The sequence below is a fragment of the Saimiri boliviensis genome, chromosome 9, assembly GCF_048565385.1.
Source record: "Saimiri boliviensis isolate mSaiBol1 chromosome 9, mSaiBol1.pri, whole genome shotgun sequence".
In the NCBI taxonomy this organism is placed as follows: Eukaryota; Metazoa; Chordata; class Mammalia; order Primates; family Cebidae; genus Saimiri; species Saimiri boliviensis.
The window spans coordinates 21,559,088-21,682,137 of record NC_133457.1 but is presented as its reverse complement, the minus strand read 5'-3'; the positions used below and the strand labels follow the sequence as shown (position 1 = coordinate 21,682,137).

The following is a 123,050-nucleotide window of genomic DNA, read 5'->3' as shown; positions in this document are numbered from 1 at the left end:
AGTTCAAGACCAGCCTGGGCAGCATGGTGAAATCCAGTCTTAATTTTTAAAAATACATATAAAAAATAAAGAGTTGTAGTGTTTGGAAGCATTGCAGACAATCATTTAAAGGACACATGAGCTCTCCCATCTATGTGATAATGAAGAGATACTTTTTATAAATTATCAGAATCCACAATGATTAAATTGTGCCAAAACCAAGTGATACATTTCTATAACTCAAGTTCCCCGAATGATCTTCAAAAAAAGTCCTAAGAGCATTATAATAGTACACTCAATGTCCTGTGATACTTAATAAATCTTTTAGTGTCATGTTAAGGACTAGAAAAGGGCATTTACTTGGTGTTTCAGCTTTCTAGAGTTGCAGCTTTCTCAAAGTCCTCAACCCCATAAAGGCGTTTTTCTTTTCTCCTTTTTTTTCTTTGTTTGACCTTCTTTGGGTGGCTGTCTTCACATTGGAAGCAAATGATTATCTATCCCAGGATGTCCCACACCAGCTGGTTATTTGTCTCCCTATGTTGTCCTGGCTAGTCTCAAACTTCTAGGCTCAAGGGATCCTCCCACCTTGGCCTCCCAAAGTGTTGGAATTACAGATGTGAGCCACTAAAACGCATTTTTTATTAGTGAGATTAGGCTCACAAATGTGACCGTAATCCCACCAGGTAATGATTCTAAGGTAACCCTTTAGCAGATTTATTACAGTGTAATAGAGTATGAAGGGAAATTCTATACATACAAATAATATACAAACACAATTACCTAATTTACAAATTTACAAAACCCCCAAAAGTTAAACCAACTAAAAATTTATCAGTATCACAATTAGAACATCTTATCTTTTTTTTTTGACACAGAGTCTCACTCTGTTGCCCAAGCTAGAGAAATGGAGTGCAGTGGCAGTGCCATCTCAGCTCAGTGCAGCTTCTGCCTCCCAGGTTCAAGCAATTCTGCCTCAGCCTCCCACGTAGCTGGGACTACAGATGCGTGCCACCGCACTCAGATAATTTTTGTATTTCTGGTAGAGACAGGGTTTCACTGTGTGGGCCAGGGTGGTCTCAACTCCTGACCTCAGGTGATCCGCCCATCTCAGACTCCCAAAGTACTGGGATTACAGGTGTGAGCCACCACGCCCAGCCTCAGAACATCTTCTCTAGTTCAAACTCTAAAATTGTTAACTTAATATTACTAACAGCATTTCCACTAGCTGACAACAAAAAAAATCACTTGGCATAAAATGAAAAACTAAATTCCCTAAGTCCTCTTTTCATTAAGAGTCTAAGTTATTCTGCATCACTGTTAGCTAATGACAACCACAAATAGCATCACATTCATTTTCTTAATCTCTAGAACTTCCAGAATTTTAAAACATGTAAAATAATACCAGGGATTTGTCTACATTACATTTTATTTTATTCATAGTTTCAGTTTCTTCCTACCTGAATTATGAATTTTTAGAAGTTAAATAAGTTCTTTTGAAAGTCAATTGGAAGCTTATATATTTGTACTTGAATTTTAAGTAATTCATGACATATTAGTTTATTATATCAATTTCTCTCAAATTAGAAAATTCTGACCTGTTTTGTGATTTTTCCTCATTTTCAAAGTACTATAGTCACCTAACGTGCTGCCTAGGACTTACTGGAATTGATAAATGAATGAATGCTCACAATAAATTTTCCTTGACTACAATTAACTTATTTCAATGATGCACTACAATGCTATTTGAAGATTCTTTCAGTGGCAAATAGAGCTCCACTTCCACAATTTACAGTTTTAGCACTGCAAATAGCTATCTTGTACAAAGGGACACATTCCAACATGTCACAGTTTACTCCTATTGAGTTGGCTGTCAATTTTGAGACTTACCCAGATTTCAAAAATATTAAGATATCAAAAATCCTAAACTTTAGAGCTGACTAAATGTTAGTGATTTTACAACTACACAATCTAAGAGTGAGTAGAGGAAATAACAAAAAACAGAAACACTGACTTTTTTGTTTTTTAAGGTAAAATTATTAAGTCAGGTATGGTAATGTGTGCCTACTGTCCCAGCTACTCTAGAGGCTGAGGCCAGAGGATTGCTTGAGCCCATGAGTTTGTGAGCAGCCTGGACAACATAGCGAGACTCCATCTCTTTGAGTTCAGGGATACATGTGCAGGCTTGTTGCACAGGTAAAAATGCCCCACAACAATATGTTGTGGGAGTTTGCTGAACAGATTATTTCATCAATGAGGTAAAAGCCTAGTACCCATTAGTTATTTTTCCTGATCCTATCCCTCTGCCCACCCTACACTCTCCAATAGGCCCCAGCCCCAGTGTGTGTTGTTCCCTCTATGTGTCCATGTGTTCACATCATTTGGCTCCCACTTGGGAGAACAGGCAGTATTTGGCTTTCTTTTTCTATGTTAATTTGATGAGGATAATGGCTACTAGTTCCATCTATGTCCCTGCAAAGAATTGATCTCATTCTTTTTTATGGCTGCATAGTATTCCAAAAAGTGTATGTATCACATTTCTTTATCCAGTCTATCACTGATGGGCATTTAGGTTGATTCAATTTCTCTGCTATTGTGAATAATTCTGCAATGAATGTGTGCATGCATCTTTATAATAGAATGATTTACACTCCTTTGAGTATATACCCAGTAACGGTATTGCTAAGTCACATGTTTTTTGTCTTAGAAGACCCTATCTCTTAAAAAAAAAAAAAAAGTTATCAAACAAAAAATACAAATTCTAATATTACACAAAAGAATACATTATGACACTTCTGAATTTCACAAATTTTTCATTTCATGTCTTGGGCTTAAGTGCAGTGCAGGCAATATTTCAATAGTCTGTAACTTTGTCTGCATATTAGAATCACCCAAAAAACTTTTATCTTGATCCAGCCAAATAATCTAAATTCCTGAGTGTGAGCCTAGGTATTTCTTTTTAAGTCTCCCCCAGTGATTTTTAAAGTGCAGTGAGGGTCGGGAATCAGTACAATACCACCTAGTGCTGCTACTATTCTCCAATACAAGTATGTAATATTCAAATTAGCCAACAATTATCCTTCTTGATAGTACTATAAACAACGCTCACTTATGAATATTCTCATTAATTTTTTTCCATGCTACAGACTTTAGTTAGTATGTAATCTTTACCAACTATAACTAATCAGTTAGAAAGAGACGTGGGTTCTGATCCTGATCTGTCCTTATGTGATCCCATTCTAGTTACTCTCAGCTGTGCCTGAGTCATTGCGTATGACATGCTGGTATTGGATTCAATAAACTAATGAGTCAGAAAGAGATGTGGGTTCTGGTCCTGATCTGTCCATTTGTGATCCTATTCTAATTATTCCCACCAGCTAGGCCTACCTATGAAATGCTGGTGTTGGATTAAATATCTAAGACCTTTCTTTCTTTCTTTTTTGAGATGGAGTCGCACTCTGTAGCCCAGGCTGGAGTGCACTGACGTAATCTCAGCTCACTGCAACCTCTGCCTCCTGGGTTCAAGTGATTCTCCTGCCTCAGCCTCTCAAGTAAATAGGACTACAGGCATGTGCCACCATGCCCTGCTAATTTTTTGTATTTTTAATGGAGACGGGGTTTCACTGTATTAGCCAGGATGGTCTCAATCTCCTGACCTCATGATCCGCCCACTTTGGCCTTCCAAAGTGCTGGGATTACAGGTGTGAGCCACTGAGCTCGGCCATCTAGGACCTTTTCTGACATTGTAACATTATAACCAGGATGTTTTACAAAGTAAAAATAAGTAAAACTTTTACTTACTTATCCAAGTTTATCCAGTTTAGTTCCAGTAGCTGTGACTATTCTCAATAGCCAGAGGAATCATGCTAAATTCCATGAAGGTACAGAGAATGTATATCCTCATTAGGAATAATATTCAGAGTTACTGTGAATGGCACAAGATGCCGATGAAATGCCAAAGCAACCACATTTTTTCAGACCTGATGCTATCGTAGCAACAGACATTCATGGGAGACATGCACTTGGTGAATTATCATAATTAAAGTATCAATTAAAAAACTTAGGTTTTGTGGTCTCATTAAAATTATTTACCTTATCTGTGCCTCCTCTATAAAAAAAAAAAAATGGACATAGTAACAGTACTTATTCTCAGGGTTGTGAGAATGAAATTATATAATGCATTTAATGTATTTAGCGGCCCCACATGGTAGTTCACACCCATAATCCCAGCACTTTGAGAGGCCATGACAGGCAGAGAGCTTGAGCCTGAGTGTTTGAGACCAGCCTGGGCAACATGGCAAAATGTCATCTCTTCAAAAAATGCAAAAAATTAGCATGGAGTGGTGGCACACACTTGTAGTCCCAGCTACTCAGGCAGCTGAGATGCGAGAATTGCTTGAGCCCAGGAAGCAGAGGTTGCAGTGAACAGAGATGGTGCCTCTGCACTCCAGCTTGGGCAACAGAGCGAGACTCCACCACAAAAAAATAAAAATAAAAATAAAAGTATTTAGCAAATGCCTTGAAAATATGTGCTCAATACTGTTTAAAAATATTTTTTCCCCTAGAAACCTTAAAGCATAAACCCACGTCTGTAAGTAAAGAAAAGGAAAGGAATTTAAAATCAATTATTTTATTTCTATCATCAGGTAATAGAAAGGACTAGGATCCATCTATGCCATCAGATGATTTTTGGATGAATCAATTCTGAACCCTGTAATAGAACTGCTTGGGAAAGCCCAACTTATTCTGGAAACAAAAGATTAACATTTGTTCTTCTACAACCTCAATGAATATAATATACGAAAAATTCAAGTGAATTCAAATTCAGCTAGCATTCATTAGGTTGATGAAACTAACTTTATAAATTACATTTGATTTAGGTGTACAGAAACATTAAGATGAACAAAAACGAGAATAGCATATGCAAGGGTCTACTTCTTACTTCACAATAGACCACAAGGAAGTAATACTTATACTCCTAAAACAGAGGCAGTTACAAATTTGCAGAAACTACAAATTAAAATGATCAGTCATATATAAAACAGAGAAATTTGGCTAATATTTTAATAGCCCAATGAAGAATCTGAAAAGCACTCTCTATGAAAATCATACAGAATCCACTCTTCAACAGAAAAGCCTGCCCATTAATGCCACTCCAAGAAGTGTCATGATATATGTGATTCACTTTCAAGTCTTCAGCAAACTAATAGTTTAAAAATACAGAGGTATGAGACTTAAAGAGACAACACACAGTGAAAGCAAATATGACAAAACAAATTACTATATGATAAACAACCTGTTAACAAAGGAAGGTAGATGGAAAGCATGTGGTTGTTCTTTGCACTTTTTCAGTTTTTCTCTATGTTGAAAATTCTTATAATACAAAACTTGAAAGGGAAATGTACATACATTCTAAGGTTAAAAGTATAACTCTTCTCCCCTTAAATATTAAACATGTTTCAGTGATTATTATATTTTATTTGAGGATTTTCAATAAACTATAAAACCAATCAATAGAGTTGAGATAGACATAGAATTAATTACCTTTGAATAGAACAGAAGCTCCTGGATATGAATAAGAAGGGCTTCTTTTGAAGAAAGAAGAGCCTGCTTCTCAGGCTCAAAATTTCTTGTTTCAGCAACCTGAATTTATTCCACTGGAATCCATCAAAGTATTGAAACCACGCAGATTCAATTAAAGTTAGTCAACTCAAAGTAGGAAAAGTTAGTTCTTGGCTTTTCCTTTTTTAGCAGGAAGTTGGCCGGTAGCCTCCAAATACTTATTAATGAGTTCTTCTTGTGTGGCTGGTAAACATGGCTGATATCTGCAGTACTCCATTGTGTATTCTCCCTTTCCCTAGGGGTTTTAAAAAAGATAGTTTGTTGTTGTTGTTGTTGTTTTGTTTTTAACTATAAAGCAAAGTCATGCAAGGTCAAGATTTTATAAATTTGATCATTTTGTATGGTGGTCTTTTGAAGGGCACTACAGTAAAGTTTAAACTTGCCTACCTCTGTGCATGACCTAAGTTCAGTGGAATAACCAAACATATCATTTAGAGGGACCTGAAAACAAACACAGTAGATATTTTAGCACTGCTTATTGAAAAATATATGAGAAAAACACAGATGCACTTTAGCCATTTAATTCCTTTAGATTAAGATTTCTACTTATTACTCTTAGTTTAAAATAACTAAAAGCCAAAGAGAAACATTTTTGTTTTATTCCAAGTGGAAACCCTATTTGAAAATTATTTCATTTGCCAGTCGAACCACAAACCAAATCTTTCCATTTCATGGAGTGAACACCATTGACAGCTCTTCCCTCCTATCCCCATTCCACTCTGTAGCCACAGCTCAAGGACTCACAAGTGTTTCTTCTGCGAAAATGGGAATACAACTTTCCTTTGGACACCTGAATGATATGCTGAGACTAGTGTTTTCCAGGAGGGCTTAAGAAATGTAAAAAACACTTTTTCCCTGGAGATTTAAGTCAAGAAAGGTATAGGCAAGGGAATTAAAATATTCCAATAAATTAAAGATAGCAATAAAATAGCTATGCAAATAAAGCTAAAATGAGAGAGATAATACACATCTTATTTTTCCTTTTCTGTCAGTCTGTGCTTATCCAAGAAAGAGAGATAATATACATATAAGAAAATGAGGCTGGGCGTGGTAGCTCACGCCTGTAATCCCAGCACTTTGGGAGGCCGAGGTGGGTGGATCATGAGGTCAAGAGATCGAGACCATCCTGGTCAACATGGTGAAACCCCATCAATACTAAAAATACAAAAAATCAGCTGGGTATTGTGGCGCGTGCCTGTAATCCCAGCTACTCAGGAGGCTGAGACAGGAGAATTGCCTGAATCCAGGAGGTGGAGGTTGCAGTGAGCCCAGGTCGCGCCATTGCACTCCAGCCTGGGTAACAAGAGCGAAACTCCGTCACAAAAAAAAAAAAAAAAGACATATTCACAAAAGGTCAAGATAAAATAAATCTTATTTTTAACTTCTGTACTTAAGAGTTGCTCTAATAGCAAATTACAGAAAATGCCACAAGTATAAAGCCACAAATTCAGCAAGCAAATGTGTCCATTTAAAAAAACAAAAGCTAATTTGGATATCCTGTGGTTAACAGAAGCAAGACTGTCAATGACCAAGTGTACTTACATCTGCATACAGTGTAAAATAGTCCTCAACTCCATCTTGCCCAGTGATTACCCCATGGCGACGGTTAATTCCTGCAATTACTTGTCCCTGAAATTCATTTGGAGCTACAACTTCCACAGACATAATAGGCTCAAGAATACATAATGTTGCATTTGCCAAGGCTGGATTTAAAAAAAAAAAAAAAAAAAAAGTTCATTACTCTTCATACAAATGACAACTCTTCTGTCCAGATATACAAAAGGGAGACAGATGATGCTTTCCCAAAGGTACAAACACAAATGTCAAGGTTAAAATATTTGACCTAGACTCATTTTTCCTGTAGTAGTAACAGTCACTCTTCTAAATGGAAATTCCAACATTTAATATTTCCATTATCATATTTTTATCCTTAGAACTCATTAAATAGCAGAGAATAATACAAAAGGGTCTTAAAACAACATCTGATCAAGTCCTTTACCATCTAAATTATCCAGTTGAGTTATTTATTCTCTCTGAAAATCTTCAGGGGTAAAAATAATAACTGTTACGTCTTTGACCAAGGTATACCCATTCTTTCTTTTTTTTTTTTTTTGAGTCTTGCTTTGTCGCCCAACCTAGAGTGCAGTGGAGGAGTTTCAGCTCACTGCAACTTCCATCCACCAGGTTCAAGCGATTCTTCCACGTCAGCCTTCCGAGCAGCTGGGATTACAGGGGTCTGCCACCAGAGCCAGCTAATTTTTGTATTTTTAGTAGAGGTGGGGTTTTGCCATTTTGGCCAGGCTGGATAAACCCATTCTTTCTTGTGGTCCCTGGCAGACAGTTATTTTTAATTATAAGAAAATAACTTCTGTCACAGGGCAGTAGGGGATGTGGAGGGTACCCTTCCTATACTCAAGCCACGCCTACAATGTTTCTTTCCTTTTCTAGACTAAACAATTTCAACACCTGATAGAGAATGAGAAGACCAAGTTTCTAGTTTTTGCCCTACGTCAAAGAAGTTATATGCCTTTTGGAAAAACACAATTTGTCCAAGTCTCAAATTTTTTCATCTACAAAATAAGGATTCTGGACTAGATTGGGCAATTGTAACATTAAAAGTCAGTGTGTTTGTATTTATTTGTATCCCACTTAATACATAACCAACAAAACTTTTTTTTCTGTTAAAGCACTGTTTAAATGTAACAATATGGAGGAAATATAATAAAACCTCAAACATTTATACTTAATTTAGAAGATGTAATAGTGACAAATACTTCAGCCTCAGGTTTGTTAAATTATTTCCAAATAAAGGCTTTCAGCAAAGCACGGAAATGATGACAAGGGTAACATTTTGTTTAAATATAATCATAGTTTTTCCAGAAGCATCAATTTGTTTACAATAAACTAAAACTAACAAGTGTTCCTATATATTTACTCAGCACTTCTTACTAGAAACAGTAGAGCATAAGTGCAATCATTATTACAACAGGAATGTAATTAGAAATATTTTAAAATTTAAATCACATCTTAGCTTACACCTACTCAACTAATTAGTTCTAATGAGTGAATTTTGTTCTGAAAGACAAATAATTGAACTCATAGAGATACTGCAGACTCCTATGCTTGATTGGCTAAACCCTGCAGAAACCTACATGGCCATCTAAATCAAATTAACAATTTTAGAGTATAGAGACAGTTCTATTGCTTGCATAACTTCTTTACAACAGCAGAGCTTCCTTGGCTCTAAATAAATGTAATTAAGATGAAGACAAGCACCCAGAAGGAGAGACGTGAGCAGACATATCTAGATTTAGTTATACATTATCTAATGTTCTCAATAGGACAGTAATGTAAAACATCTTGATTGTGAAAGGGTTCTATTTTAAAGGGAAGGACAAAGGCAAATACACAATGTCCATCACTCAATTATTGAGGGCAGCCTTTTTGGTTCCGTTTCACATCCCCTCACCCTTCTGGGGTGCTCGCTTCCTTTTAACTCTCTAAATCTCTCCCTGATTTAGTTCCAAATGAATCTTACCCTTACACATGCCTTCCTCTAACCCTATACAATGAGATAAGACTCCAAAGCTAACGCCCCTGCCATTTTTCTACAGCCCCATTATATCCAAGTCCTAAAGAAATTTTTCCTCAAGCAGATCTGTGGTCAAGTCAATTGCACCTTTCAGTTTTAGGTTACATCACTGACCAATCTCATGAACAACATTTAAAATTAGGCTCAAATGAATTCCAGTGTTCATTTTTTAAATGAAGAATAGAGGAGAATTTGAACTTTTGTTCTTCCAATTTTAATAAGATATAACATATAATATTACGATACAATATTATAATAACTATAATACCTTATAGTTATAAGCTATTATTCTAAGCTCATTTACCAACATTTTCACTGTGAAACTCTAATATGGCATTCAACAGAGATGTATATAAAAAGTTGATTTGCTTGCTGAGTATGGTAAGAACTTCTTTTTACCTTATTTTTACATTTTGGTCTTTTTTTATTAGGCTAGAAAAAGCTATTTTTTAGTTTTACTTCAAATATAATGTTTTTAAAAAAAGTTTTAATTTTTAATTGACAAATAATAATTGTATAGGCAGGGGGCGCTGGCTCAAGCCTATAATCCCAACATTTTGGGAGGCCAAGGCAGGTGGGTCATTTGAGGTCAGGAGTTTGAGACCAGTTTGGCCAACATAATGAGACCCAGTCTCTATTAAAAATACAAAAATTAGCTGACTGTGGTGGCACTCGCCTGTAATCCCAGCTACTTGCGAGGCTGAAGCAGAATAGCTTGAACCGAGGAGGTGGAGGTTGCAGTGAGCCGAGATCGCACCACTGCACTCCAGCCTGGGTGACAGAGACTCCGTCTCTAATAATAGTAATAAGAATAACAGTATATATTTGGGGAGTACAGTGTGATGTTTTGAAGATTTTTGCCTTTCAATCATGGAGAAATAATCAGATGAAGAAACAGCAAGGTAACTTATTTCTCATGCTAGTATCCTGCTTGTTTGCATAGAATATCTTGTAAAAAATAAAATTACTCAGCCAGGCACAGTGGCTCATACCTATAATCCCAACACTTTGGGAAGGTGAGGCAGAAGGATCACCTGAGCCTAGGAGTTTGAGACCAGCCTGGGCAACCAAGCAATACCCCATGTCTACAAAAAAATAATAATAATAAAAAAATTAGCCAGGCATGGTTGCATGCCCCTGTACTCCCAGCTACTCAGGGAGCTGAGATGGAGGATCACTTGAGCCCAGGAGTTTGAGGTTGCAGTAAGTCAAGACTGTACCACTGTACTCCAGCCTGGGTGACAGAGAAAGACTCTGTCTCAAAAATAAAAAAGTAATCCCAGCACTTTGGAAGGCCGAGATGGGCAAATTACTTGAGGGGGCGAAACCCTGTTTCTATTAAAAATACAAAAATTAGCTGGGTGTGGTGGTGCATGCCTATAATCCCAACTCCTTAGGAGGCTGAGGCATGAGAATTGCTTGAACCTGGGAGGCAGGGGCTGTAGTCAGCCAAGATCATACCTCTGCACTCCAGCCTGGGCAACAGAGCAAGACTTTGTCTCAAAAAAATAAAAATAAAAATAAAAATTTAAAAACCAAAAACCCTTCTCAATTCAATTATAATCTAGTGTTTTTCCCCTGTACATCTAATAGGCAATTAATCATACTTAATATTTATACTATAAATAAAAAAACTAAATGGTATATATTCAACTGTTTAGTTAATATTCATATATATTTTTTCACAGGATATATATGTTTATATTAGCTCCAAGTGAATCTTACCCTTACACATGCCTTCCTCTAACCCTAGACCATGAGGTTAGAGCTAACTCACCAAAGCTAACTCCAAGGCTAACTCACCTTGCTATTTTTGGATGACACATTTCATCCAAGTCCTAAAAGAAATTTTTTTCCTCAAGCAGATTTGTGTAAATGTATATTAAATATATATCTATTTATATTAAATATGCATCTATATTTACTTATATTAAAATGTAGGAGCAGTTAAAAAGGATGAGGCTCCTTGTTAATTGATAACCATATCAATTATCTGGCTTTATGTAACCTCTATTTCCAGGAAAGCTACCAATTTCAGGAAAGAACCAGGACAGAACAATCGGTACTTTCTAATTTGTTTTAACTGTACTTCTAAAAAGTATATAAAGTGATTATAACTAATTTGTCAGTTCAAGACATACTAGAGTGGTAAACACACAGAGGTAAGACAAGTATTTTAATGTGAGTCATGCCTAATAAAGTCTCATCTTCTTTGTCATTTTATTTACCTGTTTCCTATCAACACAATGTTCAGATTGTGACAAGATTTCTACATCACAAATTTCAACTGCACTTTTAATAGAGTTGATATAAAGGAAATCTCCCTTTCATAATTAAGAAACTGAAACATACATTATGAAAAACTCCAATTAGTTGAAGTAAAATAAGGAATCAGCAAGCTTCCCCAACCACTGCCCCACACCTGGTCACAGATGCAAAGTGTGACCAAAAATACCACAAAGTTCAAAATTCATACAGAATCAGAAAAATCATGATCTACAGAACGCTTAGGAAATATGATGAAGAAAGTTTCTACTGTCCACTTTAATCCTCTTTGATGAAGATATTTCTGAAATGTTTTGTGAATCATCATTCTACTGTGTAAAGACATTGGTGGACATCACTAACGTATTTTCACATAAAAGACATGAAAAGATGACAAAGAGAATGGAATTTTCTTGCTTCAGGACACGACTTTGAAGTTCCTTTCTTGAATAACCCTGATGTGAAACTGCTATGTTGTCACTAACTTCTTTTCTCTCAAAAGCAAAGAATCAGGTATGTTTGCAACTGCATAATAAGGTTCTAGTTTATCAACATTTAAATATAAGTATTATTCTGTGAGAAATGTTGACAATTTTAGCAGTTTTGCAAGAAATTTGCATTGTGAATAAGGTTTACCAAATTCTTTCAAAATACTTGGCCATACTCAAAATGCCTAAAAATATACAATGTCATACTGAAGATATTACTTACAAATTTACAGATTTCTTGATATTTGAATAAGTCACTAGAAGTAACAAGACTACAGGTAAGATATCTTTAAAATATTTCTTTTTTTTTTTTTGAGATGGAGTTTCGCTCTCGTTATCCAGGCTGGAGTGCAATGGCGCGATCTCGGCTCACCGCAACCTCCGCCTCCCGGGCTCAGGCAATTCTCCTGTCTCAGCCTCCTAAGTAGCTGGGATTACAGGCACGCGCCACCAAGCCCAGCTAGTTTTTTGTATTTTTAGTGGAGACGGGGTTTCACCATGTTGACCAGGATGGTCTCGATCTCTCGACCTCGTGATCCATCCGCCTCGGCCTCCCAAAGTGCTGGGATTACAGGCTTGAGCCACCGCGCCCAGCTAAAATATTTCTTAGAATTCTGAACATTTCCATCTTCTCTATTAAAAACAGTACTTACAAATTATCTATGAATTCAAACATGAAAAAAAAACCCAGAGAATACAGGAGAACATGATAGCCTTTTAGTTTTGCAAGAAAGAGAACAAAATAATTTACCTTGATCTCAATTCCATAAAGGTTAGCCCACTACCTACAATATTCCCTGGTATGGTGTCCTGTTCTCTGGGTGAAGAAGACTAAAAATAGTGTTGCCATCTGAGGTTATGATGATCTATCAGGAAAACAGAAATGCTAAGGTACCTGGACACAGCATACCTTGTTTAAGAGCACCTTCTCCTGCTCGGATGAAGGAGATTTCATTAGAGTCAACCATGTGGTGCGCTCCATCTTGCAGGACAAACCGGAGCCCAGAGAGCTTGTGACCAGAAAGAGGGCCCTTCTCGCAGGCATCCAAAAACCCCTGTTAATGAATGAATACAACTTCTGGAGTGGATTTTACTTGCAGATACATTAACAAAAACCCCAAAATACTTGTGTTCAGAAGTGTACATATTTATGTGTGCTACATTTCACCCCTCAAAAAGAATTTTTAAAAAATGTTTAACAATTTTACTATCTTATTTTTAACTTTTAAGTTCTAGGTACATGTGTAGGTTTGTTACACAGATAAACCTGTGTCATGGGGGTTTGTTATATAGATTATTTCATCTCTCAGGTATTAAGCCTAGTACCTATCAGTTATTTTTCCTGATCCTCTCTCTCCTCTCCCTCTTCACCCTCTAATAGGCCCCAGTGTGTGTTGTTTCCCTCTATGTGCCCATGTGTTCTTTTCATTTAAGCAAGAACATGCGGTATTTGGTTTTCTACTCCTCTGTTAGTTTGCTAAAGATAATGGCCTCTAGCTCCATCCATGTCCCTCCCTGCAAAGGACATGATCTTTTTTATGGATGCATAGTATTCTATGGTATATATGCACCACGTTTTCTTTATCTATCACTGATGAGCATTTAGGCTGATTCCATTTACATTTGCTATTGTGAATGGTACAACTTTACTATTTAACTTTTATTATTATGGCATTTAGATGAGCAATTCCTTGGAAAAGCATATTACTTAAGGGAGTAAGCTGGTTTGAAAGCAATGCTTAGAGTGCTAATGATCACTTTCTCATAACCTCATCTTCAGGAATTACTCAGCTCAATTACTCATAACCCATCATAGAGACAGCATGATTTTAATTTTACCATGAGGAAACAGTGGAAAGGCAAAACTAAGAAACTCCCTAAAAGAAAATCCCCACCAAAACTGGTGTTTATTCGCTAGCTGTGTCTTGAGCCCTGCTACATACCTCTAACTGCTTTGGCTCATTGGTAGATCACTACATTACAGCTCTGGTGTTACACACAGTCAGTAAGAACTAGAATTAAAAAGTAATCATTTTTTTCAAATCCAATTCTTTTTTTAAAAAATAGTTTTGTTGAGGTGTAACTGATATACAATAAACTGTACATATTTAGAGTACAATTTGATGAGCTTGCAATTTTTACTAATTCAGTCACTTAAATACTTGTAGAGCTCCTATCACTTAAGTTAGTTTTTCTTGGCAACACTGTATCATGGCTGCACAGATAGCACAAAATCCTTCTTGACATTTCGAAATTATAAGTTATATACCTGAAACTAAGTTCTCCATCTACATTAATTTTGGGGGACATAAGACATTGAAAAATGTGTAAATGACAAAATATTGTCTTGAAATAGAATACATTAATCACAAAAAAAATGTTCCACCACTGAAACCAAAATGATAACCTGTTAATAAGATCTTCTAAGTTATACGGTTAAAAAAAAAACCCCACAGTCAAGCATCCTCTCACCTCAGCCTCCAGAGCAGCTGGACTATAGGTGTGTGCCACTACACCAGGCTAATTTTATTTTTATTTTTATTTTTCTGTAGTGACAGGGTTTCAGCATGTTGCCCAGGCTGGTCTCAAACTCCTGGGCTCAAGCAATCTTCCCACCTCGGCCTCCCAAAATATTAGGATTACAGGCATAAGCCATCATGCCCAGCCTACAACATTGTAAAGCAAATAACCTGGGAAGTGAACAAAACACTAACGCTTCATACGTACAAAGCACTTCTCCAAGGAAATGTCACATAGTCTTATCTGATCCTAAATTTTGTTAGAGGTACAGGTTTAAGTATTTTCTCTCAGTTTGCAAATGAAGAAACTGTTCTGAACACTGATTTACCAAAGCACATTTATCGGTAGCAGAGATGAGACAGTAGCACCCAGGTGTTGGGAATCTAAAGAATGATCATTCTGCTATAATAGTACACAGAAAAGTCTTATAAATCCCTAAGGACTACTACAAATTTTAATTGCTGATTACAATCAGTGCAGTAATTTCAATTTATTAAGAAAAATATAACGATGATTCAAAAACATAATAATTTCCCATCATTGTCACAGCATGGATTTATAGATCAGATGGAAAACTTAACAATCAGAGAAACAGGACTGTAACTAAAATGAACCGTGATAGACAACATGATGGAAGATCAAGTATGACTGAATACCAGATAAACTGTTTTTAGAAGTAAAAATGCAAAAAGGTTTTTAAAAAAATTTACCTTTTCGACAGCAGGCACAAACTGCTTTGGAACATTTGCTCCAAATGTTTCATCTGAAAACTCCAATTTAGTGTAGTCCTCTGGGTCCAGAGGCTCCAGGACACCTATCACTTTTCCATACTGGCCTGCACCACCTGATTGTCTTTTATGTGTAAAGTCAAACCTGAAAGTTATTTAGGGGAAAAAAAAAGTGGCATTATGTAACTACAAAATAAAATAACTCCTATTAATTTAAAGTAACACATTTGATTATTTTTACTTTTCCATTTGAATGTGATGATCTTGCTGTAAAAGTTTATTGTAGAATTTATTTTAAAAAGAGCCCTCTCTTTTCTGTTCTTACTTGAGGTAAGGGTGGGATACGCTACCCAAGGTAATACACAGATGAATTTCACACACAAAAAAGTAAAAGTCAAGTAATTAAACGGATCCGTCTACAGTTCTTGTTCTAATAACCTACATTCCAAAGACCTTGCCCATTTCCCTGAAACGGAATATTCTTTCCTTAAATCTCTGTAACCAAATACAGCTACTTGAAAATAGGACCTTTCATGGCTAACGTTAATTTATTCAGATAGTTCCTAATTAATTTTATCCCTTGGGCATTATAGACTCAGGCAATAAAAGAAAAGGAATTTCCAAGTGAAATAATTAACAATTGAAAATGATCACTGGCAAAATGGTAAAGACCAATATAAGTAAGCCATTCACAAAGACATATATATGCAGGTCAGTGTTTATTTCAAATCACTAATGGCAACATTAATATACTAAGAGTATGTATGTAAAGTGCTTATTCTATCATATTAATGTTGAAACATTATATGTAAACACAGGCTACTGTTTCACTGGAAAATCATTTTATGAGTATCTAATATTTGCAAGGCATTTCTTCCTTTAAATTGAAATCTTCCTCAAAACCACAAGATGCAAGAGGCCAGCTGTTTTCAGAATTATTAACAGATAAGAAAATGGACATTAATGAGTGTGTATTCCGGCATACAAAACTCAGAGTGGTTTGGAAGAAGCAAAATATCAGTATTTGCCTATTCTAAGCTCGTAGGAGATGCCAGCTTAGAACAAGCAAATTTCCAAAACTGTGGTGTGCTGACATATTCTAAGGTATACACAAAGTTCTCTGTGAGATATTCTAAATCATATCTTTGATTTGTCAATTATATAACATCTATACAAACGTACTCTGTGATGTCTATATGGTAATAACTAACCACGGCTATTTACATTTAAATTAAAACATTTCCATCACTGCATCAAGTTCTATTGGGCAGCACTGTTCTAAAGGACCAAACCACAATCAAGTGATTCCATATACTTTCAGGGACCACATCTGACTTTATAATCGAGAGTAGGCTAAACAACAGAATACTTATGTGCTAGGCTTATGTTAAGCACCTTAAATGGATTGTCTTGTTCTTTACCACAAACTCATGAAGTAGGCATTATTTTTATCACCATTTTACAGAGGAGAAACCTGAGGGACAGAGAGACTAAGTAACTGACCCAATGCAATAGAGCATTAAGTGGTAGAGTCAGGTTTGCTCTAAAATCAAGGGCCTTAAACATTCTTCTAGAAGGCTGATATGAAAAAGATAACTAACCCACAAATGCTGGGGTTAGTTTGTTCACTTCAGAAGCTTTCAGAAGGTGCTACAAGAGGACATATTTTGCAGTAGTTTAGAAAAAGAAGAGGTAGAAGAACTAAGACTGACAGCTAAATAGAAATGCTGAAGGTGAAAGAAATGTCACTCTATGAAAGACAATTTCAGGTCGGGCGCAGTGGCTCACGCCTGTAATCCCAGCACTTTGGGAGGCCGAGCCGGGTGGATCACAAGGTCAAGAGATCGAGACCATCCTGGTCAACATGGTGAAACGCTGTCTCTACTAAAAACATAAAAAATTAGCTGGGCATGGTGGCGCATGCCTGTAATCCCAGCTACTCAGGAGGCTGAGGCAGGAGAATTGCCTGAACCCAAGAGGCAGAGGTTGCGGTGAGCCAAGATCGTGCCATTGCACTCCAGCCTGGATAACAAGAGTGAAACTCTGTCTTAAAAAAAAAAAAAAAAAAAAAAAAAAAAGAAAGACAACAATTTCACTTTGGCAAAACATCGTCTGTCACATTAAAATTAATGTTGATTAAAATTGTGGGGTGGGGAGGGGGTGAGGGATGAGAAATTACCTATTGGGTACAATGGATACTATTTGGCAGTTGGTTACACTAAAAGCCCAGACTTCACCACTACCCAATATATCTATGTAACAAAACTACACTTGCACCCACTATATCTATTTTTTTAATCGAAAAAACAATTATGTCAGGGTCATACTGTCTTCAACAACTATATATATGTATGAATTGTGCTGGTTTTGTTGTTCACCTCAAATCTGTAGATTTGTTTTGACTTTAGAGTCATACCAAAGTTGCAAGCAATAGGTATTTCTACTTAAGTTTTATGTTCACACAGTTGCATAAAATAGTAATTTACTTGATCCTAGAGATCCATAATAATTGTCACTTTGAAGGTAATCCACACATTATTCAAATTTGAGGATAATGGACTGATGATTAATCATTCATGAAGCCTTAGTAAGTAACAAAGACTTAAAGGACCCAAATGTAGGAATGAGATTCTCTTAAGGTGGTTTATTTAACATCTAAATAGGCAGTTACGTTTTTTAAAAATGTAATGATTACACTTTGTTTTCCTCAGCAAATCATATCTCTAATTCTGTTTTAAAGAGAGCCTAAATTGGTATATGTACTTTTAAATTTCTATTATGTCACAACCTATGTGACTAGCTTTGATATACAGAGATAGTGACTGCATTCATAAAACTTCAAAATGGTGACTTTAGGAAGGTCACTTATTTCTCACTACTGGTAGTAACACAGGAGATGTTAACTAGCAATTTGTGAAACTTAAAATTTCATCATCAGCAAGAAGTTCTGAGTTATCAGAATGTACTCAGCCACTTTCCTGGACACTATCAAAGGAGGACCTACCCAAAAAAACTCACATACACAATGACAACTTAAGAGGCTGGCTCACAGATAAATGACGCATCAAAAAGAAAAAAAAAAAATAAGAGAAAAAATTTCCTCCAACTTCTTAGAAAAAGCCTTAAGAGAACCAACCATTTCATCCTTTAGTTACTTTATAGTTAGCTGGCTAATGTAACTAGAAAAGATGAGAAATGCTGTATTGCTTACTATTAATTTTTTTAAAAGCTACTTAGTCTAAAGAAACACTGTATTTATAAATAAATTAAAGCAGTTTATGAGGAAGATAGTACACTACAAATAATTTTTTGTTCATTTTCTTTTTTTTTTTTTTTGAGACAGAGTCTCGCTCCATCGCCAGTCACTAGGGTGGAGTGCAGTGGTGCGATCTCAGCTCACTGCAACCTCTGCCTCCCAGTTTCATGCTGGGACTATCGGCATGTGTCACCACACCCAGCTAATTTTTGTATTTTTAGTAGAGACGGGGTTTCACCATGTTGGCCAGGATTGTCTCGATCTCTTGACCTCGTGATCCGCCTGCCTCAGCCTCCCAAAGTGCTGGGATTACAGGCCTGAGCCACCACGCTGGCTTCATTTTCTTTTTCAAATCATCACAACATACGGGCATATCTCGGAGGCATGGTGGGTTCAATAACAGACCACTGCAATGAGGCTAATTACTGCAATAAAGCAAGTCACACAAATTGTTTTCCTAGTGCTTATAAAAACTATAGGTTTACACAATACTACAGTATATTAAATATGCAATAGCATTATGTCTGTAAAAACACCCACCATTTACACCTTAGTTAAAAAATACTTTATTGCTAAAAAATGCTAACAATCATCTGAGCTAGTATCAGAATCAGAAGTGGAGACTGGAAGTCTAGGAGTCTAGAGGCTCTTACCTTGATGCTGATGGCTACTGATTGAGCAGGGTGGGGGCTGCTGAAGGTTGAAGCGGCTGTGGCAATTTCTTTTAAAACGTTTTTTAGAGATGGGTCTCACTTATGTTGCCCAGGGCTGGTCTCAAACTCCTGGCCTCAAGTGATCTTCCTGCCTCCTCCTCCCAGGTAGCTGGAATTAAAGGTGTGAACCACTTCACCCAGTCACATGACAATTTCTGACAATTTCTTAAGATAACAATGAATTCTGCCACATTGATTGAATTTCCCTTTGATAAGACTTCTCTGTAGCATGTGATGCTGTTTGATATCATTACACCCATAGCAGAACTTCTTTCACAACTGGAGTCAATCCTCTCAAACCCTGCCACTGCTTTATCAACCAGGTTTACCTTTTGCTGTCATTTTAACAATGTTCACAGTGTCTCAACAGTAGATCCCATTTCCAGAAACTACTTTCTTTGTTCATCCATAGAAGAAAGCAACTCTTCATCTGTTCAAGTTTGAACATGAAATTGTAGGACTTCAGTCACATCTTCAGGCCTACTTCTAATTCTAGTTCTCCAGCTGTTTCTAATACATTCACTGTTACTTCGTCTACTGAAGTCTTAAACCACCCAAAGTCATCCATGAGGGTTGAAATCAACTTCTTCCAAACTCCTGGTAATGTTGTTATTTGGACTTCCTCCCACGAATCGTAAATGTTCTTAATGGCATCTAGAATGGTGAACTCATTCCAGAAGGTTTTCAATTTACTTTGCCTAGATTCATCAGAGGAATCAACCTGTGGCAGCCACAGCCTTTAAAAATGTATTTCTTAAACAATAAGACTTGAAAGTCAAAATTATTCTTTGATCCAGGTGCTGCAGGATGAATGTTGTATTAGCAGGCACGGAAACAACATTAATCTCTTTGTACATCTCCATCAGCGCTCTTGCGTGACAGGTGAATTGTCAATGAGCAGTAATCTTTTGAAAGAATCTTTTTTTTTTCTGAGCAATGGGTCTCAACACTGGAATTTAAGTATTTCATAAGCCATGCTGTATGTAAACAGATGCGCTGTCATCCAGGCTTTCTTATTCCATTTACAGAACACAGAGTAGATTCAGCATAATTATTACGGGCCCTAGGATTTTGACAATGGGAAAGGAGCATTGTCTTCAAACTTAGTCACTAGTTGCATTAGCTCCTAACAGGAGAGTCACAGCCCGTCCTTTGAAGATTTGAAGCCAGGCACTGATTTATCTCCAGCTATCAAAGTCATAGATGGCATCTTCTTCCAACAGAAGGATGTCTCATCTACACTGAAAATCTCATTTGGCCAGGTGCAGTGGCTCACACCTGTAATCTCAGCACTTTGGGAGGCCAACACAGGTAGATCACGAGGTCAGGAGTTCGAGATCAGCCTGACCAACATAGTAAAACCCCCTCTCTTCTGAAAATACAAAGATTAGCCAGGCATGGTGGTGGGCGCCTGCAATCCCAGCTACTCAGGAGGCTGAGGCAGGAAAATTGCTTGAACCCAGGAGGTGGAGGATGCAGTGAGCTGAGATCATGCCACTGCACTCCAGCCTTAGTGACTAAGTGAGACTCTATCTCAAAAAAATAAAAAATTTAAAAAAAAAAAGGAATCTGTTGCTTTGTGTAGCCAACATCAGCAATGATCTTAAGAAATATTGAATCACCTGCTGCAGCTTCCACATCAGCACTTGCTGCTTCACCTTTCACTTTTATGTTACGGAGATGGCTTCTTTCCTTAAACCTCATGAACCAACACCTGCTAGCTTCAAACTTTTCTTCTGTAACTTTCTCACCTCTCTCAGCTTTCATAAAATTGAACCGAGTTAGACACTTGCTCTGGATTAAGCTTTGATAGAGAGAGAGAGAGAATGTGCAAGCACAACCAGTAGGTAGTGCTGTCAAAACACATACAATTTTATGGATGAAGCTTGCTATTTTATATAGGCAGATTTCGAGGCACCTCAAAATAAATTACAATAACATCAGACATCACTGATTACAGATCACCACAACAAATATAATAATAATGAAAAAAGTGTGAAATATTCCAAGAATCACCAAAATGTGACATAGAGTTGTGAAATGAGAATATGCTATTAGAAAAATGGAACTGAGGCTGGGAGTGGTGGCTCATGCCTATAATCCCAGCACTTTAGAAGGCCAAGGCAGGCAGATCACCTGAGGTCAGGAGTTCAAGACCAGTCTGGGCAACATGGTGAAACCTTGTCTCTACTAAAAATACAAATATTAGCTGGGCATGGTGGTGGGTGTCTGTTAACCCCAGCTACTCAGGAGCCTGAGGCAGGAGAATTGCTTGAACCTGGAAGGTGGAGGTTGCAGTGAGCTGAGATTGTGCCACTGCACTCCAGCCTGGGTGACAAGAGTGAGACTCCATCTCAAAAAAAAGAAAACAAATAAAAAAGAAAAGAAAAATGAAGCTGATAGACTTGTTCCACATGGGGTTATCACAAATCCTCAATTTGTAAAAAAAAAAAAAAACAAACTATCTATGAAACACAATAAAGTGGAACAAAATGAAGTATACCTGTTTAAAAATACGTAATACATAATTATGCAAAATGAAAATATAATTAAAGTTTTTATTTAAAATTTTATATTTATATGTGTGTATATATATTTTTCATGTTTTTCTGTAGTTATTATATCAAGTATATTCTTATTAATCACCACTTTTAACCAAAGTAATCAACTTTTGCTTTCCCAAAGGGAAAACCAGAAGACAGAAAACCAAGAAATGTCCAACTAAAGTTTCTTTGAGACAGGGTCTGGCTCTTTCACCCAGGCTGGAGTGCAGTGGTACAATCTCAGCTCACTGCAACCTCTTCCTCCTGGGCTCAAGTGATCCTCCCACATCAGCCTCCTGAGTATCTGGAACTACAGGCACATACCAGCACATCTAGCTAATTTTTGTAGTTTTTGTAGAGACAGGGCTTCGCCATGTTGCTCAGGCTAGTCTCAACCTCCTGGGCTCAAGCAGTCTTTCCGCCTCAGCCTTGCAAAGTGCTAGGATTACAGGTGTGAGCCACTGCACCTGGTTAGCTAAATTTTTATAAATACAAATTTTAGATTACTTCTATAATTTTAAGGTGGCAAAACAACATATATGTAACAACCAAAGTATATGCACATACTGTTAATTCATAGTCATTTTATGATGTATAAGAAAAAAGGTAAATTGAAACTATCTTTAGCAACCAAAGCTCTGTATCAGGTATTAGTTAGAAATTGTCCAATTATCCCAGGACTAATTTAACATTATGTAAGGGCTTGAAAGTTACTAAAGATCTAAAAAATTATAATTTCAATTAACACATTTGGTCTTTATAATTAATAGTAGCATAATAGTTTTATAAGATCCAAACCCCTTTATATTTTGTAATCTTAAACAACTGAACAAATCAGTAACTTATTTGGCCCATTAGATCAATATATAAAATTTAGAAAGTTTAGATCATGAAAAGATCCAATTTAGTTTTATATAAACTTGAATATTTTATCAGCATTAATTTTATATAATAAAACTTGAAAGAAAATATATAATCAACTTTAAATACATATTAATTTGTTTTGACTCACCCAAATTCATCTATTAATCAGAAATACTTTACACATTTTAAAAAATATAATTTATGAACTTTATATTCAAAATCATTAAATCATATTTAGGAGCTCCTCTTTTATCTTGAAAACTTGCTTCTTATAAGCATAATAACAAAGGCTATTTAAGTTCATTTGGCCACATTTTTTTAAAGTCCAATAGTGATTTTTTTTCTTAGACATTTTTGGCTGTTTATTTGGACTAGATATTCCTGGATTGCACATATAATGACAGAATGACTTAGTCTGACGAATTATCTTTCAAATTTTTAACGAAAGAAAAAGAGAAACAGGAAAAAGGTGAGCTAAAGCCAGTTTTAGACAAATATATTATCACTGTAAAATGCTAATTATCTTTCCTCTTCAAGGAGAGAGGAAAAAGCTTAAATATAAGCCATGTGATTAATAAAAAACCTGGAAGTATGGAAATAAAATAGGGGCAGTCATCTACTTAAAATGATCTTAGACAAATAAGACAAATACTATTCTCCAAAAGTCTTGTTTTTTGATTTCTGGTGTTGTTCTTCTAAAGCACATTTGAAATGAACAGTCTTCTTTATGTCAAAGTTCCCCACATTTCACCAATTCTTTGGTAAATTTATCTCAGGAGACAGTAAAGGTTCATATCTGACAACCCCATGAAAAACTGGCTGCTATTTTGTTTTTGCAAAAATATTGTTATGGGTGGGTCAGGGTTTGCTGACCTAAGAAATGTGGAGAGACAGGGCCATGTGTAAGAGATAGATTGTATCTCCCAAAGCAAATTTCTCACACACACACAGGACTGAGAAAAGTTTCACTGAAAAATGATACAAGATGGTAGGCCAACAGACAGAAGATGGTATTTAAAAGCAAAGTCAATCAGAACCCCCAAATCCCACGAGACTATAAGCATGAAACTGGGGCCAAAGTCCAAAATCCAGATTTACTGCAAAATCTACATAATCAGAAAGATAGAAATCTCAAGAGTCTCAGGTGTGTGCATTAATACCAAGTTAATGGTCCCAATCCAGGCAGTGAAGACCTTGGTAGAATCTCCAAGGTACCCGAGCCCAATTAACCTAAGACCACCGAGGATAAACCTGTACTTTTACAAAGTCAGGTTTACAGGCCCATTTCAAGGAGGGAGACCACAGACCAGAGACAGTGTTTTGTTAAGTTCAGTTTTTAAGTATATCTTAGCCTTTTACGTAAAATATTCAAAATGACTCAAGCTGGAAGCATAGTATTACACCAAAACTTCACCCTTTTAAGATCAGTAAAGAAGAGGGGTACAGGTGCATTTTTTCATTTCTCCTGATCCAAATTAGAGAATCCCTCAATTTAATATTATAGTTTGCAGATTCTTATACTTTGATTTGGGCAGAACTGGTCCAAACCCACAAAAAACTGAGAATAAGCAAGCCTCTTCCTGAACTCTCATAAGGGAAAGAGAAAGGAAGGAATCGAATCACTACCTGGAGTACCTGTGCACCTTGCCCTGTCAGGGACACTGCGTGCAGTGTATAAGGAAGTCGTGCTCCAGTATGCAAGGGAAGCAACCAGGCTTTCTCTCCATGGACAGGAAATTGGAGGGCTCAGAGATGTCCTATATGAGCGAAGGCCAGAAAGCCCCACCCTACACTTCTATAAAGGTCACTGAAACAAAAGATGCAATCCCAGAGAACCTAGCCCACTGACTCCCTCCCCACACCTCCACCCGCAGGTGCCAGAGGGCAGGCTGTCCTCTACTCCAGTAGGAAGCAGCTGGCCGAGTAAGGAAGGCAGCGGCCGCCAGTGGTGGGGCGGGGCCACAGTGGCAGCCAGCCCAGGGCGCTGGGACGCAGGGAGCTTGAGCCCAAACAGCAGCTTCCGGAGTCGGAGATCGGTAAGGAGGAAAACAGAGACGGAAGAAGCTCGCGACTTTTCTGCCTGGGCAAGTGTACCCAAGCAGCAAGCAGGACGGGCGGTGCTCTGGTACCATTAACCCTGAACAGCCCAAGCCCCGTAGTCACTGCTCATCAAGAATGGAAATCCCGCCGACCAACTACCCAGCTTCCAGGGCGGCCTCGGTGGTGCAGAACTACATCAACTACCAGCAGGGGACCCCCCACAGGGTGTTTCAGGTGCAGAAGGTCAAACAAGCCAGCATGGAGGTAAGTTTATCAGGGAGGGGCGGGCAGCGGGGACCCCAGGATTGCGCTCCCTCCACTCACCCAAGGTCTCAGCCTCTGTGTGCAGACACTCCCGGCCACCCGCTACCCATCTTCCGTTTTAGGACACACTGCTGGTATCTGGTCTTGAGATATTAATGTTTCTAGGGGACTGTCTATACTCCAGTCTCTGGAGACAGCCCGGTACTGTTTCCATCTTGAGGCAGAGAAAAAGTTTTTACACACTCAATTACAAAATGGGAAAAAGCTCTAAGTAAGGCTCGGCACTTTCCTTAAGTGTAGGAACCACTCAAAAGAATCCTAAGGCTGCCCCGTTTCTCATCTGCTACTCTGATCTGGACCAACAAAAGCTCCCATCTTCCAAACGACTATTGCCTAAGTTTTAAGACAAATCCCTATTAGACCCTCTGACCAAAATGAAGGGGGAAACAAACAGCAAGAGAAAGTGACAATGAAAGTCAAATAATAAAAGCACTGTGCGCTGATGCTGGCCTTTAGCCACACAAAGGCCACCACCACATGACTGCCTTAAATGATGTGCACCCTCTGCTAAAGGCTTGAATTAAATGCTTAAGTCCTCAGCAATCACTAAAGAAGTTTGTTTTCATTTTAATAAAATCTGCTGGATTTGAGATTATCCCTTATTTATCTAACAGAATTTTAACTGCTAACAGTCTTTAAGAGGTGACGGAGGGTAGATCTTATTTTAAAACTGTACCAGATAATATAATTAGGTATAAATTTTCAATCTGTATCTGGATTTAAAAGTGAAATACTCGTTTCTTAGTCTTATAAAATTTGTTAACCATTTTGCAGTTCTGCTAATATACAAGTAAAAACAATACTTAAGTATATTAAGTCTCCAATTGCTTTGCAGTAATCTACCTCAAAATGAAATTCATTCACTGAACACTATTTGGAGGGTACACTGAGCTTTATGAAAAATCTTCTCAAAGGTGATATTATTTGTCATCTTTAGAATTAAAAGCTGTTAGGCCGGGCGCGGTGGCTCAAGCCTGTAATCCCAGCACTTTGGGAGGCCGAGGCGGGTGGATCATAGGTCAAGAGATCGAGACCATCCAGGTCAACATGGTGAAACCCCGTCTCTACTAAAAATACAAAACATTAGCTGGGGATGGTGGCGCGTGCCTGTAATCCCAGCTACTCAGGAGGTTGAGGCAGGAGAATTGCCTGAACCCAGGAGGCGGATGTTGTGGTGAGCCGAGATCGCACCATTGCACTCCAGCCTGGGTAACAAGAGTGAAAAAAAAAAAAAAAAAGAATCAAAAGCTGTTTCAAAATTTCTTATGTAGAGACTTTAGAATCACAGATCCAGATGTTAAAGTCTTTTGATGATTCAAAGTAAGTTGTGCCCAATTTATACATATGCTTTTATCCTACCCTTTGTTTTCATCCAAAATAAACTTGATAGGGGACTTGCTAAATTAGATGTTACATTCATGGTGACATGCCTTTTACAAGACCTAAGGCTTTCAACATTACCCATCAGCTAGCCCCTCCAACCAAATGAGATGGATGCTTCTAACCAAGCAAGTATATGACTTGTTGTTACAATATTTTCTTGTCTCCATTACATTTTCTTAATTTTAGGATATTCCAGGAAGAGGACATAAGTATCACCTTAAATTTGCTATTGAAGAAATTATACAAAAAGTAAGTAAAATGTTTTTTGTTTTTGTTTTTTCTTTGAGACAGGGTCTCACTCAGTCATTGAGGCTGGACTACAGTGGCGGGAATATGGCTCACTGCAGCCTCAACTTCCCAGGTTCAGGCCATCTTCCCACCTCAGCCTCCCCAAGTGGCTGGGACCACAGGTGCATGCCACCACACCTGGCTTATTTTTGTGATCCTCCTGCCTCTGCCTCTCAAAGTGCTAGGATTACAGGCATGAGCTACCATGCCCAGCCAAATGTTCTTATTAAATCAAATTTGATTCTAAATATTCCAAATCATCTTTGCTGATCACACCCGTAAGACTGATTAGTTTTACCCCTTTTTAAAAAGTTACTGTGAAATCCCTGCCTCTAAAAAATATTGAGCATATGGGCAAAGTTTACAAGGATCAGTTCTTTACTATCTTTGGGTATTCCTGAATATATGAATTATTTCTATCAAACTATATGGAAAAAGACTATATACTTAGGTTCAAATGAATTTCCTTAGGAAGTTACATACTCATAGGGCAATCTGAACTTATGCCTAATATAAATAAGTAGTTTATTCCCCAATCAATCACTTTCTTATGTCTGCTTTTCTCATTCTATTTTTCATTGGGTTTTTAGAGAAAGAAAGTGCTCTTAGATATTCACAAGCAACAGAATGCCAGCTGATAACAGCATTCAGATAAAGATCTTTCAGTAATGGGGAAGGGAAATTTTTAAAGATTATACAACTGTCAAATTATTAATGAGACAAACTTAAAAGAAAGGAACTGCAATCTGTACCACAGCCATCCTGAAATTTTAAAAAGCCTGCCTTTCTGTTGAGCATAATTCATAAGGAGATTCACTAAAAGACATCTAAGCTGCTAGACAGCCATCTTTACAAAGCTTAACCCAATGCTATAATCTTCTAATTTTATATCTAGATACAGACTGCTGCATCTGCATTTGAAAAAATTTGTTATTTCAGGAGCAAGGAGTAAGACTAATGAAAAAACTTTAAAAGTAACCAGAGTCTTGAATTGGTATTATAAAGTCAGACTAAAATCTGGCCTTGCAAATGGATACTCCATTAATACTGAAATATATTAACAGTTTGAAGATTAGAATTTATAAGATTATGACACCTTATCTTTTATAAGGTAAGTTATCTATTTTAGGATATTCATATAACTCTAGAGTATTAATAGGCCAGGCCCAATTAGGTATCTCTGAAAACAAGCACTCTGAAGTCTAGTCTAAACAACACCATTAGGGCCCTATATTTTAAATCATATCTCAAAGATGATAATAATGAATAGCCTTCTATATATAAGGATCTTTCACTAAATTTCAACAGCAAGTTATGGCGAACTGCACAGCTGAAGTACTTTACCCTTCAAAGGGACAAGAAACTGTACCAGAAGTTAACTTCACATTTGAAGGAGAAACTGGAAAGAACCCAGATGAAGAAGACAACGCATTTTATCAAAGACTCAAGTCCATGAAGGAACCGCTAGAAGCACAAAATATTCCAGGTATATAAATATGATGAAAACCATTTGTTCCAACGTTAAAATCAATCTCAATTATCTAAAATAGTTAGTTGCTATGTTAGAAACACACAGGCTTTTGCAAAAATATTCATTTCTAATCTAATCCAACAAAAAAGAGGCCTCAGAAATTTCACAGATCCATAGCTTAATTATTTTCTGAACACAACTGAAGGAAACTAAGACATGATTTATAATTTAGTTTGTTTTAAGAGGTTAATACTATATATATAATTACCATATAAACGTTTTCCCCACCAGACAATTTTGGAAATGTACCTCCAGAAATGATGCTTGTTCTACATTTAGCCTGGGTTGCCTGTGGTTATGTAATATGGCAAAATTCTACTGAAGACACATGGTATAAAATGGTAAAAATTCAAACTGTCAAGGAAGTGGTAAGTAGCCTCTATAAAATATACTATTAATGGAGTTAACATTTATCAAAAGTATAATATTTCATAATTGGATAAACAGTGTCCCTATAGACATTTTGTAATTAATAGCAAACCTGGAATTTCAATGGAGAGGTCAGTTGCAATCAAGATCAGAGAAGGTGAAGAATTGTAGGAAGAGTTCAAAGCAACAGTAACTGGTGTAAAAAGTTGTTTGATTTGGCTAAGAGATACAAACCACAGACCTCCTTTGCCTCAAACTTGCCTAATAACAGTGCTTGGATAATTGCATTCTCTGGGAACATACTGACAAGGAAGCATAACAATAGCAAGGCAAAGCAAAGGATTTCAATGAAACACTTACTATTAATATATAGTATCTAGACTGCACTTTCAAAAAGCATCATGGTAATCGTAGCTGTTAATCTTTCATGTTAGTCAACATAGATTTAACTATGATACTTTACTGAAACCCTCTTCTAGAACAAAAAGGTTTAGAGAGTTTTGTTAGTAGCAGCAAGATAAAATCCCAAGTGTTCAATATATAGTCAGGCCTCTCTATCCATGGGTTCTGTATCCATGGATATAAACAACTGAGAATCAAAAATATTTGGGGGAGGAGAAATGGATGGTAGCATCTGTACTGAACATGCACAGATTTTTTCCATGATTCCCTAAGTAATATAACTATTTACATAACATTTAGATTAGATTAGGTATTATAAGTAATCTAGAGATGATTTAAAGCATATGAGAGGGTATGCATAGGTTATATGCAAATACTACACTGTTTAATGTCAGGGACTTGAGCATCCATAGATTTTGGTATCTGAGGAGAATCCTGGAATCAATCCCCCATGGATACTAAGGGCCAATTGTAATGACTCTCCTCACCTTTAATCTGCTCTATAGATATCCTCAGGGCCATTTTTCATGGCAGTCACAAGCAAAGCTGTGCTTTCAGAAGAGTAAAATCTTTAGCTATAATCTGACATTTAGCTTTTGTGCTCAGCTTAATACAGATTATTTCCTTTAGCAATCTTAGTTTTGTGTTCAAATTACTATAGTCATGCCATACTGAAACTGTTTTTTCTCTACTGTGCAGTTCAGAAAAGAGCTTTAATTACACAATCACTAACCACACTGAGTACATTTTACTATTTTCAAGTGTTTTGGTTTTTTGTGCGTTGGTTGGTTTGTTTTTGAGACAGGGTCTCACTCTGTTGCCCAGGCTGGAGTGCAGTAGTGTAATCATGGCTCACTGCAGCCTCAACCTCCCAAGCTCAGATGGTCCTCCCACCTCAGCCTCCCAACGTGGCTGGGACTACAGGCACACATAGCCATGCTGGTTTTTCTGTTTTTTTCTTATAGAGACATGGCTTCATCATGTTGCTCAGGCTGGTCTTAGACTCCTAGGCTCAGCCAATTTGCCGAACTCAGTCCCACAAAGTGCTGAGATTACAGGTGTGAGCCACTGTGCCTGGCCTTATTTCAGTTTTCAAAAAAATAATTTCTATTATAAAATTGGATTCTTTCAATGTAAACTATAGTTTATCCCTTAAATTATGCTTTTCTGTACAATGGAAACACAAAGTGTTCTTAAACAATAAGCTGCACATGGTAATTCTCTTAAGTAGCTACCACAACTTGGAACTAAAAACAGGTAAACATTTCTGGGGGGAACAAACATAAAAATCATGATTTTAAAATGCATCTGAAAGACCACTTTAGTGTAAGAATATAGATTTTCTGTCACATTAAATTGAATAAATTATGATGTTCAATTTTTATTTTTACCTAAATGGAAATAAAATAGTCATCTACTAATCAAAGATGATTTTCAAAATTAAATGTAGTTTTTGCCAATGATATTAAGTTTTAAACAAGGCGTTTTTATTTTTTGTCACAGCAAAGAAATGATGACTTTATTGAATTAGATTACACCATTCTACTTCATGATATAGCATCTCAGGTAAAGTATAATTTACCTTTATTTGATGCCATTCTGAAAACTGAGACTTCCTCATATAGTCACAGTATGCTTTATTAATTTTAACTCTAAATCACAATCCACATAAATCCAGATAGGCACCATATTTAAATATATTACAGTTGCAGCAATTTAACAAAAGTACTACTCTTTGTGAAGACTGTTCTGTCTCTAACAAAATATAAACCCAAATACGTTTTTCCTCAATGTTTTCTGAACTTTATCATAGCATTAATTTTCTTCACTTGCAGGAGATTATTCCCTGGCAAATGCAAGTTCTCTGGCATCCACAATATGGCACTAAAGTAAAACATAATAGCCGTCTGCCAAAGGAAGTACAACTGGAATAAACAAAATCTCTAACAGGGGGAGGAAGTGTAAGCATGCCTATTAATGATGTGTATGCCAATTTTATTGGCATGTAACTTATAAAGCCAAATAATCCCAAAGTGTCACTTTATATAAATGTCTTGATTATAGTCTAGAACTGTATAGATTCCGTAATACAAAGTATCACTATATAAAAATGTCTTTATAACAGTAATAGTGGTATGTATATCCAATAATAAAAAGACTTCAATTTCAGCCTCATAATGTTTAATTACAATGCATACTTACGGGACAGGGGCAGTAATGGTCTCTCGAAAGGCAACTTTTGGCTTTCCTGTGATACAAGGACAGCCATATTCTCTTTCCATTCTCTAAAAAGAGTGGGGAAATTATTATTTAAATTTAAAAAAATAAACTGAAAGAAAACCCCCCAAGCATCTTGTATATCTTAGTAGCATTCATTTGAATACACTAGATAAATAAATTTCAAATCATTTTAGTACCTTACAAGGATTAGGTATGTGATGCTTAATATGAATTGCTTTTACAGATTTTATATAAATGAATTCTAAGTTACAATGGTAAATTTGTATTTACCTCCAATTAATCCACCCACTAACACTTCACCATTGTTCCATATTATTACAAATTCACTGGAATAATAAATAAATCTGTTGTCAGGATTTTCTATCTCAACTTCAAAGATATGAGCTCACCAAAATTTCTAATCACGTATCTTTGGTTTTTACTTATATATCAATACATACAAGACCTTTCCTGGGAAGGTATAGGCCCCACCTTCCCTTTCTTTTATCCATATTATAATAATCTTCGAGTACTGACTTGAGAAGAAATGGCCTGAAGAGTTGGTACAACCGCAGGCTGTCGCCCTAAGGCTTGGACCAGGATTTACTAGACCCAGTTAAGCATGACCTGGAAATGGACTGATATTCTTGTTGCAAATTTCGAGCCTTGATTCTAGCAGTCCAGAACGTTTTCCAAATAAAAAGATTTAGAGATCAAAAATCATTATTTTATAACGCATAGTAAAGGAAGCAGTTGACCACATCTGGATACAAACCAGAGTTGAAGCATGAAGAACCACAGTTACAGACATTAGATTGTGAATTACTGACTTTTAACAAAACACAGACAGTAATAAACTGATTTCAATCTAACTTCCTTATTATTCATTACCTGAGCATAGATTTCCAGGTGTAATTCCCCCATTCCAGATACAATTGTCTCTTTGTTCTCAGTGTCAAAGTGTACTTTAAATGTGGGATCTTCTCTTGTAAACCTGCCAATACCTTTTGAAAATTTTTCCAGATCGTTCTTTAAAAGAAGAAGAAAGTCACTATTTGTTTTGCTAAGTATGATAAACAATGGGATTTTAGAAAGAACTTTACTGAATGAAATAAAATACATTAGCAGTTAAGAAATAAAAATGATACACATCTAGTTCTACTGCACAGAATTTTCTTTCCATACCAAGATAGAAAACAAGATTCCAAGACTTAAGTCTATGGCCTTTCCTATTACATTGACAAACTGTCCTTCTGTGAAAAATGCCCATAAAGCAGAAACTGGAATCTGTGTTACATTTTAGAAATCCTATACATAATCAAAGGAATCAGCATGTTTACCAAGACACTACTATAGATCCAAGCAAGACAGTTAAGACCAACAAATAGGAAAATAACACAATGAGACCTATCCCTTTCAAAACAATCTGCTTGGATGTGGTATGATGCACCTTTATTCTCCTTAGTTCCCACGTGATCCCACGTGGTGAGCAGAGTAATGGCCCTCCAAAGATAGCCCAGTCTTCCCAAATCTGTCAGTATGCTGCCTTTCATAGTGAAGGGGACTTTGCAAATATAATTAAGGTTACAGACCTTGAGATGGAGAGATTGTTACCAAATATCTAGGTGGGTACAACATAATCAAGTATGCCTTTAAAAAATGGAGGGAGAAGCCAGAGGGTGGGTCAGAGGAATTCCACAAAGGAAGAAGTGGCAGGAGATATCTGAAACATGAAAGAGACTTAACCAGCTGTTGCCAGCACTGAGGATGGAGGAAGGGGGCCACAAGCCAAGCCATTTGTTTTCTCAAATCCCAACCACAATGCTGAAAGGCAGAATTATCCACATTTTACAGGTGAGGAAATAAGGTGCAGAGAGGTTAAGTGACTTGTTCAAAGCCACATAGCTATGCATGGCAAAATCGGGACTGAATCACAGGTTAGCCTTTCTAGGTGTTTTGCCTTTTTCCTGCACAAGCCAAATATTCTCAACTTAGCAGAAACACCATCCCTGCCCCCACTATTGAGAATCATGGAGACTTCATTATTTGATTTAAATTAACTTACTTCAGCAAGCAGCCATCTGTAAACTTTTTAATGCATACCCAACCCCCAAAACACCAAAAAAACCTTCTTGCTATTGAAGCATTGATTTCGCTCCATTATTGTAAATTATTAACAGTTAAATGTCTTAAATAAACTCTGAATTTAGAAATGAGGAAGCATAATACATAAGCATAAGTTTTAACCTTGCATACTTCCAAAGAGAAAAGCAAGCAATTTTAACAATGTACTTATAAGAAACTATGGCATCCTACTGAGGTTAAGATGCAAGGTTCACCTTTCCTCAAGTTTCTGAGAAAACAGAGTAATTTAATATTTCTCCATCTTCTCTTTTCCATATTAAGAAAAGGTCTGGAAAATCTCAAGTTTCCTCGAAATATATGTAATAGTAGCTGTTAGTGATATAACACATGACAATTTATCAGAGTATGTTTTGTAATGACAAATTCTGAATGACAAATCATAAAATATTCACTCAATGTACAAATAAGTGAATTTCAATATACCACATTAATATGATTGTTATGAATGTGAAAGCAACTTAGGAACTAAAATATTATGGTTTGAGATCAGACTAAATCTCATGGCAAAGAATGAAAATGCAAAACCTAATCATACAATTTTGGCTTTATTAAGAGCTAAATTACATCAAAGCCAAATATAAAACTATAAAGTATAAAATTATCTTTTAAAAAAATTACATTTCAAAGTGAAAAAAGTCTTGTTTACAAGCTTTCCATGAAATACTCAGACATTTATCTCATAACTAGCACAAAATCTAGAGCTATATTATAACCCATGAGTCAATAATCAATTCAACGTTCTAAAGTACTTTATAGTGGGGTTTTACTACAACTTAGGAGAAATGTCCCTGATTCTCCTTTTCCAGTTGTTTATGATCTGAATCCAGGAAGTTACATTTACCACTCTGAAGCCAATAATATAGTAAAGAGTTATAAAGTACAGTCAGGTGAATATTTTAGTATCCTCAATTTATTCAAATATACTGAGGAGTTATCATTAGGAACAGACTGGTAAATTTAAAAAGAAGTTCTCAGTATCAACAGAGGAAATAAGAGACCATAAGACTGCTGGTTGTTACAAGATATCAAGTGCACTGTAGAGACAGATGAAAAAGCTCAAGTTTTAATTTTGATATACTGAGCTTTAAATCAAACTCCTACCTTGTTGGAAGGCCTCATTGCTATTGAAATGACAGGATCAGGAACATGAATTGACTCCTAAAATATTTTTTAAAAGAAAACAAAAGAATTCAAAAAAAGACCCTTATGGGTCAGGGACAGATTAATTTTAATGTGTCACTTCACAACAGAAGTAAGAACAAAGGATAAATACTAGCCAATGTCTTTAGGCTAGACAATATATATCTTGGTCTGTTTTGCATTAAATAAATAAGTATATGTTAATACAACATACTATTATAAATAAAGCTATCTACTTATATAAGTTCCTCCTTCCCAAAATAAAATAATTGAATGTGTTTATTTACCTGTTTAACATAATCACTACAATTAATCCAAATGCTAAGAGGTGAAATTCTTATTGCTTGGTGGCTGTTAGAATCTTCTAGGTTATTTTATTTAATCAAAATATACTACAATTACTGATAAGGGAAACACTAAAAAGGTACCAAATTCTTGATACCCATGATACCTCATTTAATAAATCACAACTCTGAAAAGCAGGTATTACCCCATTTTATGAATTAAGTCACTAAAGTCTTAGAAATAAGATAAATTGTCTAAGGGCCATTAGGCAGCACAGGGCAACGTGAGACTCTGCCAAGGCCTATTTGTTTCAAAGCCTTGGTAAGCACTGTCCACAACCACCAATCACTTCATGTTGCTAATGACAAGTACTTAGAGAAGGCCTTAACAATAATACTTAGAAAACATTTCTTTTATCTAGATCTCAAACAAAAATTATATAGATTCATGTTTTTTTTGTGATGTCTTATATCAACATGTAATACCATACACATTAGAGGATGTTATAGACAAAAGAACTAAACTATAAAATTATGAATTCATCATTAGATAGCAGGAAGTATTACAGTGCTCATCTGCTAGAGTTGGGTTTGTATTTATGTAAATGACCCACTACAAATTATCTGTCACCCTATGTTCTCATCATACTCTTTCTGTACTGAATTCATGAAAGCTATCACTCTCTACCCAGGGCCTCAGTGAAAATTAAAAAAAAAAAAAGATATTCTCATGAACAAATGGTCATAATGTAGGAGAGTATGCTCTCCTATAGAGGCAAAAAAGGTGAGTGAGTGAAGAGAATTCAAAGATAGGAACTACTTGTGCATGCTCTTCTCTCAGAATCCCTCAATGATAAAAAGGGACTTCTGAGTTCCAAAGGGCAGGTTGTCATATAAGTCAGACTGTATAGCTGCATATTGCCTTCTGAGCCTGGTTATGTTCTGTTATCCCAGTCTAGTCTAAATGATACAGTCTGGTCTCACAAGGGACTGAGGGAACAGTATAGTTGCTGGCTACTGAGTTAATAAGGAAGCAGCACTCCACTGAAACTAGCTTGATGCTAGTGGTTACAATTAGAAATGTACCCTGATTGTGGAAGCAGGTCTCAGGGTGGAGGACTCAGAGCCACACTGTCCAGTTACGATCTGGTGGAGATTTTTCCTTCTTGCTAAACTTGGGAGGATTGTGGATCCTCTGAGTTTTCCTTTTTACTATGGTAAAAACTGTTCCTAGTTTTTACTATGAAAAACCAGGTAAGTTAGCTTATAGAGCACTCGTCTAATTGACGTTCAAAGAGCTATAACCAACATTCAAAGAGCCACAACTAACTTGATACCTGTGGTACTCGATGAAAACGTTTGTGGTTGTTTCTCTGAAGTATTAAATGCACTACATAAAAACACAGACTTTTAAAATTCTAGTGGTAAGTAGCTTTGAAATTAAATGGCTTACCATAGAAAGGCCACTGTTGTCTTTGTTTGTGAATGTGTCTCCACTAGCACAGTCAATGCCAAACAATGCACAGATGTCCCCAGCATATACTTCCTCAACATCCTAAAACAAGAAATAACACAAAATGATATTTGCAAGTAATACAAATAAAGATATGGTAACTAAAAAGTAACTGTACAGTATACACACTGTATACAAATAAGCATGGCAGAATCTCTCAGCTTGAATTCTGTAGAGAATCAATTAGCTAGAATCAATACAATAATCAACAATGCTAAGACATATTTTTAAAAGGCCTTTATTTAAACCACATATCAATAGACAAGATTTCACTTTAATTAAACAGAAAACTCATTACTTGAAGGATCTGCAGTACTAACAACACAGTCCCTCAAAGTTCTAAAGTTATTTTTATGGAAGTAAAAGGCATGTACTATACACGTTGCCACAGTTAGACAATGAGATTGTGTATGACAGAGACATACCAGGAAAACTGTAAAGGAAGTTTTGAAAACAAAGGTGGAAGAATGGAGCCCAATGTACTACTAATAATTTTAATTTCTCACAGATGCAAGCAGTCAAGAAAACACAGGAAATCTAAAAACAAAGCATTGGTGCCTCCAACCTTCCTAATTTTTGTCCTTTTACATTGACAGTTCATTCACAACAGCTGTGGCCGTGAGTAGACATGTCTTTCTTTAATGGCTACACAACTGTACAAATCTTCCAGCTCTTGGTCCATGAAACAGCTATGACAATCACTTAGCCTGCCCCTGCTAACTATCTCACAAAATAGCAATGCTGCTGGATTCTGAGACTGACAATTCTTCTAGAAGAAACAAAAGTTATAGCTACCTAATTCGTAATATTTTTCTTAGACTGATAAATTCTCTAGGAATCTATAGCTGGATTGGCAAATGGTGGGGATAGTGAACAAACTCATGTACTCAGTGTTCCTTTCAAAGCCTAACCATAGGACTACAGAAGGCTATAGCAGATTCCTAGCCAGTTCAAGAATTCAAGGCATAGTCAAAGTTTATCTCCCAGATCAGCCCTTGAAGTTTTTAAATCTTCAGGTGGATTCTGGCACCAATATGGTCCTGCAGTGGGTTCTACAATAGGAATAAAACCTCTAGGGTAAAACAAGGCTTTTGTGCCTGCTGTTTTTCGGAAAGTAAATAAATCAAAACAATGTGGAAAACTGTGTAAATTTATTACTATCACCTTTAAGAATCACAGTTCCACAGTCTTAAATGCCTATTACATTATTTCTAATGCTGAGTCTTGTATTCTGGGTGTTAGGGAACTGCCTATTTTCCTTAAACTTGACCCTTGATAAAATATAGCTAATTCACAACCAGTGGTATTAAAAAAATGAGTTGTTAACATCTTCTAATTTAACCTATAGCAAAGTGCTACATCAGAGCTGTAAGACACTTAAGCAAAAAGGAAGAAACTAGAAACATACATTTAACCAGAATTAATTTTCTAGTGGCGCTCAGGATACCAAGAAGGGTCTACTTCACTCATGTTAGAGGAATTTCTAATCTCACAATGGCCCTGTACTTGCCTCCATCATGTCGGCATGCATGCGAGCCAGCCGTTGCAACCGTACTCTCTTTCTTGTCCTTGTGTTGTAGATGGTGTCACCCTTCTTTAGCTCTCCCTGGTAAATTCGAATGTAAGTTAATTGTCCAAATCGACCTGCCTAGAAGTCAAGATTGGGTAGGGACAGGAAGAACAGAAAGAACCATAAGAATCAAAGTTATTGAGGAAAGCTTTGTGATTCCCTCCAAGTATTCCCTCCCAATTTTAGTGATCTATCTTACATATTTCAGCCTATTGTCATAAAATAATACTAGCTTTGAATGCAGATAAATTAAATGGTTATTATTCATCAATATTTTTGGTATCATAATCTAAGACAGTTCTGTTTCCTTTGAAATAAGCTATTAATATTAGAACAAAATTTTTAAATTGTTTACATAAGTATCTTTTGCCTTCTAACATTATTTCATAAGTTTAATGTAATAAAATATAAAACAAAAACAAGGTATAATTGGAAAAACAACAATGGTACCGCTAGAAATAGTAGTGTGCTATACATCTAAAACACAATCTCTGATAATCACCTGGAAAACTATGCAAGTTAAGAGTTTTGTGGCTGGGCTGGTGGCTCACGCCTGTAATCCCAGCACTCTGGGAGGCCAAAGAGGGTGGATCACCTGAGCTCAGTAGCTCAAGACCAGCCTGGCCAACAAGGCAAAACCCCATCTCTACTAAAAATACAAAAATTAGTCAGGCATGGTGGTGTGCCTGTAATCCCAGCTACTTGGGAGGCTGAGGCAGAAGAATTGCTTAAACCCGGGAGGCAGAAGTTGCAGTGAGCCGAGATGGCACCACTGCACTCCAACCTGGGCAACAGAGTAGGTGAAAGAGTCTCTGTCTCCAAAAAAAAAAAAAGAGTTCTGTGAAGTGATTGAATAAACTAGTCGTGACCAATTAACATATATTTAAAAGTTGCCAGTTCTTATCATGGCTAATTATAGGCTTAATAAACAAGCAATCAAATCCCAATAGGAAATTTTAAACATGTGATTAGTGATTTTAAAATTCATCTGGAGGAATAAATAGGTAAAAACAGAAATTTTTCAAAAACTATGGCAATAAGATAAAACTAACCTTGACTGATGTAAAAACATATTAAAATGCTTGAAACTCAGAAAATATAGAACTAATCCATATTAGGCTGTACAGCCCATATAGTATAAAAATCTAAAGTGTAAAATATATTTGTCAATAGATGATAAAGAAACATGACAAATCAATGGAAAAGGCAGAAAGCATTGTTTATACACAACTGGACAACTGATATTCTATTTGGAGGCAGAAGAGATACATTTAGATCCTAGCCACCAAAATAAATTCCAGTTGAATTAATGATGAGGAAAAAAACCCATACAAAAGTAGAAAAAACAAAAGCAAATATTAACTAAATATATACAAATAGAAGGTTTCTAAGGTTAAAAATTAAAGAATGACTAAACAAAAAGACTGACATATTTGACTACATAAACTTTAAAGCACTGATTGTTTTTAAAAATCAAAACTTATTTCATCAAGATGAAAAAGTCTGAATAATGTTACACTGTAAGAATGTATCTCCGTTTATTTATCAAAATGTAATTCCTGGGAATTTTCAATTGTTTGTGAGAGTTTGGTTTTATAAGGTAAGCTGAAGTAACATCAGTTTGCTACCCCTCAATAGTTCCTTAGGACACATTTCTAGAAATGGACCCAATGTTATTTATAACAGTAGAAACCTGGAAACAATATAAACATCTTAACAATTAAGAAATTTTAAGCAAATTTTGGTGTATTTGCTTGATGGACTATTATGCTACTACTTAAAATGTTTAAACTACTTACAGAAACAGGGACCATTATCTAATGTGACATTAAATAAAGAGAGCAAGACAAAATCAAAATAGTATGATTTAGGTAAAAATTTACACTCTTTAGGCAAAGAGAAGAGACTAGAAAGAAATGCATCTAATAACGAAGAACCATCATCATCTGAGTGTCAGAGCTGTGGAAATTCTCTACCTCTTCTTTCTATTTTTCCTATTTTTCAAATCTTTCATAAAGGTCAGAGTCATTTTGTAATGGGTATAAAGCCTAGAGGGAAAAAAATTCTACAGACAGCAGTTAAATACATTAGAAAGCAACTTACCTCCAGTTTAAAAGCCAGGCCTACAAATGGGTGGGAATTGTCTCTTTTGGAGCTCATTAAGATTTTGGTCTTCTCTTTTGAGTCACTTAAAATAAAAGAAATACCAATCTATGAGATATAATTATTTAATATTTCTATCAATTTATTTCATCAAGAAGCATTATCTGAGAAAAAGCACATGTGTGGGATATTACTAGTGTCACACATAAGTAAAATTTCACTGAAAGAGAAAAATAAAAATAAGTTCTCAATTGGGCATAGTGGCTCATGCCTGTAATCCCCACACTTTGGGAGGCTGAAGTGAGAGGATCACTTGAGCTCAGGAGTTCAAGGCAGTGGTGAGCTATTAATGTGCCACTGTACTCCAGCCTAGGCAACTGAGCAAGCCTTTGTCTCAAAAAAAAAAGAAAAAAAAAACTAGAGTTTAGTTACTACATAGTGATAGGACAAGAGTAAACTAAAAAAACACAGAAATGGACAAGAGTAAAAAACACAGATATGGTCTCACAGGGAAAGAAAGAAAAATAAAAAGTTTTTTTTTTTTGGACGTTTGTTTTTTAAAGCCTTTTTTTTTTTTAACAGCATGTCTGAAAACAGCTAGTCCCAAATGAGAAAAAATTTTCTAATGATATAAACCTTGAGAGATAGCAAAACGAATCATTACTTTTAACTTACAAACAGAATATGCTATAGGAACTAATAATAAACATTTTTCTATATGTCAAAATTGATACCCAAATAAAAACCATGATTTATTTTTGTAAATTATGAAAAAAAAAGTCACAGACATAACTAGAAGGGCCATCGTTAAATTCCTTCACAGTGTATAAATATAAAAGTATTTCCGCATAAACTAAGACTCAATTTTCAAGACTTACTCCTCCTGATTGAGAAGAGCATAGTTCTGGACTTCAGATGGATTTGGGAGGTATTCTAAAACAGCATCTAAAAGAGGCTGAACTCCTTTGTTCTTCAAGGCGCTTCCCAAAAATACAGGAGTAAATGATCTATTCAGAGTAGCTCTTCGAATTGCTAGCTACAAAAGAAAACAATTTAATGATAGTTAATGTTAAAATTACATGTTATGCTTCAAGTCAATTACAAACAAATAAAATGAACTGATACTTCACTGGAGTGTTGACTCTTAAAGAGACTAAAATCAGGTTCCCAATGAACTTAGAAGTCAAAATACAAAGAAAAGAATCACTTCCTTCTTCTAGGGCTGGGAAGTGATTTAATACACAACTGCTTTCAACACTCTTGGAATCACTAATTCTCACTCATTTTCAATTTGCTAAATACACACACACACACACAAACACACACACACAGAAAATAGACACAGTAATAGAAAACTGCAAACACTATGCTATCCGATTGTATAAAATAGAGGAAAAAGTAATATATGTGCAAAAGCCTCTGGAAAGGTACACCAGAAGCTAATAACTGGTAACCTGTTTCAGGGAGGGGGCAGAGAACTGGGCAGATAGAAGAAAAAATAAGAGGCTGTTTACTATTTACCTTTGTATACCTTTTAAATATTTAAGCTATATGAACATAATCTCATTAAGAAACATTTAACTATCTTTCCTTTTTGTAAAGAACACATACATAGAAAGCCAAACAGTACAAATCTCTCATAAACTGTAAGTCATGACAGTAGCAGGCTCCAGGTCCTGCCCCAAACACCATCAATGTGTCCTGCTGGCTGAAAAGACCTTAGAGAATACATAGTGGAGCTTTAGCTCTAGCAGCTAGAAGAGGCCAACAATAATGCCAGAACCAGCAATTAAATAAAATGAGCAGATACTCTTTGGAGGGCTAGCTCTAATAGAGACTAAAATCAGGTCCCCAATAATTTCAGGGGACCCAACAACTTTTCTCATTTGAAGTTATTATATAACTCATCTAAAAAAAGGAATGTACCATGTCAAGTACTTTTTAGGAAGCCAATTATTTTAAATAAATGTACTGAGATTTCATTAATAAAGCCCATACATAAAGGCATCATGTCCCCTCCCTACAAAAAACAAACAACTTCTTTTTGTTGTTAATATGACTTATTTTGAGAGCACTTGCCTTTAAATCAGAAATTGAGGCGATTTTTTCTTCCAGAAACATCTCACCAAGCTGTTCATCTGAATTGGCAACACATTCAATTAGCTCCTGTCGGTGGTCAGCGGCCGCTGCCCTTAACTCAGCGGGAATCTCATCATATCGAACAATCTCACTAAGAAAACAAATATTTTGGTGGTTTAAGGATATTCAACTTGATATATGAAGGACTAACGAAAAAGATATGCTTAAGGGTTAAACATTTTTTTAGGTAAGAGCTCTGATACATTTGCATTCAAATGGCAAATAAGACTAACACATACCTTTAAAATGTAGATAGAATAGTAGACAAAAATACTGAAACAGGCAAGTTTAAGGTCAAGGCTGTACTACTAGTAAATGGAAAAGCTAAAACAGTCCACTGTAATGAGAAAAACATCCCTAGTTTTATAACAGACATCACATTCTACTTTCCTTCATATCAAGTTTTACAGAAGATAATGATAAAAGATGTATACAAAATTTTTCCCAGTTTAATGCAAATTTGTTTATCCTTATTCAATACACAGTAAAATACAAGTTCAAAACAATGACTTGACAAAGTATCAACTGAATCAAAGTTTAAACTCTTCAGTGTAGTTTTTACTGTATTCTATTTTAAAACTAGCAAGCATGCAAAGTAATAAGAGCATCCATTTATTGAATGTTTATAATGTAGTAAGCACTGAACTAAATATCTGACAAGTAATTTATTTAATCTTCATATGCGAAATAGTTTATATTATCTGCATTTTCAGATCAGGAAACTAACTTACATAGCCAAAGTAATTTGCCCAAGGCTGTCCTACTAGTAAACAGAAGAGGTAAGATTCAAAGCCAACCTGTCTGGGGCCCATCTGAGCTCTTGAAAATTCTATTCATCATATTCTTATTAATGACAACCTAACAATCTCTAGAAGCAGCACTAGAGGGACCTTACTCTATTCCTTTCTATTAATAACAGACCTGATCATATAGTTTTTAACAAAGAATATCCCAGTTTGCAGTTAAAAAAAAGGGTGACTAAGTATGACAGACTCTTCAACCTGTGACATCAGTTCTCCATTCCTCCAGAGGCTGAACAGGTAAAATCACAAATAAAATGTTCAAGGCTAAAATAAATATACTTGATATTTAAAAGCAGTCCAGAAATTTTTCAAGGTATTTCTTTAAAAATGGAAATTGTCAAAAAAATAAGCTTTTCAGAAAACACATTCCTAACTTTAATAAATACAAAAGAAGCCATTTCAAAGAAACAAAAAGTAACGCAATATTCTAAAGAAGGCTCCTCACAGCCTTCAAATCTTCATTTCATCCTTCCTGGTGAGCTCCCTGCTTCTTAGCCTTTCACATGTCAGAATCATTTGTGGATTCCTTTCCAAATATACATACAGTAAACTAGGGCTGGGGAAGGGTACATGTACATGAAGAAGCTGCATCCGTGGTTCTGATGGACAACAATGTTTAAGAGCCTCTACTTCTGACAACAGAAATATGTGCCTTGGCCAGGTGCATTGGCTTACGCCTGTAATCCCAGCACTTTGGGAGGCTGAGGCAGGCGGATCATGAGGTCAGGAGGTCAAGACCATCCAGACTAACATGGTGAAACCTCATCTCTACTAAAAATACAAAAAATTAGCCGGGCATGGTGGTGCATGCTTGTAGTCCCAGCTACTCAGGAGGCTGAGGCAAGACAATCGCTTGAACCCAGGAGGCAGAGGTTGCAGTGAGCCGAGATCGGGCCACTGCACTCCAGCCTGGCAATAGAATGAGACTCCATCTCAAAAAGAAGAAAAGAAAGATATGCCTTGGTAATTCTGGGAAAGTAGATTTATTTATTCATTTACAAATATTTTTGAGTCCCTATTATGTACTAGGCAGTTGTAGGGGCTGGGACATGGTAGTGAATAAAGTAGGGGGAAAAAAAAATGAAACACCTTGCCATATTGGGCCCTATACTAAGGAGTGGTTAAGTAAACTCTGTTGTCTTTAATCATTTGTCACATAAAAAGTGAAAGAAACACCCTATCCACTGGAAAGATTCCATCCTTTTCCTGCCTACAAGATGGCTGATGAACATAAATTCTATAGTTCACTGATCACAATGCCATTCGCCCACCTGCCAGACTTACAATCCCAATTCCATAGCAGAGGAAGGAAATCCCTCAGGAAGTGCCTTTGGAGAAACTACCAAGCTACAGAGGTCACTCCTCAAAACAAAGGATCATTTATGACTCCCTATATTGTCTAGATCAGTGTAACTCAAAGTGTGGCAGACCTGTAAGAGCAGCATCAACTGGGAACCTTCCAGAAATGCAAATGATGGGCCCCTCTCTAGATCTAGATCTACTAATCAGAATCTCTGGAGGTAGAGCCAGGACTATGTCTTTCAACAAAGTCTCCAGGTGATTGTTATGAATGCTAAGGTTTGATAACCACCAGACAATTACAGTACTTTGTATGTAAAAGTCACTCGAAAGCTGATGGACCAAATACCACGTCAAAAAGTTACCAATTTATTTCTTGTATTTCCCAAACCACATTTGTACAATTTTAACTGTTTTAACTTAATCAGTTTTGCCCATGTAATTATAAAGCAATGTAATTATAAAGCAGGTAGAACAAGTATTTATGATCTCTATTTTCTTCCTAATTTTTATCACAATACCCCAGACCTGGCAGCTGCTCTATAAAAGTCCACAGAATAAATGAATAAATGAACAAGTGGAAAAAGATATAATATACTTACTAACCCCAAAATTTCCTAACCCAAACTGAAGGCCTCCTTCTACCACCCATGCATGCCATAACGTGATATGAGTGTAATACCAAAAAGTAACACAGTCTCTCTCAGAATAAATATTAAATAAAATGGGGAGCAACTAGGATTTAAGGTATTGAAACAAAACCATCTCAGAGTATTCTTCCAGCCACATTTCAAAAAAGATACCTACTCTGGGTTTGATGAATTTATTCTTTCCTTATTTTTAATGCTTTTTAAGATATAAAATTTTAATAATGTATTTTTAGCACTTACCCAAAGTCTCCATCAAAATAGATGGCTCGTTCCTCAATAAGATCTATAATACCTTTAAAATTACCCTCCAAACCAATGGGTATCTGCATAAATGCTGCATTATGATTTAGTTTAGACCTGAAAAATAAAAATACACTGGTTTACCTTTCTTCTTCTCCCCAAATCCCTTTGAAATGACAAAATGAATATTTTAAAACATCAGTGGCAGACACTGGAGAACTGAGAAGGGTGTTAACATCAGGTCAGAATAGCAAATATAGAGCAGTTGGGAACAGAATGACAACATAACTCAAGGAGCTCAGGAAGCCACAATCCCATTTAGGCAGCAAAAAGAACTCCAAAATACCTGTTTTACCATCAGATCCCCAGATACACTGGATCAAAAGCAGAAGTGGGAAAACAGATAATGGGGGCTGGCCAGGAAATTAAATAGGATAGCTGAGCCCACCTCTCATTCTTAATCAACTGACTCTGGCAAAACTGAGTACAGCTATCTCAAGAGTGTTTGACTTCAACACCCAGTCTGAGTTTTCCTATTCTTATATTTAATATTTTTCCTCTTCTTATAGGAAAACTCAGAGTGGGTGTTGAAGTCAAACACTCTTCATCAGCCTGTACCCCCAGCCAGGCTCAAAACTCAACAGAAACTGCATTCACTGGCAGGAATTCTCACTGGAGAAGAATATGCTCTAGCTACCACTGTTTAGTCTAGACTCCCATCTATATGCTTAAAGGTCTAAGAATCACCAAACATCTGAAGGAAACCAAAAGCTTGAAAGAGAAATGTAAAGTTAATGGTACTATTCTCCAAGAAAAGAGTTACTAGAGGAAAAAAAATAAAATGTAAAGATTTGAGAAACAATTACCTCTACTGATAAAGATGTTGCAATAAATGATAAAGTTTATGAAAATTAAGTACATAATTGCTGAAAAAAGAAGTTTTAAGGCAGGCTAAGTAACTGAAGAGACACAAATGAGTATCAAATTAGTAAGGTGGAAGATTAACCTTAAGAATTCTCTCAAGCTTAATGCAAAATGAGAAGGAGAGAGAAAATATAAGTATGACAGAAAAGATAAGACATGAAGGTCAGACCCAGAAGTTCCAGATTTTTATCTGTTTCATAGAACTTACAAAATGAGAAAACAAATAAATGGGAGTGGAAAAAAGAATGAACCAAAGTAATCAAATAAACGCCAAAAAAGAGAGTTTTCTTAGAATTCAGAAGATTTGGTGAAAAAAGTCCATCTATTGCCAAGCACGAGTAAAATAAGGACAAAAAGTAAAAACATTTTATCAAAAAAAAGTTATCAACACCCAAATAAGAAAATGTTCACTTTCATAACAAACATGTATCACTTTTATCAGATTTTTTTGTGATCAGACACGCCATTCTCACCTTGTCCATTACCATAAACTTTACACCTATATATCCATCAACTACACCATGTGAAACATAAACATGAACTCTATAGCTACATTTGCACATCTACAAAAGGTGAAAAGTCAAATTCTGACTCTTTTTAAAGGCTCTGTGAAATATACAGTATTGTGTAAAATTTTAAATGCTATAAATACCACTGGTTTTATCTGGTACAGAAAGGAAGTGTTACTGCTGTTCTAGAAAATATGTTTCCCTCTGGAAACAAGAAAATCTCATCTCTATGGCAAACTACTTAAAGGTATTAATTAAAATGATTCAAGGAAAAATTAAAAGCAAAGATGACCTTTTACCTAAATAAAACACAAGGTATTTTTTGAATCTAGATTATAACTTCTCTAAAAATAGCAAAACAATATAAACAGTCAGATTGTTTTCTGAATTCATCTTCAACCCCCCTTAGAATTTAAGTAATATTGTCCCCATTTTACAGAGAAGGTAGTTGATGAGATCATACCACGAGCTAATTTACTAAAATTAGTGTTCCACTTACTAAGGAACTCACATAAATACATTTTTAAATTAAAACTAAATTTAAGAATAAAGTTTAATGACAGTGAATTAATCATCCTTCTGGATATAAAGTTTGCTGTCTAGACCATAGCATCCTCTTTGTTCATTCTAAGGCTCATTACCTCATTTGCTGCAGGGCCCTGGTTGGGCTGGAGCCCATTCGGTCCAATTTGTTAATAAAAGTTAGAAATGGAACGTTGTAGCGCTTCATCTGACGACTGACAGTCATGGTCTGGCACTGTACCCCTCCAACAGCACAGAGAACAAGGACTGCACCATCCAACACTCTCAGGGACCTTTCAACTTCTATTGTGAAGTCCACATGCCCTGAATAAGATGAAGTAGGGAGGGTCTTAAAGAGCAACCTGAATGTTTAATATATGCACTATTAAAAGTTTTTGTATCTCTGCTCATCACATAAGTCTTCTAACTAGCATGTAGATTCCTAAGCTCACCCATACTATTCACCAACCTTTAGGTGCAGGGCCCAGCAAGGTCACTTTAAGAAGATACTAGAGGCAAAGGCACCTTTAGAATCAGCTAAAGTATATAAAAGGCAAGACTCTGCCTACTCACAATATATTTGCACAAATTTTAAAGAAGACATAAGGATGAAGTGCTCTAGGTCCCAAGTCAGTCTTCTTTAATAGGAATTCAGCATTATACTTTAGAGTATTTGATACTCAAAAATTAACTGGGTCATAGTAAGAGAAAGAACCAAATGTGCTTTTGCCATAAGAAGCTGCAATAAAATCAAGAATCCAACTCACCAGGAGTATCTATAATGTTAATATTGACATCTTTCCACATGGTATAAGTGGCTGCTGACTGAATAGTAATTCCTCTTTGTCTCTCTAGTTCCATGGAATCCATGACAGCACCAACTCCATCTTTACCTTTCACCTAAACACAAGCACAGCAATTCAGATTTTCTCTGCCTCTGCATTCCAAGAAGGAAAGAAATCTTAACTGAAATGGAAACAGGTGCCAGGTGCAGTGGCTCATGCCTATAATCCCAGCACTGTGGGAGACCGAGGCAGGAGGATAATCTGACCCCAGGATTATTATTTGAGACAAGCCTGGGCAACAAAGTGAGACCCCATCTATAAAAAATAAAAAGAGAAAACTAGAAAACAGATATTTAAGCAACTTTGACAGATAAGCCCAACTGTCAAAGGTCCACCGTTAAAAGTGTGTACCATTGTTTTAATCTTTCAGTTTTGTAAGCTTTATTAAATAATAGCAACAAAACAATTAAAATCAGGCTCTAATCTGGAATCAACCATGAATATATACCTCATGCATTTTTGCAATTCTGCCAGTGTAGTAAAGGACTCGTTCTGTTAATGTAGTTTTCCCAGAATCAATGTGAGCTGAGATTCCAATATTTCGTATTTTTTCATTAGGAATCACCCCTGATGAAGACCATCGGCAGGCTTTCCAATTAACCTGAAAAAATAAGAAAGCACAGCAGACAATCAAAAGGAGTATGGTGGACATTATTCCTCCAAGATATCTCGGTAGATATGAGATAGCCTGAGAAAGGCGGCAGGGGAAACGGTTAAGCCTGGAACTCTTGTAATCAGAGGAGAGACTACAAGAGAACACAGAAAAGATGTATTCTTTTAAATTAATGAATGAATAAATTAAATTTAACTAAAATAAAATGGGAGATACTTTTTGCTACAGATTTGAAAATACACACTGGAGCAGATAAAATCACAAAGACAACTCCAAAAACTAATAGAAAATATGCAAGTGTCAGCTTAAATTTAACTTATTTTTTCCCCCTTTCTCCTTTACAGACGACAAATACGTTCGAGAACTTTCATGCTCTATGCAGCGGTACTAATGGCTCCAAGACAGCCCCCAGAGATTTGCAATTCCCTCGAAACAAAAACAATTCATGAAGTTTGTTTTAACTTTCCTCTAGTGGAAGGGGGTGGGGATCCCTATTTTATGGAATTCAGATACAATTTAAGTATCTCCCTACAGGACTGCACATCCAAAATGAACCACAACTATTTCTAGGGAAAGTGGGCGGGGGGGGGGGGGGACTTAGAAAAGATAGATAAAATATCAAAGTATCTGAGCGACAGGCACTTTTAGTTGATTAAACCTCAGGGTACCAGAGAACAAAACAAACGAGTTAATGAACTAATGTGCAGGCACGGAGGGGCTTTTCAGCACCGACGCGCGACCGTCAGTATTCGGAGCTGTCAGGAGGGGACCTAGGGGTGTCACTGCCTTCTATGGCCCTGATGGGACCACAAGGTCCCGGGAATGGTCCCGATTCAGCTTCTCTGTGCTCCAGTACCTGCTTCCTTTGCCAGCCCAGGAAGGCGGGGGCCCTTCCACGCCCCAGGGCCGAGACGGCGGCGGCTCCTAGCAGCCTCATGGCAAGCGCAGAACACACGTCAAAGTCCCGAAGCTCCGGGTCGTTTAAGCTGCCGGCAGAGCACCGAGAAGCGCTCAAAGTCACGCCGGCAGCCAGGGCAGTAAGAGCACTTCCGGGGCAAAGGACGCGAGGAATTAACAGTGAGGGAAAGAAAGAGGAGCAACTGGATTGGAGCGCGGAGCAGTGCCTGCGCTGCCCGCGCGCCCTCTTCCGACTTGGAAGAGAAAGTGCAGTCGCTTTGCGGAGCTAATCAAGTGTTTGCTCCCAGTAAGACCGCACAGGTGTATGGATGGGGGAAGGGGAGTCCTTCTTTGGTTTTCGTCTTCTTTTTTAAATATTACCTCTATATGAAGATACAGCCTTTAAACACGGTTGTTAGGCCTATAAAGCAATGTGGAGAAATGTTTATAACAGAATTTAAGTAGAAAAAAGCAAAATTGTCTATAACAAATATATTTTTTAAATTTTCTATAGGACATGGCCTGAAAGAGAAAGTGGAAATACTATAGTGAATGAACTACCAATTACAATTACAAATATTTTTCCTCATTTCAAAATGTTCTTTGTTATTGTTCAAGGTCAGACATGACATGTCCAGTCCATGTGGAAGACTACATCCTTGACCATTCTGCTTGGATGTTAGAGGCATGTTGAACTTAACAGGACCAAAATAGAGCTTCGGATCTTCTTCCACAAACCTTTTTCTACAGTCTTCTCCATCTCATAAATGTAAACTTTAGTTACTCTAGCCAAAAATGTTAGTCACTTTGACATCACGCTCTGACATCTCTGGTCTAATCAGTCAGCATATCCTGTAAGCTCTACTTTCAAAAAAATATCCAGAACTTGCTTCTCCCCACCTCTCGGTACTGCCATTTCTGGAGGGAAGTATTGTAATAGCCTCCTAACCGATCTCACTACTTCTATCCTTGCTGTTGTCAGTGGGCTGGTTCAGGTGCTTGACTTTGCCACACCAAAGAATTTGAAAGCAAGTATAGAGTAAGATTAGGCAGAAAAGTTAATTGTAAAGTAAAAGCACGGCTGGGCACAGCGGCTCACGCCTGTAATCCCAGCACTTTGGGAGGCTGAGATGGGTGGATCATGAGATCAGGAGTTTGAAACCAGGCTGACCAACATGATGAAACCCCCTCTCTAGTAAAAATACAAAAATTAGCTGGGCATGGTGGCACGTGCCCGTAATCCCAGCTACTCAGGAAGCTGAGGCAGGAGAATCGCTTGAACCTGGGAGGCAGAGGTTGCAGTCAGCTGAGATTGTGCTATTGCACTCCAGCCTGGGCAATAGAGGGAGACTCCACCTCTAAAACAAAACAAAACAAAAAAAACCAAAAGTACACTCTGAGAGGCAGAGTGGGCTTCTCAGAGACAGAGAGACAGCCTTTAGTATCTCTAGGGAATTCACTTTATGGGTGAGGCAGGAGAATAGGGTCTGGAGGCAGGGAACTTAAGGCTGATTGGTACTGACTTCCTAGAAATGACTCACAAGGAAAACCCCACCTCTCCACTCCCAAGTAACAAAAGGATCAGAGGCTACTGGCAATGCACTGGATTGCAGATGAAAAAATGGAAAGTACCTCTGACTGGTCCCCTCCAGCAACCAATCAGACTGGTAGCAGGCCAAGTCCTCATGTGTAACTTTGTAATTTCACTTCAGCCTCTGATTGGTCATCTCTTGTGACCAATCAGACTGGTTGTGGGCCACTCCTTCATTTACATAAGGTGTAACCAAGTAACCAATGGGAAACCTCTAGTTGGTATTTAAAATTCTGTATCAGGTGCTCTTTAGCTGCTTGCTAGACTCTGCTTCCATTCTGTGGAGTGTACTTTCATTTCAATAGATCTGTGCCTTCATTTGCTCCATTCTTTCATTGCTTTACTTGTGTGTGGGGGGGTTTTCTTTTGTCCAATTCTGTGTTCAAAATGCCAAGAACCTGTATGACTTGTAGTCAAGACCCTTCACTGGTAACATAGCAACTGTACGTACATATTCATAAAATACTGGTAAGGTCAAGTATACAAAGGTGGACCTGTGGTTGGTGCATGTACTCAGCATCTACATGCTCTAACACAGGAGTCCCCAATCTCTGGGCCAGGGACCAGTACCAGTCTACGGCCGGTTAGGAACCAGGCCACACAGTAGGAGGTAAGCAGTGGATGAGCCACTGAAGCTTCATCTGTATTTACAGCCTTCCTTATTAATTGTATTACCACCTGAGCTCTGCCTCCTGTCAGATCAGCAGTGGCGTTAGATTCTCATGGGAGCATGAACCTTATTGTGAACTATGCATGAGAGGGATCTAGGTTACACACCCCTTATGAGAATCTAACGAATACCTAATGATCTGAGGTGGAGCTAAGGCAGGGCTGCTAGTGCTGGGGAGCAGCTGCAAATACAGATTAACATTAGCAGAGAGGTTTGACTGCACAGAGAACATTATAAATCAGCTGCTTGGAGATTCATATTAAAATCCTGTTAATGACAAGTGACAAAAGCTGCACCTGGTGGCAAGCTTTACAGAGGCAAGTGAGTTGATGTACTTCAATTGTACAGCTGCATTTAATGGCAGGCTTTGAAGTCAAAATCCAACACTTATTTTAGTCCATGCGTGGCCCACCCATTATTTTATTTACCACTTCCATCCGCATTTCCTTCCCACACTGAGCACTTGTCTCAGACACAGTTTTGGTAAGCCCACAAGCTAACCCTAACCAAAATGAGTAAAAAACAAATGTCACTGGAGAGCTTCTTTGAAAATGGGGAAAGACGCAATGATGAGACAATAGAAGACTCTAAGACTACCAATAAAAAGAAAGTTGCATTTAAAAGAAAATACCTGCTTAAATTCCAGGTTCATTGCAACAGGTGATTCACATTCTCCAAGCCTGCTTTAATTTGTGGCAAGCAGCTATCCAACAAAGCCATGAAAACCTTCAAAACTGCTTTGCCACATGGAGATCAAGCACCCTGCATTAAAAGAGAAGCCTCTGGAGTTTTTCAAAAGAAAAATCATGAACACTAAGAACAGAAGCAATTGTGGAAGGTCACCACTTCATCAAATGTGTCTGCACTGAGAGCATCATATATACTGGCTAACAGCATTGCTAAAGTTAAAAAGCCCTTTACTATTAGTGAAGAGTTGAAACTGCCTGCTGCTAAGGACATTTGTCATGAACTTCTAGGAGATGCTGCAGTTCAAAAGGTGGCATGCATGCCTCTTTTGACCAGCACCATAGAGGAACTGATGAAATAGCACAGGATATTGAGGCACAATTGTTAAAAAGGATTAATGAGTCACTGTGGTAAACAATCCAGGTTGATGAGTTTACAAGGTTGTCAGCAAGGCAGTAATGCTTGTTTTTGTGTGATTTTTCAGGATTAAGCATGAGGATATATTATGTGCACTATTTTTTTTTGAGATGGAGTCTCACTCTGTAGCCCAGGCTGGAGTGCAGTGGCACAATCTCAGCTCACTAAAACCTCCACCTCCTGGGTTCAAGCAATTCTCCTGCCTCAGCCTCCCAAGTAGCTAGGACTACAGGTGTGTACCACCATACCCAGCTAATTTTTGCATTTTCAGTAGAGACAGGGTTTCACCAGGATTGCCAGGCTGGTCTCCAACTCCTGACCTCATGATCTGCCTGCATCAGCCTCCCAAAGTGCTGGTATCACAGGCGTGAGCCACTGCACCTGGCTATTATGTGCACTTTTGTTGCAACCAACACCATGGCTGCAGAATTAGTCAAGTCTTTGAAGGATTACATAGCAAAACTGAATTGGTTATTATGTGTCGGTAAATGCACAGACAGAGCAGCTCCCACGATTGGATGGCTTTCTGGTTTCACCTCTGGTGTCAAAGAGGTTGCTTCTGAATGTGAGTCTACACACTGACTCTTCCACAGAGAAATGCTAGCTAGACAAAAAGTGTCACCTGAACTTAATATTTTTGCAGGATGTGATTAAAATTATCAACCACATTAAAGTACATGCCCTTAACTCATGTCTGTTCACGCAGCTCTGTGAGGAGACAGATGCAGAGCACACATACCTTCTCTCATACACAGAAGTGAGATGGCTTTCTAAAGGTGGATCACTGGCCAGAGTTTTTGAGTTATGATGAGAGCGGAGACCCCCTCCCCATCTCCCTTCTCACAGGCCTCCACCTCCTCCCTTGGATGAGAAGGAGGGTAAAGAGAGAGAAAATACCAAAGAACTGGAATCCGTGGTCAAGTGGCTTGCTGACACCACTGACCAGGCCATAATAAGGCCCAAGGACTGGGAAAATAACTCCCTTTTCAGTTCCCAGCATTCAAGATAGCTATAGGCCTTGAAATTGTTGCAAAGATGTTATCACAATGGCCGGAGCCTGGAACTGGGTCATGTCCTCCATGTTTGCACAATCCAGACCCCTCCTTAAAGTTGCATCTGCTACCAAGTAATTTACTGCCTTTGTTCAGCTCCTGCAACCCTTCCCCTTCCTTCCTTCCCGAGTGTGCCAAATATAAATTAGCAAATCAGTGAAAGCAAAAGACTGTGAGGTCAGCTGCTCAGCCAATGGGCAATAACAGTTTCACCTCTGCTCCTTCTTTAAAAATTTTTGCAATCTACCCATCTGACAAAGGGCTAATATCCAGAATCTGCAAAGAACTTAAGCAAATTTACAAGAAAAAAACAACCCCATCAAAAAGTAGGTGAAGAATATGAACAGACATGTTTCAAAAGAAGACATTTATGCAGCCAACAAACATATGAAAAAAAGCTCATCACTGGTCATTAGAGAAATACAAATCAAAATCACATTGAGATACCATCTCACGCCAGTTAGAATGGCAATCATGAAAAAATCAGAAGACAACAGATGCTGAAGAGGATATGGAGAAATAGGAACACTTTTACACTGTTGGTAGGAGTGTAAATTAGTTCTACCATTGTGGAAGACAGTGTGGTGATTCCTCAAGGATCTAGAAATGGAAATACCATTTGACCCAGCAATCCCATTACTGAGTATATACCCAAAGGATTATAAATCAATTATATTATAAAGACACATGCACATGTATGTTTATTATGGCACTGTTCACAATAGCAAAGACCTGGAACCAACCCAAATGCCCATCAATGATAGACTGAATAAAGAAAATGTGGCACATATACATCATGGAATACTGTGCAGCCATAAATGAGTTCATGTCCTTTGCAGGGACATGGATGAAGATGGAAACCATCATTCTCAGCAAACTGACACAAGAACAGAAAACCAAACACCATACGTTCTTACTCCTAAGTGGGTGTTGAACAATGAGAACACATGGACACAGAGAGGGGAACATCATACATGGGGGCCTGTCAGGGGGTGGTGGGCTAGGGAGGAATAGGAGGGGATGGAGGGATTGAGGAGGGATAGCATTAGGAGAAATACCTAATGTAGATGACCGGGTGATGGATGCAGCAAACTGCTGTGGCACAGGTATACCTATGCAAACCTGCACGTTCTGCCCATGTATCCCAGATGTCAGCATCTCACGACTCTCAACAGACCTATTCCTGCACGACTTGGTCATTGACTTGGAGCAGCCCATGGGAAGCCCGTTATCACATAAAACACAGAAATGGATCAGACCACAGCCAGCCAACCTCTCTATCAATTAAATCCCCTGTAGTTGGCCAGCCAGGTGTAGTCTCCTGGTTACCACCCAAGCAAATATCTGGGCTTTGAAGGAGCGCTCTATACACATGTAAAAGAAGAAATTTCACCCTGGTGGTAATGTCATCAGTTCATTGACAGGACCATCATAAGTTCTTAGATCTTCTATGACAGGAGTGATTCATGTGCCATATTCCAATGACTAAACCATGCTGTCCCCAAACTAAAGAGGTTCCCTGCAACTGCCAAGAAGCTAGGACTCTGATGTCACTCAAAGGGGACAATGGACACAAATGCAGGGTTATTTTAGCTCCTGAGCAGAAATATTCTTGTTCCATACTGAAGGGTAGATACTATATGACTACAATTCCAGAGGTGGAATTCTAGAGGTGATAAGGAAGCTGGAATTTACAATAAGAGCATAGCCGTGGGTACAGATAGTGATTGCTATAAGCAGCATGAATATGCAGTTAATAAGAGTTTTGAAGACCTTGATAGAAAATGGAGGTAGCTAGGTAAGATCTTAAGTTTACTCTTCACTATCATATCATATATAGGGTTCATGGAATAGTCAAAACCACTTTATTTAATGTGAAGAATAAGAGCTAATTTTGTTAGATTACAGAAACATTAAAATAACATGGCTGCCGAAGAGAAAAGACCATAATTTCAGTCATATTGGGATACTTAACTTGAAATAATGTGATAAATACATGCAGTTTCATGCCTTGCTCATTTAGGAAGAACTAATGATATGAGAAGAAATTGCATACATTGGAAACTCCTTCCACAAGACCTGCGCTGCTTAAAATATACAGAAAAGCAAAGCAAATCAGCCATAAACATACGGAAAAGGATCATACTTCATTAATTATCAGAGAAAAAGTGCAAAATTAAGGAGATAATATTTTATGTCTATCAAAATTTGTAATAATAACAGTTTGAGAGGTAACATCCACTACTCTTTTTGGGCAAAGGATATTTTAAAAATGAACATTTATGGGACATTCATTGGTATGACTATAAATATTATCTTTCTGTAAACCAATTTAGTAAAATATATAAAAAATTTGAAAATAGCTATACTCTGAATTGGTAACTCCATTCCCATAATTTATCTTAAACAAATGATCAGCAATACAGTTATGAATAAAAATGATATTCATAAACATTTACAATAGCAAAAATTTAAAACAATTTGAATAGCAAATATTTGGAGGTAAAGTATGGTATAGCTAATAATTAGACTTTGATGTAAACAATGAAACTGAAGATCATACTTTCAAAGAATACTTATTGTCCTGAAAACAGTTACTCAAAAATGTGAAAAATCAGAATATACATTTTACAATATTAATTTTGTTTGTAAGATTCTATATATCCACATAAAAGGACTAGAAATGAATACACAAATCTTTTGTTGTTTGGGGGCATCGGATAATGGGCACTTTCTATTTTAGCATTCTTCTGCATCTTTACATTTTCCATAATTGATATAACCAAAGAGTAAAGTCAATCATTTTAAAAAATGAAAACAAACGGAGAAAGTTCCAGTTCTTGGAAACACACTGATTCTGGTGAGGCCAATTTTAGGCTGTGGTATTATGAAAAGTCATTTTTTTAAAAAAGTAAACTCTATGCACCACAGAAAGGAGGATTATTAATGTCTACATCCCACAATCATATTTGTATCAGTTTATGATAGTCTATAAACTATTTTAAGATTATATATACTATGTAATATGTTGTATATTTTTCAGATTAATATTTTATTTGCAATCCTTTCATGCCATATCATTCTTCAAGTACCAAAGTCCATAGCTAGTCTTTTTCTCTCTGCTCTAATGTTTAAGAATTAATTCCAGAGTTTATAGTTGTTAGTGGGGATAAGAAAAAATATGTATGCTCTATCTAGAATGAGAAGTCTCATCTCTTAAATACCGCTTTATGTATTTTAATGCTATGTTATTAGGTATACATAGACTTAGAACTGATGTATATTCCTGATCAATCTAATCTTTTATTTAGCAGAGTCCCCCTTTATAATCTAGTAGTCACTTTTGCTGTACATGTTTTATTATAATATAGATATAACAACTTTCTTACAGCTAATATTTGCCATTATATCTTCTGTCAACCTTTTAATGTCTTTTGAATATGACTTTTGGAAATAGTATAGAGCTAGATTTTTAAAAATTTGAACTGACAATTTTTGCTTTTTAATCTTTTTCTCATTACTTATATACATATTTGCATTTATAGCTCATCTTTTAAAAATGTTTTGTATTTACCTTTTCCTCCTTTCTTGCTTTGAGATTGAATTCATTTTCTTTTTATCTGCTTCAGAGGTATACACTCTATTGTCGGTTTTGTGGTTACCCTATTTTGACATGCATTCTTAACAGAGTCATAAGTTAATAATTTATTTTTACCTTGAACTTTAAGAATACAAGGACCTTAGAAAATTTTAATTATCTTCTTCTAATTTATATCTATTGTTCCTTATTTTAATTCTAGCTGATTTCCCAAAAGATTAGCCACTAATGTTTTTATAAGTCTGAATTCTTTTACAATTAGCAAATTATGTGGAAAGTAATTTCACAGATTTAAACACATTGACTTCTCAGACTTTTTTTGAGATGGAGTTTCACTCTTGTCACTCAGGCTAGTGTGGAATGGCGTGATCTCAGCTCACTGCAACCTCTGCCTCTCAAGTTCAAGTGATTTTCATGCCTCAGTCTCCCTAGTAGCTGGAGTTACAGGTGCCCACCACTATGCCCAGCTAATTTGTGTATTTTTAATAGAGACAGGGTTTTACCATATTAGCCTGGCTGGTCTCGAGCTCCTGACCTCAGGCAATCCGCCTGCCTTAGCCTCCCAAAGTGCTGAGATTACAGGTGTGAGCCATTGCACCTGGCCTTCAGACTCTATTAAGTAGGCACAAGGTACATCACTTCAAAAGACCCTGCAATAGACCACAGTGAAAAGAAAAATTATAGTTCTCCCTGTAGTAGATTTCCAAGAACAAAAACAAAAAGCATTCTCATGAAAGTGACAATAATGTACATACACATGAAAAACAAGCTTCTATATTTCATTTAAAAAACCTCATGAACCCATATAAAATAATTCATTGGCTCATAAAAGGAGTGAATATAAAATATTAATCATAAAATAAACCATCGTACCTAGTATGTGTATGTAGGTTTTTGGAGTCTTGCTTTGTTGCCTAGGTTGGAGTGCAGGGGCACGATCTTGGCTCACTGCAACCTCTGCCTCCCGGGTCCCAGTGATTCTCCTGCCTCAGCCTCCTGAGTAGCTGGGACTACAGGTGCCCACCATGATGCCCAGCTAATTTTTGTGTATTTAGTAGACAGAGTTTCACCATGTTGGTCAAGGCTGGTCTTGAACTCCTGACCTCAAGCAATCCACCAGCCTCGGCCTCCCAAAGTGCTGAGATTACAGATGTGAGCCACCGCACCCAGCCTGTATATACTTTTAAATAGTTTAAATTTACAGACTAACAGTATTAAACACCCATCATAAGAAGTTGTTTCAAACAAACATTCTGGGTATAGATATTGATAGTTATTTTTTTTATGGTACAAAGATAGAGTTCACTTTTAAGAAAGAAACAGAAGTTTCCTCAATACTACCGCCTCAAATCTTGCCTCACCACAATCACTAATAGCGATCTGATGTAGAGGAATTATAGAGTTAAACACAATTATTTATTAAAGTGTGTTTTTAGATTTTACTACAATGATTCAAGTTCTCATCAGTGTAATGATTTAGGCAAAAGGAAAATAAAGTACGTACTTTATTAAGACTTTGCTCTATCAAGTTAATACATACAAAGGTGTTATTTAAAATCTGTGCCTTATGACAATTTCCCAATGTATTATGGTATGTTAGCAGTATACTAAAGTATGCCTAAGAGGAAATTTTTAACTAAAACATGCTCAATTTCAACAATGAATTTACACATTTCTATTTTATTTTAATGACTAAAGGCATAAAACACTAGTAAAATTAACAAAAATATGATATAAAAAGTTAGAGAAGTATAAGAAGTCATGTAATTTTACTTATAAAATTGAAAAGAAAAATACTTAGGATTATAGAATGATCGTGGATTTGGGGGGATTTTTTCCTTGATAGAAATATTAAAAGAACAGATAAGAGTTAAGATTTTTATATTCTTTTAAACTGCAAACCTAACTTTGAAAAAAACAGATTAATGGTTAAATTGCGGAATAAAAAAGCTAAAGTTGATTTTAATGGTATCATTAAAAACAGTAACAACTGAATTATTAAGACCTTGTTCAAAAACACACATCAGCTGTCTAATAAATTCTGAGACAATCTATCATTCTGGTTTGGAGAATACCACATGTATTTTTCTAAATGTCACAGAAAAAGCTAAGCAGAGTTTCTCCAAGGACTCTTACTTGGAGAGAGTGAATGTTTTAGAATGTTAATCTTGGAGACAGATGAAGCTGTTTGTGGGAAAGGAGAGCAGAAATATGCCACATTAAAAAGTTAAAGAGAATGGTCAGTATGATGTCTGATGAATGTTAAGAATGTAAATATAGAAAAGATACACTCTATAAAGAAATTATAACCAAAATAATTACGTACATTAGCAATTTAAAATATTTCTCTTTGAAAATAAACTATTTGATTATCTTGCCCTTTATCAAAATAATAACTAATTTCTCATAATAGAGTACTAGTGTAGTTTTGCTTTATTATTTTTAAAGCTTTAAGCTAGCTGGCTATACAACACTTTATAAATTCAGACATAAATTATTTAAACCTTTATCAATATCACCCTAGTACAGTGTTAGTAAAACTTAGACTTTTTAAATATTCTAACTTCTTATAGTAATTGTAAGTGACAGAACTGCTGTGCAATCAATCTTGATAAATATAAAAGAATAACTAGCCAACACAAAAACTGGGGAAGCAAAATCAGCATTTAAGCTTTAAAAATTTAATGTATTGAAGAGTTTTATATTAATAGGCTATTTCACAATTTACTCACATTGTTGAAAATCAAAATTTTATTCCTAAAAGGGGGACGATATAAAGCTAGGACTTTCATGAATATTCAGATTATCAGAAGAAAGTTGCCAAGGACAGAACTAATTTAACAAGAGATTGGTCTTATGCTTATTATCCAGCACCATTACTAACTGTTAACCAAAACTAAACAATTCAAATGCATGGCTTTTTATTTTTTGTTGCTTTTCACAGATGAGCCTTTGATGTGGAGTTTGTCCCCCAAAACATTTGATCTTCTTCCATATTCAATGGCTGGACTTTGGTGAGGTTTCTCCCTGAGAAAGATACATGTGAATATTAGTGTCATTTAAAAAATGGTCAGTGGTTTATAAATCAATAAAAGCACGTTAAAAACTACTGTAATATAAGAAAAGTTTTACCTTAAAAGTTCCTTTATAACTTTGAAAAACAAGGCAGACTATTTCAGTGAATTTAAGACAGCAACAGCTGTTTACTGGAGATAGATTTAACTGTTTACAGTTTAAACACTGTTTAATGTTACCAGTATGGCAGCCACTAGCCACACTGATATTTGAATTGATTAAAATCAAATAAAATAATTCAGTTCCTTAGTTGTACCAGCAATGTTTTGAGAGTTAATCAATAGCCATATGTGGAATATACAGAATAGATATATAGCATTTTTGTCATTACAGAAGTCATTTCAGAAAATGCCATTGGACAGTGTTGGTTAAGAGAAAATGTCACTGTTAGGGCCAGAAATTTATAGGTCATCCATAGAGAGCATGCCTTCTCTAAGTGGGATTTGGATTTCCTATTCAAACTTGGCACTGCTAGGTTTTTAATCAATATATTTTTCAAATGAGACACATATCTATAATGAATATGGGAGCAAATTTTCAATCAATTCAATAGAAAATATTAGGGCTCTAAATTCCTAAAGAAGTATTTTAAAAGAAAAGATCCTAGCACATGAAATTCTGCATAAGGCTTCTGATTTACTTGACACCCACTTGTCCACTGCTGGTTCTGTGAAAGCTTCCACCTTCTACAGCAATTCTCTACTCCCTTACAGCTTAGAACAGATTTCTGTTTAAGGTCTGGTGAGGCCTTTCTCTTGAGTGTAATTTGATAGAAATTAGATAGTTTCCCATTTTCCCCCCAGAGAACCGCATTAAACTGTAGCTCTAAAGTAGGTACAAAATGTATAAAAATCTCTGTAATCTTTATTTATTCATTTTTGAGATGGAGTCTGCCTCTGTCACCCAGGCTGTAGTGCAGTGGCACAATTTTGGCTCACCACAACCTCTGCCTCCCAAGTTCAAGGGATTCTCCTGCCTTAGCCTCCCAAATATCTGGGATTACAGGTGTGTGTTACTACACCTGGCTAATTTTTGTAGTAGAGATAGGGTTTCACCATGTTGGCCAGGCTGGTTTTGAACTCCTGACCTCAAGTGATCCACCTGCCTCAGCCTTTCAAAGTGCTGGGATTATAAGCATAAGTCACCACGCCCAGCCAGAAATCTCTATAATCTTTAATATGTGGTTTTAGCAAATTTATTTTTCATAGTTATTCTAAAAGGAAATTCTAAAAGAAGCTAATGTTTTTTCCAAAATTCTTCAAAAATATCGAATACACATCAAATATGACATTGCATGTACTGTTACATATTATACAAGTGTCTGAAATTTCATTTACTATTAAATGCTAAATTTTGATTTGTTAAGAAAGTTATTAAGTCTTCCAAATACAGCCCCTCTTCCCTTATCATAGCTCTAGGTATCTTTACCAGTGTGAAATGTATGACTCTACCTATATCCAGATGAGAATCTGTTTTACAAGAACAACTACACTATAAGTAAATTAGTTTTCCTTAAAAGGACTCTGGTCTCTATCTTCTGAGGCACAGTTTACTAGTGAATTACTAGCCATACAATCATAAACTACTATTAATTTTTGGATATAAATTAAAATTTGTGTGGAATACTCACAATTTAATGTGAAATTGTTACATCTTTCACAAAGGATACTGTGGATACAACTTGGATGGTCATCAAAACTTTCTGATAACAGAAGAAATTACATAACTTTACTTCTTAAAAAAACAAATGATTTTATAAACAACGTTTACCTTCTTTTAAGTTCTCGGGATCCAGGATTCTCATGGCCAACACTTCTCATTCTAGTGTCTTCTAGATTGCGTCCCGGTTTGTACTTCAAAACCTCACTTTGCCACTCATCATCAAAAGCACGAGCGTCACCTACGTTAAATACCAAGATAATGGGAATAAGTATTAAGGTATCAACTGTTAGTTACTGCCTTGCTTCCACATATTTTAGTCTAGCCTGGTGTTTTCATTTGTGTAACCTCAATATAAAGGCAGGGAGCTGCTTCAAATATAAGGGTCTTTGACTAGAGTAATATTTGACTTAAGTAATACTGTCTGTTCCTCTCCTATTCCTACTAATGATCTACTTTTTTCACCTGCTTGGGTATCATATTATTTTACCCAAAGGACCAGCTGACCCAATTATGACTCATAGTTTTTCTTCCTGGGTCATCTCAAAGTGAATATGCTGTTCCTGTATACATGTATACTTCTGTGGCTAGCACTATCTTTCTATGTAACTTGACCTCACAAGTTTCTGTTGTCAATTTCCTAAGACAGGTTACTCAGCTAGAATGTCAATTCATGTTGTTATGAAGTACGTAATCTAACTTCCACAATATCAACAATAGATAGACGATAGTACTTCTTTCAGACTGCTTTAAAATACTGTGTGCCTTCACTATATATTTCATCAAAATGTTGATTACTATGAAATACTCAGTATATATTTAAATGTGATGAAATTACAGAGGTTACAAAAGACAATAAATAAATAAATAAATAAATAAAATTTAAAAAAAGAAATTACAGAGGTTACAATTAAACACAGGTCACATTATCATGGCTTCTATCTTATTGCATAAGAATAATTTATCAAACTCCAACATTAATATAATTTCTTTTCTTCCTCCCTTCCCCCCAAGATGGAGTCTTACTCTGTCGCCCAGGCTAGGGGTGCAATGCGGCAACTGGGCTCACTGCAACCTCCACCTCCTGGATTCAAGAGATTCTCTTGCCTCAGCCTCCCAAGTAGCTGGGACTACAGGTGCATGCCACCATGCTGGGCTAAGTTTTGTATTTTTAGTGGAGACAGGGTTTCACCATGTTGGTCAGGCTGGTCTCAAACTCCTGACCTTGTGATTCACCTGCCTCAGCCTCCCAGAGTGCTCAGATAACAGGCGTGAGCCACTGCACCCAGCCAGAATTTCTTTTTTAGTACAACACTTTAAACACTTTATTATGGAAAAACGTTATTCAAAATACTTTCTGAAAATAAGAGATGAATCCAACTATATTTTAATATAATTTCATTATTAAATTAATACAATAAAATATGAAAGCTTAATATTGATTTAAAAATTAATAAAAATAATTTAAATTTATTCATTAAATTTGTTAATACATTGTAATATAATTAAAAACTATGGCCAGGCGCGGTGTCTGACCTCTGTAATCCCAGCACTTTGGAAGGCCAAGGCAGGTAGATCACCTGAGGTCGGGAGTTCGAGACTAACCTGTCCAATATGGAGAAACCCCCGTCTCTAGTAAAATATACAAAATTAGCCAGGCATGGTGGTGGATGCCTGTAACCCGAGCTACTCAGGAGGCTGAAACAGAATTGCTTGAACCCAGGAGGTGGAGTTTGCAGTGAGCCGAGATTGTGCCATTGCACTCCAGCCTGGGCAACAAGAGCGAAACTCCGTCTCAAAAACAAAACAAAACAAAACAAAAAAACTACAGGGAGAAGGGTTAGGACACTAGAGGGACTTAAATGCATTGAAGAATAAATATAAAATCTAGAAAAAGAAAAGATTTACTTGAGAGAGACAGAGACATATATGCAATCTAACATACACCAGGAATTAAAATCTTATCTATACAAAAGCCTAAGTGCTCAACAGTACAGAATGATTTAGGTAAAAATTATGGCTTATTTATAATAAAACTTTTAGGTAACCACTTAAAATATTTTTGAAAAATGGCATCATAGGTGATTTTACAATTATAATGGTAAACTGAAATAAGTACAATATAAACTATATAACAGTAAAATACTAATTGAGAAAAAAGTGTGTTTATATATATATATATAATGATTAGCAAGAAATACATTAAAACATTAACAGTATTTTCAGTTTGGACTATGGATGACTTTTTTCTTTATACTTTTTTTTTTAATTAAAAAAACTTCCTGGCAACTTTCATTTAATGTCTTTATACTTTTCACTTTCATTTAATGTCTTTATACTGTTCAAATGTCCTTTCTTAATAATCAGAAAAAAATATTTAAAGACTCATTTTGCCTACTGATAGTATTACTAAATAACAATTCAAAAGATTCCACTTTTCAAGTTTAAAATAAAAATAAGTACTATACCACATTGCCCAAAATCACTATAAAAAAGAGATCTCCTATAAAAGGATGGAACCACAATCCTATTACTTCCACAAGGTATTCACTATACATTATTCAAAAAGTACACCTTATGACGTTTCTACAAAAAAATATTGGTCAAGTACAGTTGTTATTTTAATCTTATGAGAAATAATTTTTTTGTGTGTGTGATAACTTACTTTCATTCATATTGATGAACTCCTGGTTGACCTCTTCATCTCCAGTCTTCTTGTTCTTTGACTTTTTAATTACATGAGCTCGGTCACGGATATGATGACCAATAGCCATTTTTTCTAGTCCACTGTCAGAATCTCTCATTGCTTTCCTGGTTTCCTTTATCTATAAAAATAAAGAAACAAAAGATACTTCATTACTATGTAAACATATATATACTGTATATAATTCTAAAATTCTCAGGGCTAGCTTACCTACTGAGGTATGGCCAGAGATCTACTTCTCTAAAAGTAATGTGTACTCTGTTCCACTACTAACTTGTGGTAAAATTGGGGTAGTTAGTCTCTGATATTTCCTGAACTCCTTGAAATAAAAATGTCTACAACAAACAGAACCCATACAATTCAACCTTTTTCCAAATTAAAATCAAATATTAAAACAAAAGTAACAATTATAATTTAATGCCTTCCAGACTATCTTGGACAATGTAATAGAGAGAAGTTTATGACGGCATTCCCACAAATAAGGGCAACTAATTATTCATCAGTCATGTTGATTGGCTTGAATCTCATGATTCCCACCTATCAACTCTGTGGAAGTGTTATCAGAATATTTATGATAGCTACTAACATGATTTACTGTGGGACATATACAGTTATATTCTGTTTATCTTCAAGACTACCACACTTTTAAAATTAAAATGTTTGAGATCAATTAGCAGAATTATAGCAAGAGCATCATTAAAAGGTTCATCTTTATATGGAAGAACTAAAAAATAAACTACTTCACACTCATTAGACTGGTAAACCTAAATTTCTACTATAAATACTAACAAGGAAGTAGAGAAATGGAAACTCACAAACCACAGTTTGCAGAAGCCAACAACTTCAATCACTGTGAGACAGTAGTTTGGAAATGCTAGGTAAAGATGAAGGTACACATACCCTACAACTCAGCAATACCATATTCCTAGATTCTTTGTATAAGGAGCCATGTATAAAGGCGAATTAGTGAAAGATTAGACTCACCTACATACCTATCAACAGAAAATGATTTAAAAATCATGGTACATTCATATTTTGGATACTACATAGAAATTAAACGACAGCCACATGTATCAACTTGAATAAATCTCAGAAGCATATTACTCAGCAAAGATAAGTTGCAGAGGACACATGCAATATGATACCCTTTATGTAATGTTGGGAAATCTCGAAAATAATCCATTATATTTTTTATGATATAAACATAAATAATAAAGTTGTAAAAACATGCATGAAAATTATAAACTCCAAATATAGGAAAATGGTAATCTCTGAGGGGGGGAGAAAGGGAAAGCAGACCACAGAGGAATGTATTAGAAGCTTTAACTGCCTCTCTACATTTTTGCTTAAAAAGAAAACAAAGCAAGAGACAACTTGAAGCAAAGATAAAAATGTTATGATATGACTAAACTGGGTGGCAGGAATATGGGCACTTATTATGTTATTCTCTATATCCCTTTTGTACACTTAAAACATTTTGAGTTAAAAAGTTAATTCACTTCAAATGTAAACTTAAGGTAGATGTTATTTCATGAAACAAAGGCTTTAGTGTTTTACCTTGTCAACATGTAAAGGTAATAAACATCAATAGATATTTACATGAAAAAAGGCACTGTCAAGGGGGTGAAAATTGCCACAAACTAAGTAAATACAGTTGAGCTTTAATAGTTTCCATAGTAAGGACAACCTTAACCCCAACCCCTACACCTTTCTCCTGTCCCCCAGCCACCTTGTACCAGATCAAATTTTAATAGTTAACTACACCTATGTCCCCAAACCTGTGATACTTCTATAGACAGTCTATCATTCCACAACTTTATAAAGCTCTAGGAATGCTTATAGAAAACTTACTCCTCCTGGAGCTTGACGAGTTTGAGTTGAGGCCTGAAAAACCTTTGGCGGTTCATCTCCTACTTTGGAGTAAGTCATAACTGAGGAAGAACAAAATGAATGTCCATTTGGATCCACTGAAAGTTGACCCTACAGGTAAACAAATTGTAAATTCAGAGTCGGATCAAATATAAATAATTATAGCCAGAGTTCAAATAAGTAACAACAGTAGCTGTGTAAGTTCTACCTAAGGATACTAAACTACCAATATGGTGTAGCCGAAGGGCACATCCAGGTTCTCAAGTGCGAAGTAACTTGAAAAATTACCAAAAAAAAAAAAAGGCATCCCTAGAGTCCTAATGATCATCCCACTAACCTTACAAAGACTGGTAAGTGACTCACTCTGAGATCCTTAAGTCTTTGGGTGCTTGTGGCTCAGATTTCAATAAAGATGCTATGCCCCCAAACTTGTTATACTTCTACAGTCAGTGGTTGACCCTTGGGTGTAATCTTGCCAATCAAGCCAATTAGTTATACATCAAATTTCATAACTCTTCCTGTAGGTACCAGATTGCTACATTACTAAAACCAATAATGCCTAGATTATTTGGGCATTCTGAAATGATCTATAGAATTCAAGGTGGATGACTAGAATGATTTGGGTCTTCTTCAGATCACATCAAGTGACTGGTTTTAATGTTAAGTAGAAAAGAAAGAGTATTATTATAGGACTAGTTTATAAGTATTTGAACTATCAGGGTTTTATATCTAAACAACATTCCTAAAATTTCTGTTTTCAGAGTTGTTTATAAAGCCCTAAAACGTAACTCTTCAGATGCTACAAATCCTTTTAAGTAAACAGGTTATTAACAATAAAATTAGGCAAATTCATATAAAATGTTCATTTACAATAGTGACTTTCAGTAGAATCAATGTTTTTGAGGTTAACTTTTTTCCAATTTTTAAAAAAATTTTGAAAGTCAACACTATTTTTCAAACTTGGAGGTTATGAACTCAATTTAGTAGGTTGTAACCAGGATTTTTAAAACATGAAGTAGACTAGAAAATAACTAGAAAATATATACTGTAAAGAGTATAGTCATTTTTTTTTCATGAAACTTTTGCTTCGAATACATCTATAAAGTATACAAATATTGATTATTGGGTTAATCACGTAAAATATCTTTTTAACCACTATGGTTAAAACATGTTTGAAAGCCACTATGATATATAATATACCAAAGTATACACAATGCTCTCAATGCTTTATTTTTAGTACTTACAAAGTTTCTTTCTAATTGCTGCATACGGTTTCTCATATTTGACAACATTTGGTCCACTGCCTGAAAAGGGCTGACATCTGTATGCTACAGAATATCAGGAAATTTGTTATTAACTATAAGTACAACATAAAAGATGCAAATACATCTTCCAAAACAGCTAAAATATTTTTTTGATTCATTAAGTAGAATCTCATGCAGTAATCAACCAGACAAAGGTAACTTAAAGAGCATACAATAACAGTGATTAGTTAAGGAGAAAACTGAAGCAGATACAAAATCCCAAAGAGCCAACATACAAATAATTAGGGAATTGTAACATTATAAATACATATATGTACATGTGTATATATACACATATACATGTGCATGTATATATAAATACACATATACACCTAATCACTCATTACTCACTTTTTCAAAACAGAATTTGGTATATGTTAAACACTAAGTGATATATTTTCTAGCATAGGATAGTTTTCATAATTTTCCTTATCTCTCAATACTCCACCATGCAAATAAATAAAACTTGGATATAAGATGCCAATGTCACCCCCAGCAGTACTTCTTGGCTGAAAGAAGCTGCCCCTCCAGTAAGTAGGCAGCCTTCCTCGCTTCATAGTAGGATCCAGGTGACAGAAGTCAATTCACTTTACTAATAGGCCTTCAATTTTCTGCCTACTAAAGGGTCAGTAGGCTATACCCTTGAAGCATGAGGTATGCTTCTTCAGAAAAACAGTTAAGAATTCCTCTAAACAGTAGTTTCTCAACCAAGATTGATTTTGACTCTCAGGAGACATTTGGCAATAACTATACTCCTTTTTGGCTGTCACAGATGAGGACAGCATGTAACTAGCATTTAGTGGATGGAGATCAGAGATACTGCTTAACATCCTACAACGGATAGGACAGTCCCAAAACAAAGAATTATCCAGCCCAAAAGGACAGTAGTGCTGAGGTTAAGACACTTCGTTCTAGAAAAATCTACCACTGATTTTAGGTTTTATCACTGGAAGACTCACCAGCAAATAAAAGTCAAGCACACATTCCAATGTGTTACCCAGTAAATCATCTGTTATAAAATAGAAGGAGTTGCTTTGTTTAAGGAACTTCTCTGTTCAAGCAAGCGGAGCACTGAATCTCTAAGTCCTGTTTGTGTCTCTCCCTTCTATTGCTATTAGATTTTTACATATATTAACAATGGAAAATAGGTGGGAAAACCAAATTCCTCCTTGGAAACTGCACTTAATGTAGTTTGGAGCAACAAAGGCACATTTAGGAAGTATTAATATATATTTGAGTACAAAAAGGACTGAAGTAGAATTTAACGCTAGGCTGAGAATCCATGTTATTATTTCATGAGATATGGAAGGGTTAATCCAAAGGAGAAAAAGACAGAAAGGAAAAGATTAGACATTTGGGTATGTCTGCCCTCTTCTCAATTCATGTTCAAATCAACCACCAAAAGATGTGTCTGCACTTGCTCTGGGGTGACCCAACACACTAGAGTGACAAAAAGTTGGGGTATAAAATGGAGTTGAGACTTCAGTGGGCCCTTAAGGCCTTCAAAAATTTTGTACACAGGGCCATTTTGTTGATTTTGTTTACAATATTCCCAATACATATATAACAATTTCTGGCATTTAAGAGGGTTTAATAAATATTTGTAGAATGAATGAAAAAATTATCTCTAGCTCAGCTCAAATCCACATATCCAATAGTTTACCAGATAAATCTACCTGGAAAACCCCAGATGCCTTAAATGCAAAACACCCAAAACTAAAATGATGGTTTTGACTACCCCACTCTTATATCTATACTGAATCAATGCCTTATCTCAGTGGCATTCCTATCTACCCCATTCTTCGCGCCAGAAAAATGGGTGTGATACTCCCCTTCTCCCTCTCTACTGCTCTTTCAACCTTATCAATCACTAAGTTCTAGCCATTCATCCTTTTAACCCTCTCTCGAATGAAATAATTCATTTTTATCATCACTAATACTTTATCCAGAATGCTTCAACAGCCTTCTGACTTCACTGCCTTCACTGTAGTCTCTTCTAATCTTTCCAAAATATGACTCTATTACCACTTTGACATTAGTCATCACTGCTTCCTCTGCTCTTAAGATAATGTTTACCTTCCTTACTATGGCCTAAAGAAGTCTCTGGTTACCTCTTCATTGTCATAAGTGTCTACTGTTCAACTTATACTCTGGGGCTAATTGATTCTAAACATCTTTAGCTACCTAGCCTCCAGGTCTTTGCACAGGTTGTTTTCTCTGTGTTGAACAGTATTGCTTTCCCCTGTCTCCTTTTCTGGCTAACTGCTACTAATCCTTAAGGTTCAGGAAGTCTACTTGGATTGACCCACCCCACCTCAAAAGGTGCTTTTTACCATCTGTGCTCCCTCCCATAGCATGCTGAACTTCCTGATCATTTTACTCATAACTGTGTTATAACTGCTTTTGTCATTTGTCTTACTAAATTCTCTGGTCAGGAGGAACAAATGTTACACCTGCATGTCAAACTTCAAGGAAACAAATAATTCAACGGTAGCACAAAAAATTTTAAAAAACCCTTTTCATGAGACTGTAGATAGAAATGTTCCAAATTCATGTTATATTCTGCTACTCCCTAGAATGCGTTTAGTGTGCTGGAAGCTAGCATCACAGACACAGCACAAAAACCCTAAGAAACAGGTGGTAGAAATGCTGGTTGCAGAGTAGCCATTCTTAAGTATAGCCAAGAAAAAGCTGCATGGCAAGTTGGCAACAAAATCCTAGACAAAGCAGTCAATCTGTGCTTTTCCAAATGTTGTGCTTATCTATCTACAGTTTAGTACTTTTTTTTAACCTTTTGGAAAGTCATCATAAGCATGTGGAAGTCCTCAGCTTTCAAACACAACTACAAGAATCCCTTTTGTAAATCAAGCAAATATTCATCTATTAAAATCTGCTTTTTTTGAAGATGAATTTTATATATATTGAAATGACTTACTTCAGGAAACATGTGCCTAAACTTTCCAAGGTAAGTTTGATACATGAAACAGAGGTTTTCAATACAAATATTAAAAAGCCATTATGAAAGTGAGACTGCATGCCAATTTAGTCAGTCTGAGTTAATGAAAAATAAGTATTTGTCAGAAAATATTGCTAAAATGATTTGTGTCTGATACGAACCATACCACCAAAACTGCCAAAAAGCACAAGAGAACAATTTGTTGCCTGGAAAAATATCCAATTAATTTTGATTATGACATTTATTATATAGAAGTTTCTCAATTTACCAATTAAATGTTTACTGAGTTTCAAATATCTACATTTCAATTGAGGAAATTCATCTTTATAGAAACCCCTGAGGACTTGTTATCTTAGAACTATCATTCCTGAGGCTGAAAAAAGCAACAGAAATAAAAGAGGCAAAAAAGAATGGTTACAATATATAAATATCTTGTTTTTTTTTTTTATTTTTAGCTGAGTATGTTTGTAGCCTCTAGCTTTGCTCTAAGGCAAGACATATGAAAATATATTGCAGTTGCAAGGCTTTTGAGATACAATTAAAGGTTAATCTAAGCTTTGAAAGTCCATAGGTAACCATATGGAAGATTAGTGTTTCCTGGTCCAATAAAGATAATCCTTTGCAGCTTTTGATATTGTTTTCAAGTATTAAAACAATTCATATGGGAGAGAAAGGAAAAGCCAACCCTGCTCACTCCATGTGAAAGACATTAATAATCATCATTTGTGAATGTGGAAACTTGTGTTTCAGCCTTTCCTTCTATCCATCTTCAGATTTGCATTGAGAACAGGAAAATGGGACTGACAACTTTTCCTTTCAATTTCTCCCTTTTGCTAGACAGTAATGTGCTCAAGGCTTCCAGTCTTCAAGACAAGTATGTATGCCTGTGAGGGCACTAAAGCAAGGCCCCCAAATGGAACATAGAGGATGAGAGATTCTTTCAGTTACTATACATATAAAATTTAGGTAGGTGCTTGTCTGTTCTAGTTTCAGATATGGGAGGACATTATAAGGTGAGAAATGTATACATAAATATAAAAAATAATGGTTTCACTTTGCCTTGTAATATGTAACCCTATGGTCCTCAAAGTTTTGGTAGCATAGTGGAATTCTATATTGCTGACAAGTCACTATTCAAAGATTCAGCTTTCCAAAGGTCCTCCCTTTTATATAATAGTTATTTCTATAACAAGAATATTAGTTATATCATATCATTATAGATATATACTTCTATAGTACTTTTCTTCAAATTCCTACAGGTCTTTCTCACTGTCTTTGAAAAAAAAAAACTTACAGTCAAGGTATCTTCATCATCATTACGTCCTCTACGATTATGAGCTCTCCCTCTACCATCAGAGATACTGAGCAAATCTCTTCCAAAGGGTTCAGAAAAACTTCTCATCATCTGTCGCATATTTTCTCGGTGTGCAAGAATGGATTCCCTGTTGAAAATATACATAATCAAGAAAGATTCAGTGTTGGAATTTAAATAAGCAGGCAGCTAAATGCCACAAAGAATTATTTCGGAATATGTTTGTTAAAGAGATAAAAGAAGAGTAGAATAGAATTCTATTTTATTCAGAAATAGGATAGAATTATCTTACAAAGATCCATTTATTAGATGGTTCCCTACTTACAATGGTTCAAGTTAAAGTTTTTTTACTTTACTGTTGTATGAAAGCACTATGCATTCAATAGAAACAGTACCCCAAGGACCCATACAGCCATGCTGGTTTTCACTTTCAGTACAGTTGTCAATAAATTACATGAGATATACAACACTTTATAATAAAGTAGGCTTTATGTTACATGATGTTGACCAACTGTAGGCTAATGTATATGTTTTGATGATATTCAGTGGGTTAAGTGTATTAAATGCATTTTGATGTGTAATATTTTCAACTTGCTATAGTTTCATTGGAATGCAATCTCATCATAAGTTGAGAGGCATCTATATTGATAAATAAAATTAATGAAAACCTGTTATTTTTATCTACTATAATTCACTTAATGCATAATAAAAAAATACACATTTATCCCATATTGCATAAAAATGGTAAACACAAAGTAACACGTCTCAGATTGCTTAAGCTAAAAGAAATGGCAAATAAAGAAATCTGAAAAATACTGTTTTCAGGTAGAGGCCATTTTGGGCAGTCAATAACATAAATTCTAGAGAGGATTAATAAATACTGACTGGTTTATTTTTAACTCTTCTGTAGGAAATATAAGCATTGAGAACTATAGCTATGTTATGACCACTGTAAAGCTACATTTTTAAATAGACAAAGTCAAAGCTACAGATGTTTATGAAGCTAACTTTCTAAAAACTCTAAATACTAGGAATCACCACATAAGCAAAATATCTGTACCAACCAACAGTGAGATGGTTAGCAATTCAGATTCCTATCTAGTACTGCCACCCTCCCTATCCCAATCAAATTCACTTGCTCTGAATATGATTTGTAGACATGTATCCCTGATAATTTTTTTTTTTTTTTACATAGGGGATCATTCTGTCACCTAGGCTGGCGTGCGGTGGTATGATCTTGGCTCCCTGCAGCCCCAACCTCCTAGGCTCAAGCCATCCTCCTGCCTTAGCCCCCCAAGTAGCTGGTACTACAGATATATGCCACTGTGCCTGGCTAATTTTTATATTTTTTGCAGAGATGGTCTTCTCATGTTGCCGAGGCTGTTCTCAAACTCCTGAGCTAAAGTAATCTGCCTGCCTCGGCCTCCCAAAGTGCTGGGATTACAGGCAGGTGCCACAGCACCCAGCCTCCCTGATGATGTTAATTCAAGTAGTCCCTCAACAACCTTTGAGAAACAGTATCCTTTCTGTGTTTCTGGCTCCTGAATTAATTAGAACCTGAGCCTCTCCTCCTGAGCCTAAATTTCCTGTTGTAGAATAAGGGTAATATTGTATTTCCTTGTTCTTGAAATTAAATAGTGGAATCTGAAAGCACAAAACAAAATATCTGAGTGAAAGTATGTTGAATAAATGTCCATTTCTCTTATCTCCTCTTCCTAACTCTTGTTTGGATATCACTCTATTATCCTATCATTTAATACTCTCATGAAAAAAAAGAGTGATTTATTTTAAAAACACAGCAGGAATTAAAGGCGTGAGCCACCTCACCCAGCCCAATGCTGAGGCAGGCAGATCACGAGATCAGGAGTTAAAGACCAGCCTGGCCAATATGGTGAAACTCTGTCTCTACTAAAAATACAAAAATTAGCCAGGCATGATGGCACCTGCCTATACTCCCAGCTACTCAGGAGCCTGAGGCAGGAGAATTGTTTGAACCTGGGAGGCTGAGATTGCAGCCAAGACTGCACCATTGCACTCCAGCCTGAGCAACAGTGAGACTCTGTCAAAAAACAAAACAAAACAAAACAAAAACAAAAACAAAAACAAAAACAAAAACAAAACAAAAAAACCCACAGCAATGATCACATTTCAGGCTCTATTCTGTGTGCTTTATAAATATCAACACTATAATCTGATGTTAACCCTTTCATCACAAGTCTTATTGAAGAATCTATTTTTTTTTTTACCTTATCACAATGGTTTCCCAACTATGTTCCAGTTGGACAGTTACTGATCCACTAGTCAATTCCTTATTCCTCATTCTAGAACTTAAGGTACACCATGATTTCTTGCAGTCCAATGGAACCCCCGCTCCTCCCAATAGTCGCCTCCTTTCACACTTCTCCACTTCAGTTATATTCTTCTTAGGTCACCCTTTCCCCTTCTAATTCCAATCCTCTGATGTCATCATGAAGAAGCTAAAATTTTCCTTGCAGCTCCAAAGGAGGAAGCTAAAAAATTCTGTCTTCTGCCTGTAATTCCAGTTAGAACATTTCCTCTGAATTTCACAATATTTGCATACATACACCTATTCCAAAAGAGCTCAGATTTATTCATATGTTACCTTGGAGGTTAAATAAAGCATAACTGTTCCAAGTGTGAGCTGAAGATTAGCAAACTGCTTAACTGGATTTGCGCTTGTGTGTATAGACAGGTGTTTTCATTCAGCCTTGTTTAGGCATAATTTACATACAATGAAATTTACCAATTTTAGTTGTACAGTTTGGATTTTAACAAGTGTACAGTCATAACCTCCACCATAATGAAGATATAGAAAATTTCGATCACCCCAAAAAGTTTCTTCGTCTTTTTGCAGATAATTACCTGCTCCTAACCCTAATTATCATGAATAGGCTTTGTGTCTCTATCTCCTTCATTTCTGCTCTGATCTTAGTTATTTCTTGTCTTCTGCTAGGTTTTGAGGTTGTTTGGTCTTGTTCCTCTAGCTCTTTCAATTTTGATGATAGGTGTAGGTTTTAGATGTTTCCTTGCTTCTCATGTAGGCCTCCCCCAACCATTTCTTGGCAAAATTACTAACTGTTCTTAATTAAAGGCTCTGCTCACCTTGGTGCTTGCTACACAGAGAAAAATCTCTATTGCAACCAATACCTGCAGTTCTTCTGAAGTTCTTCCTTAGTGACTTTTGATTTTAGGTGATAGGAAACTCCTATACTATACTCGGTTTTCTCTGGCCCAAGTATTTTAATACATGGGACTTACATGTCCTGATAATAGTTCCAAGGGCTTCTTGTGCTTCAGTTTCAGTGGCTCCAGAGTAAGACCACCTGTGTGTCTGAGAAACTACACTCTGAGGTTTGTTTATGCCATAGAAGCTTACATCTTAATTCGGGCCATCCTGAACATGGTCTCAAAATTTTGTATCTATAAATATCTGTTTCTTGAGACAGAAACAGATGTATAAACTTTTTGTAGATTTGTAGTTCATTTTCTTGTCTTTAGATGAAACCAACAAAACTGATGACTTAGACTGAGGGCAGTTTTAAATGTGCTATGCTTGTGATTTAACATGTATTAGTTATCTATTGCTTTTTTAACTTAGAAGCTTAAAATGACATTTGTTATGTCACAATTTCTGTTGATTGGGAATCCAGAGCAGTTTAGGTGGGTAGTATTGACTCAGGGCATCTGTAGGCTGCAATGAAGTTGTCAGTTGAGGCTTTAGTCATCTCAAGTCTTGACTCATGGAGAACCCACTTCCAATTTCCTTCACATGGCTATTGGCTAGTCTCAAAAAAGTCTGCTTCTAAGCTCATTCAGGTGGACCGCTCCACAGTGCTGTTTCACATCATGGTAGCTCTTTCCCCAGCATAAGCCATCGTGTAAGAGAACACCTAAGACAGAAGCCATGGTCTTTTAACAATGTAATTTTGGGAGTGACATCTTATCAGTTCTTTTGTATTCTGTTTATTAGAAACAAATTAGTAAGTCCCAGCCCATGTTCAAGGGGAGATTACATAAAGGCATGAATACTGGGAAGTGGAGATCACTGGAAGCCATTTTAATAACTGTCTATCACACATAAATTAGTGGGTTCATTAGCTTACCAAAAACATATATCATCAAATTTATAATATTCTTAAGTTCAACAGTATCAGTACATTTTGCATCATGCCACAAATAAATACTGATATTAGATGATATTAAGATAACAAACTTTCTGACAGGAAATTCAGAAGGTACATTAGAATAATCAACACAATTTACACTTTTTTTAAATTTGTGAATAAATAAGTGAATGAGATACAAGGAAGTAAAGGACACATATAGATGACTATTTCAAGATTTTTCCATGCTAAAGGAAAAAAGATAATAGCTTGCGTATCAGGAAAACTTTGGGAAGAGAGAGGGAAAGTATATTAGAAGCCTTTCTTTGCTAGATTAAAACAGTTCTCATTGGCATAGATAACATAAATTCTGATTATTTAATTTTGTAATCTTTCAATAGTCTCAGAAAAAAACTCAAAAATTCCCTTGAATTATAAGAGGAAATAATAGTTACAAATCAGGCCATTAGTACAGAGAATGCTGCCATTGGGTTGGACACTTCTTCAAGAGCTGATACTTTCAAGATCTCTTTTTGACTTGTCCTAATTCAAACTTGTATTCTTCAAGCTATTACTCTTAATCATTATTCATAGGAATACCATTCAACATAATAGTATCAGGTTAATTAAAAGCTACATTTTACAGCACTTCAAACTTCTCTAACTATGTTATTAGACTAGGCAGTAAGAGCTGGATGTTTTTTCTTGAAATTGCTTTATATAATGTTATTTTAAAGGAATCTATCTGTGGTAGGCAGAATGGTTCCCCTAAAGATAGCTATGTCATAATCCCCAGAATCTTTGAATATGTTACATTACATGGTAAGTGGGAATTATGATTACAGATGTAATTAAGGTTGTTGTTCAGGTAACTTTAAAATATGACTAGCCTGGATTACCCAGGAGGACTTCTTTAATTAAAGATCCTTTAAATCTGGAAGAAGACATAAAAGTCAGAAAGATGTGATGATGCTTTTTTCCTTCCCTTCACCTGTTCATTAAAAACTGTAAGGATTCTCTTTACCTTCCAACTACTGAAACCCAAAGGCCACTCCTTTTATTCCTTGAATTTCAGCAGCAGGTATCTCTAACTTTGATGGGAATACACTGTTTTGAACTCGGACTGATAAACTTCTCCTTAATTGTTCCTTTTCCTTCTTGCCCTTTATACAATTTCTGAGTGAAACAGATAGATTTCTGGTGTCTCAAAATGCTGATACTCTCAGTCTTGAGGCAGTCAGTGAAGCTTAAACCCTGGAGCTGGTTATCTAGGCTCCTGTCTTTCTCTGTCTCCTCATACCCCAAGCACATGGACAAACATCTTTTAAACATGAATGACATTAAAATGCTGAAAAGCACTGCCCCCTAAAGACATGCTTTCTCCAGTTTTAATCCATTATCTGTTCTTTTCCCTGTCCCCTAAGGACTACTTCAACTTGAACATGCTTTAAAAAGTCATTAGAGGTACTTATTAAAATTACAGATTCCTGAAACATACACCTAGCATTTTGTATATCCCAAGCATGGCCCATTAATCTGCATTTAGCAAGCATTCAACCTATTCAACAATATTATCAGGGATCCCCAATTCAATTTCTTCTTGTTTTAATGCAATAGTCTCATTCACTTAACAAATATTTAATGAATACATATGTAAAGGGCATGGTTCCAGGTAGTGGGGACAGAGCCCTGAAATTTGGAGGTCTAAAGCTAATTTTCAATGACCTATTGGCCAAGAAGTTGGCATACTTTCCAAAGTACTCAGAATATAAAGTACAAATAATGATATAACTATGATGAAATATTTGCCTTTTTATATTCTAGTAACTCTAAACCTTATTATATTTTCAACATTTTTTCCTTAGTCAGCTTTTCCTCTTCATGTCTTGATTTCTATTAAAGGCACAACCATTATACTCCAAGTCATCCAGGTTCAAGACTTCAGGTATGAGCTAGTAAGGAATTTTATTTCTTTTTTTATTATTATGCTTTAAGTTTTGGGGTATATGTGCAAATTTTGCAGGTTTGTTACATAGGTATACACATGCCATGGTGGTGGTTTGCTGCATCAATCATCCTGTCATCTACATTAGGTATTTCTCCTAATGCTTTCCCTCCCCAATCCCCGCTATACCTCTCCCAGCCCCCCACTGCCCAAACCCCTGTGTGTGATGTTACCCTCCCTGTGTCCATGTGTTCTCATTGTTCAAGACTCTGTTTTTGCATCAGTTTTCTGGGAATAATGGTTTCCAGTTTCATCCATGTCCCTGCAAAGGGCATGAACTCAACCTTTTTAATGGCTGCATAGTATTCCATGGTATATATGTGCCACATTTTCCCTTTCCAGCCTATCATTGATGGACATTTGGGCTGGTTCCAAGTCTTTGCTATCATGAACAGTGCTGCAATAAACATGTGTGTGCATGTGTCTTTATAACAGAATGATTTATAATCCTTTGGGTATATACTCAGTAATGGGATTGCTGGGTCAAATGGTATTTCTAGTTCTAGATCCTTGAGGAATCACCACATTGTCTTTCACAATGGTTGAACTAATTTACACTCCCACCAACAGTGTAAAAGTGTTCCTTTTTCTCTACATCCTTTCCAGCATCTGTTGTCTCCTGATTTTTTAGTGATTGCCATTTTAACTGGCATGAGATGGTATCTCAATGTGGTTTGACTTGCGTTTCTCTAATGATCAGTGATGAGGAGCTTTTTTTCCATGTTTGTTGTCTGCACAAATGTCTTCTTTTGCCAAGTGTCTGTTCATAACCTTTGCCTACATTTTGATGAGTTTGTTTTTTTCTTGTAAATTTGTTTAAGTTCTTTGTAGATTCTGGATATCAGCCCTTTGTCAGATGGGTAGACTGCAAATTTTTTTCCCATTCTATTGGTTGCCAGTTCACTCTATTGATGGTTTCTTTTGCTGTGCAGAAGCTCTTAAGTTTGATTAGGTCCCATTTGTCTATTTTGGCTTTTGCTGCCATTGCTTTTGGTGTTTTAGTCATGACGTCCTTGCTTATGCCTATATCCTCAATGGTACTGCCTAGGTTTTCTTCTAGAGTTTTTATGGTATTAGGTCTAATGTTTAAATCTTTAATCTATCTAGAGTTAATTTTTGTATAAGGTGTAAGGAAGGGATCCAGTTTCAGCTTTCTGCATATGGCTAGCCCATTTTCCCAACATCATTTATTAAATAGGAAATACTCTCCCCATTGCTTTTGTCAGGTTTGTCAAAGATATGGTAGTTTTAGATGTGTGGTGTTCTGAGGCCTCTGTTCTGCTCCATTGGTTTATATTCTCTGTTTTGGTACCAGCACCATGCTGTTTTGATTAGAGTGGTCTTGTAATATAATTAGAGTGGTCTTGTAATATAGATAGAAGTCAGGTAGTGTGATGCCTCTAGCTTTGCTTTTTTTTGTTTGTTTTTTGTTTTTTTGGCTTAGGATGGTCTTGGCTATGTGGGCTCTTTTTTGGTTCCATATGAAGTTTAAGGTGTTTTTTTTCCAATTCTGTGAAGAAAGTCATTGGTAGCTTGATGGTGATAGCACTGAATCTATATATTACTTTGGGCAGTATGGCCATTTTCATGATACTGATATTTCCTAACCATGAGCATGGAATGTTTTTCCATTTTTCATGATACCGATTCTTCCTAACCATGAGCATGGAATGTTTTTGCATGTTTGTGTCCTCTCTTATTTCCTTGGGCAGTGGTTTGTAGTTCTCCTTGAAGAGGTCCTTCACATCCCTTGTTAGCTGTATACCTAGATTTTTATTCATCTTTGTAGCAATTGTGAATGGGAGTTCAGTCATGATTTGGCTTTCTGTTTGTCTATTATTGGTGTATAGGCTGTGACTTCTGCATATTGATTTTGTATCCTGAGACTTTGCTGAAGTTGCTTATCAGCTTAAGGAGATTTTGGGCTGAGATGATGGGGTTTTCTAAACATACAATCATGTTATCTGCAAATAGGGACAATCTGACATCCTCTCTTCCTATTCAAATACCCTTTATTTCTTTCTCTTGCCTTATGGCCTTAGCCAGAACTTCCAATTGTTGAATAGGAGTGGGCATCCTTGTCTTGTGTCAGTTTTCAAAGGGAATGCTTTCAGTTTTTGTCCATTCAGTATGATATTGGCTGTGGGTTTGTTATAAATCTTACTATTTTGAGATATGACCCATTGATACCTAGTTTATTGAGAGTTTTTAGCATAAAGAGGTGATGGATTTTGTCGAAGGCCTTCTCTGCATCTACTGAGATAATAATGTGGTTTTCCTCTTTGGTTCTGTTTATGTGATAGATTACGTTTATAGATTTGCAGGCTTGCATCCCTGGGATGAAGCCGACTTGATTGTGATGGCTTTTTGATGTGCTATTGGATTCAGTTTGCCAGTATTTTACTGAAGATTTTTGCATCAATGTTCATCATGGATATTGGTCTGAAATTTTCTTTTTTATTTACATTTCTGCCAGGTTTCAGTATCAGGATGGTGTCGGTCTCAAAAAATGAGTTAGGAAGTATTCCCTTTTTGTATTGTTTGGAATAGTTTCAGAAGGAATGGTATCAGCTTCTCTTTGTAATTCTAGTCTAGTTGTGGATTTTAGGTCTGTGCTGTGCTAGCTCCAAGGAATGGAAAAATGGTGAGAAACAATTCCACTGAAAGAATGGGGAAGAGATAAGCCTCTAGTTCAGTTTCTCTCCATCAAGAAAAGTTGAGGATGGTTTACTTCTGAATTACCACTGCTTCTTGTATTATTTCCTTCCTGGATTCTAACTTCTAGAACACAGTAAACTCTTAGTATATTACGTCTAAATTTATTTCACACTCAAACTTAAACAATGGCTTCCTTGGGCATATAAAGCTACATTATTTCCTCTATTCTGAAAATACTGTGCCATCATTTCCCTATATCTAGTGTTGCTGAACAGAAGTCTGATGACAATCTGGTTCTCATTCTTTCTAAGAAATCTCCTCTCTGGATACTTTATGATTATTGTCTTTATATATTTTTTTAATGTATCAAAATTACATTTTCATAGGTCCAAGTGTAGATTTAAAAAAGTTATCCTGAAAACCACCAATTGCCATTTTTTCTTTTTCTTTTTTTGAGATGGAGTTTTTATTCTTGTTGCCCAGGCTGGAGTGCAATGGTATGATCTCAGCTCACTGCAACCTCTGCCTCCCGGGTTCAAGTGATTCTCCTACCTCAGCCTCCCTAGTAGCTAGGATTACAGGCACCTACCACCACTCTCAGCTACTTTTGTTTTCATTTTTAGTAGAGACAGGTTTTCACTGTGTTGGCCAGGCTGGTCTTGAACTCCTGACCTCAGGCAATCCACTCACCTTAGCCTCCCGAAATGCTGGGATTACAGGTGTGAGCCACCACGCATGGCTCAAATTGCACTTTTCAATGTGAGTTCCAAAACATTTCACTCTTTCATTAATTCTAGAAATTGTTCTTAAATTACTTCTTTGGGTATTTACTATTACCTTATTTTTATCTGTTCTCCTTCCTTGTCAAACTTTTTTTAAAGCATATTTTTCTCATCTGTGATTTTGTGCTGAATGTCAGAAGAAAGTCCTTGGCTCAGTTTCCAAGCTTACTATTTTACTCTTTGCTTGTAAACATTCTGCTTAATTCAGTTTTTTAAAAAAATTAATTTCTGTCTCTCTTGTTCTTTATTAAATGGCTGTACTACCCTCTGACACTTCTAAAGATAATATCCTCTCCCAACTCTGACGATCTGTCTTAGTCAACTTTTGTGTTGCTATAGAATACCTGAGGCTGGCTAATTTACAAAGAAAAGAGGTTTATTTGGGTCATGGTTCTGCAGACAAGAAGCACAGAGCCAGCATTATCTTCTATGAGTCCTTCAGGATGCTTCTATTTACAGAGGAAGGTGAAGGGGAGCTAGTATATGCAGAGATCACATGGTGAGAGTGGAAGCAAGAGGGGGTAGAGAGATGAGAGGCTCTTTTTAACAACCAGGTCTCTGGGGAACCAATAAAATGAAAACTCACTACCCCACCTTACCCCTAGAAAGGGCATTAATCTATTAATGAAGGATCCACCCCACCATGACCCAAACACCTCTCAATAGGTCCCACTACCAACATGAGAGGTCAGATTTTTTTTTTTTTTGAGATAGAGTTTTGCACTGTCGCCTGCACTGGTGTGCAATGGTATGATCTCAGCATACTGAAACCCCCGCCTCCCAGATTCAAGCAATTCTCCTGCCTCAGCCTTCTGAATAGCTGGGATTACAGGTACCCACCACCACACTCAGCTAATTTTTTTGTATTTTTAGTAGAGACGGGGTTTCACTATGTTGCCCAGGCTGGTCTTGAACTCCTCAGCTTGTGACCCGTCCACCTTGGCTTCCCAAAGTGCTGCAATTATATGCGTGAGCCACCATGCCCTGGTGAGGGATCAGGTTTCAACATGAGATTTTGAGAGTCAAACATCTGAGCAAGATATTTTTCTTTTTTTCTTTGACACAGGGTCTTGCTATGTCACTCAGGATGGAGAGCAGTGGCATGACCTCAGCTCACTGCAACCTTAAACACCCAGGCTCAATTGATCCTCCCACCTCAGCCTCCTGAGTAGCTGGAACTACAGATGTGCACCATCATACCTGGATAATTTTTGTATTTTTTGTAGGGATGGGGTCACACTGTGTTGCTCAGGTTGGTCTTGAACTTGTGGGCTCCAGCAATCCACCCAACTTGGCCCCCCAAAGAGCTGGAATTACAGATGTGAGGCACTACATCTAGCAAGATGTTTCATATATATCCACATATTTAACATTTTCAAGATTGTTCTTGCCTTTGTTAGTATCCAAGTTGCTATCTAGTATAATTTCCCTTCACTGAAGAATGAACCTTAACATGTCTTGTTCTATAGATATGATTGCAATAAATTCTCTTCATTTTCTTTTACCTAGAAGTATTTTATTTCGTTTGCAATTTTTAAAGGAAATTTTCAAAAAATAAACCTGGGTTGACATTTTTTTTTCTTTCTGCAGATATTATTGCCCTGTCTGCCGGCCTTTTGCTTTTTCTGATAAGTAAAAGGTAATTCAAATGTTCTCCTGTATCCAGTCAATGTATCATTTTCTCTGGCTGTTTTCAAGATTTTTTTTTTTGTCATTTGCTTTTCAAGGTTTGACTATGATGAACCTAAGCATGGTTTTCTTCATATTAATTCTGCTTAGAGTTTGCTTATAGTGTCTTGATTCTCTAAAGTTTTATCTTTTACCATGTTGGGTAATTTCATTATTATTTTTCAACTAATTTTATGCCCTTTCTCACCCTCTTCTCCAATTACACCTAATGTTAGACATTTTGATTTTTTCCTATAGATTCCTAAAGGGTTTTTTTCCCAATTTTTTTCTGGTTTTCAGATTAACTTTCCTTTATCTATCTTCAATTTTAATAACTCATTTGTCATCTCCATTTTGCTGTTAAGGCTATCCAGTAAATTTTCTCTTTCAAATATTGTATGATTCTAGATCAAGTTTGTCCAACTGTGGCCTGTGGGCCACATGCAACCTGGGACAGCTGTGAATGTGGCCCATCACAAATTCATAAATTTTCTTAAAACCTTAGGATGTTGTTTTTTAGCTCATTAACTATAGTTAGTATTAGTGTATTTTTTGTGTGCCCCAAGACAATTATTCTTCCTCCAATGTGGTCCAGAGAAGCCAAAAGATTGGACACCCATTAGACTTTCTATTGGGCAGTGTGTATACATAAAAAAGTATATACACACACACTTTCTCTTTTGCTATAGAGAATTAATATCCTTTAATTCCTTGCAAGCATATTTTCCCTTACTTCATTGGGCAAAATCATAACAACTTCTTTAAAATTCTTGTCTGTTAATTTTAACATATGGGTCTTTTCAGGATCAGTGTCTTATTTTTTATCTGGAGAATGGGTCACATTTTCTTGTTATTTTGGATTGTATCTGTACATTGTGGATATTATGTTGTAGAGAGTCTGGATTTTGATATATTCCTCCAGAGTATTTTTTTAGGTAGGTAACTAATCTGGTTGTCCTTAAAGTTCAAATTCTGTCTCTTGAGTGGTAGCTTAAATCTCCATTTAGTTCATTTATCCCTCCTAACTGAACTGCTCTGAGTATGTCTCATGCATATATAGTTAAGCCTTAGACAGAGATTTGTACAAAATTTATTCACAGTATTTGGTGCTCACTCTTCTCTGGCTTTCTCCTTTTGGGGACTTCTCTCCCTTCCTTTTCAGTGACTATGGTTATTCTGCACTCTGTCCTTGGTTGCTAGGTCAAAAACTCTTTAAAAGGTTTTAGAGCAGTTTTAATCACTCTAAATGTAAGAGATGGGGCCTGCCTTTAGGCTAGAGTTATCCTTCCTTTTGTTCAACTGTTGAGACCTCTCCAGCAAATGGAGAGTTTTTTCCAGCTTTTGGTCATTCTCTGGTATCTTCTCCAGTAAGCTGTTTTTGTATTTCATCTTGGGCTTATAAAGTTATCTGCAAGAGAGTTGGTCCAGTTGGAGCTCTGTTGGTCACAGTAGAAATGTAAGTCTCCTGAAGATTTTAATTACACTTTCTATAATCTTGTTTCATTAACTTTGATTCCTTAAGTGTTGGTTCATCTGTTTGATTAGTGTAGCTTCTATCTTTCATGGTGTCAGTTTTTTAAAATTATATGTTTAGCACAAGATAAATTAATGTCAGGAAATGAATAAAAGTATTTAAAGGTACGTTCATAGATATGAATTAGGGGGGAGTAGCTGTATGTGTACTTGGTCCTACAATTTGGTTCAATATCTGAGACTTCCGTTTTCCATATCTGTCTCTCAGACCTTGCATTGCTGTTTTATTTTGAAGTTTCTTTCCTGTTTTTACATGCTTCCCAAACTCTTTCACTATAAGGGTGAATAGACTTATATCTTTTTTCTATTAAATTAGCTTCTCTAGCTAATTTTCTTTTTCTTCCCTTTCTTTCTTTCCCCTTATTTCTTTTTTAACAACAATCCTGAAGGCTGGAAGTCTGAGATCAAGGTGTCAGGAGACTTGGTTTCTCTTGAGGCCTCTTCTCTCCTTGACCTGCAGATGGCGACCATCTCCCTGTGTCCTCACATTATCTTTTCTGTTTGTTCCTCCATTTCTGAGATTCCCCTACAGCAAAACAGCACCTGGGGGCAATTATCTTTCATCCAAAAAGGAAGTGAGGGAAAGAGTAGAGTGACTGAAAAATTAAGTTTTTCTCCCTGCCACATTCAGTCATTTTCAACTACTGCTTTAAATTAGTAACACAAAGTAGAAAAGAACATTTTGCTGCCAGAAATTACTGAGCAGACTTGGGGACAGAAGGAAGATACAGTTGGGGGAAAGGGAAGGAGAAGAATTTAAGAGGTAGATTGGCATACAATCTTTTAAATGTGTGTGTGTGCCTATTACTATTTAAACAAACTGTTATTAGATCAATTAAGAATAAGACACATAAACGTGTCTATTTTAACTTAACTTATCCTCTGATGTTTTTCCTTTCTTTATGCAGATCAGAGTTTGATTTTTATGAGTTTCCTTCTCGCTGAAGAACTTTTAACATTTCTTGCAAGGTAGGTCTACTGTCAACAAATTTACCAAATTTTTGTTTGTCTGAAAAAGTTTATTTCTTCCTGACTTTTAAAGGATAATTTTGCAAGGTACAGAATTCTAGGTTGGTGGGGTTATTTTTTTTCCTCTCAACACTTTACATATTTCATGCCATTCTCTTCTTGCTTGCATAGTTTCTGAAGAGAAGTCAGATATAATTCTTTTCTTTGCTCTTCTGTAGATTTCCCCCCTCTAGTTTCTTTCAAGTTTTTTTTTTTAATTTTTAGTTTAAATATGACATGCCTAGGTTTAGTTTGTGTGTGTGTGTGTGTGTGTGTGTGTGTTTCGTTTTTGTTTTGTTTTGTTTTTTGCATTTATTCTTCTTGGTGTTTTCTAAGTTTCTGAGATCTGTGGTTTGGTATATGACATTAATTTGGGGGTTGTTAGTCTTCACTTCTTCAAATATTGCTCCTGTTCCTTTGTCCTCTGGTACTCACATTACATGTTACACCTTTTGTAGTTGCCCTAAAGTTCTTGCCACAGTTCTTGGATATTATGGTTTTTTTTTTTTTCAGTCTTCTTTTCTCACTTTCATTTTGGGAAGTTTTTACTGTCATATCCTCAAGCTCAGAGATTCTCTCCTAAGCTGTTCATAGTTCACTGATAAGCCCATAAAAGGAATCCTTCATTTCTGTGACTTTTTTTTTTTTTTTTTTTGACATGGAGTCCTACTCTGTTGCCCAGGCTGGAATGCAATGGCATGATCTTGGCTCACTGTAACCTCTGCCTGCTGGGTTCAAGCAATTCTCCTGGCTCAGCCTCTCGAGTAGCTGGGATTACAGGAATGTACCACCATGCCCGGCTAATTTTTGTGTTTTTAGAAGAGATGGGATTTCACCAAGTTGACCAGGCTCGTCTCAAACTCCTGACCTCAGGTGATTCACCTAAATCTCTAGCATTTTTTTATTTTTACAATTTCCATTTCTGTGCCTGTTCTGGCATGTTGTCTGCTTTTCTGATTAAAACCCTTAGCATATTAATCATAGTTAAAAAAAAATCCTAGTCTATGCTGGGCGCAGTGGCTCGCACCTGTAATCCCAGTACTTTGGGAGGCTGAGGCAAGTAGCTCACTAGGTCAGGAGTTATAGACCAGCCTGGCCAATATGGTGAAACCCTGTCTCTACCAAAAATACAAAAATTGGTCAGGCATGGTGGCAAGCGCCTGTAGTCCCAGCTACTCAAGAGACTGAGGCAGAACTGCTTGAACCTGGCGGGAGGAGACTGCAGTGAGCCATGATCGCACCACTGCACTCCAGCTTGGGAGACAGATAGAGTGCGAGACTCCATCAAGAATAAAAGAAAAATTCCTAGTCTGATAATTCCAATATTCCTTGCCAGAAACATGGTTTGGATACTTATTCAGTTTCCTGAAACTGTTTTTTGCCTTTTTGTATGCCTCATAATTTTTTGTTGAAAGTAGTACATATTTACTGAGTAATGCAAACTGCAGTAAATAGACCTTTAGTAATGTTATGGTAAGGTGTTGAGGCAAAGTTTTCTGTAGTCATAAGATTAACTCAGTCTTTTGCTGAGATTGTACCTTGGTTTGTAAACTTCACCAGTGTGGTTTGGTCCTCCTCCAGTGTGGTAAGATGGCTGGAGGAACTGGAGTTGGGTATTTCCCTTCACCCAGGTATATTGAGCTTTGGTAAAAAGTTTCTCCTGACTGCAGGCCTTGCTAAGAAAAACAGAATGCTCTGGCATATTTAATGGTTACTTTTCCCCCTCCCTCTGTTCTGCTGGAAGCATGGGATGATTTTCTACAATATTCACTGTTAGAACCTAGCAGAGCTCCTGCAGCTAAAACTCACAAAATTATGGAGGACCATGGAGTTTGTAACTCTGACACTTGCCCACACCGAGTCTCCAGTAATTAGTCAACTACAGGTTTTCCTACCCTTGCACTGGTTCCTGAGGAGGCTTCTGCTCCAGTTAAGTTGTGATTCTCTATATCTGCCTTTCTGTGATTCTCTGCATTCTGTGATTTGCCCATCTCCAATTACATGGGCAGAGATTTGCCCTATGACCTAAATTATCTGCTAGATATAAGAAAAGTTGTTTTTTCAGGTTGTTCAGTTTTTGTTATTAGCATTAAGTGGTAACCTCTAAGCCTCTTACATGCCAGATTATCTTGAGACGGGGTTTTGTTCTGTCACCGTCAGCTAGAGTGCAGCGGCATGCTCATGGCTCACTGCACCCTCCACCTCCCAAGCTCAATCAATCCCCCAACCTAAGCCTCCTTAGCTGCGACTATAAGCATGCACCACCATGCCTGGATTTCTTTTTTCTTTTTCTTTTTTTTTTTTTTTTTTTTGGGTAGAGACATGATTTTGCCATGTTGCTCAAGCTGGTCTTGAACTCCTGGGCTCAAGTCTGGTTTCAGCCTCCCAAAGTGCTCACATTGCAGGTGTTAGCAACCATACCCAGCTACATACCAAATTCTTGTAGGATTTTTAAGTTTGAATTTTTGTCTTGATGGGCGAAGAAAATTTAAGACTACCATTCCTAGATTTCCTACCTGTTAAAAATTTCAGAATCACTATTCTAGCAGAGTTATATGCAATGACCACTATGAAGAAGTTGTGACAATTTATAAATTAATTTTAATTTATAATCTCAGTGTGCATAGATTAATAGTACACTGAGCAGCTCATGTTTTAGCACACTAGAAGGCAGAAAGGGGGTCGCTTTGTGTTTTCCAAAATCAAATTATGAAAAACAAAAGTTACTTTAAAATTAACAATTCAAAATTTGGTGTATGTATCACTCTACTTTTTTTTTCCACCTCATAAAATCTTTTTTTCTTTTTTTAAATCTAATTTCTGGGGTACATGTACAGGATGTACAAGTTTGTTACATAGGTAAATATGTACCATGGTGGTCTGCTACACCTATCAACCCAAAACCTAGGTATTAAGTCCAGTATGTATTAGCCATTTTTCCTAATGTGCTTCCTCTCCCACTACTCTACTTTTTATTTGAAGGTACAGAGTTTCAAATAGTTTTAAGATGCATAAATGAGTTACCTATGGAACATTCTCTAATTCTTACTTTAAAAACCAGGTTATTCCAAAGTATTTGTTATACCTTTGCAGTATGTATGAAATATTTCTTAACAAATGTAACTGTGTGAGGTTAAAGGATTTTATACCATCTGATGTTTTAAAATAGGCATTTCAAAAGGAGGTCCTTTTGCTTAGAGCTCTAAATTCACTCATCTGTTGTTTTAAAATAGGCATTTCAAAAGGAGGTCCTTTTGCTTAGAGTTCCAAACTCACTCATCATTTACAGCTTAGAGTATGGTTAAAGTATGGAGGCTAAAATACTCGTTTCTATTAATATATACTTATTTAGAAAAACCAACTTTTCCTTTAGATATGTAAATGCTATTTGACTACAATAAAGAAAAATACTTCAGGAAATACTAAATTTCGTTCTTTGAATAAGGGAGTGCTAAACAGCTATTTTCTACAGAAACAATTAGTAAAATTAATTTTTCTCATTGCATAATTGTGCTAAAAATTAATCAACTAAATATGGCTCATTTAAAATTTGTCCAGGTTTTTCTCTCTTTATATAGGGGTAGGGGAATATATAAATGTTTATTTGAATACATGCGTAAGCAGCAAATGCTAAAAATTTTAATTTTTTGAGTGACATTAACAAATGGCTGCCTCTTGGAAGAAGCATTAAACAAAAGTGAGCCTACAGTCTGGTGTCTGCACCTGTCTGAACGATTCAGGAAGAAATCTGGCTTAAACTTCTAGTGAGTTTACTTCCTGTCTACCCAGAACAGCAGCTGCTTGGAGGTAAGACTTGAACGATTTTCTTGTCCAAGTTTGAATTCACTTATATCAGAGCTAAAAAAAACTCTACGGTAGCACAGAGTTGTTTTAATATTTTTAAAGTTAATCTAATCTAGGCCTTTTTTCTCAAATGAAAAATGAATAGCTTTTATGATTTTAATCCATTCATAATGTTCTCTTTTGAAAATAAACATTTCACTCTTCTAGCAAAACAAATGGAAATAGGTTTCAAAAACCTCATACTATGCCAAGCACAGTGGCTCATGCCTGTAATCCTAACACTTTGGGAGGTCGAGAAAGGTGAATCACAAGGTCAGGAGATCAAGACCATCCTGGCAAACACAGTGAAACCCAGTCTCTACTAAAAATACAAAATTAGCTGGGCGTGGTGGCACATGGGAGACTGAGGCAGGAGAACTGCTTGAACCCAGGAGGTGGAGGTTGCAGTGAGCCGAGATTGTACCACTGCACTCCAGCCAGGGCAACAGAGCAAGACTCGGTCTCAAAAAAAAAAAAAAAGCTCATACTGTACAAACTAGTCATTTCATGTACAAAAGAGTCTAAGGTAATAATTTGAAAATATCATTAAAGATTTATGTGAGAACTATGCTTTGTACATTCACAGGATGCTATATTTTGCAGACTCTAAAGTCATGCTTTAATGAATAAGACTAGGAAGATGTTCATGGTATATGTTGTAGAAAAGCACTGAATATTCAACCATAAAGTGTGGTCCAAATTTTGGAAAATAAAAATCCATGTGTGGAAAATGGAAACAAAATACATCAAAATAATGGGTTGATTATTTTTGTTAACAAACTTTCTATACTTCTCAAATTTTCCATGAGGATGTATTTTCATTTAAGTCAAGAAAAATGTACTTTTACTCACTATAATAATGACGTTACTACCTCTTTTAGAATTGCTGACACAAACCACAACCAAACTGAATGAATTTTGGTCTCGAACATACTTTTTCTATTCTATATTATTTACCTTCAGAGTATATCACAAGGTAGGAAAAATAAATTGTTGCCTACTTCCCCTTCAAAAGTGTTTATATCTTAACTCTTAGATTGAGTCCAGATCACTTGGGAATGATTTCAACACTGTGTGTGTGTGTGTGTGTGTGCGTGTGTGTGTGTGTGTGTGTGTGTGTGTATGTTTGGATGTATGTATGCATATATGTGTGTTTAAGGGCTGGTAATAATCTCCCTTTAGAATGAGTTATTGTTTTTAAAACTCTCTCAAATACATATGTACATACACACACTTATTATGCCCAAGTTACACTTCCCTTTGATCTATTTAAGAACATAGATACTTGCGCTTCTAAGCAAAAAGCATTACCTTATTACATAAGGTTCTCAGATAACTGACATGGCAGACCCATTCATTAAGGGAAACTCCCCCTCACTTCCATTATGCGTAGTAGTGGCAAAAGCAGATTGTTATAGGTCTCTTGTTCATAAAGAAATATTCCCTAGTTTCAATGAGGGAGACTGGTCTATAAGGAAAATAGACAAGATCCAAGTTTTGATACTAGAAATAATGCATGTAACACTCCAAGAAGGATCTTGAGGGCAGGGGCAAGACACCTAAAAATTTAAGAGAACCTGCGGGGTTGGGCCTATAGTAGAAACTAAGGAAATGTTTAAAGAATGAATTACATTTCTATTAAGAAACTGTATTTTTCTATTGTCTTGAAGTACAAAGTGTTGGTGTGGCAGAAGCCTTTGATATTAAAAGAAATGTGGAAATGATTATGCTCCTTTGATATTCTATAAATAGTCTGCTCCTTTTTCACAGATATTTACAATATTAATTGGCACAAGTAGGCATTATCTTATGGGTACATGCTACCGTATGGCATTCTTTGACCCAGCAACCATCTCCTAGTCATGTTGTGTTTCTTAGCTCCTAACTCAATGTTTTTTACCTCATGAACCAAAGAATGCCCCAAATGAATAGTATACCTTAGAAATCCTTTCAGCTCAAGGCTTACAGTGTGTCATTCTTTCAAATACGATATTATAATTTGCAAAGTTCATTTACAAGAAATTTATAGATTAAAATATTCCTAAGAACAATTGTAGTAGGTAACTTCACAGTAGATATTCAGGGTCTTAAAATAAAGTAGGACCTTGAAAATCAATAAAATTTTAGCTAAGTATTCTCAAGCTACTTTTATTAAGTGTTTAGAATGAGAGATGTACATGGCAGAATATTAACTAGAGCCAAACTATCACAATTTGGTGAAGACTCTACCTCAGACTATCTATTTGAAACAAATATGTTAGTAACCTTGAACACTGTTTCCAAAAGCTTATCTAAAGTGGCAGTTTTGCTTCCTACAATGAGAATGTTTTCCATCAAGAAAAAAGTTAATCCACATCTTTTACATAGAATACATTCACTTTCAACTCCATCAGTCGATAGGACAGAGCAATGTTCTTTAATAAATCCAAAGTATAAAATAAATACAAATTTATAAAAATTTTTAAAATAGAAATTATATATATAAGGAGACAGAAGTAACATCCTTTGAATATATGCAGTACTTTGACCAAATACTGATCATCAGATATATGAGTCTCATATGAAGAGCTGAGAGGCTTAGAGAAGAGACAACAATAATTTATGATTAAAAATTAAGGTTGGCTGAGTGCGGTGGTTCACACATGTAATCCCAGCACTTTTTGGGGGCCAAGGTAGGGAGATCATGAGGTCAGGAGTTCGAGACCACGTGGCCAACATTGTGAAACCTTGTCTCTACTAAAAACACAAAAAATTAGCCAGGTGTGGTGGTATGTGCCTGTAATCTCAGCTACTTGGGAGGCTGAGGCAGGAGAATCTCATGAACCTGATAGGCGGAGGTCACAGTGAGCCCAGATTGCTCCACTGCACTCTAGCCTAGGCAACAGTATGAGACTGTCTCAGAAAAAAAAAAAAAAAAAAAAAAAAAAAAATTGAGGTTGACAGGTTTGCCAGCCTGCTTCTGAACTTTTAATCTCTAATAGCTGATAAGTGGTAACATAGCTATTTTTTGTAGACTTGCGTATTACATTTTTGTAGCTCAGAAGAGTCAAAGTTCTTGTTTCTGCACCAAACAGAAAATTCTGGATCATACTAATTTTTTTTTTTTTTACCATCTAGATCCTTTAATTTTATACAAATAGTCCCACATTTGACATTTAAAGAAAAAAAACAAAATGAATATTGCAGTGAAGAAAGACACCCTATAAAAATTACTATTGGTAGCTTAAATTTATTTTCTATAATAAGATTCAACATCAACTGTATCTAATTAAATGGGATCAAAACATTTGTATTATCAACTATATTTTGGAAAATAACTTTTTATTATTTTTTTAAATGTTAATTTATTCTTTTATACTTTTAAGCTCTGGGATACATGTGCAGAATGTGCAGGTTTGTTACATAGGTATACCTGTATGAATGGGTTTGCTGCATCCATCACCCCATCATCTACGTTAGGTATTTCTCCTAAGGCTATTCCTTCCCTATCCTCCCACCCCCTGCCAACCCGCCCCCCCCCCCAGCCTTCCCACCTCCCAACAGGCCCTGGTGTTTGATGTTCCCCTCCCTGTGTCCATGTGTTCTCATTGATCAATACCCACTTACGAGTGACAACATGCAGTGTTTGGTTTTCTGTTCTTGTGTCAGCTTGCTGAGAATGATGGTTTCCAGATTTATCCATGTCCCAACAAGGGACATGAACTCATCCTTTTTTATGGCTGCATTGTATTTCACGGTGTATATGTGCCACATTTTCTTTATCCATTCTATCATTGATGGGCATTTGGGTTGCTTCCAAATCTTTTCTATTGTGAATAGTATTTCAATAAGCATACATGTGTGTGTCTTTATGATAGAACTGATTTATAATCCTTTGGGTATATACCCAGTAATGGGATTGCTGAGTCAAATGGTATTTCTAGTTCTAGAACCTTAAGGAATAGCCACATTGTCTTCCACAATGGTTGAGCAAATTTACACTCCCACCAACAGTGTAAAAGCATTCCTATTTCTTCACACCCTCTCCAGGATCTATTGTGTTCTGATTTTTTAATGATCACCATTCTAACTTGGCATGTGATGGTATCTCAACATGGTTTTGATTTGCAATTCTCTAATGACCAGTGATGATAAGCTTTTTTTCATGTTTGTTGGCTGCATAAATGTCTTCTTTTGAGAAGTGTCTGCTCATATCCTTTGTCCACTTTTTGATGGGGTTGTTTTTTTCTTGTAAATTTGTTTAAGTTCTTTGTCAATTCCGGGTATTAGCCCTTTGTCAGACGGGTAGATTGCAAAATTTTTTTTCCCATTCTGTTGGTTGCCAGTTCAGTCTAATAATAGTTTCTTCTGCTGTGCAGAAGCTCTTTAGTTTAATTAGATCTCATTTGTCTTTTTTGGCTTTTGTTGCCATTGCTTTTGGTGTTTTAGTCATGAAGTCCTTGCCGATGCCTATCATACTAGGTATTTATAAACTTTCATACTACATAATCAATGTTTTTTAGGGTATAGGATGCCAAAACCATTTAACATCAAAATCCTCTCATCTATATGTATCTACTTAACTATATGCATATTCTGAGCACATAAAAATGTGACAGAAATTGCATGCCAGGAAGTGCTAGCTTTTAATCTTTGTGTTTTTAACCAAGTAACAGATATTGTTTTAAAAAGGTATATCTGAATATACTGTGATGCAAATTTTCAATGAAATAACTTCAGCCCTGAGACATAAGATACCAAAGTTTAAAAATCCCAAGTATATAACAAAACACCAAATTTTAAAATTTTCACTTTTAACATTTCCTTTTGCTTTTCTGAAGATACATTTAAGATGCACTGTTACAAGGTAAACATTGAAACTGAATATATTTCAATTCAAAATTACAGATTGTAATTACTTTTTACTCAAATATTTTAAGTAATTAACAATTTAACCACAGCATTTTATCAGTCTCATACTATTTAGTAATTCTATTTTTATATCAAAGAAGCATACATTTTTTGTCAATTTTTAAATAATTAGTAAATCAGTAGAGTTTGCTTATATTGACTAACCTTGTGAACAACATAAGCAACTCTAATGGACTATTTAGAAAATGGTAATGTTCTAATTAGAAAATGCCAACATCAACAATGTTATTTGTTAAAAGCAAATGATAATTACTTTTAATAATCAACAAAATACTAAATTGACTACAAAAAAAGAGAATAAAGGAAAGCAACTCACCATTAAACAATAGTTACTGACTCTTTTCTATGACCTGACACAATGTTAGCAACAGGGATAATATTTACATAAAAGATGGTGGGCATGGGCTATGTGTTTCACTTCTCTATGTCCCTAAGGTCAGTGGATGATTCAATAAGGAATTTGTCACCTTTATGAGCTCTTTGTTTGACTTAAGAAATGGATACTCATTTTGTTTAAGGGTTGAGGTTAAAGGGGTGGGTCAAATAGATTACCTAAAATAAATAGAAACTCACATTCTTTTTCTCCCATATCCCAAAAGTGTGTCTAAATACAACTCATTGTGGAGAAAAGAAATTGTTAAGTATGAATCAATTTTATAAAGTTAACTGTAATATGGTGATAATGAAAGATGATAGTCTGTAAGCAGAGTTCTGGTCAGTGTTTTGTGTATTTAAAAGGTCTATGCAAAAGGTTTGTGATAAATAAAGGAGATTAGCCTTTTTTTTTTTTTTTTTTTGAGACAGAGTCTTGCTCTGCTGCCAGGGGTATTAGCCCTTGCAGGGGTATTGCACTCCACCAGGCTGGAGTGCACTCCACCAGGCTGGAGTGCAGTGGCGTGATCTCGGCTCACTGTAACCTCCACTTCCCAGGTTCAAGCAATTCTCCTGCCTCAGCCTCCCGAGTAGCTGGGACCACAGGTGCGCGCCACCACGCCCAGCTAATTTTTGTATTTTTTAGTAGAGATGGGGTTTCGCCATGGTCTCTATCTCTTGACCTCGTGATCCACCTGCCTCAGCCTCCCGAGTAGCTGGGACCACAGGTGCGCGCCACCACGCCCAGCTAATTTTTGTATTTTTTAGTAGAGATGGGGTTTCGCCATGGTCTCTATCTCTTGACCTCGTGATCCACCTGCCTCAGCCTCACAAAGTGCTGGGATTATAGGCTTGAGCCTCTGCACCTGGCGAGATTAGCCTTTTTTAAAAAAAGTTAACTGCAACAATTTTACCTTTAAATTTTTATGATATGGCTCCCTGCATTTGAAAATGGCTACAGACAGTGATAACTGAAAGAGCAACTTATAGTCCTTTCCATCCTAAGTATGGCAGTAGAGTGTTCTTCTGTATGCTTACTATCTGTAGTCTATTACTATTTCTGACCCTGACTCTTGAATTCATTGCCTTTGCTCAGAAAGAATCACTCAAGAGTTTAAATTACACTTCTGCTAGACATTTTAAAGAAGATATTATACTCATTACGCAGTCACAGTTTAGTTGAGGATGGAATCTTTAACTGTGACAATGAAGGATATAAAACAACTTTTGGTATAACCAAGTGATATAATACAACTCAAAAATTGTCTATCATAATCTTCTCAGCTGTTAACCATTGTATGATGTCATATTTACACACAAATGACTGAACAACTTCAACAGCTTAATAATCTATAAATCTGTATTACTATAATTCTTTTGAAAGCCAGAGCTTATATAACACAAAATAATAAAATCTATGGATTTTACAAAATAATATTCTGTGGCTCAAATATTCTTTTTTTGGGTGGGAGGGATGGAGTTCACTCTTGTACAGGTTGGAATGCAACAGCATGATCTCAGCTCACTGCAACCTCTGCCTCCCAGATTCAAGTGATTCTCCTGCCTCAGCCTCCTAAGTAGCTGAAATTACAGGTGTGTGCCACCATGTCTGGCTAATTTTGTATTTTTTTTTTTTTAAGTAGGGGTTTCACCATATTGATCAGGCTGATCTCAAACTCCTGACCTCAGGTGATCCACCCTGCTTGGCCTCCCAAAGTGCTGGGATTACAAGCATGAGCCACCGTGCCTGACCTCTAGCTTTCAAAAGAGAGAATCACAATAATACAAAAATTTAAGCTTGTTAAAATAACACTGTCTGTATCCCACACAGCTCCTAAACAAGTTAAATAAAATGGCACAATAAATTTGCCTGAGTTCACATATGCCTTAATAAATAAGCTTCAGAAAAGAAGTTAATCATTTTTTCTATATTAATCATTTCCTTTTCCCACTGTTCATTATCTTTTTAATTATTAATGTTATTTTGTTTTAAATTAGTACAAACACATTTAAGTCTAATCATTTATTTAAACAAAAACATTGGCTGGGGCAAAGTGGCTCAGGCCTGTAATCCCAGCATTTTGGGAGGCCGAGGCAAGCAGACTGCTTGAGCTCAAGAGTTTGAGACCTGTCTGGGTAACATGGCGAAACTCCGTCTCTAATAAAAAAATTAGCCAGGTTTGGTGGCTCTCTCCTGTGTTCCCAACTACTTGTGAGGCTGAGGCAGGAGGATCCCTTGAGCCTGAGAAGTACAGGCTGCAGTGAGCCCAGACCCTGCCACTGCACTCCAGCCTGGGAAACAGAGAGACCCTGTCTCAAACAAACACACACAACTCCCCGCCCCCACCCCCACACACATTGTTTGAAAAATATATGCAATAAACTGTTATTTTAAAACCTTTTTAAAAATGCTCTCCAAATTGCAAACCTAGAATATTTAAGCGATCAAAATAAACTAGACATGAATTCAAAATTCGAACTGGCAAAACACACTTGAGCTAAAAAGCATGACAAATTTCTCCTCTTAAGGATGCAACTAGACTATGCCATTATGTTTATAATAATCGCTAAAGTTAGAATTAAAAAAAAAACACCTCACAACTCAGAAAAATAAATCATAGTGAAACTAATTTCTGGATGCCTTCTTCCTAGGGCATCTCATTATTTCACGGGGAACCTTCAAAAGGCAATGAATGGCACTTGCTTCCCTGAGGTGTTCAATACACCGATCCCTCATCAGCTTCCCTGTCCTATTTCTAGTTTTGACAGAAAGACGAGTCACTTCACAAACAAGGTTAGCTCTGTAACAAAGTAAGCAAAGGAAACAGCGCACTTGGAAACTTCCAACACCTTCGAAGAGAGAGTACAACTCTCCACCTTTGTTGTGCTCTCACAGACACATTCCCCACTCACAGGGAAAATGCTATTTAAAAAAAAAAAAACTTGCCCTTTTCAACGAACTGCCATGCTATAACATACTCTCTGCTCCTATTTGCAGTTTAAAGGGGAGCTGTAAAGTATTCCCTGCTCCCATTTGCAATTATGTGAACGTAATTCTCACCAGAAGCTTCACAGAGATAGCAGTTAACGTCACTTGCAAAGCCCTTGCAGCTGCAAAGGCGGCCTCTGGACATGGGAAGCTATGGCGGGCACCCAAAGTCTGACCAAGTGGAGAGCAGCAGGCACACCGGCAGCGTGAGGGAGGAAGACTACTCGGCCCTCTTTCCACCTCACGCTCCCAAACCCTCCTCCTCCCACACCTGATACCCTCAGCTCTCTGTCCATCTCCCTTTCTCAACCCTCCTCCCCTAACCTCAGGCCATCAACTCTCCTCAGTCCACCTCACACCCTCAACCCTCCTGCTCCCACACCTCACTCCCCCAAACCCTCCTCCCTCTACCTTCCGCCCTCAACCCTTCCCCTCACCTCACACCCACAACCCTCCTTCCCCTATCTCACACCCCCAGCCCTCCTCAGCCCTCAAATCTTCCTCATCCACCTCGTGCCCGCAACTCTCCTCTCCCCATCTCACGCTCCCAAACCCTCCCCACCAACTCACACCCTCAAACCCTGCTCCCCTCCACCCTGCACCTCTGGCTTTCAACCCTCCCCAGCACCTCACGCTCCCAAACCCTCCTCCACCTTACACCCTCAACCCTCCTCCCACACCTCCCGCCCCAAACCCTCCCCCTTTCACTTCAGGCCCTCAACCCCCTCCGCACCTCATGCTCTCAACTCTCCTCTCACACCTCACACCCCCAAACCCACCTCATGCCCCCAAATCCGCCTCTGTCCACCTCAGGCCCTCAGCCCTCCCCCCATCTCACTCCCCCAAGCCCTCCTCCCACCACTTCACGCCCTCAACCGTCCTCCCCAGCAACTCATGCTCCCAGACCCTTTCCCTACCTCACTCCCCAACCCTCCTCCCTCCACCTCATACTCCCAAACCCTTCCCCCACCTCAACCCTTCTCCCCTCATTTCAAGCTCAAACCCCTTCCCCGCCTCACACCCTCAACCCTCCTGCCCCCCCCTCATACCTTCAACTTTCCTCCCCCTACCTCACGCCCCCAAACTTCCGCCCACCTCACACATCCAAACCCTCCTATCTCCACCTCACGCGCCCAAATCCTTCTCTTCCCTCTCTCACACACCAAGTCTCCCTCTCCCTTCCCTCCCAGGCCTCCCAATTCTCGTCTCCCTCAAACTGCCTCCTGAGTTACACCGAATTCTCTTTCGCCCTCTAAAACTCGCTCTTTTCCCTCAGAAAAGCTCCCCTCAAAATCCCCGAATTCCCGCGCGACCTGGGGCTCCCGGCTCCCGCAACTTACGAGAAGAACGGGTCCTCCTCAAAGCTGCTACTCAGCATCCTGAACATTCTGGTTCTGTCTCGGGCGGCGGTGGCCGCGGACAGACTGGAAAAACGATGGTAACCCGCCGCGGCGGCGACGCGACCCAGCCTCCCGCACCGACGACGCCTCTCTCGCCGCGGCGCAGGCGGTGCTCGCCGGGAGGTGCGTGACGCCGCGCCGCTTTCCTTCCCCATTGGACACTGCTCCGTGACGTCACCAGGACGAGGCGGGGAACAATGCGCCGCTGCCCAGGCAACCGCCATCAACACAGCGGAGGCGAGAAGTTTGGCGTAGCGCCAACGGGGCAGGTTTTCGCCAAGGCTCCCGCGGGATGGGCCAGCTTGTTCTCCGGGCTGCAGGAACCAAAACATTAGACCACCCTTTCTGTGACCTTGGGCATGTCTCCTTCGGTTCCGAGCCGCAAGTCTTTTTTTCGGGGAAAATGAAATTGAGTCAAGATTTGGACCAGGTGACACCCAGTGTCCCATTCAGCGGTCGCATTCTGTCATCCACAGGAGTTAGTCCTGTTTCCGAAACATTCTCTGGTAGTTGGTCAAAAGCTGTGAGCAAATAATAGAAAACAAATGTGCAAAACGTTTTTTAGCACAGTTAGCAAGTAGTGGCTTTACTTGAAGGAAATGGGATGAAGGAAGCCTATCAGATTTCGACAAACTTTCACAGAAGTTTGGTTCTCTTTCTGTGTCTTTATTTCGAAGATCAGGTCTCACTTCGATGCTGATATGTTTTTAACACTTCTTCAGCATTTCTTAACCTAACAGCAGAAGTTAAGCACAGGCCTGCAGCAAGCAGCCAAATCTAACTAAAATTCCATTACTATATATTTTTGTTTTCATTATATTTATCAGGGATCTTTCCTTTTATGGCAAGGAAACTGATTTTAAATTTAAGCAGTGCTATACATTAAGAGCTAGATTTTACATTTTTAAGTGAAAAAGCTATCAAATAGAACAGGTTGGATTTGGATATGGTGGGGCAGGGGTGGGTAGGCAGAGCATGGGAGGGGAATATCATGATAGTGGGACTCAAAGTATTAAGTTTTAGAAAACATTATCACGGGGTCTTTCAGGAGCCTGGAGACAGATGGAGAATAAGACAGAAGAGAGATTAAGTAAGGAGATGATAAAAGTATAAGAAAAGAGAAAATACATCGTGCATGTCCACCCTTAATTCAGTGGGCTCTCCAGCTTCTCTACGGGACTGTCTTGCAGAGAAAAAGGGGCACCCATGGCTCATCAGGGCCCCCTGAGATCAGGCCAGAGAGGTGGCACTCTGCCAGCATGAAGAAGTGTGCAGGGCCTGATTTGGAGGTGACAGGAGTAGTCAGGGGTTATTTCGGGAGCCGGAAATTTAATCCTTTGGACCTTTTACTCCCTACCCCCCTTTTTTAGCTAAGTTCTCTGGCAGCTTCCTTCTGAGACTGGTGGCATGGGATAGGGCAGACTTCACAGCCCAAGATGAGATGGCACAGCCCATCCAGGGAAGAGCATGTTTTCTTTTCCCCTGGACTCAGCATAAAGCTCAGAGAGCATATACACAAAAATTTCTAAAATTTCTAAATAAATTTCAAGGCAAACAAATTGTTTTATAAGACTTGAAATTGTTTTTCTCTTTAAAATAGTACAAGCATGAGATGTTAAGGAGGACACACTTAAAAAAAAAACTTGAAATGGAGTAAGTTATGTGATAAAAGATGGAATTCAAATAGTTCTGGATTAAGGCCAAGAAAATTTGTAGTGTTACCCTCTAGCTTCTATGGGAATTTTTCTTAGAATTACATTGTTAAAACATAAAAGCTTCAGTCCAGGCACAGGTTAGTCAGGGAATTAGCTGAAGCTTCGGAATACAGTTTGGATCTAATGACAAATGACAAATGCAAAAAAAAAAAAAAAAAAAAGGAGGACAGAGAAGAGTTGGCGCTGAAGAGACCTTGACATCATTTTCAGAACTGATGGGTAAGAGGTGGAAATGAAAGAAAGGGTGGGTCTGGAGAGAATGAATACCCCAGCATGGGGGCAATAGAGATGCATAATAGGACTGAGAGGAGAGGGTCCTGGACATGGCTGTAAATATAATCATAACAGCTAATATTTATTGAATGTGTGCCAGGCACTGTTGTAGGCATTCCCTACACATTACCTTATTGAATCCTTATTAACAGTTATATGGAGATGGCTTTTATGCCCGTGTATAGATGATGCGTTCAAGACACAGAGAAGCTGAATAAATTGCTAAGGTTCACACAGCTAGTCACACAGCTAATTGAACTGAGCTGGGTACCTGGAGCTTTCCCCAGTGAGTGCTGGTTATATAGTATGTGAGTGATGAGTCATACTTAAAGATGCAGGATGAAAGCAGGCAATCATTTTTTAAAACGATGCTGACAAGCTAAATGGACCCAAACTAAAAACTACAAAATTCAGTGGAAATATATTCGAATCACATAAATTCAATTCTACAAATATTTATTGAGTGACGACCCAGTGTTGGGGTCTGATCTGCACCTTAGACATCATTGAACGAAACAAGACAAAAATCTCCTCCATCCTGGAGTTTATGTTCTTGTGAGGACAGACTAAAACAAAATAGAAAATAGTATGTTGTATGGTGATAAGTGCTAGGGAGAAAAGCTGATCAGGGCAAGGAGTATGGAGGGGTGCAATTATAAATAGGAAATGTTGTGTATGCCTCACGAAGGTGGATTTGAGCAAAGACTCTTAGGAAGGAAGTGGATGTTTAGTGGAAAAGCATTCCAGACCAGTGCTGTCCTAAAGTAGCATTTGCCTGGTGTGTATAATGTACAGTTCTACTCAGATGCCTAAAACTCACCTCCTGAGTGAGGAACAAGATGAGTCAAGTAAACTGAAAATTGCCTAGCAGGATAATAGCTCTCATTTACACTTCATATGTTCCAAGCACTGCACTAAGTGCTTCATATATATTTTCTCATTTAACCCTTACAACAACCATACATAATATTATGTTTATTCCTATATTACATATAAAGAAGCTGGTACCCAGAGATATTTGATAATTGAATTTTGATAATTGATTTGAAATTTGATAATTTGATTAAATTTTGATAATTGAAATTCGATATTACTCAATTCAAACCCAGATTTGTCTTATACCAAAGCCTATATTCTCACTACCATCCATACTTTGCCTCCCTTTTTAAAAAATTAACTATTTATTGAGCAAATATGTGTGGTAAACACTTTTACATATAAAGCTGTAACTACACTGTTGCTTAAGTTTCATTTGGAAGGACACTGACCAAGGAAATATAGAGAAAAGCATGAAACCCAAGCCAACTCTGCAACTCTATTAAAAACACTAAGACTTCAAAATGTAAATGATTTCATATTTCTTTCATTAATTCATCCAATACTTACTAAGGACTAGTAATATCCCAGACATTATTCTAGACATTGAGGATACAAAACTCCCTGGCCTCTTGGAACTTACATTCTAGTGGACAGCTCTTTCACCAGCTAATTTTACAAATACTGTTGCTACAGCACCTCAGAATTGTCAAAACGTTTCTGAAGACATTATCTCAAGTGCCCAAAAGAAAATAAACAGGCTCTTTAGTGCTGAACTTTTAATAATGGCTTTTCAAAGTCATGAGTATTAGGCCATTACAAACACCTTTACTACAGTTAATTTCAATGTGTCTAGGGTTTTGTTGTCCTAATCCCTTTGTCTTAAACAGTGCACAGAGATCCTCTGGGAGTGAAATGCCATAGTGAACTCACAAGGGATTATGGGACAAACTTTGAGAGAAACTTGGCATGTGTTAGACATTGTGCAATGTACTCGTTTAGGGCAGTGTGCATATTTCAATATTAGGTTGCACTACATTGCTTTAGATGATGTCACATCATTGGAAAGGTAGGTTTTTGCAAGTTGCTGTGATAAAAATGAAGTACCTGTCAATGTGGAACAGGAAAGACTGGTGACAATATTCAGTCTGTTTCTAAGGTTTGAAAAATTGTGCTGTGCTAGGCATGCACACATCTGTTAGTATGATTATTTAAGAATAATACAAAAATATGTCTCTTTCCATTTATGTGCATTATTTTTTTTAAGTTACTGAGTTTTTAGGTCAGAAATATGCTGTTTCTACCTTAATTATGCAATAACAAACCTATTCAGTATTTCTTTAGACCTAGGGAGCACAATGAAAAAATTACTGAGGAACTAAGGGTTCATGAACTAAGATAGTTTCAGAACCTCTCTCTAACCACATGATCTTCCTTTCAAATTCAAAAGAAATTTAAAGTATCATGCAGTCACTTTCTCAAAAATATATGTTTCATTTTACTTTTTGTTTTTACCTTCTTTCCAGTCAGCTGACTTACCAGTCCTCTAACAGTTTTGCTTTATATCTTTTGAAAGATGAGAAAATGGTACATAGCAATTAAGTGACATAAAAAGCATAGATCCCAAGGTCTTCAAACTCCTAAAAGGGCCGCCTCTAGTCCATATGGCATCTTCGTTCAAATTAGAAAAAGTGCCTCCCTCTCAAGACATTTCCATTAATGGAAAATCTGTCTTAATGAACATACAAGGCTGTAATGCATATGATTTGACTGGTGCTCCCCTGGGTGTTGTATTCATGTCCATGGCAATGCTGTTCCTAATCCTGAATTCTTTCCACTACAGTACATAGGAGTTAACTGAGTGCCAAACTTCATCCCCAAACTCATGTGCAAGAAATGCAATTTTAATTTCTTGCAATCAACCTTAATTTATCTTCTGGGCTTACATTCTACTGGGAGTCACCCTGTTTTCTCTTCCAGGGAGGCAATGCCCAGGTGTAGTTGCTTGCTATCCATGCTACACTCCTGAAGTCATCTTTATTGCCCTCACTGGGTAGGGCCAAGGGAACTAAACATCTATGTGTGGCACAGTCTGGCCCAATGAATTGTCTTTCCCTAAATGCCAATAGCATGCCTCTACCTTTGAGAGATACACTCTCTAGGGCAAATATTTCCTCCAGTGAAGTAAAAATTTAAAGAAGACTTGAGTTAAGAAAGAAAGAAAGTGGCAGACTTTTAAGGTCATATTTACTTTTATAGCTTTTACCTGTATATGTGTATGCCTATGACTAGTGGTTTATTTTGCACAAATTATAATTGAGTTTGGTTTGAAAACTGTTGAGTAAAGAACACTTTTGGGGAGGTTGGTAACAAGAGATTGGCTTTAGTGAAAAGATGCTATAGGCAAGAAGCTGGGGCTCTGGGCCTTGGAGTGGTAGAATTCAGGTGGTAGTGAGGGAAAATGTGAGAGAAGCAGGGGAATGTTCTGTTTCAGTGATGGATGGGTGAGCCAGAGTGGGTAAGGATGCCAGAAAAATCTGAAGAGGAAGTCAAGACCTGCTATTGGGTCAGGGCTGAGCCAAAGATTATACTGTTGTTTAACAAGCATAGACAAAAGTTTTGGCCTTTCCCTCATTCCTTTGTTGTACATATTTGAGGCTTGGATACTTAGGGATGTAATTTATAATCTTTAAAAAAAAATCCTTTACCTTCTACCATAAAGACACATACACACATATGTTCATTGCAGCACTGTTTACAGTAGCAAAAACATGGATTCAACCTAAATACTCATAAATGGTGAAATGGATGAAGAAAATGTGGTACATATACACAATGGAATACTACACAGCCATAAAAAAGAATGAGATGACATCCTTTGCAGCAACATGAACACAGCTGGAGGTTATTACCCTAAGGTAATTAATGCAGGAACAGAAAATCAAATACTGCATATTCTCATTTGTACATGGGAGCTAAATATGAACTACACGTGGACACAAAGGAGAGAACAATAGACACTGGGGCCCACTTGAGGGTGAAAGGTGGGAGGAGGGTGAAGATTGAGAAACTACCTACCAGATACTATGCTTATTATCAGGGAGATAAAAATAATCTGTATAACAAACCCCCATGACACACAATTTATTCATGTAACAAACCTGCACATGTACCCCATTAACATGAAATAAAAGTTGAAAAGAATAAATAATGATTTAGATAAGTGCTAATTTCTATTCAGTAATAGTTTCTATTTAAAAAGTATCTACCAAGAGTTTTGTAAACTTTATTCCAACTAATTCTTTCAATAATGCTACAAGGGAAGCATTATTTACATTTTGCAGGTGCGAACACACAGGTCCAAGTAGGGGAAGTGATTTTTAGCTGGCATGATTCAACTATAAGTGGCCTTCTAGCTGGTGAGTGGTTTAATGTGAATTCTGATCCAGAACTGACCATTTTGAAGGCCATTTCCTTCTCACTCACAGCCAACTCACAATAATAAAAAAGGACTTGATGGTGTGGAATTACATAAATGTAAAGCTGCTGGGAGTATCCAAACTTAGGTTGTTTGGTTTAAGTACATAAAGAAGTTTTTCAATTTTCCTGAAAAACAAAACAACACTGAAACTGTTATTCAATGAACAAAACAAACGCTATTACTCTAAAGACAAATAATTTGAGTGGCAATGTCAAATACAAATATACCAATTTTTTTGGTGACAAAAACTCTAACTTTACACACAGCCCATAATGGAACCATGTGCAGTTGAGGAATGAAAGTCCACATCCAGCCAGGCACGGTGGCTCATACCTGTAATCCCAGCACTTTCTGAGGCTGAGGCAGGCAGATTGTCTGAGCTCAGAAGTTCTTGACCAGCCTGGGAAACATAGTGAAACTCTGTTTCTACTAAAAAAAAAAAAAAAAAAAAAAAAAATTAGCTGGGCTTGGCAGTGTGTGCCTGTAGTCCCAGCTACTCGGGAGGCTGAGGCAAGAGAACTGCTTGAACCTGGGAGTCAGAGGTTGCAGTGAGCCAAGATCGTGCCACTGCACTCCAGCCCCTCTCTCTCACTCCAGGTGAGAGAGACTCTTTCAAAAAAAAAAAAAAAAAAAAAAAAAAAAAAAAAAGAATAAGAATGAAAGTCCACATCCAAAGATTTCTTAGTCTTTAAAATTTATGTTTTAAATTGAAGTATAACTTAAACATGGTAAAGTCTACTGCACTTAAATGTATAGCTCAATAACTCTTTAGAGATGTGTAAACCTATATAAACAACACCCAGTTGAAGATATAAAGTATTTCCAATATTCAAGAAAATTCTCTTGTGTTCCTTTCCCATCCATGTTTAGCTCCTATAATTCTAAGATTTTTTATTAGAGGGACCAGAAGGGTCCCTCTAGGGTAACCAGTATTCTGAGATTTGTTTCTTTTACTTAACATTATGTCTGCAAAATTCATCCTTCTTGTTACATGTAGCACTGGTTTACTTTTTTTCTTTGTTGTATTCTAGCATTCGAATTTACCACAAGTAATTAATTTACCCATCTACTGTTGATGGATTTTTGGATTGCTTTTTTTTTTTTTTTTGGCTTAAAAAATAAGGCTATTATGGCCATATTTGTGTTTTTCCTGATTAAGTTTTAAAAATCAACTTAAAATTCAGCTATTCTTGAATCTTTATTGTCATTGAGATTCTGAAACCTTTTTTCTACAGACAATAATTTTATAAGAAAGATATTTCTGTTGAGTCAACACTTTGATAGTTTCTACTGTCTTAGAAACACTCCTTTAAAAAAATAAAAAAAATCTTACAATTATAGAACCTAAAACAAGTTGAATAGTAGAAAGCATTCTTCAGAAAATACTGTTGAGGTCATCTGTTCTCAGGAACACTTTAATGTGGCTGTCTAGAGTGTTATTTTTAAATCTTTGATAAGATTTGGAAAGCGTTCATGCTGTAGTTTGGAGGCCCCACTGCCAAGGGAATCAACTGAAGTCTGTCCAGAGGACAAGTAAATTATTTTGGAAAGCATTAAAAACCTCGAATGCCTTCGTCCCGTTGTCACATTTTAGATGTCCTCACTATCTGAAAAGGTAGGAATAATCACAAAATAATTGTTTTTAATTTCAAGAAGCTAGAAAGGATGCAACAGTCATAAGGTTGTGTAAGTTTTAATGCCGTTTGTGATATATATTCTGGGATAACAAGGTAAAGGGGAGGTAGGGAATTGAGAATGAGTGGCTCCAAGCTATACCTGATTTCCTCCCAATTTATATCTCCCAAAGACCTAGAAACTCCCTTGGGAAATGGCCTCCAGCGAGGTGCAGACTACTGAATGGCACTGGCAGCCCGTTGGGAGAAATAAAACAGCCGAGGCCAAAGGCTGTCGGTAGGTGGGAAAATGCTGGGCTCTGCTATAGGTTGTCAATAATAAAAGCTAAAACGTATGTACTAGGCACATTGATTCGCAAGTTTTTTTTTTTCCTTCAACTCCTATTTTAATTTCTGGGGCACATGTGCAAGATGTGCAGGTTTGTTACACAGGTAAACATGTGCCACAGTGGTCTGCTGCACAAATCAGCTCATCACCTAGGTATCAATGCCAGCATCCATTACCTATTCTTCCTGATGCTCTTCCTCCCTTTGCCCCCCCCCCCCCCGCCACAGGCCCCAGTGTGTATTGTTGCCCCCAACGTGTCCATGTGTTCTTACTTAGATTCCACTTATAAGTGAGAAAATGTGGGTGTCTGGTTTTCCGTTTCTGCAATTCACAACAGTTTGATTACTATTTTACATAAGTGAGCACAGGTCTTAGAGAATTAACTAACTTGCCAAAGCCTGTATTGCCAGAAAGTAGAAGAACCGGGATTGGAACTCAGGCCGAGTGTAGAATCTGGGCTCTTAATCACCGGGTATAACCTCAGCTGGCCCCACTCACTGCCTAACACACAGGAGACTAGCTGTCTCCTTTACCTCCGGTTGAGGATAAGGCTTTACCTAGAGCTGGAGTCAAAAACACAAACACCAATAGAGATCAGGCAAGTAAAAATGTGAGGGAAGTGAACTAGGTAAGATGACAAGGCGAATAAGAATTAATAATAATAAGATGAATTTAAAAACTAACATTTGTTGAGTTTCGACTTGTGTGCCAGGCAGTGCTCTAAGTACTTTATAAATTTTAACTTAATCCCCAAAATGATCTAATGAGATAAACACTATAAGTATGCCTATTATATACAAGAGGATGATACAGGTCAAAGAAGAAAAACTACTTGCTCAAGGTCACAAAATCAGAGGACCTTAACTCTTATCACTGTGCTATATATTCACAGGGACCTAGCATGGTGGGCACAGCCGGGCTTGCCTCCAGCAGAAGGAATACTGCTATTCAGTTCTAGACGATTGCCCTAAAGAAATTCACGGCCACAGGTAATAGGGAATTATATATAAAATCTAATTTTTAAAGTTAGCAATTAATTAAAATTAAGAAAAATTAAAGTTAGCAATTAATTAAAAACAATATAGCAGGCCAAACAAATCTTTGGGTGAACCTGGCCCAGAGGCTGCAAGCCTGTGATCTAGTTAGAGTGAGTTTTCATGGCATGAAAGAGACACATGATCCCAGTAACATCCACATTCTGCCTTTTGAGTGTAACTCAAAACTATGTTGATGGCAGGTCTTTTAAGAGCTGAGAAGCAAAGTGCCCTGACTCCTGGCAGTAGGCCTTTTTGAGTGAACACCAGTTACTAACCATATCAATGAAGGGTCATATTTTAAAATTCCAGGGCCATGAGACAGTTGTTTTATTTCTGCAGGATATTTAGATTACAGATTAATTTTTCATTTGGACCACAAAACGTTAGCATAACGTTATCAGGTTCTGGGTATTACATTACCCTTTTAATTCTCTTTAGTCAGTCTTAAAATAGATTGAAATCATTTTGGTCTCTGCTTTAAAGTGCCTGCCTTTCAATTTCTTATTTATGAAAACAGTCCTCCCTGTATAGCTTTGGTAAAATTAGACTCTAGTAATGTATATAATAAAATATAAACAGCACCTATTTTTATATAAAAAACAATCTATTAAACTAAAGGTGACTGCTTCCATTTTTTTTTCTCATAATATTAGTCATTAGTTGACTTATTACTTGTTTTCTCATCTATAGTAGAGTCAGGGGTGTTAAACCAAAAACTAGGCAATATTTTTAGGAGATTCTTTCTCTTACCTTGTTTTCTCCCCTTCAAACTTTTGCATTAATACTGAGTATGCACTCTAGGTTCTCAGGAAACAAAAAATGTTTAAGCATTTTATTAGTCTCTTAGGGCTGCCTTAAGAGACTACCACAACCTGTGTGGCTGAAAACAACACAAATTTATTCTTTCACAGGTTTGGAAGTTAAAAGTCTGAAATCAAGCCATTGCAGGGCTATGCCTCCTTTGAAAGCTCTAGGGAAGAATCCTTCCTTGCCTCTTCCTAGGTTTCCATGGTTGCTGACACTGGGCTTGCCTTGCATCACTCCAATTTCTTCCTCCATCATCATATGGCCTTCTCCCCTGTGTGTCCAAGTCTAGTTCTCCTTCTCCTTATAAAGACACCAGTCTCTGGATTTAGGACCCACGCTGATACACTATGACCTCATCTTTAAGTTGATTACATCTGCAAACATATTATTTCCAAACAATTTCACATTCACATTTCATATGTGGATGTGCATTTTAAGGGAGGATCCTATTTAACTCACTATGAATATCTATTAGTAACTTGTACAGAAATAATCAGAATAGCTACAGAACAAAATTCTCAGCGTTAATTATGATATAAGATGTGAAATACAACCGAACAATCAGCTGGCAAACTTGAAAGTATATGACTTTACAAAATTTTACAGTATGCACTATGGAGATTAACTTCATTCCTTCTAACTACTTACCTATTTGTATTCATTTGTTTTCACACTGCTATAAAGATCCTACTGAGACTGGGTAATTTATAAAGGAAAGAAGTTTAATTGACTCACAGTTCTGCATGACTGGGGAGGTCTCAGGAAACTTACAATCATGGCAGAAGACAAAGGGGAAGCAAAGCATGTCTTAAATGGTGGCAGGCAAGAAAGAGAGAAGGGAAAAGTGCCAGAGATTTATCAAACAATCAGATCCTGTGAGAACTCACTTGCTATCATGAGAACAGCATGGGGGAAACTGCCCTCATGATGCAATCATCATTTCCACAGATCTTTAGGGCAGGGGCAAAATGCCATTAGTTTCTTTGCTAAAGTGTAGCAAGAACGACTTTTGCTCCAGTTCCCAGCAAGTTCCTCATCTTCATCTGAGACCCCCTCAGCTTAGACTTCATTGTCCATATTGCTATCAGCATTTTGGTCAAAGCCATTCAACAAGTCTCCAGGAAGTTCCAAACTTTCCCTCATCCTTGTGTCTTCTTCTGAGCCCTCCAAATTGCACCAACCTCTGCCTGTTAGCAGTTCCAAAGTTGTTTCCAGATTCTTGGGTATCTTATAAGAATGCCTCATTACCTCAGTACCAATGTTCTGTATTAGTCTGTTTTCACATTGCTATAAGATAGTACCTGGAATCTCAGGAAACTTACAATCATGGCAGAAGGCTAAGGGAAGCAAGGTACGTCTTACGTGGTGATGGGTGAGAGAGAGAGAGAAGGGGGAAGCACCAGACACTTATCAAACAACCAGATCTTGTGAGAACTCACTCACTGTCACTATCAGCATGGGGGAATCTCCCCCCATGATCCAAATGCCTTCTTCCAAGTCGCTCCCTTGACATGTGGGGATTAAAACTTGGATTATAATCCGAGGTGAGATTTGGGTGGGGACACAGCCAAACCTTATCACTGTTCCACTCTCATTCTTTCTTTTGTCCCGTTTTCTCCATTGGGCTTGCTGAAATTTCTGTTTTATCTCGTCATATCTTATGAATTTTAATAAAACACTTGGCACTTTTCTGAAACAAAGGTTGGTAGGAATAAATAAAATAATAAAATAACCACTGTTAATTTTATGGTAATGTTGAGATATTGGCTTCCTTTTGAGAGCAAATTTACTATGAGATGCTTGCTAACATGATAAAATGCCAGTGTAGATCTTAATGTGATGGCTGTAATTACTCAGACCTTTTTACATTAGGTATCTGCATGAGTTATAACTCTTTTGTGAAGATAAAAAGGCTTCTGCAAGAAACTGCCCTAGTGCTGTAAGGACTGTCAGACAGGGGGGCATCTCAAATGAGATTAATGATGTTTGCCTTAATATAACAAAATTTAGCATAACCAAGATTACAGTTTCTGCAGAAACCTGCCAGCACTCATTTATTTTGAATAAATATTATTTTTAATTAAAGTCCTAAGGTAGGTTATTCCTGAAATAATGAGATCTACCGTGATTTCCTTTGGGAATTAATTTTCTTTCTTAATTTTCAGTCACTCTGATGATCATGGCTCATTCAATCTTACTCATGGCGGTCAGCTTGGTAGGACATGCTGATTTCCAGCCAAGGGCACTAATAATCCTGTATTTGTGTTTCCTGGCACTCTCATTTTCTAATTATATTGGTCATTGAACCAAAACACTCTTACAGGTATGTTTATCTATAGCAGTATATAGTGATTATAATTCATAAAATAAGGAAATGACTAACAAAATAAAGCTTCATAAAATGAAGGGAACATAAAATCAGAAAATTATAGTATTGTTAAACTATTTTAAAAATTGGTTCTGCTTCTTTGCTAGTCATTATACTGTTTTATCGACTCTAATCCACATGAGAACTCTGCATGACAGAAATTGCTACTCCTGTTTACTAGATCATGATGTGGAGGCTCAGGAGGTAGCTTGCCAATATTTAGCTCTATAGCTCATGTTCACAGCATCATGCTATGTAGCCTCTCTATTAACAATAGTGATCACCCAGCTTTAAGAAGACCTTAATATGAACATCAATGTTTATAATTACATGATTCAACCAGATTTTCAGGAACTCAATAGAGTTGGTGTTTTTGTTACTGTTGTTTGTAACATACTATCCCCAAAACTCTGTGGTATAGAAGATCCATTTTATTATCCTTACAGATTCTGTGTGTAAGAAATCTAGACAGGGAAATGAAGATGGCTTATCTCTAGAGCCTCAGCTGAGAAGACTATGGCTGGAGGGGTTTTCACTCACATGTCTGGTGATTGATTCTGGTTATTGGTTAGAAACTCAGTTGGGTCTGTTGGCTAGAACACTAAAATCCCCTAACACTAGTTCATGGGTTTTCTCAGAACATGGCAGCTTCAGAGTAGTGGGTCATCTTACATGAAAGCTCAGGGCTCCAGGAATGAGCATCTGTATTAGTCCATTTTCACACTGCTAGCAAAGACATACCCAAGACTGAGTAATTTATAAGAAAAGAGATTTAATTGACTCATAGTTCCCTCCATGTCTTGAGGGGGGTGGGGTGCTCACAATCATGGCAGAAAGAAAGGAGGAACAAGTCACATCTTACACAGTAGTAGGGAAGAGAGAGAGCGTGTGCAGGGAAACTACCCCTTTTAAAACCATTGGATCTTGTGGGATTTATTCACTATCATGAGAACAGCACAGGAAAGACCCACTTTCATGATTTAATTACCTCCCACTGGGTCCCTCCCATGACATATGGAAATTCTGGGAGTTATAATTCAAGATGCGGTTTGGGTGGGGATACAACCAAACCATATCATTCTGCTCTGGCCACTCCCAAATCCCATGTCCTTACATTTCAAACCCAAACTTGCTTTCCCAACCATCCCCCAAAGTCTTAACTCATTTCAACATTAACTCAAAAGTCTGCAGTCCAAACTTTCATCTGAGACAAGGCAAGTTCCTTCCACCTATAAGCCTGTAAAATCAAAAGCAAGTTAGTTAATTCCTAGATACAATGAGGGTACAGGCATTGGGTAAGTATAGCCATTCCAAATGGAAAAAATTGGCCAAAACAAAGGGGCTAAATGTCCCATGCAAGTCCAAAATCCAGCAGGGCAGTCAAATCTTTAAGCTCCAAAATAATCTCCTTTGATTCCATGTCTCACATCCAGGTTACACTGATGGAAGAGGTGGGTTCCCATGGCCTTGGGCAGCTCCACCCCTGTGGCTTTGCAAGATACAACCCCTGCTGGCTGCTTTCATGGGCTGAACATTGAGTGTCTGCTTTTCCAGGAGCATGGTGCAAACTGTCATCGGATCTACCAATCTGGGGTCTGGAGGATAGTGGCCCTCTACTCCCAGCTCCATTAGGCAGTACCCCAGTGGGGACTCTGTGTGGGGACTCACACTCTGCATTTCCCTTCTGCACTGCCCTAGCAGTGGTTCTTCATGAGGGCCCCACTCCTGCAGCAAACTTTTGCCTGGGCATCCAGGCATTTCCATACATTTTCTGAAATCTAGGTGGAAGTTCCCAAACCTCAATTATTGACTTCTGTGCACCCACAGGCCCAACACCACGTGGAAGCTGCCAAAGCTTGGGGCCTGCACCCACTGAAGCGACAGGCTGAGCTGTATCTTGGCCCATTTTAGCCACAACTGGAGAGACTGGGATGTACGGCATTGAGTCCCTAGGATGCACAGAGCAGGGGGACCCTGGGCCCCACCCACAAAAGCATTTTTTCCTCCTAGGCCTCCGGGCCTGTAAGGGGAGGGGCTGCCACAAAGGTCTCTCACATGCCCTGAAGACATCTTCCCTATTGTCTTGGTGATTAACATTTGGCTTCTTTTACTTATGCAGATTTCTGCAGCTGGCTTGAATTTCCTGTCAAAAAATGGGTTTCAGGCTGCATCATCAGGCTGAACAGTTTCTGAACTTTTTTGCTGTTTCCCTTTTAAAATGGAGTGATTTTAACAGCACCCAAGTCACTTCTTGAATACTCTGGTGCTTAGAAATTTCTTCTGCCAGATACCCTAAATCATTTCCCTCAAGTTCAAAGTTCCACAGATCTCTAGGGCAGGGGCAAAATGCCACCGGTCTCTTTGTTAAAACATATCAAGTGTCACATTTACTTTAGTTCCCAACAAGTTCTTCATCTCCATCTGAGACCACCTCAGCCTGGATTTCATTGTCCATATCATTATCAGCATTTTGGTCAAAAGCATTCAACAAGTCTCAGGAAGTTTCAAAATTTCCCACATCTTCCTGTCTTCTTCTGAGCCCTTCAAACTGTTCCAACTTCTGCCGGTTACCCAGTTCCAAAGTCACTTCCACATGTCTGGGTATCTTTACAGCATGCCCTACTCTACTGGTACCAATTTACTATGTGAGTCTGTTTTCACACAGCCAAAATGCATCAGCATCCTAAGAAAATTAGGCACAAATTTACTGAATTAGTTTTGGAAATTATGCTGTGTCACTTTGGATGTATTCTATTGGTTATAAGCAAGTCACTAAGACTGACACAGAGTCATGTAAGGGGACACAATCTTCACCTCTCAATGGAAGAGGCATCAAAAAGTCGGCAGACATGTTTTATAATACCATTACAGACAGTAACAACCCTACCACATATTGTTATTTCTTGGTGTGGGGTTCTTAAGTAGCTCCTTTTTTTTTTTTTTTTTTTTTTTTCTGTTCAGCTGCTTCCTGATGACCTATTTGATTCCCAGGAAAAATAAGAAGCAAGAGGAAGCTCCAGGCAAATGCACCTCTATTACCAGCTGGGGCTTCTGCCACTAATCTTTCTTTTCTTTCTTCCTTTCTTCTTTCCTTTTTCTTTTTCCTTTCTTTCTTTTCTCTTTCTTCCTCTTTTTCTTCCTTTTGTCTCTCCCTCTTTCTTTCCCTCCATCCCTCCCTTCCTTCCTTTTTTTTCCCTCTTTTTTTAGATGGAGTCTTTCTTTGTTGCCAGGCTGGAGTGCAGCAGTGCGATCTCGGCTCACTGCAACCTCTGCTTCCAGGGTTCAAGTAATTCTCCTGCCTCAGGCTCCCGAGTAGCTGGGACTACAGGTGTGCACCACCACACTCAGCTAATTTTTGTATTTTTAGTAGAGACGGGGTTTCATCATGTTGGCCAGGATGGTCTCCATCTCTTGACATTATGATACGCCCACCTTATCTTCCCAAAGTGCTGGGATTACAGACATGAGCTACTGTGCCCCACTCTGCCACTTACTTTCTAGCTGGTCTGCTGCCTTGATAAGTTAGCCAGGTAAGAATAGAAGCAGCAGCAGACCCATTTCCACCATTTCTACTAAGGTCAGATGGAGCCAGATTGTACCTTTTTTCCCCCATAGATCATTTCTCTTGGCTTTTCAGGACCAAGTGCAGGCTGAAAAAAATCTGTATTTGTTGCTTCACTCACAGGAGTTCATGCACCTGGTTAATCTAATACTTAGTAAATTAAAAGATCTGTTGATAGGAAGCCACTGCTGGTGGAGACTGAAATCATACCTACCTTTAAGTATCTTTCAGCTGAGGGAAAAATAAATCTTTTTCTTAGGTAAGTCACTGTTCATTGTTTCTGTTGCACTATCAAAACTAGTTGATATACTTAATCCTAAAATGATACAATGCATTTGAATATAATTTTATCAGCTTTGGTCCCAGTAGGAAAAGATGACACACTCAAAACTTTAATGCAGGGACATGGGCAGGGTTAAAGGAACCAATTTGGTAGTAGCTACAGGAAACTATTTCAGCACCTGGGTCTGAAGAGATATAAGGAAGGAGCTGTTGACTTAACATGGTGAGAACTGTATCCTTGACAGAGGGGCTAGCCTACAAGGGTTAGAAAAGCAAATACATCAGCCCAGCTTGCTTTGGCCTCCCAAAGTGCTGAGATTACAGCTATGAGCCACCATGCCTGGAGCCTAGTTCATATTTTAAAAGATTATAAAAGAGAGCCTGAACTTACTGTTTTTAGCGATGACAAGCCTGAGCAAAAATACAAGATGCTAAGGAGACAGTGTCAGTTCAGTTCATCACTCTTTGAGAACCGCACTGGGATCATTTTGCCATTCCTTCTCAAGACCTAAAAATAAAACGATTACATTGTTGAGTTTAAAGTGTTGTCTTACTCCATTGGTAGTCTTTATTTCTTGAAAACTGACCAATAGCTTTGGAAGGAAAGCAGTAATAGGTGCTAGTTGGTGGATGCAGAATGATTACATCAACACATTTTGAAATATTTATACAAAAAAAAATCAGACTAGAAAAATTCTGTGCAAGAGCAGGACTAATAAGATCCCTGCTTCAATTCTAGCCCCACTGTTTAGTTCCTAATGGAATAAAGAAGGCACCACATACAGTGTGCTTCCCTATGACATCTGAAAGCCTCTGTCAGCTCAGAGCCATTTGGAGATATAAATCAGAGAAATCAAAATAATTTGGTTATAACATTTATTTATTTTTGCACTGGCTCCAAATAGCTTGGGCAATTTAAATAACCAGACTGCTAAATAGAGCTCTTATTTAAGATGGGCTAATTAATTCTTCATTAAAACATATTTATTGAGACCTTCTCTATGTCAGACATTAGGCCAGATTCTGGGGAAACAATGGTAGCAAAAGTAACTTGGAAATATATCATGACAGTATTTTCTTTGATTTAGAAAAAACTCACCAAATAGAGTTGAATACATTAATCAATGTCCATCCCTATGATAAAATGTTAAGATAATTACAGAATTTAGAAAGTGTTCTTTCTTATATCCATTTGTTTTCCTGCTGTGCTCTACCAACTCAAATGTTTTCTTATCAAAACTTTTCCATTATTCTATAAAAGTGTTCCAAAGAGTAAGGCTTACAGGATGGCATTAAAAAAGTTTCTAAATAATCCAAGCATTGTATCAGTTGAGTAATGGCCATGAGTTGATTTAAAATCTCTTGTAATACAAGGATTTTTGGGGTAGGGAGAGGAGGAAAGAGTAACATGGGTACAAGCATTTGAGATAAACTCATCTAGAGTTTAGTGGCTAAAAATGTCCTATGTCTTATTTCATTTCTAGTTTTTGTTACTATCTTATTTGCTCACTTAAAGATTTTCACTTGATGCTCAAATCAAAGGAAAATCTGGGAGGAACCTAACCACAAGCAAATGAATTATGACTTTTAGTTCCAAAACGATGCTTTCTATAACAATACAGAGTAGAATAACAAGAGAGTAACGGAACACACAGTGGTCCACATGGTTGTGCAAGCCCTTACTGGCAGATGCAGTTTTGTTTGTTTGTTTGTTTGTTTTTTGAGACGGAGTTTCGCTCTTGTTACCCAGGCTGGAGTGCAATGGCACGAACTCGGCTCACCGCAACCTCCGCCTCCTGGGTTCAGGCAATTCTCCTGCCTCAGCCTCCTGAGTAGCTGGGATTACAGGCATGCGCCACCACACCCAGCTAGTTTTTTATATTTTTAGTAGAGACGGGGTTTCACCATGTTGACCAGGATGGTCTCGATCTCTCGACCTCGTGATCCACCCGCCTCAGCCTCCCAAAGTGCTGGGATTACAGGCTTGAGCCACCGCGCCCGGCTTGTTTTTTGTTTTTTATCAGCATTGAAAGTCTCTTTTCAGCTCCATTGCAGAATCTGTCATCTCAGCTGACAAGTGGTAGTATGCAAGATTGTTGACACTTGTGGCCAAACGAAGACTTATCTTATTCAGCTTATTCCCTACCAAAAGAAAGAGAGGGTTAGAGAGTTACTAGGAACCTGAAATTTTGCCTGGGGTTTTGATAAGGTTGACTGAGCAGGTCCACTTGAGTCTTTCATGAGAGGGACTCTGTCTGCCTTATGTTAAAACTGCAGTAGTTCCCAGCTTTCTAGAATAGCTATCAGGAAGATATAAGTGGGTGACTAGGAGTTCCTGGGGCTCCAGCTTTCTTGCCCTTCAGAGCTCAGTTCAGTTGTGATTTCTTCCATGAAGGCTTCCTTAATTTTCTAACTTACAATAATTTCTTTCTTCTTTGCAACTCCTCTGTCACTAAGTGCTATATCTCTGACATCATTTACATGTCTGGGCTTCGTAACCAAGCCTCTTGAGGACAGGATCCCTACTGGATTCAGGTGTGCATTCCTCAAGCACACCTTACTGTGACCAGCATGAACTAGGTACTCAAAATGATATTAATGAATGGGCAAATCTGACTGTGAATAAGACCTGAGATTTCTCAATCTACTTACCCATGAGTAGATGGTAGATCACTAATTGCAGAGCAAGTAAGATTTCTTATCACCTTGGCAGGGAAGAAGATCAGGGAAGGCTGAGGAAATAGCTGCAATGGCAACTACTGACCACGGCAGTTCAAGACCACACATAAATACATTCAAGTTGAAGTGCAGTAACTACTTGTTCCATATTTCACTAAGATGTCTATTATGTCAAATGTTCCCTTGGTATAAATAGCAGAAGTTTCTATGAAGGGCTTTCTTTTATGTCGTTTTACAGAAAAATCAAAGTAGGCAGGTTTGCTATTGGTATACTCACTTCACATGTGAGGATGCTGAAGCAAAGGAGGTGAATGACTCAAAGTATTCTGTGCGCATATCTTTAGCTCTTTGCCTCCTTATAGCTAGAGAGTGCCAGGAAAAATGCTCTTATTTCATTTTCCTTGAGAATACACTCAGTTGTCAGAAATAAAAACTCAACTTGTATTATCAGTATCCATCATTTTGTTAGAAATCAATGTTTCAAAAAACACTGAAGGTTTCATGTACGTCCAAATTTTATTATCATTAATCAAGTAACATGAAAGAGATTATTCTTTTTTATAGACTCACTATATAAGGATATTGAAGAAGGCTAGCTTGAGTTAGGCAATAAGTTTGATCATGTTCTATGCAGTCCTTTTCATTACATTTGATTTGGCTTGTGTGGTGATATTGTGGTCTCTGATAGGAATGCAGGTAAATGAAGTTAATAATGTATAAAAATGAATCATGTTGAAAATCAGGGAGGAGGGAAGTAGTCACTGAGTTCCTGTAGTGACCCTAGTTTAGTTCATTTAAGAATTTTGATTTTCTATCCTCCATGAAAAATTTAGCTTTAAAATACAATTCTGTCACAGTTCAAGCTTCTGTATTTGGGGTACTTGCCACAGAGGAACACTGATATTAAATATAATTGAAGGAGACCAGATTTTCAAACTTTTATAGATAAGGAATATCATGCATATTGAGAAAAGTGCCTAGCCCAGCTTCTCTGGAGAATCATTAATGGCCCAAATGACAACCCATATTCTTGCCCAGACCACTAAAATATACTTTCTAATAAGGTACTTCCATAGTTTATAAGTTATATGAAGTATGAAATAGAAAACATTTTATAAACTGTAACCCCCTTAAGTCTAAAACTGTATACATCTATATTAAAAACCACACAAACCTCACATTTGGGGCACTTTTATTTACAGCTCAGGAAAAAAGAAAACTAGCCTCTATTTAGAATGGGAAAGCATGTTTGTAGTAAAACAAATATTTAACCATCACTTATTTTCCATACCATTTGCAATTGACTGTAAGTTTTATATTTTTCATTTTCAACAGAGATTTGAATTTTAATAATCCCAGAAATGTAAAGATGGCTTTAAAATGTCCTATATGTTGGCAGTCCTACCCTGAAGACTTTTTGTGCTTAACTTTTTTTCTGAGCTACAGTCTTCATAGAAACTAAATTAGCATGATTGGACGAGAGAAGAATATAGAAATGGGAATTATTCATGTCAGCTGTTAAAAACCAGTTTTGTAAAGCAAGGCCTAAAAGTCCTTATCTCTGGCATGTTCAGTATGGAATGCATAGTTGATTGTCATTCAGCTACTAGAGAAAGGTATTCTACACTGGCAGATAACCTTATCAAAACAATTAGTTGGCTTTCTCCACAGGGAATAGCAGTGGGTTAAGTAAGACTGAAGTGAGAGCCCTTATCAGTTTTCTCAGAAATGATTTCTCAGTCATGGATATCTGGTCAACTAGTTAGGTCTAGCATGAACATGTGATTTCTAAGACAATGAGTTGAGATTGCTAACATGCTGCAAAGGAGCATCTAGTAGAAGCTGATCTCTAAGCAAAATCATCAGTTTATTAGAGTTTCAAAATTTTTTTTAATAAACATGTTAACATACACATTCTGCTTACATTGTTTAGGGTGCTTTTTATTGTGCCTAAAAATTTGCAATAAGGTGAAATAAAATATTTAAAAATGGCTGAATACCAGATGGAAGATGAAATCTCCTATTTATAGGATGTAATTTAATATATGCATAATTAATCAAAATTGTGTCTTTAAATAACATCTTGACTTTTTTGAATTGTACTAAGAAACACTACTATGTATCATTCATTTTAACACTGACCTATTTATGATTAGTTTATAACATTTTCATGCAATCTTAAATTTTATGTTTTAATCTTCACAATGTTTGATTTAATTCAAATCAACAAATATTCAAGCCTGCATGAGAGACAAATGAAATGAGACTACCTTTATATATAATCAGCAAAATTATTTTTAAGAATAAAAAGTTAATATTGGGATTTAAAAACCTAAATTTCCAATGTTACTGCTAAATCCAATCTAGTTTTATATATATATGTAACTTAGGCCACAGGACTGCCCATTAGTCTTTCTTGTCGGAGAGCAATTAACCTCTTGAACCATCTTTCCTCAGCATCAGCTTTCTCAATAAATAACTGAAATAAAAAAAGAAAAAGGAAAAATGTTACTGTCTCCCAATAACTTGAATTTGACCAAATATGACAGAAATCATCTTTGTAGAATGTATCTCTCAACGCAAGATTTGGACACTGTTTAACTCTTGATGACCTCTTAAATGATGACTATCTATCTGGATTCTTGGAGTAAAAGAGCTACTTTTATCAACATCATTGGTTAATAATTTTGTATCTTACATTTGTGAAGTTTATTTCCTACAACTTTTCCAAAACACAGAGGAATTACACCATTTCATAGAAGATAGCAAAGTTAGACATAGAACTTTTAGTGCTAGATTTTTAAACAAACACTTCTCATGGTGCTGATCAATTCAGAAAAAAAAAAAAAAAAAAAAAAAAAAAAAAAAAACCTTCTCTTTTTCTATTTTTCTTAACCATAGACAGAATAATTCGACAAGCTGGGCAACATGAGTTGGACCCTACTGTTTTCAATATAGATAACAGTCCTAAAGGCCTGGGGGCCAGATGTCTATTTTTGGCAAGGGAATATGAACCTGTTTCCTCCAATGGTCTTCTTCGTCTCAGCACAAAAGGATAACAGTTTGAATTAATTTCAGTTAACTCGACTTCAACTGACATTCTTAAAGTTTAAGGATCTTACATTTGGATGGGCCAGGGAATTGTCATCTTGGTACTTGATAGCAGTAGGGATACTGCTAGGATCTATTTCTTTTTCAGTACTGGGTGGTTCAACAACTGCTGATGCTGGTCCTGACGTTGAAGTTGCCTGTTTCACTTCATTAGGTTCCAATGACTGAAAGAAACAACACATGTTATTCAACACTATACACAATTAGAGTGTCACTTCAATAATATTTCTGATTTTGAATAACAACTGTTCAACTAGTCCCCTTTGAGATGATATTCATCTCCAAAAAGGCCCTACTTTTTGTATTTGTTTGTTTTAGAAACAGTTATTTTATTTTTGTATTTGTTTGTTTTAGGAATGACTATTTTTAGGAATAGAGTTATACACAGAAATAGAATATAGAAAAAACTATACTGTATTTGTTTTAGGAGTAACAAACACAAAAATGCTGAGAAAATATTCAACATTTCTTATGATGAGCATATTTTTCTTAAGAAATTGGTACTTATGTGCCTATACTATTGAAATATACATATATTTAATATATCTAAATTCTATCAATCAAAACAAGCTTGAAACAAATCTCTTCTAGCACTGAGTTGGCCTCTTTAGGTATGAAAAGTAAATTCAAAGGTTATCTTTAAAAAAATAACCTTATTGACAAATAGAATTCATATACCATATAATTTACCCCTTTAAAGTACATAATTCAATGGATTTTAGCATATCCATGGAGTTGTGCAATTACCAGAATCAACTTTAGAACATTTTCATCATCCCCCACAAAACTTCCTAACATTAGTAATCAGTACCCATTTCTTCCAACCTTTCCATCATAGGCAACAATTAATCACATTTCTCTATGGATTTACCTTTTCTGGACATTTCACATAAAAGGAATCATATAATATGTAGACTTTCATTGGTTCTTTCATTTAGCATCTTTTTTTTTTTTTTTTTTTTTTTTTTGAGATGAGTCTTGCTCTGTCGCCAAGGCTGGAGTACAGTGGTGTAATCTTGGTTCACTGCAACCTCTACCCCCCAAGTTCAAGTGATTCTCCTGCCTCAGACTCCCGAATAGCTGGAATTACAGGTGCATGCCATCACGCGAGGCTAGTTTTTGTAATTTTAGTAGAAACGGGGTCTTAACCATGTTGGCCAGGCTGGTCTTGAACTCCTGAGTGCAAGTGATCTACCTGCCTCAGCCTCCCAAAGTGCTGGGATTACAGGTGTGAGCCACTGTGCCCAGCTGCATCATGTTTTTAAGGTTCATCCATGTTGCAGCATGTATCAGTACTTCATTATTCTTTATTGCTAAATAATGTTTCATTGTATGGATCTACCACATTTTATTTATCCCTTCATCAGTTGATGAACTCAAAGGTTGTCTTGGAGCTACTTAAAACATTAAAAAATATATACAAAAGTTTGAAAAAGAAAAGGTATGATAT

At 37.0% G+C, this 123,050-nt stretch overlaps 4 protein-coding genes across 7 annotated transcripts in view; 1 reads left to right on the top strand and 3 right to left on the bottom strand.

Annotated features, from left to right (window-relative positions):
- Nucleotides 1-4,590: 4,590 nt before the first annotated feature.
- Nucleotides 4,591-49,484, bottom strand: GFM1 (G elongation factor mitochondrial 1). The gene is made up of 18 exons (XM_074405557.1): nt 49,280-49,484; nt 48,259-48,411; nt 47,733-47,865; nt 47,085-47,289; nt 45,011-45,127; nt 41,955-42,109; nt 40,758-40,911; nt 39,880-39,964; nt 37,717-37,854; nt 36,147-36,248; nt 34,371-34,427; nt 32,016-32,153; nt 31,107-31,189; nt 15,174-15,336; nt 12,854-12,998; nt 7,141-7,301; nt 5,986-6,039; nt 4,591-5,833 (listed from the first exon to the last, which is right to left on the bottom strand). Exons 1-18 carry the CDS (start codon nt 49,358-49,360, stop codon nt 5,702-5,704), a joined length of 2,256 nt encoding a protein of 751 aa, XP_074261658.1. The 5' UTR covers nt 49,361-49,484; the 3' UTR covers nt 4,591-5,701.
- Nucleotides 24,563-31,088, top strand: LXN (latexin). Of its 2 annotated transcripts, none has more exons than XM_074405560.1 (6): nt 24,563-24,871; nt 26,501-26,563; nt 27,956-28,088; nt 28,365-28,501; nt 30,408-30,470; nt 30,740-31,088. In XM_074405560.1, exons 1-6 carry the CDS (start codon nt 24,743-24,745, stop codon nt 30,836-30,838), a joined length of 624 nt encoding a protein of 207 aa, XP_074261661.1. In that variant the 5' UTR covers nt 24,563-24,742; the 3' UTR covers nt 30,839-31,088. The 2 variants fall into 2 exon arrangements, with proteins under 2 accessions (XP_074261661.1, XP_003925039.1); XM_003924990.3 differs by having other exon boundaries at nt 24,565-24,871; nt 27,911-28,088; nt 30,740-31,086.
- Nucleotides 49,485-55,585: 6,101 nt separating the features above from the next.
- On the bottom strand, nt 55,586-99,625 carry MLF1 (myeloid leukemia factor 1). 3 transcript variants are annotated; one of them, XM_010335734.3, is made up of 8 exons: nt 99,448-99,625; nt 72,197-72,344; nt 71,064-71,108; nt 67,887-67,970; nt 66,625-66,753; nt 64,735-64,894; nt 62,181-62,310; nt 55,586-60,362 (listed from the first exon to the last, which is right to left on the bottom strand). In XM_010335734.3, exons 1-8 carry the CDS (start codon nt 99,492-99,494, stop codon nt 60,257-60,259), a joined length of 849 nt encoding a protein of 282 aa, XP_010334036.1. In that variant the 5' UTR covers nt 99,495-99,625; the 3' UTR covers nt 55,586-60,256. The 3 variants fall into 3 exon arrangements, with proteins under 3 accessions (XP_010334036.1, XP_039336256.1, XP_003925040.1); XM_039480322.2 differs by lacking the exon at nt 71,064-71,108 and having other exon boundaries at nt 55,586-60,358; XM_003924991.4 differs by lacking the exon at nt 71,064-71,108 and having other exon boundaries at nt 99,448-99,624.
- A 20,039-nt stretch (nt 99,626-119,664) lies between these two features.
- The window catches only part of RSRC1 (arginine and serine rich coiled-coil 1), a 400,525-nt gene continuing 397,139 nt past the window's right edge, over nt 119,665-123,050 (bottom strand). Inside the window, exons 10-11 of the mRNA XM_074405388.1 lie at nt 121,612-121,764; nt 119,665-120,968 (exon numbers count right to left, since the gene is read on the bottom strand). Of these exons, the coding sequence (XP_074261489.1) occupies nt 120,876-120,968; nt 121,612-121,764 (246 nt within the window). The 3' untranslated portion in view covers nt 119,665-120,875. The remainder of the gene's footprint in view (nt 120,969-121,611; nt 121,765-123,050) is intronic.

Coding starts and splice junctions, on each gene's coding strand:
- GFM1 (XM_074405557.1), bottom strand. CDS start 49,360: ATGAGGCTGCTAGGAGCCGCCGCCGTCTCGGCCCTGGGGCGTGGAAGG. Junction 47,290..47,732: donor TAACATTATAGATACTCCTG/GTGAGTTGGATT, acceptor CATCTTATTCAG/GGCATGTGGACTTCACAATA. Junction 32,154..34,370: donor CAATGAGGCCTTCCAACAAG/GTAGGAGTTTGA, acceptor CTTCTTTTAAAG/AACGATCTGGAAAAATTTTC.
- LXN (XM_003924990.3), top strand. CDS start 24,743: ATGGAAATCCCGCCGACCAACTACCCAGCTTCCAGGGCGGCCTCGGTG. Junction 28,089..28,364: donor AGAAGCACAAAATATTCCAG/GTATATAAATAT, acceptor TTTCCCCACCAG/ACAATTTTGGAAATGTACCT. Junction 28,502..30,407: donor TTCAAACTGTCAAGGAAGTG/GTAAGTAGCCTC, acceptor TTTTTGTCACAG/CAAAGAAATGATGACTTTAT.
- MLF1 (XM_010335734.3), bottom strand. CDS start 99,494: ATGTTCAGGATGCTGAGTAGCAGCTTTGAGGAGGACCCGTTCTTCTC. Junction 71,109..72,196: donor ATGATGAAGATACCTTGACT/GTAAGTTTTTTT, acceptor ATATTTTTCCAG/GCAACAAATTGTTCTCTTGT. Junction 66,754..67,886: donor AGCAATTAGAAAGAAACTTT/GTAAGTACTAAA, acceptor GTTTACCTGTAG/GGTCAACTTTCAGTGGATCC.